Source organism: Haemaphysalis longicornis, unplaced genomic scaffold, assembly GCF_048455015.1.
Source record: "Haemaphysalis longicornis isolate Haplotype H1 unplaced genomic scaffold, Haemaphysalis longicornis Haplotype H1 scaffold_3, whole genome shotgun sequence".
Lineage (NCBI taxonomy): Eukaryota > Metazoa > Arthropoda > Arachnida > Ixodida > Ixodidae > Haemaphysalis > Haemaphysalis longicornis.
In genome coordinates this window covers 121,201,832-121,340,380 of record NW_027526335.1, presented here as the reverse complement: position 1 = coordinate 121,340,380, position 138,549 = coordinate 121,201,832, and the positions used below count along the sequence as shown (strand labels likewise).

The following is a 138,549-nucleotide window of genomic DNA, read 5'->3' as shown; positions in this document are numbered from 1 at the left end:
AAAAATGCCGAGTGATCGTGCGTGTGCCTCGCGGCGACTGCCCAGCGTCCCCCAGCGCACATTGGTCGAGCCAAGCATACCCACTTATGGAGATCGACCAAGATTGGCTTAAAAAAAAAAAGAACACCGTTCGTTGTGATCGTGGCAACACTTGCTTAAAACGAGGAAGACTGCAGTGTTCACCGTAATCGTGGCAACACTTGTTCGGAACGAAGAAGATTCGTCATAGCGTACGCCCCTCCAAGGTGATGTCCGATGATTATCACTTCCAGGAAAATGAAGGAAGTTCACACTTATAGCAATAATTACGGAGTAAAGGTCGTTGTGGCAGTGAAGAAGCAAATCAGCTGCAATCATGGACTTAAACTGTCATGAAGGTTGCGTACAGCTTTGCTACCTTCAAGTGTTGCGCGTTAGTGTGAGCTTCCTTGCATTTTTTGAAGGCCTTAGGTCTTTGTTAAATGGAACACGTGAGGTACGAAAAATCGGTCAGGTACACAGAATCACCCCCCAAAAAAGCTGCGGAGCGGAAGTCGGGAACGCGCGCCAGGGAAGGGAAGCAGTAGTGCAGGAGGAGTGTCTGGAGGGCTCTTAGAAAGGGAACAACTGCTCCAAGAAAAGAGAAGACGCTGCCGCACGCGTAACGGAACAAGAAGAAACTCTTCTTAGCCAATCCCCTGAGTGGGCATGCGCCATTTTTATGGGCAGTCATCATCATCAATATGAGCCGCCTTGTGAGGTGAAAGCACCGACGGAGATGGAGCAAATGGTTCTGCCTATTCGTCCATGCTCCTGGTGATGGCTAGCGGGCGGAATGAGCTGAGGTAACTGACCAGGAGGATAGTCAGGTAGGGACGGGCGCGGCCGCAAAGCTCGACCTCCCGGTTCTGTGGCTCGACAGCAGATCAAGAAAAGGCCCAACTAGACTTTCTCAATCACATCCCTGGAAGTTTTTAGGCATCCCCTGATTTTTTTTTTTTTTCTTCTTTTTTGAGACAGTCCTCTGCTAGGGCCAATTTGGTCTGCGCAGGCCAGGCTGCTCTTGCAAAAATAATACGACGATTCTCCGTAGCAGCTGTGTGCTGTCCAAAATGACAACTTTGACAATGACAATGACACCGGGTTCAGCCGCTGCGTTCCGCGAAAGCGCGAGGCGAATTGCCTCACTTTTAAAAACACCCGCGCAATTTATTGAACACGCGAACAGCTGCATTGTCATGGAGGAAAGTGCATTGGCGTTTTCATCGTTTGCGCTGACAGTGCCGCCCTTGGTTACTAGCAACAATAAAATTTATATTTTTACTTTAAAAACGACCACTACTACTTGCTTTAGTTTTTGTTTCAACTTTATTTTTCACAGGTGCCCCTTTTTATTGGATGAAACGCAAGAAGGGTAAAACTGCCAAAACTAAAGCAAACAGCTGAAGCAGCCTCGCGCAACTGCCCCTCGCAACTCCGTTCAGCCCTGATTGCGACTGCTTCTACATCGTATTATTATGATATTCGTTCGTCCGATCCTCAACTATCGCAAGCTGGCGTGATAAGCGCGCATTGTTCTTTCTTTGTGGCGATTCATTTCCATCGCGTTTTGTGAATGGTAAGCGACGACGGATCGGCGATGGAATCCTGCGAACTGTGACACTCGTGGACCGTTTTGACTGAATCATCCGTGCAAGCTGTGCAAGTCGACTCAACGCTGTTACACTGTTCTTTTTTCCTCTTAGTGGCGTTTATTTAATCATCCACGGCGTGCTCTTCAGGTCGGTCCCCGGAGGCGTGGGTAAGTCTCGTTTCATTCATGGCAGTCTGAGGAAAACGGTCGTCGAAGAGGGAAAAAACACTTTGTTGTTGTTAAGGTCCCGTGGGCATGCTTCACTTCTTTGTTTACATCCTGAACCTTGTTATCGGCAGCATTCAGAAGTTGAAAATGCCGTCCGTCGCGCCAATAGCCCATCCGCTGCTCGCGGCGGGGTTCATTTAGTGCGAAAGCCTGACGCAGCTTTGGTGAGGCGAGCTTCGAGGCGTGGAAAACGCTACCGAAACGCTGCTTTGCGCTTTTATGTCATCACATTTAAAAAAAGGCCGTTGCTTATCTGAAACTGGCGCCGATGACCAGATAGCGGAGTTTCATATTCTCTTGATAGAACTCCCGTAACTCCGATCTTTCATGACACCGTGCAAGGTGCTTACGGAGCTTTAAAAAACGGACAGATTGATAGAGCACAACACAGGGGGAGTGGGGGAGGGGCCTAGTTTTTGTTCAGTATCGGGCTGAAGAAGCGTGTGCCGGTTTCGAGATACCATTGTCTTCTGCCCTGTGTGATTGCAAAGTGGGATAAGCATCAGACCTGCCGTTAGGAACAGCGCGTGCGAGGATCCCCCCCCACGTGATGAGGATTAGCACTCGGGAAGCCAGAAGAAGACGCGAATGGACGAAAGCTGAAAAGGTTGACTTTTGTTATTTGTCAATGCCCGCAGCACTACGATGCCCCTGACCCGGGTGGAACTGCTTCCGCTCTCAGTATTCGTTCTACTACCTGGCACCTTCATAATTACGTGAGTCATCTACTTCTCCATGTGAAACAGAGGCTATAAGTTGCTTCGAGAAGTGGCTAAAGTGCATGACGTTACGCGGAGGGTCGTTAGAATGGCAGTGAATGTTTAGTATTTTGCCGGGTAGCGCTGCTTGGTCTTGAATAAGCAGTTCAACCTACGAAAGTCAATCAATTCGCAATCTGCCGGCGCAAAAATGCAGAAATAACAAATCACAGTACACCAGTAAAATGTAGTTGAGCCGTGTAAGAGAGCTTGGTAAAAGTCTGCAGTGAAGCGTTTTGTTTGTGTGGTTTCTCATGTACCATATGCAACCAGAGGTGCTTGTGAGCCTACAGTCACTTTGAAACGATGAACTACGGTTAACAGGTGATATAAAAGGGGAATAAGGTGTGCTGTGCAAATGACAACTGCATCAGGCTGGGTTCAACACACAGCTTGGGAATCCAACAGCCTTGGCGATCTTGCACTGTGGCTTAGTTTAGTTTGCCAAAAAGAGCATGGCATGTCTGTTGTATTTGAAACACCTAAACTTAATGACACTGCTCAGTGCAAACACGACAGCTGCAGCAGGCACCGACACTGGTGATGTCTAGATTGTGCGGCTGTGGTTCAAAAAGTGCCAGTGGTGTACTAATTGTGCAGTTTCGCACATTGGACACAGATTTGACAGCACTCCGTGGTTACAATTTTTTCTTATTCCAGGATATACTTCTGTCACACGGCAGATGTAATGACAATTTGTGCAAATGTCATTAATTCGGCGCTACACGAGGATACCGAATGACATTTGAAGCAGCGAATACATCAAGCGGCTAACTGAGGTTCGGGAGCTCATTCAGAAGCCAAATGAGAAGCCTCGACAGTAGTGGCGCGTCACAGGAAGGAATACTGTTTCTAAAAGCTGTTAGCAAATTTAAAGTTTCCCTTTTGTGTTGTTATTCAAACAAAGACAATTAGGTACTGACAAAAAAGAAAATCTCGTCCCCAGTGCACGCGCTACCGTAATACAGATTTTTTATGCATTTGTCTCGGCTTGTAATGTCTACTGTTGTCACCTAAACCGGTGATTTTCTTATTTTTATTTTTTTTTTTGAATAATTCGTTGTTATGTTTTAAAAAATATCATGTATGAAAACATTCTAGATTGCACTTGAAATTTAATTTTGCGGTTTTGCGAGCTCACTAATCGTCACCGCTGTCACTATCAAATGACATTTGTTTAGCCATGTAGACCCGCACGGCTGAACCGAATGTCATTAACAGGTAATGTCATTCACTTTGAATGACATTAGATTTGCCATGTGACAGGGGTAATAGAGCATTCCGCTGTGAAAAAGTGTAATGCGACACAGCCAGTGGGGCAAACGAACTCGCTCTGACTGGCCAGTGAAGCTTGTGTCGTTTACTACGAATCAGCAACAAAAAAGTAACCTGCTGCAAATCATCAAAGAGAGCTTTGTTTGTAGGGGAAAAAAAAGTAATTTGGTGCACTTCAATTACGAGGTGTAATACCCGTGCCACACGTACACAAAAAATGGCATTGAGTGCTGAAGGCCTTAAGATGCCAAATGACATTAACTGGTCGGGCCGTGCTACACGTGAAACCGCAAAGGCATTAAATGTGTTAGGCATGATGGTGATCATGACCAAAAAGAGAAATTCACTCATATTTTAGAAGTCTTTAACGTAGAGAAAAACACCTTACAAGGGTTACAAATGTTTTTTTGTTAAAGAAAACGTTATGAGAAACAGTGTTTTCTTAAAAATTGTGCGAGCCATTTCTAAAAGTGGCTTCATCAACTGCCATCGCCTGCCAGTGGTGGCCAAATCGGAAAAATGTAGCACGACGAGTGGCACGATGTTTTGCCTTTGGCCGCTGTTTTAGGGAACTTCGTCTTCTTCAAAACTTCGGCACCAAGGGTGCACAAAAAATTGCCTTATTTCAAAGTTCAGCTACGTTTCTGCATCAACACTCTGGTGCTGAGAGTTCTGTTGGTTTCATTTGGTGCTAATCGCGTTCGAGGGTAGGCAGATTTAAGGTGTTCGTGAAGGTAATAGAGTTGTGCGGAACTCCTTAAACCAAAGTGACATTAGAGTGAATGGCATTAGATTTTTGCGTGTAGCAGAGAATTAATGGCATTAAAAGTTAAGGCATTAAGCACTTAATGTTATTTTTTGTGTACGTGTGGCATGGGTATAAGAATACAGGGGTAGAGTATGAAAGATTAAATTTTTTCTTTCTCCTGCCTATTACAAGCTTGACTTGCCGTGAAGTTTATGTCTGCACTTGCGTTGCTAAAACAGTCGGCCACACATGGTCGTCTTGATGAGGTCGTTTGAGTTTCCTCTGACCCACCTGGGTAGTGTGTGTCCTGTCGACTTACCTTATCTTTTTTGATGTCGATCGCTCCAGGTACTTGATATCGGTCCTCCTCGGCCATGTCGAAGTGGAGTTCCCATATATCAGCGACACGGGCACGTATGCCCCCGAGAGCTGCATATTCAGCCAGCTTCTCAACATCTGCGCAGTCCTCAGTGAGTACGAAATTTCTCCTCCCAGGAGCCGATCCAACTGACCAACACAACACTCATCAAACAGGGAACCAGAGAAGCATTTTTTCACGACTGAGGTGCTTTCCGTGCATTCGCCGGGAGTGATAGCAGCGAATGTTGTGGCTGTTCTTTGGGAAACTTTGGGTGATGCTGTTAGGACCTTTATTTCCACTCGGGAAGCAACTTTTTCACGTCTTGGTAGGGTATTGTGTAGGTCTTTTTATGCATTGACCCCCGCAGTGCTTTTAAACGAGTAACACGTATTGAAGCAGAATTTCTGCTTAATTGCTCTTTATACAAGTGTACTAAACAGTGCTCTCTATTTTTTTTTTCTTTTTTTTTCTTTTTTCTTTCTTGTGTCCCAGCAACACCACTCGTGATTCAGCGAGTCACGTTTTGCTCACTTTCAAAGCTGTGCCTCCTGTTTTCTGGCCGGCAACACAGTTTTTTCTTTCTTTTATTATATATCCCTGGCACAAACAAGGGGATTGTGTTTCGCAATCTGTGAGCGTATTGCTTGGCACCCTGATGGAGCACGTAATCTTAAATATAGTTAACTGATTACAAGTAGCCGCGTAAAAAATTTGAAGTGAACCTTACTTACTTCGAACGGACGTGCATTGTGTGCCAGTTGCCTATGTTTTGGTTTTGGCACCATTAGACGATGTCGAGTAGATTTTTGATATTGTGTTTATTCTACTTGGCTGGTTTAGTCAAGTTCCCCCTCCCCCCTTCCTCGCTGTTCAAGTGATTGTTGTATTCTGAGTGCATATCGGCTGTCCTTCGAAGGCCATGGGCTCCCTCTGTGCCTGTATATTCGTTATCTCTGTAAGTGAAACCTCTTAGTATTACAATGAGATCACTGAAAAGAAAGGGCAGGGTGCAAAAGAGGGCAGACTATTTGCTATCTCGCATTTTATCGTGTTTCCAAGGCACGGATATGGGGTGGCATTGTTTCTTGTCTATTTTAGTCTTTTGCTAGGCACAAGGACAGGGCTGAATCATACATTACACATGTCCTCAGTGGGCTACCTAATACGATGAGGCATTGCTCAAACGAACTTCAAAGAGTTGCAGAGAAAAGACCATTAAATCGACTTGTGAAGGAGGAACGGAGGTAAACCTGAGCCTTACCTGGATGCAATGAGGTAAACATGCTGGCAGGTGTACATCATAAGTGACTTTAGATTTGTGCCTGTTAACTTTACACGGTGAGCCTGTGAGCCTGTATGGGCAGCTGCAAATAATTTAGACATTTCTGTTTGAGGAGCAAAACAGGTTACAAGAGGTAAAAGGAAGCTGCGGCTAGCAGATGCAGTGATCGGGGAATTCCTCGCCGACATCTTTGTGTTATTAAAACGCGTTGTTGAACCAGTTGGTGCATAGTACTTGAACCAAAATCTAGAATGCGGTAAACACAACACAAAAGAAGCGTGACAGGACAAGCGCTGGTGCGCTTGTCCCTTTCATGTTGTCATGTTTATTGCGATGTAATTATTAGATGCTTGTGTCAGCATCGTCTTCGCCCACAAAGAGGTAGCGGAGGACATGCCTTGGGACTGCTTTCTTTCATGCATTGTTGTCTATGCTGCTTCTTGCATTGTAGCCTCTACAACACTGCAGAGCATGGGTGAAACTCAGTGCGGACACTCTTCTCACTTTCTTGATGCCGATGATGGTGATTATGATGATTGATAGTGGTATCCCCTTTGTAGTGGGGTGATGACACGTCATCTTAGCAAAAAAAAAAAAAAACTGATATACCTATGTTTATACACTTCTCATTTAATGCTAGCGCTGCTCTTAGGGCAGGCACAAAAAAACTTACTAGTTTTTCTGCTACGGATGGCGGCTGTCGTAGGCAATATTCCACTCTGTGCTTTTCATGCACCAGCATTCTAATCATCTCTTCGTTGCCTCGACAGCCGTGAAGTTAACTCCCTCCGTGCTTAATTCCTAGGGTTTCTGGAAGTGGAATATTTCCCTCATGTAGATTTGGATGGATACCCTTGCATTCTAACACTATGTGCCACATAGTTTCTGTTTCTTTTCCTGCCAATCAGCATTTTTGGATGAGTTGTCTACTTATCTCTCACAATGAAAAACTCGTGGCAAAAAATATTGTCAACCCACCCCTTATGTAATACCCCCTCAAGGGGTCTTACCCTGTCATTTTGTGTATACTTCCCCACAAAGCTCTTGGTTCACAAGCAATCTGCTCTAGCCTCAAAAAGCAAAGCACTGCCCTTGGAATTATCGTAGAAATTTTCCTTCCTGATGTCCAATTTCTTCTCAGCCCTGTACATCGCTAGCGACGTTTCAGCTTCCATTTTCCCTCTCCATTTAATCCCTTTTCCCCCGTGATCATCCCCTTCAGTGGCCGGCACGGTGTACGTGCGGTACAAGGAGGTTGAGCAGTACTATCGGGACCACCTGTCCCAAGAGTCGCCCCAGGTGCTTCGCATGAACACCATCAGCCTCTGGCTGGGCTGGGCCGCCTCCGTGGGGGTCTCCGTTGTCGCCAACTTCCAGGTGGGTGACTGCTAGGGTTGCCACCTTTCCCCGAAAAAAAAAAAGAATATTTAATTTGTGTTGAAAAAAAGGCGCCATGTTTTTGACATGCAGTGCCATTTATTGTAGCGTTTTCTTAGAGAGAAATCAACATAACCTTTGTACTGAAAGTGATTGAGAGCTTGGTTATTGCTCTGTACGTGCTTCACTGAAAAGTAACTGCTTTGTACTGAAAGTGATTGAGAGCTTGGTTATTGCTCTGTATGTGCTTCACTGAAAAGTAACCGCAATTGCTGACCGCGGCGTCAGCATTTTGTTGTTATGTTCCTATCTTAGGTCCCTTTTCATCTAAGGCAGCGCGCTCGCCCGCGTATTTGCTCTGCTCACGTGTCTTTGCGCAGCTTGTCAACACATATTTATCGTCTTAGTTGTTGAATTGATGCTTATAAAACGCCAAAACGGACATAATCACGGTAAGAGACCCAAAAAAACCAGCCAGTGACGGCCGGTTTTAAGTATGTGCCAGCAACCGGCCCAAAACCAGTCGGGCCGGTCCAAAACCGGGCAGGTGGCAACCCTAGTGACTGCAGGCTCATTGGGCATTGATGGCACCAGAGATGGCACCCGTGAGTTTGATGCTTTCGGGGAGGTGGCAAAGTGAGGGTAGCCTGCTGCTTGCATTACCCGCATGCCACACGTATACATGAAAAATTACATTAATTGTTTAAGAGGGGACGTGGCTCTTAAAACAGTTTCTTTTAATTTTTAAGTAAGCTCTGTGAAACTTGTCAGTCTTGCTGCTTTTTCCCCACTGATTTCAAACATGCCATTAATTTTGAGTCGGTCAAGTTGTTACCAAGGTAATTAGAGATACTTAGCCATTTTTGGAGGAACAATAGACGAAGCAGTGTTGGTCATAAAACTGTAATCTTTATATTTTCCAATACGATGAACCCTGGTGAGTGCAGTAAGAGAATTGGTTTTTTGCTGGGGGGGGGAGAAGAAACTTGACCTGTATTCTGGTTTGTACGGCAATCCATTGAAACCGGCAGAATCCTCTAGATTGGAGTGGGCTGTGATTGTCACAATTTGCACCATGACTGACTGAAGTGTAAAAATCCACCCAGAGCATCATGTGCTAAGTGGCACCATAATTTTCACCATCTCGCTGCCAGCAGTGAAGTTTTTGCTGCTCTTTTATTAGTACTAGTAGTATTAGCCATGCTGTTTCCCATTCAGACAGGCCCACTCTTCGCTCCTGTGTGCCCACAATTAAGCAGTATTTCACAAGGAATGCGAAGTGTGTGGGTGCTCGTTTAGTGGTGGCCTCAAATGTCGCCCTTGAATTGCCCGCAGGAGACGGAGGTGCTGTATGTGCACCTGGCGGGTGCCATGGTGGCCCTGGCGGGAGCCACGGCGTACACGTGGGTGAACACCGTGATGAGCTTCCGCATGCACCCGCTGGTCAACACCCGCGCCATGGCCTTCCTGCGCCTGTTCCTCTCCCTGGTGGCCACCGTGGCCTTTGTCTCTAGTATCCTTCTTCCCCATGGTGTACTCAGCGTGCCACCAGCAGAAAAATTTTAACTAAATGTGTTGCCGTTTCTTTGTATTGACGTCAACTAGTGGCGTGGTTCATTTGAAATTATAGTGTGGGTGTCGGTGTCCCTACTGTGCCTGTAATAACTAATGTCACCAGATTTGTGTTTTTCTGTTTGTATCCTGTTTGTGCTTCATTCATTGCTGACTGTAATAGGTGATGCGTGGGCCTACCTGGGTGCCAAAGCTCGAAGCTGCAGGTTCTACACATTTATCGCTGCTTATCACTGCGCACTTTTGAGCCCCGAAAGGAGTGTACGTTTTTTGGTACCCTGCTAGGCCTAGTGAGCTCTAGCTCGTGCGACATTGTCCGAAGAAACTTTCACAATAGTCAGGAAGCAGGCTTAGGGCTGCACTAGAAGTGCCGCGCTCGAGTATGGGGCACAGGCAACGCATACATGCTGACAAGATGTCAATATTTACTTTTGGGGCCAATCTACGCTAAGTCACAGACAGCCGAATTCCACTGGGTGCTAGACGGCATCCTGAAGGACGTTGGAAGATATCCGGTGGGGTGGATTTCCCGCGGGGTCTACGTGGCGTCGCCAAATTATAGTTAAAACTTATTCGCGTAACAGAGCGTGGGTGGTGTTTTCGCTCTGCATTGATCGCATGAGACACCACGGGAAATCGACCCCACCGGACATCTTCTGGCGCCCTTCCTGATGCCGTCTGGCACCCAGTAGAATTTCGCCCAGAAAAGCGCATTATTGCGAAATGCCTGTGCCAGTTTGGAAGCCATTGCAGGTGCTAGTGGTAATCCTTCATGGGTTCTAGGTCAGAAGTTTAAGTGCATTTACTGGTTGTCTTAACAAACTGCCTCATGTATTTCTCACAAAGGAAAAATGTTGTTTGTTGGTTTCAATTTTGCGCAGCACCGTAATGTACGATTGCAGTGCAGGAAAATATATGTCAAATTTGGCGATGATGTCAAAGTACGATGATGTGCAGGAAAGTATATGCCAAATTTGGAGCGTTTTTGACGGAAGCATTGTGAAGATGTGCACCTCAACAGAAACTATGTAATGCACTCTCATTGATATCATTTTTGTGCCAAGCTGCACTGCGTATTTCCCTAACGGTGTCCACCCAGCCGCCATCACGGCGCCCATGTCGATCCACAGATTTCATGGGAAGGACAGGACGAAATGGAGACCTGAAGATGGGGTTCGCTCTCTTTTTTCCCACTTGTTTCTGTTTTCGTTATCTGACATTATATTTAATACACTTACTACTTTTAATGGGCAGAAAATCGGCTGATGGCAACCGGCACTCGAAAAGCCAACTCAGACTGGCTGCATACTGGTTTCGCAGCAAAACATTCAAGCTGTACTTTCTCGCCGTTCACAACTCTTTGCTTGCTTAGTTTGTTTGCTGACGAAACCTTCATCTTCAGATTGCAGTCCGCTCTTTGTTCTCGCATGGCATGAACACTAGCTGTTTTTTTACCAACATGGTTGCTCATCGGATTTGTGCTTGGTTTGCATTATTCTTGTGGTTGCTTGAGGCATGATTCAAGGGGCACACGCAATTTCCGTGGCACTCTTCATTTAAATTCCTTAATCGGTTAGAAGTGACTTTCGTATCACTGAGGCGCTGCTCTATAAGCATCCGCGAAAACCTAGTCTTGTTAATGGCTGTAAGTGAATGCTGCCACCACGTGCAATAAATGTCTACATGTCAGCTTTTGGAACTTCGGCTCCCACTCTTTCCAAAAATTAAAGCCATTCCACTCAACGTGAAAGCTGTCGGAAGTGCAGAGCCGTAATTCGCCATAATGGGCTGTAGCGCCGTTATCCGCTCATTGCTACCACCCAACGCATTTCAAATTTCCCGCCTTCACAGTGCTGCGCGCCCCCTGCCTGAAACAGCACCAGCGGGAGTTCTGTTCTCTTTGTGCTTGCTTTTCCTCCCGCACGCGCTGGCGTTGCACTGCCACTTTTTCTCACTTACTGGCGTAAAAAGCAACCCAACGAGCATTCCTAACTAAATGAACGTGGGCGCTGCCGGTCAATTGCGTACATTTTGCCTCAAATGTACCAGCAGTTTTCTTTGTGCTAGACAATGGGGAGATGTGTGACAAGCACCAGCGATGCACGAGTTTCGAATGGTTATGACTCTATAAACCGCTTTTCTTTCGAAGCCGCTGGGTTACACCGCGACGACGGAATGCCGTGTGGCTCTACTTGGGTCCAGCGAGCGCGCTACGACGACAAGGCGAGCCCCTAAAGTGCTCTGCACTTAAAATCACTCGTCAGACTGAGTGACTGAAAACTTGGGAAGGAAAAAAAACAACCCGAAAAGCAGTTATTCTCTGGTGCAGAATGAGGGCATCCATTGCACGTCTGCCTCTCCCCAGCTTTCCTCCTCCTGCTTCTGAGTAGTGCAGGTGGAATTGTTATTTGCGTGGTCTTTCTTTCCCAGTTCGTCCTGCTCGGCGCAATATCGTGTGTACGATCCTGGTGCTGGGCGGAGATGATAGAACAAGGGCTTTGCTACCGAAGCAGGGTGAAAGTAGGAAAGCAAATGTGGCAGCAAGGGATATGATGCGCGATTGTTCCTTATTAACAGGTTCACCTCCCCCAACAGCTCTCAGCCGTTTACGTTTCTAAATTTTCGTCTCTTGAGTTTGTGAGGGAGTGATGCTTGACTTCCGTGCTTTATTATTATTATTATTATTATTGTTATCATTTACAAGTGCTGCTGTCCCGTTGCCGGGACACTGCGGGAGTGGGTACATAAAACAAAAATTAAAGCCGCAAAAGCAAACAGCAGGGCACACCATTTGAAGCTCACACGTGAAATTCTTCCCGAATTCTTGAGCGTTTAGTCTAGCACCCAAAGCGGTAACTCAGTGGCTAAGGCGTTGTGCTGCGGAGCACAAGAACGTTGGTTCGATTTCCGTCTGTGGCAGCTACTTTTCTGATGGAGGCGAAAAGCAAAATCGCCCGTGTGTACGAGATTTCGGTGCACGTTAAAGATCTCCAGGTTGTCAAAATTAATCCGGAGCCCTCCAGTACGGCGCGCCTCATCGCCTGTGTTGGTTGGCACGTTAAACCCTGCCATCAAATCAAACCGATTGAAGCAACCCAGGCAAGGTCTGGAGGGTGCAATGGCTATAGCGTCTGTTTTGTGTTTGAGTTGTGAGTCCTGCAGCGTGTGTTGAGAGAGTGGTGCAAAACGGTCGTCGTCCCCCGTGGGGGGAACGCAGGGCTACCACCTGCACGTGGCCAGCACGGCGTCCGAGTGGGTGCTGGTGTTTGCGGTGGACGTGTACCTGCTGACCTTTGTCAAGGAGCTCCGCAGCATCTGCCTCATCTCTCCCAAGGTGCTTACCAGGGCTGCCGCCGCGGGCTGCTGGCCCCCGCCGCCCCCCACCACCACACCGCACAGGTCGCTCGCCCACTGGACACTGTGCATCAGCCGCCGCAGGCAGCGCAAGCTGCACGGCATGGTCGCCGGGAGCGCGTTCTACTAGGGTTTCTTGTGCGGCCACTTCCAGTTGAACTACAGCGGAGATTTGGGCTACTCGCATTATGTTCATCTTGCGCAGTGCAAGAAAGACAGATCACAGCGATTAGGAGTTGCACTGCCAGTAAGGCTGGCTGGAGCACATTCGTCAGGAATATGTTCCACTGAGGGAATCTACCCCACGCAGCAAGAATATCTATAGGAGGCAAGACGGCCTATTGCAGCGGGTGCAGGCAAGTGACCAGATAATGTCACAGTGAAAACCAATGCAGGCTACAAAGCTATGAAGCTGTGACAGCAAAGGAGAGCATAGCCACACCTGAAGGACGAAATGATACTTGCCGCAATTCTTTCCGGGTCTGCGCAGTGTAATGCCGATCGCAGTGGCCGTGTTGTTTCTTCTCCCGTGAGAGATTCCGCTAGCTTGATGTAGGCCAAGCGCTTGTGGCATTATCTGGCCACACTAGAAAGCAGCTTCCGAATTTGGAGCAAGTGGAGCAATCGAATTTGGAGCAAAATTCCGAATTTGGAGCAAGTGCTTAGCTTCAAAATTACTCCAATTACGACCACGGTTAGCTTTAAAATTACTCCGACCACGACCACGACCTTGGTCGTGGTCAGTGTAATTTTGAATCTAAGCACTTGCTCACTAGTCTTGGTGCAAACTGGCCTTAAGCATCTTAAACCCCTGGTTTGGCTCCTCTGCTGCCATCTCGTCTAGAGTCTTCCAATGCCACATGCTACTCACATATCCAGCCACTCATGTGCATGTGTGCGGAAGATGTGAAGTAGTGTGGGTTATACCATGAAGCAACGTGTGTGACGTGCCTGCCATAGCAGCATAAGGCACAAGTAATGGCTGGTGAGGAGCAAAGGCATGGAGACCCTGAAAAGGTCAAGCCACTCATGAGATCTGCTGTGCTCGCACATGCTAGTTTGGAGCAGTAGAGTCAACTCCCATTAATACAAAGTCCACAGGGATCGCAAACCACTTGCAATCAACCAAACTTCCAGTTGAACAAAAAGCACAATAGCAGCATGGTTATTAGTTTGCAGCATGTCTCCCTTCTTGATTTGTTCAGAATCTCGACTTTCACCACCAAGTCAAGCGTATGGCAAAACTCGTCATGATAGTAGAGATTTTTCGGAGCACGAGGTCGCGGGTTCGATTCCCGGCCGCGGCGGCCGCTTTTCTGATGGAGGTGAAAAGCAAAAACGCCTGTGTGTACGAGATTTCGGCGCACGTTAAAGATCCCCAGGTGGTCAAAATTAATCCGGAGCCCTCCACTACGGCGCGCCTCATCGCCTGCGCTTCGTCGGCGCGTTAAACCCTAGAATCAATCAACTAGAATCAATCAAGTAGAGACTTTTCGCTAAAATCGAAGCCTGATGCATCCAACACACAAAATGCTCACACAGCTCTGTGTGCAACGAAGAAGGTTTAGGACCTCAAAAGATAGAGATTGTATGCTGGCGCGAGTCACAACTGGCCTACCACATTATCAACTGTGTGTTGCCTCCATTGTGATGGCGCTGACACCAGTACAGAACACGGTGCTGCTTTTGAGCTTGAAAATTTCCCATTTTTGTCAAGAAATGTGGGTCACTTCAATGCTTTTATTCGAAATGGCTTCCATTTAACCAGTATACCGTATTTACTCGATTCTAAGTACCCTCTTTTTTCCACCATCGCGAGGCCCAAAGTTAGAAAAGGTTCTTAGATTCAAAAAACCCAAATTACACCCCCCCCCCCCCCTTTCTCGCCACTTCTTTTTTGTGGCTGTATCTTTACGAGGCGGCCGCAAAAAATAATGTTTCATTTGGGGAACATTCAAAAGAAAAATAGGTAGAGACAGTGCACCCACCGCTTATGTATGATACTCGGTTACCCTCACTACCATTCTAGTCCGTTGTACCGCCTGGGCTGCCACTTTCAGCATCCTCCAGCAGGTCTTATGTTCCCTTAAGGGTTTTTTAAACACTTTTTGAGCAGTGCCAGTAAACCTGCGCGACATTTAGATCACACTATCAGGAATACCTGAGCCAAATATAACACTGGCACATAAAGTGGTGAGCACACAAATTGCTGTGAAACACACGGAAAAACCAACCGCGCTCTTTTTAATTTTCCTGTTTATGCACGCCTGGCATGGCCGAAATTATTATTAGGCCACGATTGAAACGACTAAAACGATCATGACAGAATCACGACAGAATTTCCGCTGTTCGTGATTCTTTTGCAACAGAATCACGAATAGTGGGTAGGAAAGCTGCAAGAATTTTACTGGCTGCTGGCATCTTCATGTCCATTGCTACTGACGCTAGCACCCAGGGTGTCGAACCGGAACCGGAACCGAACCGAAAACTGGAACCGAACCCGAATTTTTGCCTGGAACCGGAACTGAACCGGAACCGTATTTTTTCCGCCATTTTGGAACTGAACCCGAACCGGAACGAATCGAAGGAACCGTTCCGAACCGGTTCCGGGGCCTCAAAACTGTGATTTCTAGTTTTCCATTTCGGTACCCTACCTTGCGCTGAGGATATTTTTACCATTCGCCAGATGGCACCACGAAATATTTTGCATAGTCTGCAGTTCCCAATGCCCGTAAGGCTCTCATCAACGATTCTAGTATCGTTGGTTCTCATCTTATTATTACCGTGCATAATATAATGTAAAAATAATGTAAATATAATGTAAAGTCCGTATACACTATTAGGTTGCTTTAGGTATTGCCCATCTCCTCCCATTATCTTTTTACATTTAGAATAACTAAAGTTAGAACGCATATTCTGTGGCAACATATCATGGGGTATTCTTTATGGTTTCTATCTGCAGTGTGTTTAAATCGTGTAAAGTTTTCAATGTGCTGTTAATTCGAATGCATCCGTGTCCGCTTGTGAAGGCCTTCAGGGACACCATCAACAATAAATACACATCTTCCACTTATTTTAGTTTGAGTGGGCGCTTATATAAAAACAGCACTGAGACACAAACACTCACAGTTCTCTACGTCATCATCACTTTTTCTTGTACAGTGCCGTTGTGTCCTTTAGTTACTGCCCTAGGAGAAAATGAGAATTGAAAAAAAAATTGGGTCCTTCTCATTTGCACTTTTAAAGTAGATGCGATAGCATTTTGATGCATGAATTTAAGTCGATTAACGCGGATTAGCGGGTAGACTGGGGTGGTTTAGTGAGATGACTGAATGAACTAATGTGAATTAGTGGGACTCCGGTGTTGATCAATATTAATTAGAGGAATTAGTTGGTCGGTTAAGGCGGATTCAAGGGTCGGACCAAACATGATAGCATTGGGGTACTTGGTATTTGTAAAGTTTGCAGCGTTCTCTTTCTCGACCAATCAGGAAATGTAGTTACGCACAAAATAGCCGGAAAGTTATGTTTCGACCACCTGAATGCTATAAAAGGCCTTTTTTATGCAGGTATTACGCTCTTATGTTGTTTCTGGCGTAAGATTTACATCTCGCACTGAAGTTAAAAACTAATTGTCTAATACATGTCTTATATTCATCAAAAGGTTCTGAAAATATGTATATATATGGGGTAAGACTAGGAAGCAACTAAACTCAAAGAAAAAAAAAGAGGAACGATCAACTGGTTTGATGCGAAAAACACCTGATAGCCAATACCTTCTCTTTCTTTGTGCTACCGTTCTGCAGCCTTCCACCGGTGTAGCATCTCAACCCCCGAACACAGCCCCATCCAAGCTGAGGAAGCGGCGATCACGTGCGCTTAGCCAAAGCGGCGCCAAAAGTCTCATAACAGACTCTTATCAGTCGTGGCGCAACTTTGCCAACGGTCTATCGCATGTTACAACAATTCCACCAACGAGACCAGCCAGGATTGTATAGGCACCAGCTCATACTGCCATCGCTGGCAGACAAGATCACCAACGTCGTGGCTCGACATTTGACCCGCTTAGCCAGCGCTGATGAAGCTGAGCCCGAGCGCATGCATCCTGTATGCATACCACGAAATTAATTAGCACTATAGGCTCTCCCGTTGAACGTATTCCTTCCTGCACAAATCGCTACCGAATAACAAGGAAAGATTATTCCGCGCCCTGCGGATTAACACCTTCCCACACATCACCACTCTTCACCTCTTTGACCGGACACAATTCTCTCCGTTCCGTCGCTTCTGTGGAGAGCCTGGGATGGTGGTGGTGGTGGTGATGTTTATTGACGGGTGGACCTAGCCTTGCGTGATATGCCGGCAATTGCTCACCCGATCAGCACCTTTTTACCGCTATGCGCGGGAATTCACCATGACTCGCTGAGGCTTGTGACATGTAAAAATTGCAGGATCAAACGAAAGATGTCCCTCCTTGTGATCCAATGGCCTTCTGGGAAAATTAAATCGTTCAAAGAGGCATGCGGAGCGGCTATCCTTCGCAGTCCTTTAAACAAAACTAACCGCTCCTCCGCATGCTCTCGGCAGTCCATAATAAAATGACCGATGTCGCCTGTAGCACCACACATTCCACACAGAGGTGAAGAGATAATGTTCAGCTTATGGAGCCACGCCGGTGTCCGCGCTGAGTTTGTCCGGATGCGGAACAGTAAGGTTGCCTCTGTCCTCTTCATTCCTTTGGTGACACAAGGTCGATGTTGTAGTCGCCAAAGAGAGCGGTAATGATCTTGTATGATTGTTTTTAAAATGCGCCGTTCATCTGGGGCCACCTTCAGAAGACGAGTGCACGATGTCGCTTCACGAGCCAACTGGTCCGCAGCCTCGTTTCCAAGCACTCCTTCGTGGGAAGGTACCCACTGGAAGCGAGCGCTAAATCCGTTTTCCTTTATCTGCTGAAAAAGACGCAGTGAGCGTTGGCAAATTTTATCTGCGGGAAATCCAAGCTGCAAGAGTTGTAGGGCCGACTTGGAATCCGTCAGAATTACCGCATGCTGCACCCGAAGCGATGTGATCTTTTTCAAGGCCGCCTCGACCGCTATGCACTCTGCCGTTGTTGATGAGGTCAACTGGTCAATGCGAGCCGTCCATGAAACGTTCATGCCGGGAATCACAAAGGCCGCTGCGCTGGTACCTGCTTCTCTGTCTACAGATCCGTCCGTGAACACATGAACACAATCTCTGTACAACCGGTCCAAGTGCTCAAGTGCTAACATTCTCGCTTCCGCCACTGGTGTATATCTCTTCGAGCGGATGCCCGGGATGGTGAGCTGACACTCCAAACTCTCGAAAGACCACGGTGGCTCCAAGCGAGGTTGGTTCTTCCGCCGTTGCGGGTAGAGAATGCTGAGAGTGTTGAGCGCCTCGTATATGCGAGATTCCACCCTTAAGCGGAGACGCCTGAGCAAGGCCTTTCCGGCGCCGGACTCTCCCAGCCGGACAAGCTGCAAGAGCAACCGCTTAGACGCCATCAAGCGAAGGGGTGGAAAATGGGACTCTTCCAGGACTTTTTTGTTTGCCGCCGCCTGGGGAACTCCTAGGGATATCCTAACGCCCTGTCGGTGCAGCGCTTCCAGACGAGCATACTGGGACTCCGAGGGAGACAAAACAGGTAGCTGGTAAAGAACCTGATTCAAGATGAGCGCCGAGTGGAGCCTAAGCATAGAAGATGGGTGACTCCCCCAGTTAGATCCAGCAATTCGTCGAAGCACATTTAAGCGGGGAACCATGGACGTGACAAGAGAATCCACGGCCTGCCTCCAGAATAATTTATAGTCGATGGTGACGCCGAGAAACTTTACACGAGGATTGGCAAGCCACCTAAAGTTAACTTGAGGCGCGTCGCTTTCCGTTTCTTTCCGGGAAACAAAAAAAGTAAGACTTTTCCGCGGAGACTGTTAGCCCCACCGACGAGAGATAGGCTTGTACCGTACGAATCACTCCTTGAGCAATCATAGCCAACCGCTTGTGTTGGTAACCTGAGATCCAGATGCATATGTCGCCGGCATATATTGATAAGTGCACTGACTTGCAGTCCTTTTTTACGGCTCGAGGGAGGCCTGCCATAGCCACATTGAAAAGTGTAGGAGACAGAACACTTCCCTGTGGCACACCTCGCGACACATTTCTGGTGCTACTTAAAACGTCCCCTAATCGCACCTGCATAGAGCTACCTGTGATGAAAGCGGGCACGAAGCGGAGGAGATTTCCTGTCACGCCCATTTGTGACAGCTTTGTGATGATGCCGCTTTGTACGACATTGTCGTAGGCTTTGGACACGTCAAAAAATAGCGCCAGTGTTGACAGTCTATAGGATCGCTGGTGTTCCACATGACTAACAAGATCGAGGACGCTGTCTTGTGCGCATAATCGTTGCCTGAAGCCAGTCATGCATGCCGGAAGCTTTCTCTTACTTTCAAGCCACCACATCAGCCTAGCATTCACCAGCTTTTCCATAAGTTTAGCGACACACGACGTGAGTGAAACGGGCCGATAAAAGGCGATGTCTGCCTGGTCTTTGCTGGGCTTTAGAAGCGGTGCTACCCATGCAAGCTTCCACAAAGCGGGAGTATTTCCTGTATCCCATACCTCGTTAAAGTGCAGCAGCAAGTCTTTTTTGCGCTCTAAAGGCAAATTGACAAGCATTTGATTGCTTATCCTATCAGGACCCGCTGCGCATCGTCGGCGCAAACTCTGCATGGCGGTCAGTAGCTCCCGGAAGGTGAAGGGAACATCCATGACAGACGAACGCAGAGGAGGCAATGGGCAGGCCGGGCTCTTTGAATCCCCAGAAAAGGCTGTCCGCAAAATCCTCAGCCAAGACCTCAAGGGTCGTGTTATTCCGTAGGGCTAGAGCGATGAACGGCGTGTGCGACCGCTGGTTTCCGGAAAGCCCATTGACAGCGCTCCAAATGCGTGTTGCCGGGGTGAAGACGCTTAGAGATTCGCCACCTCATACACACAGTAGGCGGATGCGACAAGTCCACCCTAGATCCACCCAACCTCCACGTTTCCATAGAGATTTGGGAGAGAGCCTTGGCCAGCTCCTGCCTGGAAGATCAGTTTCTCTTGATGGAAAGGACTGTCGACTCGACCCCTTGAATGAGGACGCCTCCCTGAAACTTTTCCTCGATTTATTTAAAGTTCATTTTCCCTCTCTCTATGAGGGATAATTACTGCTGCTTGTGACTTCACTCAGCTATAATCTTTCCTAGAGCCCCAACCGCTCTCACCTGTCGCTGAAGTGCCATTTAGCAAGTTCCTATCTCCGGTGGTTCCGTATCCAATGCCGTCCTGTACACGACGTCCAATGAGTTATTAAAGCCGTTCTTTCTTTCTAACTGGTAGGTTAGCATATGAAAGATGAGCAGAAGGAAATCGCTTTAAACGCCACCAGCCACGTTTGACAGTCGGAGGTTGACGCCGACGCGGGACTGTTTTCGACTTCTAGCAGTGCTAATGATTTCGTGTTAAATCTAAAGCGCACTTGAAACAAGGGGTACATGAAAAGAGTAGCAGACCAACCAATTTATTTACGATGCAAAATTTTTTGCCTCAGTGTGCGGAAAGAGGGGTGCATGCGCGCGTGCGTGCGTAGACATTTGGTGGAACCAAAAAAGATGTTGGGCGCTCAGGCTCTCCTGTCCGCCAAGAAGACTGCCAGCTTGCCAGTAAACTACCTGCCTGCCTGCCTGGCTGCCTGCCAGGCAGACGATTCCTGTGAGGATGCGTGATTTGGAGACGAGGGGTGGCCCGCCACGAGACGCCCGGGCGGAGGGGGCGGAGACGGAAAGAAAATGCTGTACCATGGCGACACTCCAGGGTACTAAAAAAATTCTGCAGAAATCCAAAGAATTATCGACTAATGCGTACCATTCCTATGCCGCTTGTCCTCAGTGTGAGTTTCTACTTGCCAATTTTTTTTGGTTTTTATAAATCCTGTCCGACCAATTATCTCAATTGACGCTGCTATAATTACAAATGGAATATTCGCGAAATCTCCATTATTGTAGAAAAGCAAGCAGTTATACGGTTTGCCATTTTCGGTAATTGCATAATATTTTTCTTATTTTATAGTTTTTCAAAATTTCGGTCGACCAATTATTTCCCTTTGCGCTATTATAACGATTACATTTGTAACTCGCGAAATCTGCCTTATTGTGGAAATTCAGGTGTTACACGGTTCGCCAGTTTCCGCAATTATTTTACATTTTTCTTATTTTTTACGTTTCTAAATTTTGTTCGACTAAATATCTCCATTTGCACTATCATAACGATTACAGGTGGAAATTTCCCGAAACCCACATTATTGTGGAAATGCAGGGTGTCACAGGGTTCGCCAGTTTCGGTAATTACTTTTTTTATCTTTTAGATTTTCAGAAATTTTGTGCGACCAGTTATCTTCATTTACGCTATTATAGCGATTACAGGTGGAACTTCCGCTATATCTGCATTTTCGTGGAAATGAAGGGTGTTACACGGTCCTGGCTGTGGGCAAAGAATGCTACGCCTTAAAACGATTGTGGACGGGCGGGTCGTCTGCTTATAGTAGGACGGGGCAATAGGCAGTCTGCAGGGAGGCTGCCCATTACCAGAAGATTCTGGTGAAGATGCACCGAGGGGGAGGCGTCGGAGGCACCCGTGTGCTGCCCACCGGTCAGGAGGCTACCTGTTTGCCTTCCAGAAGACTGTGGCGAGAACGCATTATTTGGAGACGATGTGCGGCCCATCACTTGTCGGCGAAGGGAGTGGATCACATGGCTGCACAGCGGCTACGTAGAGCCATGCGTTGGAGCGCAGCCCTTATGCACCCGCTCCTGTGGTTTCGCGTAGTCCCTCAGCGTCGGACTCGTTGTAACCGAGAGAACGAAGACGCCACCGAAGATAGAGCTAGCAGGAAAACGGAGGTTGAAAGTATGACAAAAGTGCAAGGGGGAGGGCGTAATTCCGTGACCGCGCGAGACGTGCTTCACAGTGGCGACGCCTAACGAGATAACGACAGAGTATACCGCGGGCCGTCGTGCATTAGCTGATGACGCGATCACTTCCTCAGACACAGCATCTATGCGCCGTCGCCGAGAACACTACAGTTCGCGCTGCACTCAAATTTCGCATTAGTGAGTGTCGTAATCGTCAGCCACTTTTTCCCTCAAGAATACAACTGCGGGGTATAAAACTGCAGTGTTATGATCCAAGAATAAATAAATTAAATTATAAAATTGAAAAGAAAACTAAATCAATAAAAATAAACTTGCGGCCATAAAGTGCATGGCTTTCAAATTCATACAAATACGCAGTCTTATGTGTCCGAGCGAATTTTTCATTTCGCTTCAGTTTATGTGTAATCGTGGACCTACTATAGAAAACATTTTTCAGTACATTTTACAGTTAAAGGAACTCTTCGACACTTTAGATCAACGCTTTCACTCTTATCTTCGCATCTGAAAGCACTGCGAAAGCTATAGCTATTGCCAGCACAGAGCAGCAGTGCGTGATTTGCTAGTCCCAGCAGATACGCCTTCCGTTTGTGCTTCGCTTTCATGGATTTTATTTTAATGTCGCAACTTAAGGAAAGCTGGAAAATAGCCGCTACATCGCTGTTATGACGTCATTCCAGCGGTAGAAGAACGCCAAGACTGGGGAAAAGAGAGAAATATTTCAAGCAAGTTTGTAAGTTATCTGATGGGGACAGAGCAGTACTTTTTGTCTGAGGGACTTTCTGGCTCCCTGATCTAAGTACTGGATGTGTTAGTTGACTACTTCCTGCAAGCATTCAAGATTTCAAACAAAGTTGAGAAACGTGTTGCAGGGTTGCTTTATTTTGGCCAAAACAAAACGTTTGTACAAAGAAACCTACATTATGGTTTCGTTTTTGACAAGGGAACCTGACAAGGAAACAAAAACCGAACACAAAAAAAATTAACAGAAAAAAACACGCCTGCTTTTTTTTATCCGAACCCGTTCGAACCCGTTTGAACCGGTTCGAACCGGTTCGAACCGGAACAGAATGGTGCTCCGGAACCGAACCCGAACCGAACCCGAAAGGCTTGAACCCGAACCCGAACCGAACCCGAAAAAAGTCCGGTTCGACACCCTGCTAGCACCACCTCTGCAACACCACATTGCGAAGTAGGCCTGTAACTTGTTGCCTCAACTGAAATTCGTATGCATGCATTTATTTTTTTGGGTGCCAAATGACAACACAAAGATAATTGAAAGCTGGGTTGCTAGTAACATTCCTGGCCCCTTATCCACTGTGTATAGATCATTAGTTTATGTTATGTGACAGACTGTGCCAAAATTGTGATTTACTGGAGGAGCCAAAAATCGTACGCAGGGTGTGTGTGTTTTATATAAAAAAGAAAAAAGGGGCGTGGCAAATAAAATCTTGGTGCTTTTTCTATATTTTATTTTCTTTAGTCAAGGATGCAAGGACTTGCAATTCTGTGTGGTCAAACAGGGTTTTCGGAGCCAGGCTAATATACCTGAAACGGGCACTATATACAAGCACCGTGAACTGAGAGTCACTCAGCATGCCCGTAGCCTATTACAGGCTGCTGAAAGGGTGTGAAGCATATATTGCCTGAATTGTCCATCGAATACTCGCCTTAGAATTTTTTAGTTCTAATGAACATAGTGTGTGTGGCATGAATAGCTGTAGCATATTTTTGCTAGCTTTTCAAAGCCCAGTACTCTAAGCACATCCAAAGAACATTGGTGTTCACTGTGGAAACATCAGTTTCAAAGCGTGACTTTCGAACTTAACTTAACGAAATTGATTGATTGATTGGCCAATCGAATGATTGATTGATTGATTGAAAGACGTTTATTAAGCATAAAAATGGGTGGCCTTCTTAGTAAAAAAGCCGCGAGACAGCACATCTAGCATTTTTACTGAATATTTCTGGTGGCAAGTCAGTATGTGATATGATTTGGAGTAACCTCACTGGAATGAGGGTATAGCTGTAAGGCTGCTGACTATTGCGATGCCAATCCCATGTAGGCAACTTTCTTAATGTGTACACTCGTCAATTTCCACTCTTTTGTAAGCACAGCTCTTCTTCCACTTTGATTTTAGTCATTGCTTCCCGTGCCTTGCTTTCTGTGCCTTGCTTTCAAAAAGTTTGTTGAGCTAACTAAAATGGTGGTTGGCATCATTGAGAGTAATGCTAAAGCAACTTTCCACAGCCCCACATGATTAACCGCTTAAACTACCTCACACGGCATACCACACCGCGGCAGTTTTGAACACCAAGTGGTGTTTAGTTGTCGGCCAGTAGTGGATCTTGCGTATTAAACGTCATGTTCCAAATCCGGTGTTTTTTTTTTATTATTATTTTTTATTCACTGAACACCGTTAACCCGTCTGGCGCTAATGATGTGCTTCAAATGTGTCTTTTGCGCTGAAAAATGTTGCCGCGACGTGTGAACTCGCTTTCCAATGCTAGCAGTAATGCGGCCTGTATGACTATGTATTGTATAAATCGCATGTAGGCACTGTTGCTGCTGAGGTGTTTTTTGCAATTATATTATTGAACCTTGATTTAAAGAAGTCACTGGGATGTACAGATCACTAAATTAGGGACCAAGTATAATCAACAAAGCATGAAGCCAAACGGCAACTGTGGGGGAATTTGAGTGGTCCATTTTGTAAACTTTTGATTTTGTAAAATTGAAATTTAACTGTATACTGTCGTCATGAGCTGAAGGAAAGATTCTCCTCGAAAAATCGAGTTTTTCGCACAAGCTTTCGCTTTTGAGATTTTGCCTGTAAGATTATCTTTGTACATTTCAACTACGACTTCGCAAAAGATCGAGGCAAAATTCGAATGAGAAGTGAGTAAAAATCTATTTTATTCAGTTACGGCAGCTCGAGAAAGTGCTACTTTCGTTGTACGTCAGCAGCTTTCGATTGTCTGTATCTCGACAATGTCGGCGTCGCCCGCCATCGCCATTTGCTTGGAGAGGTAGAGTAAGCCTTTTTTGAACCCATGGCACCTCCGACAGTTTCGCATTATGGCGGAAAAAAAATAATAAAAATGCACGTTTTGGTGCCTGTTTCAAGCGTTTCTAAAACTGGACCTTTGAGACGTTTCAAAAGCATTTTTTTCCATTTGCACTTTTCAGCACTACTGTTGTTTTGTCAACACATTTTGAGTACTTCCAGTGGTCCCATTTAGATGAAATTTTGCACACAGCCTCTTCAGAGTGTGTAGAATGTAAATATCTATATGCATTTTCAGTATCTCTTATGCATTCTTTGCAAAAATTGAAAATGTTAACTCGTAGCGCCCAAAATATATACTATTGGTGCTCCTAAATTTTTTTACAGATATAGGAATTATCTGAATAAATTTTAAGTAGTTTTTGACATACTACCTTACCTAAGCAGCAAAATGAGCTATTGCAGGCTGCTCTAAACAAACATTAAATATAAAAAAGGTGTGCACAAAAAGACCTATATTGTGCTCTTGAGGGCTGTCTCCCACAAAAAATAGTAAAGCTACATAAAAACTAAGAACATATTTGGAATCAGCATTAAAAACCCAATCTACGACAAAGGTTTCATAACTATAGGTGCAATATCAAAGAAAAAGTGTTTTCGAAAAGCATCTCCCCTGAAATTGGATTTGAAAAAACTGGCGCAGAAAAACATGAGACCAGAAAGGTTTCTTGTTTGTTTTGTTTTCCCACCCAGTTTAGGCACAAATTGTTGCTGTAGCCCACAGAAGTGGGTGACATACGAAGTCTGCAGAGTAGTAGTAAGATTCTCTACCATTTTGCAGCTAGAGCTGGATGAAAAAAGTTTCGGGCAGCAATTGCGCCCAGAGTAGATTAAGGACTAAGCACAATAACTCTACAGCGGACAGCACCATCTTCAATTCACTGCCGCTCTAATTGGTAGTTGCTCCAAGTCACCTACACACCATGGCTGGAATTCACAAGCCCTGTCAGTGGCACACTAGCCGTGTTTGCTGCATGGATGTCGTCGTCGGAATTACATCACAAACATTTGTAAAGCCACATTCCTTACCACGTGACTTCAACAAATGTCAAAACGAGAAAGACTGAAGACTGTGCCACAAGTGTAGCTTTAGCAGAAGCCCTCATAACTTACCTCCTACAGGCTGCAGTGAGCATTGCACAATTTAACGAACGGGGATTTTTACAAAACGTGGAAGTTTGGAAACAGTAGCTGTTGTATGCAGCAGCACAAACATTATCACCGAAACGTACAGGAAAAGGATGGGATCTGAAGGTTTCGGTTCTTTGGTCATATTAAAACCAGTTAAACAGCTTAGGTGGCAGGGTAAAAGGGTTTCTGAGAGGCTGTTTATGTTTGTCATGCGTGGCTCGGTAAATACAAGTGCACCTTGTACTTGTGTCGTTTCACGTAGGGCCAAATTAATTGTACTGGTAAAGCTAGAAGTGACCAAATAACACAAGGAAACCTTTTGTAGCACCTTTGTACTTCACACCACTTCAAATGGCAGAGAAGAAAATGCAGCCCCACATTAGGGCATTGTGCCGCCTTTAATCCCCGCGCTACGGCGTTCGAATGCCTGTCGTATCGAAAGCTTCACGAAGATTTCTTCTTTGTAGGTTGGAAATTTTTATAGATAAAAGTAACGAGGGTAAGTATTTTCATGAGTGTGGGCTTGGCAAGGCATTGATAAAAAACACTCAAGATAAGGTCGACTGTTAGCACGTGTATATAAAGAGATATTTGTTCCCAGAAAGGGAGTGGGCTTGTATTACTACATAGGCTGAAAAATAAATAAATAAAACCTTAAAAAGATAATTTGGTACTACAATATTCTTGGACTGTAGGGTACGCATGGCTGACGGTTAGCCATCAGAGACAGACGATGCTATAAAAACACCTGGCATACGCCCGCCCCTTTTTATCTGCTTCCTCGGAAACAAACCGTCAGCTCTGGGGCTCTTACATCACCCGATAGTCCCACACTCACGTGCCTTCACACAATCTGTTATCCACGTGAAAATGTTATCTCTACACTGTGCACTCATTGAAAGGGGCCCGAGGCTCATATCGGCAAAAATCTTGCGGCGGTTCTAGCTGGCAGCTAGACCTGATCGTAAGCATTAGGCTGCGACACCAAGCAAAAGCCACTTTGTGGCACTGCAACTGTAGGAAGAATGTTCATGCACTGAATGCAGGAAGCTCTCAAAGCGGGGAAAACCTTGGCAGTGATTTAGGACAGTATAGGTAGTATTCACTGAAAAGTTTAGCTCTCAATTTCTTCGCTTGGCAACACTGGAAATGACCACAGACATGGCCGAAGCGCCACGGACATGGCGTGGCTTGTTCCACTGCGCCTGCTCGTCGAAGGAAAAAGAAACACTGGCATGCGTTGTCCGCTCCGTTTTAACCCAATTTTCAATGGTGGTGTCAACAGGGATCTTATTGATCGCACTCACATTGGAGTCAAGGCATTACTTTGCATTCAGTGGGGTAGAGTTTGGAACGACCGACACACATCATGTGCTTAGCACGGACAAGTACCGCCATCCCGTGGAGCCCGACGTAACCAGTGACGGCACACGCACATGGTTTCCTGCATGCGTGCCTCGGTAATGAATACAACCTATTGAAACTTGCCTTACAATGAGTTCCTTTTGGTATTGAGCCCTTAAATTGACACAGAAATGCCTTCTTTCTACTATCTTTGGCTTGCGGCTCTGACGAATGCGTGCTTGGTGCTAACTCGAGCGGACGGTCACTTGTTCCCACAGGTGCAGTTTCTGACGGAGGGCGTTCACCAGTCGTGCTCAAGTGACGTGTACCACACGCAAGATCACCTGGAAATTGCTCACGCGCCCATGCCTTCGTCACCCGTCAGTGGTTTGCCAGACCTGGCCATCGTGACCACTCGTGCTGTTGTGCACTAACGCGCATCGTCTTCTCACATACCCCCTAAAACTTGCCCTGTTACCGTAAGCCCCCCTGATGGTGGTTCTTATCATGCCCGAGTGATACGACTAATTGAGCGTAATTGCCGCATTAAACTCGAGTGGTGGCCTCTGTATGCTGTGGCAATAACAGTGTCGGGGACAAAGATTCCGTGTGTTCTTATTGTATAAATACTTTCCGCTCTAAAAGAGGGAAGGAATCTGTCTTTCGCATGCTGTGCAAAGCTTTTGGAACAATCTCAATTTTTCTGGAATCGCGCCTTTCTGAATGAACTTGACTCTCTCGGTCTGCACTCGCTACTTTCGCACAAGAAACAGATTGCGTAACAACCTTACAATATGCGAGGCCACAGTGATGTAAGGGGAAAAAACAGGGCCGCTTATATGTGGCCTTCTGCCTCCTTTTGAATGGTCCCTGGTTTTTGCCAGTTGATAACTGCGCTGTATTTATTCGTGTGTGTTCAGAGGGCAGGTTTTATTGTCCTTGTTGTGGCTATGCATTCCCTAGGTAACGTACTACTGTGAGTTCAGCGTTCCTTAAATTTTATTGGGATGTTTCCTTTTGTAGAGAAGCCGGTTGATCTAACACTACACGATGCCTCTGAGGATACCGCTACTTCAATACGTGGGCATTCATCGATCTGTGTACAAGTTTTGTTTTTGTTTTTGTTTTTTTACAGAGCTGGAGGGCATAACATGTCACATTTTTTCATGGTTTGTGTATGATTGTGCATAGTATTTTTGAGCCCTGCTGCCGCAGTTTGTATTTTTATTGTAAATTAAAGATTCATAATTTTTAAACCAGCCTGCGTGTTTTGTCGCAAGTCGGTCCAGCTGTGTGGGCGAGACAATTGCACAGTGCTTGAAGGAAAATGTGGTATGATGGTCTGGCATGAATGGAGTGGGTGTCACTAAAGAAACGCTGCCCTTTAATTGGCAGGCTTAACCTTTTGATGTGGGGTGCTGCAGGGACTTCAAAGTTTCAAACATGGGTGCGTATTGATGTAGTGCTGCAAAACCTTTGTTGATGGTCACCGGACACCGCAATAAGGCCATCATGAAGAACCTGCAGTGTTCACCGTCTTAATAGGTTTTCATAGTGAACAGAAATGACGTAGGGAGTGAAGGACGGTGGCCTTCACTGGTGTACTTTTCTGGTGCTCTTTTTTTTTTTTTTTTTTTTAGTGCAGGGCACTTTTGTGGCTCGCCTTGTCATCGTAGCTCGCTATAACTGTCGATGTCAAGCAACTGCCAGAATCGGGCGGCGCCGCGAGATAACGGACCCAAGTAGAGCCCGGCGTACCCGTCATGGGCCGATCCGCAGAGGCTTCAAAAACCAAGCTGTTTAAATAGTCGTAACCATTCGAAACTTGTGAACTGCTGGCTCTTGTCATACATGTCCCCATTGTTTAGCGCAAAGAAAACTGCAGGAACATTTGAGGCGGAATATACGTAATTAACCGGTAGCACCCGAGTTCATTTAGTTCGGAATGCTCGTTGGTTTGGTTTTTACGATAATTGAGAAAAAGTGGCAGTGCAATGCCGGCACGTGCAGGAGGAAACGCACGCACAAAAGGAACAGAACTCCCGCTGGCGCAGTTTCAGGTAGGGGGCCTGCGAGCACTGTGAAGGTGGGAAATTTGATTTGCATTGGGTGGTATAGCAGTGAACAGATAACAGCCCTACAGCCCATTATGACGAATCACTGCTCTGCACTTCCGACAGCTTTCTCGTTGAGTAGAGCAGCTTTAATTTTGTATGCTTGTGTAGTAGGTCCTGAAGAGGCTAGCGAGGGCTGCTGACTTGTTGATCCAAGGTCGGCTTGCTTCTGAGTTGCTTAGAACAGAGCCAGATATGCTTTGTCGAAATACGCGTCCTTGGCTGGGTTTGGGCCAGTTTACTCCGTGGGCTAGTTGGTGCCGGTAATCCATGACTTCATTCGGTCCAAATGCAGACAAACAAGTTTTCACCGACATTCCCTGAACCCACTTGTACAGGGCAGGGTTGGAACTGCTGTTGTGCAATACAGAACGTACCTCATTTGAAATTATTGACAGTCTATCACGGCGAGTTTTATTTATGTGGTTTAGCCAGTATGCATGCTTTGAATGCTCTGCTAACATTTAGTGAGATGTCTCTACAGTTATAAGAAGCAGTAAACAAAAGGTAAAGATCCGCCCACCCCTTTCTTTTTGTTGCCTTATGTGGCCTCTCGCTATTTCAAGCCTGCATTTGTGTGATTTGTGTTTTATATTGCATGTACTAAAACCCAACTTTACGGAGTGCCTTGTGTGTGAGGGGTAAATTAAATGTTTATGCAAATTTCAGTATATCCAAGCTTGACCTATCACCATCAGAATGGCACATTTTGGCCTTTCTGGAGGAGGAGGAGGATAAACTTTATTGGGAGCATCGTAATGTGGTGTGGGGCCCTCAGTCCAGGACTCCATTGAGACCCCTGCTGCTACGGCCCTTTCCACCAGCCTAAGCTGGGAATCGAGACCGGAGCTGGACAGCTCCTTCTCCCACTGCTCACGGGAAGGGTGCGCGATTCTTGGAATTTTGGGGTTTGCCGAACACTCCCATACCATATGGTACAGGGTGCCCGGAGAAGCGCAAAATTTGCACGGCAGGAAGTACTGAGTGGGATGGAGCAAGTGAAGTTTTGACGGATGAGGAAACATATTTGTTTGGAGGAGCCGGAGGCAGTGCTCCTGCTCTTTGGTTAGAGATTCATGACCGGGGGGATTGATCATTCTTTGGCACTTATAGTACCCCGTTATGTCTTGATACGTAACCAAAGGACACGCAGTCTCTAACCAAGACCCTCGTGTCGCCTGGCAGGATAGATCTCGGGCGATGTCGTGGGCGGTCGTGTTGCCGTGGAGGGTTGAGTGGGCTGGCCTCCAAACAATGTTCACTTACCTTTCGGGTGGCTTTTGTAGCAGGATGTCCAGAGCCGTCTTGGAAATTCTACCACGAAGGAAGTTTCGGCAAGCCTGTTGCGAGTCCGTACAATAACGGTATCCGCATTTGTCTGGGCCCTTGGACCACAAAACGAGCGCATGAAGCGCTTCCTCGCGATTCACACGGAATGTCTTTATTGTCTCATTACAAAAACACTTCAGCCATTCATTGGTGACTTCTTGTTTGAAATACTACTGTGGAAACAGACTCAAGGGGGACTGGTCCTGAGGACATTTTTGTATTTTTTAACCTATGTGCCTGAGGAAACAGACTCTAGGGGGACTGGTCCTGAGGACATTTTTGGATTTTTTAACCTATGTGCCTGAGATTTACACATTAAGTGTATTTTAACATCCTGAGCACAAATATGCAGTTAGTTTTCATCTATGTGTAATTTTATAGTTGTCAACATGTTACCCTATTTCGTTTTGGGTTATTTTTTCATTATCAACGTATGAGATACTCAAATACTTATTATCCCTTTGTGCTCTACTAGGACCAGGGAGTGATATACCAATGCAGTAATTTTAGCATTGTCTCTGCAGTTGCTGTAAACCCTTAAATGCCAGGTCATCAATTACCAAAGTTTTTGTAAAACAAACTGCATAAGAAATCGTTCTAGAAAAAGGAAGTCTGTATTTTTGTGGTTCTATTGCACTGTTCAGTTTATAAGCTTTCGAATGCAGCAAAAATGATACAGATCTGACCAGTACATCCCAAGATGATGTGCCCGGCAGTTCACCTTGTCGAAAAGAAGTTGGTCCTGAAAAAACAAGGCACAAAGTTTTACCTTGTACATTCTTTGGGACCTGTAGACTGCAAATAAAACTAATACAGAAAATGGATCTTTTGGCAAATTTTCGGTTCTCAAGAACAGTGTCTGTCCCCCCTTTAAAAGAACCGGACACTTGGCATGATGGTTCAGTTTTGTGTTCAAGTTGACTGGCCTCACTCACCCACTTGGGCTACTCTATCGGGCCGCTGACTCGCAGGTGCCCATTTGGGTTCTTGTAAATGGCTGTCGTCCGGTGCTTCGTTACGATATGGGCTTGAGCATGGATGAAATAAAAGCTAAGGAGAGGCCCTGGCGTCACTTCTAGAGCAGCCGGAACCGCCATATTGGTCAGCCGCCCTTTTTTGCTTGTATTTTCGCAAGCGCTGCCTCCTCCGCCGTCGCTCGCTCCACTGTCGTCTGCTTTGCCCGCCGACCATTGACTACCGGCTGGGCCGCGCAGTGACGTTGTGCCTCGGTGGGCCGGCCTTGACGCGGTTGCCGTGGGCCTACGATGGCCGTGAAAAAATTACGTCACTTCCACACTCCTCCCAATGAGCCGGTGACGAGTGGGGCCACTCCTGAGCTTTTTTCCCTCCCTCACCCTCCCTGTGCCTTTGCACACATCACACCGCACAAGGGCCTGAAAAAAAAAAAAAAAATTGGCCGCGTATCTGCTCCTTTCGTTCCCAATGTCGACAAAAGGCGGCAGTACACAGGTGCCCCTGGCAAGTTAATATCCCCCTTTTCTTTCCCACTCACCTCATGCTAGCTGCTCCTCTCCCGCCTCATTCCTCCCAAAAAACTCCCACCTCCCCTCGCGGGAACCCCTGTGTAGATGCGACCACGGATGCGACGCATAGGGGGTTCACGTTGCAGCGTTGCACAGCGGAGGAACGGCGCTGGAACGATGGAGCGGAGCGGCGCAGGCACCGCGTTTTATAGCCCGCATAACGGTGAGGGGACGCGCCGGCGCCAGTGCGTCTGCCGCGGCTATGACGCAACACAATCCACTTTAATCCAAGCCAAGCCAATCCAATCCAATCTAATGCCCCTCGCGAGAGGGGGTGAACGGCGGAGAGCGCAGCTGGCGCGGCGAGGAGAATGGGGGAGGGGTGGACGCCGACAACGCCGGATGGATGCAAGGACAAGGCGAGTGAATGAGATGCGTTCGCATCTAAAAAACACGCTAGAGGTTTGCTCAAGTCAATTTAAATTTTCATCGTTCCACTGCTCCAGGTGGGGTGCCTCGATGCAAGCGCTGCCGTGCGGTGGAGACGCGCGTGAATCAAGGCACCCTACTACAACGTTTATAGAACCACGTTGCCCTACTCCACGAGCGTTCTGAGCGGAACGTGGAACCTATCTAGTGGAACTGTTCGTTGGTGTTGCCGTTTGATTTTTTTTAATGCCACCAGGTAGCGCGGGCATCAGCAGGCGACGGTTTTCTGAAGTTGGTGCAGTATTTTATTTTGCAAAAACCAAGCATCCGTTAATTTTTTAATAAAAGAAGACTGAAAATATTAATCATGTATTGATTTTCTGCCTTATATTTGCGTAATGTCTTGTCTTTGTTCAACAGTGTTTGCAAGTATGAACACTAACTTCAACGTTTAGATTTGGCTGTGGATATATAAGACTGAGAACAGGTGGGAGTAAGGGCTGATGGTGAATACCTCAGTAACCTCAGATTTGCTGATAACATTGCCTTGCTAAGTAACTAGGGGGACGAATTTCAAAGCATGCTTTCCGCACTGGACAAACAGAGTAGAACCGTGGGCCTGAAAATTAATATGCAGAAAACCAAAGTAATGATCAATAACCTCGGGACAGCACAGCGGTTTGAGATAGGTGGCGAGGCAGTGGAAGTGGTAAGCGAATATATCTACTTAGGCCAAGTTGTGACCCCGGATCCCAACCATGAGGCAGAGATAATTAGAAAGATAAGAATGGAAGAATGGGGTGGAGTGCATACGGCAGGCATTCTCAGATAATGAATGGCAGCCTACCATTGTCCCTGAAGAAGAAAGTGTATGACAGCTCATCTTACCGGTACTCACCTACGGGGCAGAAACTTTGAGGCTCACTAAGAGGGTTCAACTTACATTGAGGGCGACTCAACGGGCAATATAGCGGAAGATAATAGGCGCAACATTAAGGGACAAGAAGAGAGCGGAGTGGGTCAGGGAACAAACGCGTATTAAGGACATATTAGTAGAGATTAAGAAGAAGAAATGGACGTGGGCAGGGCATGTAAGGCGAAGGCAAGATAACCGTTGGTCAACCCCTAGAGAAGGAAAGCGTTGCAGGGGGCGGCAGAAAGTTAGATGGGCAGATGAGATCAAGAAGTTTGCGGGGATGAATCGGTCGCAGTTAGCACAAGACCGGGGTAATTAGAGATTAATGAGAGAGGCCTTTGCCTTGCAGTGGGCGTAGACAGGCAGATGATGATGATGATATAGGACTATTTTGCAGTTTCGGTTTCACTTTGGCCGGGTGGCTGAATCGAGTCACAGACAGACAGACATATAGACAGACCAAAATTTCTGCGTTTAAGTAGCCCAAGAAAGGCTATAATCCTTAATAGAAAATCACTGCAGGTACACAAAGCAAACACTACTTCATGGGACCTTGGTGGAGGAGCAAGAGGGGAAAGTAAGTTTATTGTTTCCAGAGTAAAGGCCTAGCTAGAGCTGGTGCGCTTCAGACGACGGCCAGCCTGTCTTGGCAATTAGCGGCGTCTTCGGCCCTCTGGACGATAGAAGGTGCCTGATCGCAAGTGTCAGAGTGACCATTGGCTGCTGCTGTAGAGTAATTTCCCACTACCTGGCAAAACCACGACAAAGACCCTGACTGTGAAGCCTGAATTGAAGTACCTCCGACTTAAGCCTTGCTAAAACGATCATGCATGAACGCAGAAACCTAGAACCAAGCCCTTTAGCATTTTCATTAATAAAACCACAAGAGAGCATGCGTGCTCACAAAAGAAATTATCAAGAAAAACAACCTTACAAATAGAACATAAATCAGAAATTGCGCGATAAGTCTGGAGCAAAGCGCGCAGCAGGCTGATTGCAGCTAGCATGATGCCCTTCAACGATCTGAATGGGAGTTTTTTGGCTGAAATACGTCTTTTAAACTCCTCACGGCAGGCGGCCTGCTCCCACGTGTGATGGTGGAAAAACTGCCAGTTTACACCGGGGGCCACGAACCATGGTAAATAGGCGCATTTTCCACGATTGTACCTCCTTACAAAACGCAGTATCTAGGTGTGAATAGTACGTTTGTCCTAATAGGAGTATTAAAGACTCCCACGTCTCCTCCTCCTCCTCCTTCACCCCTTCCTCCTTTACGCCTTCTTACAAAATGGCTGCCGGTTGGTGTCGTGTGTCGTGTGAGCTCTAGCGTCCCCGAAAATTTATTGTCGGTGTGAACTTCCGGCCGCACGAATGGATGTGAAGTGCTTGCTGACAACCGAAGTTCGTTGCGAACATTGTGGAACCAGCCCAGACTAGCTAGCGCCGCACTGCAACGTCGCCTCCGAGTCACCGACCTTCGAGCCGACAGAGTACGCCAGCGAGCCGACGTGAGGCCTAAATGCAGTGATCGCTAACGGAGAGTGGCTCGTTCAAAATCAAAACAACGCGGTTGTGCCTCTGCGAGGTGGCTGAAGGTAAGATTTGCACGTTTTTTATTGTAACCAACATTTTGGCGGGCTTGTGCCCTGTGTTTCCCGCGTCACTGCACGGGCGATTCACCGCCACTGGAAGTGAGCGTTGTGCGTGAGAGAGGGCGCCGTGCCCGGAACGTCATTTGGGGGGCCGAATGGTGTGAAAGCAATGCGTATTTGCGAGGGTCTCGAGCAGAACACTCACTCATTCATACTCGCGAGCAGAAGTAAAAGTGCCCGCACTGTTAACGGCTGTTAAATGTTTCCGTTAGGCTGTGTTGGCTAGCAGGCGAAGGTGAAGTTGGCTGGTCAAACATCGCAGTGCCACTTTTCTTGAGAAGTATGTGTGGTGCCCGCCGCGCCTGCTACGAGCACGATGACTGCCGCGCGCAGCCGGCGGTTCATTGCTTTCACTGGAAAGGGAGGAGGTCGGGGCCCCGTGGGAGCTCTCCGTGCGCTAGGCGCGTGTAACTATAACCAGCAAACGCCATGCGAGGGAACATTCTGGGAGTCCACGGAGACTGCCTATTTTTTTTAGATGCAGAGCACCTGATTCACTCGCCTTGTCCCTCCGGCGTCGTCGTCGTCGGCGGCGGCGTTGTCCGCCCCTCCCCCATTCTCCTCGCCGCGCCAGCTGCGCTCTCCGCCGCTCACCCCCTCTCCTCTCCGATAGCGAACACTCTCTCGCGAGGGGCATTGGATTGGATTCGATTGGATTGGATTGGATTGGATTTGTATTGGATTGGATTAAAGTGGATTGTGTTGGATTGTGTTGCGTCATAGCCGTGGCACGTTGCTTCATAGCCGCGGCAGACGCGTTTGGGCCGGCGCATGTGCAGTACTCTCTCTTCCGCGGTTTCCTCTCCTTCGGGCGCGCTGCGCATATAACCGGTGTGCCGTTCTCCGGCGAAGCAACATCCACGCTTGGCTCAAACACCTAGAGTCCACGCCGCTTTACAAGTACGCCAACATCGTCATCGACTGGGACCGGCTTACGCAGTCCCCTAAACGTTATGCGCGCTATAAAACGCGGTCCCTTCGCCGCTCCGCCTATGCGTCGCATCTACACAGGGGTTCCCGCGAGGGGAGGTGGGAGATTTTTTTCTTGTGGGGGGGCGGATCGCAGGCCTCACACCGATAGAATTTTTTCCTTAACTTGGGTGAGGGGAGAGAGGGGAAGTGCGGATAGTAAAACCTGAAGCTCGCTCCAATCAACTACACACGAGGAAAAGAGGAAAAAGAAGCATTTTGAGAAGCCCTTTCGAACAGCAGTTCCTTTTGACCAACTAGTAGGCGCAGGTGTCTCGGACGGCAATACAATTTTGCGTAGCTTTAAATAAACATTCAGACCTTTTTTTTAGGTCGGATGCCCAATAGGCTTCTGTATTTGTTGCCGTAGATTTAAAGCGTTTTGTTATCCCTGCAATGCATGTGCTACTGTAGCTTCCTGAGGAACGTGTTAGGAGGCGCGGCAACGTCAGCGTTTGGGAGGCAAGTGCAAGCAAACACCGCATCGACGACATGCTGAACTCATTGTTTGCAAATGGCTGACTTTTTTTTCGTTGAAGAGTGTCGTAGTAGGAAAAGTTCTTACCAAGATATCTTGTATTCTCGATGTAGGTGTTTTCTTGATTCAGTGTTTTTATTGTGTTATTAACGTGTTCACGCGTAATCGTATTTATGTAATTGCTATGCTTATTTATGTTTTATGTAATTGACTGTGTGCAGAAACCAAACTTTTCACGTTTTGCCATTGAATTTTTGAAGCGGAAAAAGACTAGAAATTACGTAATCCTTAACGAAAAATGAAAATGCAACATGCAAGCTCATTAACAACTCCGAAATACAGTAATAAATTCCTCTACAGCGGTTATATCAAACGTCAAAAAAACAGAATAAAAATACTTCGAATGCAGGCCAGCACTGCTCCCAACGCACCCCCCAAAAACTCCCAGTTAGAGGAAATAATATACTCCCTCTGGTCCCCCTGAAAAATGAAACTCCCATATGCTTCTGAAAAAACTGCGGAAATATTAAGAGTAAAGCGATACTCCCATTGGAGGGAGTTTTGAAAACTCCGAATTGGTACTGAGTTCTACATGGGGCGAATTTCGCTCGCGAATTCGCAGCTGCGGCGCCGCTCGTGCACCAAAACGATCTATTCTCGTTGCTGTGGCAATTTTTCCAAATGTTGGGAACAGCCGAACTTCTCTTGTGAACGCGAACTTATATATCTTGTGAACTTCTCTCGCGAACTTCTCTTGTGAAAAGAAGTGGACTGGGGATATTTTGAACTCATTTGGAGTTCACCAGCATACAGCCCAGTCGGGGGAAGGGGAGAAGGTGAATGAAAGGGGATAGGTGAGAAAAAATGGCGATAAAGAGAGAGAGAGAGAGGATGTGGTGTAGCCCCGTCTGCAGGGCCCGGATTTGGATGGTCCAGGTGCCAGCCTCTTGGAAACGGTGCCGCTGAGTCGCCTTCCCTTTCCCTGTCGCGGTGGCTCGGCTGACGCAATTGCCTCGCCTCCATTCGTTGGATTCATACTTCGGCCAGTGAGAGTCCTGATTGGAGCGGTTCAAACTTCTCGCGGCTGCAACGGACCCACGGGGGTATAAACAGCCCGCAAGCATCAGCGAGCGCGGGACTTTTCGGAGGCAGCGAGTGGAGAGGTGCTGTCGCCTTTGTGCGAGCCATGTAAAGCCTTTGCTCACCCTTGTACATAGTATATATAAATGTTGCTTCAACTCTTCGTCGGCACGAGAACTTCATCGCTCTGCTCTGCGCCGCGTCGATAGCGGACGCGGCAAGGCATCGTCGCAACACCGGTGAATGTGCTCGGACGGCCAATAGCAACAGTGGTGGCTGCGGTGAGATGGCCCAGTCCCAACAATGCCCGGCTAGTTGGGCTGTTTCGTCGAGTGGATCGCCATTCGTCTGGCTGCTTGGCTCCCTAGCCTATGGAAACTTGGCTGGCTGCTTATTTTCAAACATCGTTGTTTCCAGTTTCCAGAACAGAAGGTAGATCCTGTACAATAGCCCTTGATCATCTAAACAGCAGAAAAGAGTACTGATGACTCACAGTTCATGGCTGGGGTGTTAAAATACCTTTTGACATACATGTAGAGGGCATTTACAAACTTTTCACCAAAAATCTTATGATTCACAAGTCCCTCCATGGAAGGGGTTTGCTTCTGACAAGGTGGTTAAAATTTGTTATTAGTAACAACATAAACTCGTCATTCGTCCCATTCATTCAGCAGGCTTACGAGCTTCGTTTAAAAAACCCTGCTGTTTCTATTTTACGTATAAATGAACTGCTTATGCAATATTCTTTTATTTACCTATGTTCGCAGTAAACTGTGTTGTATACCATAAAATCTGCTGTGCCGAGTGCATGCAGGCGTAACATTCTTCAATGGTGTTACGTGTGGAACATGAAGCTCAGTGCTCATAAACTTAAATCAGGGCAAATAGAGCTTCCCGTATTGTTTCTTAATTATTTTTGTAGCTATTCTCTCTACCAAATACCTTGGTGGTAACTCAACTAAGCTCACCTTCTCCCTAGGCCTTTATTATTGCTGTGCTCTGGAATTATACTGTTACCGTGCAAAGGGTCTATTTACAGCCGTAAATAAGAACAAGAGCGTTGAAGGAGGCAGCCACGGATCCTGCGGTCAGTACGAGTGCGGTTCGTCCTGTACTTCCTCTTCTGTTCCATCCCTTGACACATACCCTGCTTGGGGATTGGTTGCGACCAGTTTAACGCTGTACAGTTTCGAACGCGACAATACATTCCCAGCTGGAGCATGCCTGCTGAATTTAGGTCCGAAACCATGCTTTGTATTTCACAATTGCAGCTGTCTGAAATGTTGCTGTTTAGGTTTTGCCAATGATTTCCAACAGGCCGCTTAACAATTGTCAAAACAATTTTGTACCTTTAATTGCTATTTATAGCAAACAGTATTTTATCATTTTTCATAACACATTTTGTTGGTACCTCACTCAATGTTTTCGTTACCCAGCCAGCCTGGTTGAGAAATCTTGGCATGAACATCTACAAAACAAATGCCTTACTGCAATACATTCACATGCCTGTCTTGCAGCAAATCTGCAGTGACAGACACCACACGCTTTGGCTCTCCAGCGTAGCTTTGGTGTCAGCAGAAAGGAATCTTTTTCTTGACTCCTCTGCAGCGCTTTGTAGTCAAGCAAAAAGATCGCTTGCTGGTTTGGCTTTCCTGCAGGACTCTAGTGTAGTGCAAGAAAGTATCACTTGCTTATTCTTTTTTTTTTTAATGTTGTGCATCTTTCAGAAAAACCCTGACATTTTGTTTGAAAATGGAACTTCACACCGCAGACTGTGCAGAGAAAGGAGAGCTACTCACTCACTTTTTGCATAGCCCCGGAAGGTTGGCAGATCACTTGTCATTGACAAACAAGTGTTTGATTTCTGGCTTAAGGTGCAATGGTGGGATAGTTCGTTACTAGTTGGGGGGGGGGACACAGCGCTGATAAACAGTGCTGAAGTACTAGGAAAGGTGCCGTGATGAACACGGTGTCCTTGTGTTGGTAGCTTTTTTGTCCAGTTTCTTTCCAGTGTTTTTTATGAGTATATGCTAGGATGCCTGAACATGGCCTGTTTTTGTGTAAGAAAACGGTCAACAGCGAAGTGTTTTTCGTGAATATTTGCCAGGGTGCCTGAACATGGCCTGTTTTTGTGTAACGAAAATGTCAACAGCGAAGCACTTATGAATGCTCACATGCTGCTCATTGATACCAGAGCAAAAGTACATTCAGTAGTCATTTTATTGTTGAAGCCATCCATGATCCATACACCTTCCAGCTGCACTGCATCTTTCACAAACACCGACAGACATTCACATCCACACAGGTGGCCTTGGCTCCAGTTTTTGCACGTACTCACGGGGGCGGGCAATGTCAAGCTCGACACCAACCATTTCCCCTTAGTTGTATTTGAGGAGGAGGAACAAACGTTTATTTTACATATTTAGAGCAGATGGGCGGCCGCCTTAGTCCAGGTAGCCGCGTGCTGTCGCTGCTCGGGTGGCCCGCTGGGTCAGGCTTTGCTGATCCTGCAGGTCCGAGCTGGTCAGCGCGCATTCCCACTGCTCGAGAGTAGGTGTGGGGAGTGGGGAGGGGTGGTGTGGGCAGAAGAATACGAGGTGGGGGGTTGTGTCTGGGGTGTGGCAGTCACGGCAGTTATAGGTGAAACGGCTGGGGGAGATATGGGAGAGGATGGTGCCGCTGTAGAATGTATTTGTTTGGAGACGTCGCCAGATGCGGGATTCTTCGTTGGTGAGTGCAGGGTGTGGGGGAGGGTATTCTCGGCGGGTGTGGCGATAGTGCGCTAAGATGTCGGAGTAGGTGGCTGGTAGTGGGTGTAGCGTGTCAGTCAGGGTGTCCAAGTCGCCCGGCCTCGTCGCAAGTGAAGTTCGCGGGCCGCAGCATGGGCTGCTTCGTTCCCGGGGAGGGAGGCATGACCTGGGGTCCAAACGATGGTCACGTTAGGAGGTGATACTACGGCTTGTAGAAGCTTGAGGGCAGGTAGAGGAATTCTTCCAAGGAGGTGTCTTCGACAGGCTTGCTGCGAGTCCGTGATAATTGTGAGGTAGTCGCCCGTTGCTGTATGCATTGCTAGGGCTATTGCAGTAGCTTCCGCTGCAGATGGGGAGAGGTGGCGGTATGTGGCCGCAGCGTATAAGGTGCCGTTGGTGTCGGTGACCGCTAGGGTTGAGTGGGAAGTTGAGTGAGCGATGTCGGTGTAGCGGGTGTCGTTGTCCGATGAGTACTTCTTATGTAGGTAGTGAACACGAGCGTTGCGACGTCCGTTTTGTGGGTAAAAAAATAAATGGAACGGCCAATGGGCACACAACACACAACCCGTGAATGTGCTTTCTAGCAGCTGGCCCTGACGAGACTTGCACCATTGTGAACGAAATGTGGGACATTTTAAGTGCGAATGCGCTTTATAAGCGACCCCGAATTCCGGTGACCGCCGTCCGTCCACATAGCAACAGCTGCGGGTGCGCGCGCTCCTCGTCTTCCTTGGCAACGGGGGGAGATGGGCGCGCGCTGCCTGGCCGCTGACATGGCACATACCCACGTGGGGGATTGGCCAGGAATCTCCTCGTCTTCCTTGGCAACGGGGGGAGATGGGCGCGCGCTGCCTGGCCGCTGACATGGCACATACCCACGTGGGGGATTGGCCAGGAATCGGGCGTGAGAAGGGCTAATGCACCCGCTTAAAGGAGTACTGACACGAAATTTCAAAGCTGAGATCCGCTCTAGCAATCAAGTACAACGACAACACAAATAGGTGTCTGTGCATGGCACATACCCACGTGGGGGATTGGCCAGGAATCGGGCGTGAGAAGGGCTAATGCACCCGCTTAAATGAGTACTGACACGAAATTTCAAAGCTGAGATCCGCTCTAGCAATCAAGTACAACGACAACACAAATAGGTGTCTGTGAATAAATGCATCTTTCTTTCTTTGTAGTTGTGTGTGTGTGTGTGTGTGATCTCTCTTTCGCGAACATTACCGAACCGCGCAAATTCAACTTATGCATTCGCACTTTCACATTCTTCCCCTCGGGGAAATGCGGGGAAATTTTGTTATGCCCCTTACCACTTAGTAAATTCACTTGAGCAATTTTCCGAAGCAGTTTAAACAGCGCGGAGTTAAAAAGCATTAGAATGTGAAACATCCCCTCACAATCGGAAACTCTTCCTTTTCACTACCCCAAAGGCTTGGACAGCAGACGCTTAAGCACTCTTCACCAGTTGCGAATACAGGCAATTTTCTTAAGTTGAATTCCGCAGAGTGCTTGGGATTGGCGCATAGATGTCACAGCCACTTAGAATTCGTAGACAGACTGCAAGCCTCCGAGAGAAGCTCTCATCACCATTGGCCCATGCCGCTGAGAGTGAATGGAAGTATTGTGGCTGGTTATGTTCAATTCCAAGCCAAACATTCAATTCCAAGCCAAACACAAGAGTAAAGAAGGAACGAGCCTATCAAAATAAATACTCAAAGCAGACGCAGGAGGAAGTTTTGTTGCCTAACCAGGTTAAAGGAGGCAAAAGGCACTGGAGCAAAGGCAAGGGAAATAAAGGCAAGCAGTAATAGTGAACGAAATCCTGTGGTGCTAGCAGACAATCAACTGGCGAGGCTGAAGGGCTATCCTATCCATCCTTTGCCACTTCTTTACATCCATTTCAGCAGATAAGAACGTTTTATCAAACTTGCTAGCTGGAAGTTCCGCGTACCCTCAGTGGATAATTTCAAGGTAGGCAAAACGTTATAAATCTGTTTCGTGTGCATTCGACAATGGCTGCTTGCAGATTTCTTAAACTTCGCAGCTCATTTTGTCTTGCATATCATTTCATTAAGACTTTCCAAGCTGAATACACAATGGTACTCGAAGCAAGAAATTTGAACAACATAGACGAACAATAACTGAACTGTCACTTCTTTACCTTATGCACACCAGACTTCAAAGCACTATTTAGCAGAAGTGCCAAACTTGGTCCACACGGCATTCTTATCGGCTGCACTTCTCCCATGCTTGCACAGTTGGAGCTTGAGCCTCCTTGCACAAGAAGCCAGCCAGTCAGCGAATGGTTTCAGCTGCATCTTGAGTAGATGTCCATGGACGGGCAGTTGGGCTCAACCCACGGAAGTGAAGCTGCGCTCCCTGCACGGATTCTGCAGCGCCGCGTGCACAGATCGTTTCCGCGGAGTAGTCAGGATACGTTTCTCGGCGATAGTAGTACTGCCCGCGGGAGAAATTGCAGAAGCTACATGCGAGGACGGATTGCGTTCGATGATGCCATGCGCTACCTGACGACACTCGATTCGTGCACACACTGACACTGCGTCGCTCGCGTTGTCCTGTCATCCAAAACAGCTACCTCGTTAGCCACGGCGCGACGTGATGGAAAATACTGACCACACGTTTTATCATTGAGCCGCCAGAATCAGAACACAAGGCTTGGTATGGAAAGAGCGAGACACAAGTACACAATGAATGCAGGCGCGTAAAGCCGATGGCACGCGAACTGCAAGACAATATAAAGCTTACAAAATATTAGACGACAACACGACAGTTCTAGGAGCATGTAAAAAGCGGGGCGAAGTAGCGTGCAGAAAAGGGTGCGTTAGGCTTTCCAAGGCGTCCAACAGCAAGTTCACGAAAAATGCCCAATCTAAATAATTACAAGCAATCCTCCCAACAAGAAAAAAGCGCCGCGAGAGAGCCGCTGTACAGGGAGATAAGGACGTAACGATGCGTCAGGCTTGCCATTCGAACCACGGGCGGAGAACATCGGGACACAAGACGTGAACACCGTGCTGCTGTCGTCAGCACCAAAAAAATGCGACATCAACTGACCTAAATATGACGTATATTTTGTGACGTCAGAGGAAGTCACGTGATTAGTTTAGCTTGACGTCACTTCTGCGGGGCAGCAGCCACCGCGAGGAAGGGCGTCTCGTACCACGCGCGTGGCACGAGACATAGCCTAAAAGAAAATTAAACAATGTTGATGACTATTTAAATGGCTATCTGGAGCTCTGCCCGTGCGTGACGTCTTCCCGATTTTAGTCCCGAAAGTGATGTGTATGCCCGTTAAAAATACATCCGTATGAGTATCATGGGAACCCACCACCAATACAACTTTACTTACTCACGATACCCGCCATGGTGGTGTGCCGGAAAAGGCATTTTAGAGAGCTCTGATGTCACACTGAAGGTCATAAATTTGTACCCACGGAGGCTGCACTTTTAATAATTTTCTGGTGCTATTTCGACACACATTGAAGATCTCCAGGTAATCTACATTCATCTGCAGCCCTCCACTACCACGTACCTCATAGCTCAGGCCTAGCTTTGGTGCACCAGATTTTGTTTTTTGATGAGTATTTGCACAGTATTGTGCATGCTGGGCTTGAAAAAAAGATCTATCCCAACACCTTTGTCATCCCCGTTATCTATAACTTGTTAACTAGCTTCTCACTGACATGCTGGTGCGAAGCGATGAACCCAATTCAGACGGTAATACAGACGGTAGGCAATGGTATTTAGCAAAATGACCACTGATGGTGCAGTCACGGATTCTGTGACATGCAACCGCCAGAAAGCGTATAATTTCCGGCCTTGCAAACGCGAAGCTGACCAAGCCTCAACGGCTAACGGTGGTACGACGCAAAGCACACGACAAATTGGCGTACTGTATGGGTCAGAATTTTAAATCAAGGTCCGCGCGGTTGTGCAATGACACCCGGTGTCCGCTCATCCCCTTAGAAGTGTACGCTACCCGTTATGGTCAGTCAGGCTGGAGGAGTGCTCCTAAGTTAATAAGACCCAAACAAGTGCAAAAGAAAAGGTTAGAACGAAAGCACGTGGTCACAGAAATGAACTGGGGATTATTTAGACGTACTGCAAATGCTTCAGCTTTATAACACCAGAAGGATGTCCACGCCAGCAGACAACAAACTTCAAAAAGGTTCGTGAACTTCGGCGAAAGAGTCACCGTGAAAACTGTCACGGGAGCTTCTTTGAAACGCGCTGCACTTCAAGACACCCATCCGAGGCAGTTATGCATAAAATGCAGAGTACAAATCAAGATGATGTCCTATTGTAGAATTTATGAACCTTGTTCGAATTTATTTTTATGGGTGCTGCTCGGTTCCAGGAGATTTGCGGAAATTTAACATCCAAGCTTTTCGTACGTCATTCCGCTTTGCTTCTGCAGCCACCCTTCACTGCAGCACAGCAGTGCTTGCTGTAGAGCACCCTTTACAGGCAAACAATTGACTCAACTTTCACTGTAACCTAGCGGTGCCGGCTTGCAGCGCGGCACTGTTAGTTGCCAAACTTCGACTTTGCCTCTACGCAGCTCCAAACACTGCGCGTTTGGCCAACCGGCCACATCGGAGAGCCAGACTTCATTTATTAAAAAATGCGCCCATGTAGTATATACAGATATATGGTTAACGGCCAGCTGCACTCAAATTTCACCCCGTCCAAATTTACGTGAAACGCGCACTAAGTACGTACCACCAAACCAACTGGGGCATGACTGGTAGCCCGTGAAATGCGTCGTTAATTACTTACAGACGTTTAAAATAGCTCCGTTGCAGACGACGCCGCACCTGCCGGCGGATCGTGGAAACAGCCATGAAGCGGAAGTGACATCGCGTCCGGCAGCGTACTTGTTCCTCCGGCCAGCCGGGAGAACCGTTGAGCTCCGCTGGCCGCACCTCTCCTAGGGCTGCTGCGAGCGCGATTTGTTGCGCGCAGGGTTGCTCCGGCCGGCCTGCCGCTCGCGCGCTGCCTGCAACGTCACTTCAGACTGCCCGTAATGGCCGCGCTCTTCTCAATTTCGGTTTCAAAATCGCCGATTTTCGATGGTCGTCTGCGCCGTCATACGCGTATTTCAGCCGTCAAATTTTGTACCTTGCAGCATTTTTAGACATACTTTACGGAAATAATGTTTTCAAGAGGTCGAAATTATGAGTGCATGCAGTTGGCTTTTTAACCAGCGAAGCCGTTACGTGTGGCCGGTGTTTACCCGGGTGTTTATTTTACTCCCTCTGATGCGCCGTTGCCTCGATATCACCAGTGTCGGAAGATGCGAGAACATAGCTACGTCATCTAAAACCGGCCAATCTCTCTCGCCTTACATTTAACTCCTCTCCCACATGTTTTCTTCGCGCATGCGCATACGGTGGCACGAGAGGAGATTTCTGCCTACGCGGCACCGCCGGATTACCGCCACAAATGTCACGTCGTTCGGATGAGCCACGCAACGAGGACGACGACTAAGGACCCGAAGGGCCGATGAACGTGAAGCACGCAGAACTTGAAAGAACAAGACGCTTGGTTCCATGGATGCCTGACTTTGCGTTTCCTTTCTCGGGCGCCACTAGACGTCGAGGGCGGTTTTTCACAGACGTGTCTGGCGCGGGCTCGGCATACTGCCCGCCCCCGCACACTTTCGGAAGAGCGTTTCGCGAGTCGCGCCGTCTCGGCAAACCGCCCTCCCCTTCACAATTTCGCGACACTCTCCTCCCCGATACCTTGCAGTCTTCTATTTTATTTATTTATTTATTTATTTATTTATTTATTTATTTATTTATTTATTTATTTATTTATTTATTTATTTATTTATTTATTTATTTATTTATTTATTTATTTATTTATTTATTTATTTATTTATTTATTTATTTATTTATTTATTTGTTGACATACTTAAATTTCCACCAGAGGGGGGTAAACAGTATGGAGGTAGAGGAGAGGAGGAGAAGGAGGAAAACTTTATTGGTGGCGTAAATATATATTCGTCTTCCCGAGTGAGAGGAGCTCTCATTCCAGAGCCCCTGTAGCTTTGGCTATCGCCCGGACCCCAGTCTGTGCTGATATTCCAGGGCCGAGCTGGACAGCACGGCTTCCCACTCTTCATTCGTTGTATTGTCATTCACGGGCACTGTCTCAGTTTCGGGACAGGCCCATGTGACGTGGTAAAGAGCAGCTTTTTCTCGCCCGCATAGTGGGAATTGATTTGACGGGTAGACTGCGGGGTATATCGAGTGCAGGAGGCTGAGATGTGGGTACGTGTTTGTCTGCAGCAGGCGCCATTCTACTGTCTCTTCTTTGGTTAGGTGTTTGTAAAACATTTTCACACGCGAAATGTTCCAACAAAAAAGAGAAAGTATAATAAACAGGGAAAGTAAACAGGGAAACAAATAAGAGACAATGATATGCAACTGCCTGCAAAAAAAAAGGGACAATGCGCAGCATTCAACGTAAGACACGTATGCAGGAAAAATATGCATAAACTCACGTATGAAAGAAAACAAATACACACTAACATGCATGGGCGCTGGGAAGAATAGCATGCAAATTTTGGCCTTGAACATGATTGCGTAAAGCATCTTTTTATACCAAATGATTGACCAAAGACACGTAAATGTATTGTCGCAGAACTTAAATGGGCCATGCAGACAAAACACAAGTTTGGTTCTGTCGAAAGAGTGCCTCATTAGAATCATACTGACACCACTTTTAACCCATTGATTGATTGATTCTAGGGTTTAACGCGCCGAAGCAACGCAGGCGATGAGGCGCGCCGTAGTGGAGGGCTCCGCATTAATTTTTACCACCTGGGGATCTTTAACAGGCGCCGAAATCGCGTACACACGGGCGTTTTTGCTTTTCGCCTTCATCAGAAAAGCGGCCGGCGCGGCCGGGAATCGAACCCGCGACCTCGTGCTCAGCAGCGCAACGCCTTAGCCACTGAGCCACCGCGGTGGGTTGAAGGTGTACCTGTTCCTCTACCCAAAAGGTAAGGCATTAATCCTTCTGCTGATGAAAGACGAGCAGTAGCCTAAAAGATGGCGCAAGGCAAAACTGCAGGCATTCGCAAGAGATCAAGTGACGAGTTTTTGAACTACAACCATCGCGTGCTCAGTACTGCATGAACGACGGATCAAAGTTAACATAACGTGCGGCAGTGTTGGCTTTTTATTTAAAAAAAAAACTGCTTCGGGAAAACAAGACAGACACGCAAAGGTGTCGCATTACATTCTTTACGCAATTTTGAGACGGGGCTGAATTTAGGAGAAAGTACCAAGGTCGTGGACATGCTGAAGACAAAGCATAGTCATCACTTCCCAACTCATTCAAAAGCGCGCAAGAGTATTGTGGGACGTCTTTGAATGCCGCGGTTTCGACAGCGGCGGCGGTTTTTCGAAGCGATAGAGCGCCGTGAACTGTCTTATTTGTGAGGACCAAGCGCGGCAATTACATAACTAGTCCACTTGAATATATACAGGACGAAGATGAAGATGGCAAACGGGATGAGTTGTGGGGTGATCAGAGTGAGGAGGAGTCGTTCATAAAATAACAATCTTGTGGTGCTCCAGCGTTGGAGAGTGGCGAAGAAGCTCCCTTTTGGAACGAAGCCTTTCGTGGTCGACTGCCACTTGGAAGCCCAGGAGCCGGCCTTTATGCCATGCCGACCGAATCCGCACCAGCACAGAAGCAGGCGGAGGACCTCTAAGGCTACAACCGGTGACAGTAGCACGGCTGAAAAGCATAAGTAAGCACTAATTAAGTTCAGCAAAGGTGGGAAAGGGTCTAGTCTGTCTTAGAACATCTTAAAGATATTGAAGAACTTTTGGTAACACAGACGCTATTAACCGGGACACTTTGGTCTGCTAACGTGCTACATGCGAAAGCATTGTCTGCGGCCTCGCGTTTATATTCTCTTTGTTGTCTTGCCTCTTTGCACGGCAACTCCATACGTGCTCCCGTGCTTCTTCGATTCCAATGAATGGCTACCGAGGGAGTCTGTGCTCCTCTCCACTTTCTGGGGTACTTAAGTTGTGGGTAGCATAGAACGCCGCTGGTATTAATTAAAAAACGTTTAGCTGTCAATTTATTCGCTTGGCAACACTGGAAACGGCCACGGGCATGGTAAAAAAAAAAAAAAACCCTGCGTGCGTCGTCTGCTCCGTTTCAACCCGATTCTCAACGGCAGCGTGAACAGAGATGTTATTATTCGCACTCACATTGGACTCGAGACATTACTTTGCGTTCGGTGGGGTAGAGTTTGGAACGCCCAACACAGATCATGTGCTTAGCACGGACAAGTACCGCCATCCCGCGGAGCCCGACGTAACCAGTGACGGCGCACTCAAACGGTTGCCGGAATGCGTGCCTCGCCAGTGAATACAAGCTACACATGCCGAAGGTAATCAGTGCGGTTTCCATGCAGGAAGCATGTTGTACATTATTTTCTTTCATATAAAAAATCTTGGTGATTCAACTCGGAAAATGTATGAATTTATTTCCCTATGCCTGTTATATCATTCTTGACAGCTGTATTTCTTTCTGAATTCGTTCAACGAACCCCTCATTCCCAATTCTGATTCGCAGCACGCACAGCGAAAATTTCGGTTCTGACAGTGTTTGCGCCGTAGCCACCGCACCGGGTAGCATTCAAAACAAAAACAGAGTATATTGCTTCCGAACAAAACTAAGAAATCCACGTTAGAAACGCATATTGCTGGCCAATAGGGCTATATTAACGCAATACTCTCATTTCACCACCTCTGAAGAATGTTTAAGAACTCTGGAATTTTTTTGAACTTACCGACCGGCCGACCACAATGAAGAACGTATTCCATTGTTCGATCCTGGAAGGACGGAAGAAGTTATACGGTAATGCGAGGTAACTTTGCAGAAAAGAGAGAGTAAATTCACAGCGCCATTAAAAAAAACAAATGTTACTGTTTCGAAATGGGTGCAATTATTTGTTGCCTTTCGCCTCACGACCGGCCTCACGCAGCGGCTGTAGCCCGGAGTGCAGTGATTGACTGATGTGCCGGACTGACAGCTTTTCTAGCACTGACAGCTCTCTCTCTCTCTCTCTCTCTCTCTCTCTCTCTCTCTCTCTCTCTCTCTCTCTCTCTCTCTCTCTCTCTCTCTCTCTCTCTCTCTCTCTCTCTCTCTCTCTCTCTCTCTCTCTCTCTCTCTCTCTCTCTCTCTCTCTCTCTCTCTCTTCACTATATCTTGTCACTCCCCCTCTACTTCCCTTCCTCTGCACTAGGTTGTATGCATGCAGGTGAGCTCCCTGCCGAGCTCAAAATATCCCCAGTGCCTTTTTTTTTCCTTTTCCTCTACCGCACCCCCCCCCCTCCCCCCTGTGAAAGGTACGTGAACGGTTTGTAGTTGGACTGATTTGACTCCACAAATAAGGGGAAGCGAGTAATATGAATGCTTCGTATATTTTGTTGAGTTGCGACACCCCAGTGAAATGCATCACTAAACCGCTGTGTCAGGCTATCTGCTGTTTAATTTTGCGCGTCGCAATAGCGTCCCATGCCATGCTCAGTAGTATTTGTCGCAAGGTCCTGGCAAATTTCGGAGCTGAATATCGGAGCCGAGCCGATATTCAAATTTCGGAGCCGAGCACTGCGTGTTCCTTTAAAACATTGCGTTGCGTGGTGGAGCAAAATAATCCCGACGGGTATATGTTCGCTCCCCCTAATACTGAATCAAGGAAAGAGGATCTCTATCATTTTTTCCAGATTCTACAATCAAAACCAGCGCTAACGCGATGAAAAAAAAAATCGCCGTCCAGCTATATACGGCTTGCTTTGGATAGTCACGTAGGAAATGGTAAATTTCAGTACTTCGCATCGATCGGGTTCAACGGGTGGCGCCGCAAACGTTAGGCAAACGTTAGGCAAACACGCTAGAGATTTGCTAAAGTCAATTTAAATTTCCTGCGTTCCCCTGCTACAGGCCGGTTGCCTCGATGCCAGCCCTGTCGTATACGGCGTGACGCGCGTGAATCGAGGCGCCCTACTTCAACGTTTATAGAACCCTGTTGCCCTACTCAACGTGCGTTCCAAGCGGAACATGGAACCTATCTAGTGGAACCTTGCGTAACTGTTCCCGTTTGATTTCTTAAAATGCCGCTATTAGTAATAGTTGCGCGAGCGACAGCAGGCGACCTAGTGAATTTTTTATGCAGGGGATGCAGTATTTCATTTCCTATCGCAAAAATCAAGCAGCCATGAATTTGTTATAAATGGTCACTGCAAATGTCACTTATGTATTGATTTTCTGCGTCATATTTGCGTAATTATTTGTTCTTGTTCAACAACGCTGACAAGTAGATATATTGCCGCCGGACCTAGACATTTGGCTGTGAGTATATAACACTATTGTGCAGCTTCTATTTCACTTTATCCGGGTGGCTGAGTCGAGTTACAGACAGACAGACAGACAGACAGACAGACAGACAGACAGAGCAAAATTTTCGCGTTCAAGTAGCCCAAGAAAGGCTGTCGTCTTTAAAATTTGAAAACAAACCTTAGCCTGCGTCCTCAAAACACGCCATGAATCATTTAAGTTTTAGTGAGGTTTTTCAACGAGCTGTAATTTTATGTAGTCATGTCGTCGGTTACGACAGCGCAAGGACCATCCGTCACCATGGCACTAGGCCTCTATTTTTTAAAAGCAAAGCTTGATATGGCTAAGCGAATGCGGTCCTGTGTACGCATAAAACTCTTCCTTCGCAACCGGATAAGCATGCGGGATAAAAACACGTTGGATGGGACTTGGCAGTGAAGAGAGGGACTCTGGCTGGGTTTATCTCGCTCGTAGCACAGGGGACGCGCGCTGAGCTGCTGTGTGAAGCACAAATCGGGCGATACCGGCACTGAAAACACCGGCCGTAAGTTCCTTCGAGAAAGGCCGCGCATCCAACGTGCTTCCGAGGAGCGGACCGCTTAGGATAATGGTGCAGCAGTCAAAGTTCACTCCACGGTTTTTTTTTTTTTCATTACAGAACTTAGGACGGCCAAAAACATCACATTACGACGGGAAAGTTGTGATAACAAAGGACATCGTGACACCGCTTTGCCACGCTACATTGTGGTGCAGAAAGCATGGCAAAGCCGCGCAACTGTCAACATGGATTCATATATAGTAAGAAGATCCCGCCCCACCCCTCACCAGAATTGCAAAATAAATTGGCTGGTATTTTGCAAGGCACATTTACAGTGTAGGCCTGATACACCATCTGCAAGCTTTACGGCATTGTGTACCCACAACGTAGTGCGGCGTTATGGTCACCCTGTAATTCACGGTCGGCAGTGAATACCGACAAGACTAATGCTATACGCACGATGTCGTGTTACCCTGACAACAATGGCTGTACGCGGGAGCCGTACTCTTCAGCATCGGTTACTAAAGAAGATTGCCCGCTTGCCTTTGTACTGTCGAGTTACCGCTTCCGATAGCTTCCGGCGGTGAATAGGGGGTTCACACGCCAACTGTAACGGGTTATTTGCTTTCTGTAGAAGCTAGCTATTTTGAAAAGTAATTACTGAGTTTCTCATATTTCTCATCCTTATTATTCTTAGCTGGAGCGGGATTGTAAAATTGAGATCCCCACCGGCACAGGGCACATAAAGTACTGTTCTGCATTTCGGAGTCGCCCAATTCATTTCACTTATGCACAGTATTTTTAGAGGCCGGGGTGTCGTGGTACCGCGTAGGTCGCTGTCGGGACAGCAGGCACATATACACTGCTCGTATTTCGGCAACTAGCAAAGTTGCGCGTATATTCATTCAGGTGTGTATTGCACGCTTCGTGCGTGGTATAGCAGTAATCTGCCTGCAAACCTCCGCATTTTCCTTACAAACAAGTGCACAATCTGGCGAAACTATCGGGAACGCGCTGCATCTACGAACAAAAATGGGTGCACTCACCGATCAGAAAATCTCCGGTGATATACGAGACCCCGGACAGCCCTCTTGTCGCCGTTGTCGTCTTCATCTGCTGTCTTTTCTTTTCTCTTGTCTTCTTTTCTCTTTTCTTTGTTTCGGTGAATGCAAACATGGTCGGATTCTCTCTTATCGTGGTCTTCTATACGAATGTAGCCCTCTCAATATCCATATTATAGTTGCCTCTGGGCTCATTTACCTCGAGATACTACCTGACCTGACCTGTTAGCCCGCCGTTCTGATCTGACCAAGTGCATATCCAGCAGCAGTCCTTCATCGTTCATCTTGAGCGGATGCATCATTGCAACACTCATCTGTCTGAACAAGTACCATGAAGGAGGCAGCGCTGAAACACGAGTAGAAAATATTTGATTGATTGGCTATTTATTGGAGGAGGTCATAAAAGCAAAGAACATTTTTGTTTGCTTTTCTGAAGTTGAAAGAGATGATAGTGAAATTCGAAATATCCGCACTATTTTGAAAATAATTGATTTCCGGAACACAGGAAATGGAGATATTACATAAGTTTGCCATTACTTGTTTGTCTAGTGTCACCCAATATGAAAAAGGCACTTGCTTTACAATAGACGCTACTGGATTTTTCAATAGGGAAGCTTCGTTCGCTTGAAAGGTTTACACGTCTGGTTAACATTCAAATCAACTATAACGCAAACTATTCAAGCTCAGAACCTAAATAATAAGGTGAATAGATGACATTGGTGAATCGCCAGCCCCTTTATTTCGATCCTTTTATGACATAGTAGAAACTTCGTTCGATAGGCTGCCGACGTGAAAAGCCGTGGCCAATAAAAATGATTGAGTGATTATAGTGGTGCGTTTGCTTCCGCTTGGACGCACTGCTTTAATGCTAGGATGTTGTTTCACTCTCACTGCTCTCTTTCTGTACTTTCTCTATGACGTCGCGACGGCGCTGTGTTGAGAAAAATTTCAAGCATTTGTCAACATTACTGATCTTATTATGACAAAAGCAACGTTCTCTGGAGCCCGAATGCAGTTGAGTGAGCTAGTAACGGCAATTCGTCTTAAAAGAAACAACAATTGTGTTTCTTTCATGGTCCCTGTCTGAGGCGGAATGTTCTCATTTTTCCGGGGGGACGTTTCTGTCTGTCTGTCTGTCTGCCTGCCTGCCTGCCTGCCTGTCTGTCTGTCTGTCTGTCTGTCTGTCTGTCTGTATGTATGTATGTATGTATGTATGTATGTATGTATGTATGTATGTATGCACGTACGTATGCACGTGTGTATGTATGTGTGTGTATGTATGTGTATGTGTGTATGCACGTGTTTATGTATGTGTGATGTATGTATGTATGTATGTATGTATTGTGTGTGTATGATGTATGTGTGTACGTATGTGTGTATATATGTATGTATTGCAAGGGGGTTTATTGGTAGTGAAGCGCAGGCATGGAAACGAGTGGACCAGGCTATGTCGGACAGACTAGTCTTCAGCTTCTTCTGTGTCGCGGCCACTGCTGGCGATGATTCGTGGGGGCGGTTGATGGTGTAGGAAGCAGAGCCGTGGACTCGGTGAGGCGATGTGGCTCTCCTACATTTTTTTGGGATGCGCAAGGCCCGGCCGGAACTGGAGTAGGAGCGGCGATGGCAAGCGACCGCCCAGGCGCTCGGTCGAATTCGATAACCTCTCGCGGCGCGTGGCACTGCTGACGCAGCCCGGCAAGCACCGCCGCTGATGATGATTGTGGGATGCAGGGGCGATGATGATAGTGGCGCTGTTAGCGGGTGAAGCTGCCGCCACTACAGGGCTCCCCCCCTAGCGCAGGGCGCGTTAAGACAGAAAGAGAAGAACAAGCTATGTACAGATAATTAAGCATGTCCATGATAGGTCCTTAGACAGTCCAGGTCAAATCGTGCGTAACTTATTAAAGCAGTCCTGGTCAGTCCGTTGTGGGCCTCCGGAGCGTTGATTGGCCTCAGGTGGCCTTGGCTGGGAGTGCAAAGTGGGACGAACTGGTGTACGGTGTAGTAGCCCCGAAGTGAAAAAGGCACGAACCGCGGCCACAGTGCAAACTTGGCGCGGCCGGTAGAGCGGGCGTTCCACGAACAGCCTCTTGCGACGCGTGTACACTGGCGTTCGTGTGCCGGTACGAGGAGGCTTGTACTCTCGGAGGTGACGGTTTGAGCACGGTGTATGGTGCGACATCGTTGCGCATGCTCTAAGTGCAACCGCAGTACGACGCCTAGGGTTACAGCGGCTACAGCGAGTCACCCACTTCCCGGAACGCCGACGAATATGAGCCCGCAACGCTGGTCGTAGCCGGCATGCAAGACGTTGTTTGGCAAAACGGCACTGACGCCTCGTCGATGTGCGCCGAAGAAGTGCCAGTGGTGAAACTCGCTTTCTTGACTGGTGCTTATGACGTCGATGGTGACGTCGGCGTCGAGTTTCGGGAACGCGCTCCTCTGGTGGCGACATCAGTGGACGTCTGTCGTCAGTGGGTCGGGCTTCTCCTGGTAATCGTGCACGTCGCGGTTGACGGGGTGCTGCCGGTGCGTTTCATGTAGAGCAAGGGTCGCTGCTGTGTTGGTGTCCGCGGAGGGTGCCGCGGCTGTCGCTTCACCCGAGTCATGTTGCGGTATAGGAGTGGAGCGGGGCTCTGTGTTACTGTCGTGGTGGACTTGACGTGCAACGGTTGTGTAGCGGGCGACCAGGTTGGGAAGGATGGAACGCTCACGGAGCACTCACCGGAGCCCTTGCATGGGGTGGTAACACCGGAAAATAGCTCACCAGAGCCCTGGCATGAGGCGGTAGAAGGGGCCGAGGCGGGCTGTGACTGGTGGGTTTCCGTGACGTCGTCTGCTACAAGTGTCGTCGGTGGCGTCGGTGTAGGGGCGGCTGCCGCGCTGGAGGTGGCGTCTAGGTGGCCGATACTAGTGGCCGCGGACGAAGGCGATGGCGCAGAGGGTACAATGGGCGGCTGCGGTGTGTGCGGAGAGCGTGCGTGTACCTCCTCTGGTGCGGGCCGAAACAGGTCGTCCGTGAGGCCGTAGTGCGCGAGCACGGCAGCGCGAAGGTCATCGTAGGGGGTGGCGCTGGGCGGTGGGAGGACGAGGACGTAGCGGAGCTCGAGGGGAAGCGTCTCCCAGAGGATGGAGTGCTTGAGCGGCTGAATGGTGACGTAGTTCAGCGAGAAGGTGGCCTCAAGCTTTAAAAACCATCCTCTAAGGTGGCGTGCGTCGAACACCGGTATCGGCGGGTCCCCCCACGTCGCCATGTCGGTGTGCCGCTGGCCGGGTATCAGGCGCGGAACCTCCGGGTCACCACTTGTAGGAAGCAGAGCCGTGGACTCGGTGAGGCGATGTGGCCCTCCTACATTTTATTGGGGTGCGCAAGGCCCGGCCGGAACTGGAGTGGGAGCGGCGATGGCAAGCGACCGCCCAGGCGCTCGGTCGTATTCGATCTCCTCTCGCGGCGCGTGGCACTGCTGACGCAGCCCGGCAAGCACCGCCGCTGATGATGATTGTGGGATGCAGGGGTGATGATGATAGTGGCGCTTTTAGCGGGTGAAGCTGCCGCCACTACAATGGCAATGATGGATGAGAGGCCATACGGGCTGGTTGGTTGCACCAATTTCTCATTACAATTATCCCCCGAGAGAACAGAGGGACATCCTGGATATTACGTCGTGGGCGCCGAAGAAACGATCGGTTCGTGATAAGGCTTCAAACGTTGCACGTGCAGTTTCATGACCACACCTTCGGAGGTCCGCAGAAGGGCTCCACAACGTAGTTGACTGGGGAAACCCGTTCAATGACACGCTAAGGTAGGAGCTTGCTGGATTATCCTGGTGTTGTAGAAGTCACCCAAAGCCACACCAGGGAGCCAGGTAAATAGGCGGGGTCTGTAGCAACGTCATCATGTGGAGATTTCTGTCTCCACTGTTCTTCGGCAGTGAAACGTCGCGCGAGTTGTCGGCAGCCTTCCGCGCCCCTCGTGGCGTCAGAAAGGGGCGTACACTTTGAAGGATCTGGTCGGTAGGGCAGGACGGTGTCCAGAGTGCACGAGGGCTCACGTCCGTACAGCAGAAAATAGGGAGAGAAACCCGTCGTAGCTTGGCTGGCGGTATTTTATGCGTAGGTGACATAGGGTAGCACGAGGTCCCAGTTCTGGTGATCGTCGGCGACGTACATGGCGAGCATGTCCCCTAGTGTGCGATTGAAGCGTTCTGTCAGGCCGTTTGTTTGTGGGTGGTAGGAAGTAGTTGTGCGATGCACGACGCGGCATGCCTTGAGGCGCGCTTCAACAACTTGGGACAAGAACACACGTCCGCGATCTCTAAGAAGCTCGCGAGGCGCTCCATGTCGCAAAATGAAGTGACTGAGGATAAAAGAAGCGACGTCTCCTGCTGCAGCCGTTGCCAATGCAGCAGTATCGGCATAGCGCTTCAGGTGATCGATAGCGACAATAACCCACCGGTTGCCAGCGGGCGTACATGGCAGAGGCCCATAGAGGTCAATGCAACACGGTCGAAGGGCCTCGCTGGACACGGTCGTGGTTGTGAGGGACCGACTGAAGTAGCAGGTGGAGACATGCGGAGCTGGCACGTGGCACATGACTGGACGTACGCGCGAACAAAGTATACATACCACGCCAGTAATAACGCAAATGGACCCGATGGTACGTCTGGAAGACACCGGCGTGAGCGCAGGTTGGGTCGGCGTGAAGAGAAGCGCAAATGTCGGCACGGCGATGGCGCGGGATAACCGTTAGCCATTTACGTCCTTCATCGAGGTAGTTACGGTGGTAAAGAAGGCCGTCACGCAGTGGGAAGTGGGGAGCTTGTCTGCGAACGTTCACGGGATCCTTGGTGAGAAAAAATACCAGAGAGGACGGAAATAACGAGAGATCCATGGATCCTTGCATTGCTCAGTGCATAAATCTTCCAAGGAGAGGACAGAAAGAGCGCTGTCATCAGTCAAAACGCAGGCAACCTCAGGAGGAAGCGGCTATCAGGACACAGCGTCAGCGTCTTGCTGTTTGCGGCCCGACCGATAAGTGACGCGTATGTCGAACTCTTGAAGCCGCAGAGCCCATCGACCAAGGCGCCCTCATGGATCTTTTAAGGAGGACAGCCATCAGAGCGCATGGTGGTCCGTGACGACGTCGAAAGGTCGGCAGTTCAAATAGGGTCGAAACTTTGCAAGCGCCCATACAATGTACAGGCACTCCTTTTCCGTGACGGAGTAGTTGCATTCCGCCTTTGTCAACGTGCGACTTGCATATGCGACAACGTACTCGCTAAACCGAGGTTTCCGTTGTGCCAGCACTGCGCCTAGGCCAACTCCATAGTTGTCGGCTTCGGGAACTCGGCCACAGCACGCAACTTGGTCTTGTCCGGAAGTGATAAAGGGGAAGGATAGGGTGGAAGGTCGGGAGTACGTCCACACTAAAATGTGGGATAGTGCGCCAGGCTTAGAGCGTCGTTTCCTTTGAATTGGTCAGCTTGGAGTGAGGTTGAAGGGAAAATACCCGGCCATCTTCACTAGCGTGAAACCTGGGAAGGGGCGAAGCATGCAGTGTGTAAGTGTATTCAGAGATGGCAAGTCGCTCTCTTGTCACACGGCGCGAGCCGATTGGGCGCCGGAGAAGCGCCGGTGGGAGGAGTGATCGCGCGCTTGCTGAGGCAGTGGTGCCCTCTCACATTATTTAAGCAAATAAATGAGAGACAGACTGGCCGTAAGTTGTCGACATATCACACGATGCAGCATGCGATCTAGCGCGAGGTGTTGGAAAATGAGTGTCCCGGTGTGTTCTTTTAGTACGCGTTTTTGACCATGGAGATGAAACATTCTAGCGCGAGGCGATGGTAAACGATTGTCCCGGAGCTTTAGTACTGTGACTACCTGAGACGACTGTAGACGCCGACAGCCCGAGCCCCTAATATGCTTCGCACCTCATGTTGTTTGTCAAGTAGTGTTTGAGTAATTTCCTGAAATGTGACCAATGGCGTGGACCCCGCTTGATCTTCTCTGACACGTTAGTTTGAATAAAAACTGTACTCACAAGTGAGTGCCCCACCTATAGACGCCGACAGCCCGAGCCCCTAATGTGCTTCGACCCTAATGTTGTTTGTCAAGTAATGTTGTTTGACAGTGTGATTTCCTGAAATGTTACCAATCGCGTGGACTCCGCTTGATCTCCACTGACACGTGAGTATAAGTAAAAACAGTGCACTCACTGCGCGACCTATAGACGCCTACAGCCGACCCCCTAATGTGCTTCACCCCTAATGTTGTTTGTCAAGTAATTTTGTTTGACATTGTAATTTCCTGAAATGTGACCAATCGCGTGGACTCCGCTTGATCTCCTCTGACACGTGAGTTTAAATAAAAACAGTGTACTCAAGTGAGTGCGGCACCTATAGACGCCGACAGCTCGAGCCCCTAATGTGCTTCGACCCTAATGTTGTTGGTCAAGTCGAAAGTGCAGTGTAATGTCCTAAAATGTGACCAATGGCGTGGATTCCACTTGATCTTCTCCGGTACATGAGTTTACATAAAAATAGTGTGCACACGAGGGAATGTGCCACATTATGCCTGAGTGGGATTTGAAAAAAAAAGTGTCTGGAGGAAAAGTGGAAAAGTTGGAGCGGAGAACGAGGGCAGGGGAGTATAATTACAGCGGAAAGTTTGGCAAGATAACCGAGCAACGCCACGAGCCCAGATGCATTACGAGACCTGCAAGAAGGTTCGTGGATTGCGCGACAGATACGATCTACGGGATTCCTCTGTCTTGCAAGAGGTGCTACGTTGGGAAAACCAGTAGGTGCCTCAACGTTAGGTTAAGAAAGCTCCACGCGACTGTGAATGCGGATGTGGGGGCCGAAACACAGCTAAGGGCACTGTACAGGAAGTCTGCTGAGTGCATGCGAAGAGGGCAGGATTTCCAAACTACTTACTCTCTTCCCAAGAACCAGAACTTGCAAATAAACAAAAAAACACCATCTTCCCGAAGGGGAACCCTGGGTAGTATGCGAAGCACTCATGGGGTCGACTGAAGTTCCCATTAGTTTTCAGTTCGTCGTTTCCGTTGACGTTCAGCTTCGCGTGCCTTCGTTGTATCAGTAGCTTCTTGACGTAGTTTGAATGAGTGAAGGACATAAGGCACGTTCGTAGCACATGCTCCCGTCTCGGTTTCTAGTGCAGTGGGAAGAGCGCCGCGTACCTGCCGTTGCGGCCAGAGAGTCGTGGGATTGAAACCGGGCGCCGCCGAACTATTTCGTTTTATAGTGGACTGCGCTGACGTCAGCCCAAACGCTGACGGGGCTGCAGAGACGCGCATGCGCAGTAGAGTGCGGACGGCGGACGACAAGGAAGGGAGGGTCACAGCCCCGAGCATGAGATGCTCCGCATATAATAACAAAAGCTTTTTTGAGTGCGCGCAGAACTAACTCTCGAGCAAATGTCTCCTCCTTTGAGAAAAAAAAAAGGCCTCTGCTGGCACTAGTGGTGCAAGTTTGGAGAAACAGCGGAGCTGGCGGCCCTTCTCCCTTCGTCGGAGGCCCGGCTCTTGCACCTCACATAAATTTCCTAATTTGCCGCATGAAGGTCTCCATGACTGGCAGGCGCGAATCGTTTTGTTTGCAGGCTTTCACATCTCTCGCAAAGTGTACCGCGTTAGCACGCGCTCGAACCCATGGAAAGCGACCTCGGGGACTCGGCGTCTGTAGTGCGAGCTCCGAATCTGGGCTCTCTACTTCAGGCGCAAACGCACGTGAACTGGCCAGGAGAACAGCACAGGAGAGATCACGACACGAACGCTGCAGGCATAGTGATCTCAAAGGTCCAGTTGGCCAACGCTGGGCGCTCCTCACGCTCACGTGCGCTTGGATTTTTTCCTTTGTATATTTTTGCGAGCTCCTCACGTGGCACACGTTCACGCCCAAGCCTGGGCGACGCCGGGCGCTGCTTACGAGACGCACGCTCACGTGCGCTTGGCTGAACTAAAGGCTTAAATGGCAGCTGTTGTTAAAAGCCCAATAAAAGTAGTCTAGAAAATCTTTTATTCCCAATGGAGGAGCCTTGCCAGCCATACCGCTAGAACAACGTCATCTGACGGCGACCAACTTGTGACGCAATACGTCGCCCAGGATGGCTTCCAACGTCTCAGCGAGAACATCCCGGTTGGGCGTCGTCCTTCGTTCCTTTCCGAGTCCGGCGGGAGGGGCGATCCTTCCGCCGGCGAAAAGAGCCCTGCCGGCCGACGTCAGCCTTTCGCCGCAAAGGTTCGTTCAAGCGGGTATCGTGTTGCCAGAAGGAACCCCGTTTACCGTAACTTTGCCATGGCCCTTTGTGCCACCCAAATTTTGGCTTCCTGTAACGGCGCCTGAATTGCTGCTGCTTCTTTTTCTTCTTCTTCTTCTTCTTCTCCTCAGGTACCAAATGGAGACTGCAGGCTGTAGAAGCGTCATCGGTTACCTGAGCAGCGAAAAAAACCTTGCTTTGTTAAACTCCGCTGGTATTAAGAAACCTCGTTTAAACGCTTGCGCATGCCTCTCTGCAGACAGTAGGTTAGGGCCCGAGTCACACAAAAAAAATTAGCAGTGGCTTAGCTCGGCTATGCCAGGATATACGTAGCGTGAGCTAAGGTTCAGCTGGTTATTCTTAGGTTTCATGGTTGTCTGGGATTAGCTGATTATCATGCTTACTGCTGCTAAAACGATTTCCAATCCAATCCAATGCAATCCAGTCCAATCAAATCCAGTCCAGTCGAGTCCAGTCACTGCTACTCGCTCACGCGCAGCACGGCTCTCCAGGAGCCACGCGAAACGGCTATCAAGCGGCTCCGGCGCAGCGTCAGACTTGGCTACTCCTCAAGGGAGGCGCACAGCTGGGCACGCGCCGGCGCCAGTACGTCTGCCGCGGATTTGACGTCACTCCTATGGAATGCGTAGACCGGCGAATGTGCAGACCCAATTCTCTACACACCCGTACTCCAATTATATTGGATTTCCAATCCAATCCAATACAATCCAATTTAATCCAACCTAATCCAACCCAATACAATATGATTTAATCCAATCTAATCCAATACAATCCAATTTAATTCAATCCAATCCAATAAAATCTAATCCAATCCAATGCTCTTCGCGCTTGCGCAGCACGGCCCTTCAAGGTCCACGCGAAACTGCTCAACCTCGGGTAGTGTAGCTTGCGCTACAAAACATTTCGCGACGATCACTGCAACAACAGAGTGGCAGGACTATAGTTCGTTCCACAAGCTACGTGCAGCACTGTGGATGCTACACTATTGTCAACAGCCCGCCCACTTTGGGCGCGTATAATTCACCGTGAAGGAAGCGACAAAAAGCGCCGGGGCCTTGCGGTTCCACCTGCCCAGAGAGAAGAAGGAAATGTCTTTTCAAGGCTCTCTTCACAGCGAGTTAGGCGGGCACAGTGGGCGGACTGTTGACAACAGTGTAGCCTCCACAGTGCTGCACGTAGCTTGTATAGACGGGAAGACGGTTAACTTTATGTAAAACCAGTAACGTAGTCAGAAATTTTTGCTCGGCGGGGGCTGAGACTGCACCTCGACCTCCTCCATATGATTTTTCAATAGATCAAGAATATGCATAATACAAAACTATGAACTGATAATATACATACCTATAATTCAAACTATTACTGAAACACTAGCTATTACCCTATAATAAATATGACTATTAACTGACACTATTATCTGAAAATACATAACTGCTAACTGGGAAGAGGCATAAAATAAAACATTTCATAAAAAACTATTCGCATATTCTGAGAATAGCGACAGAATTGCTATCACTGTTTGCAATTTTCTGTTTTGTGCACACAAGAAGAAAGAACACTTCAAAATTTGGAAATGTAGAGTAAATATAAACATATCTGGTTAACAAACATACACGGCACCTTGTGGACTTTATACGAGAAGCAAACTTGTTCGTGTACCTGTGAATCGTGCACCGTTACGCCGCAGGGCAAACTTTCGAATAAAAAACAAACAAACAAACATAGAAGCAAAAAATTGAAAGCAAGGAACTAATTCATCTAAAATTAACAAAGCATAGAGCGGCTATTATAGACGTGGAAAGCCCGAAACAAACAACTGGTGGGTGGGCGTTTTATATGAAAGTCGCTTCGTCATCCAAGAATATTTCTTTTTCCATCTTTGCAAACATGTGACGGTTACGGAGATATCAAACAACACCGTCTTTTATGCCAATTTATTGCGTACGAGCAGCTTGTCTAGCGTCGCGTACTGCGGGTGATTACAGCAAAAGTAGCAACACAAAAAATCCGTCAAATTGTACACTCGTGGTGAAAGAAAATGAGGAGATTATACTCTGATCAGGGCAATAAAAGTGCCATTGGCAACAACGTGTACATTTATGCAGAAGGCCCGTTATACACGGTTCGAGTTACCTGCGAAGTCGCTTCTGCGGCCCCGCTCGTGAGGCAAAACAGCCTATTTTTGTATCTGCGTTTTGCCGCACGAATGGCGCAGCAGCAGCGAATTCTCATGTAAATTCGCACAATGTAGAGGGGGGTGGGGGAGACAATGTCCGAAGTAGTTAGTGCACTGGTATCCGGTGGCGGCCCTGGTTGCATGGAGGTGCTGTAGCGAGCAGGCCTGCGGTTTCGCCCGCGAATCACCCCTATAGTTTGTTCTGAGCAGCGACTGTCCTTCGCGTCGCGGTGCGCGAGCTCGCAGAACACCCCCGTGGAATGCCAGGAGGAAAACGGGCCACAAAGGGAGAGTTGGTGCGCTTTCCGGACAGGATTCCTGGAGTTCTGGGCGAAACCCTAGGATGGTTTCCGTCGCAGGTGGTTGTCTTGGTCGCCGTGCATGATAGCGCGACAGCATTTCAGGTGGGGAGGGGGGGGGGGGATGCGGAAGCCCAATCATAAGTCCCACCCCCACTTGCTACGCCCCTAGTAAGCACTAAAGAAGAGGAGCAGAGAACGAACTCGGGCAAAGCAGGACAGGAGCAGTTAGCAATCTATCATACAGGTCGTTGTCCTGCAGTGGACTTTAATGACTATTGTATTGTTATTGTTATTACATTTATTATATTATTATTGTTATTATTGATTGATTGATTCATTAATTGATTGATTGATTGATTGATTGATTGATTGATTGATTGATTGATTGATTGATTGATTGATTGATTGATTGATTGATTGATTGATTGATTGATTGATTGATGACCTACAAGATATACAAGCTAGTGCAAGAGCTGTTGAAGTACATCAATGCCATTACGATGATTATCCAAGGACAATACATCGTGCGTTAAAGTTGCGTAGCTGTAGCTTTAAACGAGAAGAAAACCCAGCCGTGGGCATTTGTCGTGCCAAGATTTGCGTACCCGCGATCCTCCACCAGATGACCCTCCAGGTACGCTGGCAATGCAGAATCGGCATTTTTGTTTAATACTCCTTTTGAATGTGTGTCACAAGGCGAGTGAAAAGCTGAATCAGCCAGTATATCTGTTTCCGCTTTACTATCTCCCATTTCGCAGAAACTGAGAAGCTATCACAAATATCCCTCTGCCTCGTATAAACGGCTGACGGAAACTAATACAAAACGGGCAATTATTACTTCTTATAGGCGTGCTACGAGTTTTGCCTCAAACAAGAGCAGTGGAGGCCGATCTTGGTCTCCAAGACTCTAATAAGTTCCTGAGAAGATTTGCGGCAGGCAATGCACGATCTCTGATGCCGCGTCATCGCACGCGCAGCGAGAAACGCACGGCCACGCGAACATGATGACATACAGACGCCGAGAAAAGTAAAACAGTCCATTGGCAGCTGTAGCTAGAAAATCTACTAGAGCGCGACGCTTTCAGCCCCACCACCACTGAGATTTTCCGGATCCTTCGCTCGCCGTGGGCAGAGTCCGTTTTGCGCGTGGCTTCAACTCACTCACATTTTTATGCTCTAAGACGCTTCATTAGATAAAACATATCGAAATATTCATTCGTGAAGCTTTACAACGCGCGATCAACTCGTTCCATCTTTCTCGCAAACACGTACTGCTTTTAGCTAGTCCAAAACGCGCGGTTTCTCGCACGTCCCCTGTACTTTGTGCTATCCGTGCTTAGCGCTGTCACCGTCCCAGCATGTCGTCGCTTCAGACGCCGTAAGTTCAGCAATACTGAAAGTTTGGCGTGTTGGTATATCATCTTGGGAGAAACACCGTTTTTCCTAAGCCGCAACTTCAGCATTAGCGAAATGTGGCCGTCTACGCCAGCCCATCGCAGACAACCCGGACTATAACTCGTAAATGCCCCTCGCCGCGCCCAATTGAAAATGACCCTTTCGCATTCGAAAGTCATTAGTCTTAAGGAGAACTCCTAGTCCTCCTGTTTTACCTTTCCCGTTTTCTGCTTTTTTGTTAATTCGTAGAATGGTGGAGTCTGCCATTTATCGTTATTTTTGTATCTTATCCTACCCGTAGCAAGCATCCTTGCAAGCACATTCGTGATGCGAAAAAGGTACCTTTCAAGGGGCCTTGGCGACAACGGGTTGTATTTGATCAATTTTGTTTTGTTTCTGCTTTCTCAATTTTTAGGCACTGTTACGATTCAGTGCGTACTGCAAGCTTCGTGCTGTGCAACTATGTTCTGTGGCAGAGCCTACCTTCCTCATGTGCGCCGGCCGCGCGGCGCCGCGCTGTCGGTGACTGAAACTCAGCGGCTGCCAACGGATCTTCCTTAGAAACTTGTCCCGGAGAAGCGGACGCCGCAGTCGAGATGTCCTCTCCCCCTCGGTCAGACTCAACGAGGGCGCTGCTACATCCGGCCACTCACGAACTAAGAAAGAGTGTTGTGTGTCTGCACTATTTTCTGCCCGTGTGCACAGAAGCACTGCGACAGCCGAGCAGCCGTTACGACTACTGTGTATAAAATCCGCCCTCGCGGTGGATAGTTCTCACTCGTTTTGCAGCAGCGAATCCATGCTGTCGCCCTGCAAAGTTTGCTGTAACCATGCCCGGAAGGGCAAGGTTACTGTATTGCTGTATTGCTTCTGCTCATCTCTCGCCATGCAGTAAACCAGTTAAGTTTGCCTCCAGCTTCTTGTCGGCATCACCAAAGGAGCTACCTTTGCTTGCCGCTCTTCACCACACTAACACGCATGACGAAGACGACGGAGCCCAGTTCCGGAACGCCTTCCCGAATGTAACAGCAGTTACAAAGTGTTACACTTCTTGTGCTGTAAACATATTTTGCTATGGTACCGGCAAAGAATGCTTGTGCATGTGCGTGCGTGAGAGCGTGCGTGCGTGCGTGCGTCCGAAGGGCGTTTCTTGGCCTACGCCGCAACTCAGACACGTTATCTGAAGTTTGGATGGTCAGATCTTACCCAGAGAGCGTGTTCTTTGCGTGTAGTTTGGAAGTTCATGCTACTATAATTAAAAGAGACGTCGTGCTGTTTCCCATTTGGTTTTCTGGGAGTTCCTGGCTCTCGGCGCGCCTTCGAACCTTCCGGCAAAATCTTTCCTTCTTCCCTTCCTACGCACTCGTGTGTGTGTATATAAAAAAGGTAAGGGGAAGCAGCAAGACGTCTTTTTTTTTTTTTTTTACTTATAAGAGCATGAACTTTCAAACTACACGCGAAAAACACGCTCCCTGGGTAGGATCCGACCCTTCAAACTTCGGATAACGTGTGTTGAGGCGTAGACCAGGAAACGCCCCCGAGGCTGCTCTTTGGGCATCCACCACGGTGTCCGCAAGAAGTCACCGCAGAAAAGCAACCGAGCATGGTGCGGGCAGCAAGACATGGCTCCTTTGCCCGGATCGGGGACTGCATAGCCAACGTCCACAGCCACCCAAACAATATCACGGCTCTAGCTGGCCCTCGTCAAGATGAGCGCAAATCCACTTCTGATACAAGACAACGCCGATCAGCTGCGCAGCTTCAAAGCAGCCTGCCGACCACTGGGGACAGTGCAGCTCCGCTTTGCAGCGACGCGTCCCTACATTCCATTCCGCAGCAACGATATTTTAGAACAAACGTACGACCCAGCCTTTCCAACTTCGTGTTTCATTTGCCTTGCTAGTGCTCGCGCGCATTCGCCCATCTTTGTTTTTTAGGCGAAGCTGGATACGGCTGGGCGAAATGATAATCCGGCGTTCCCGTGTACGCAGAAAACCCCTCCGGCGAAATTGTATGCGCATGCGCGTAAAAATAAGGTTGTGGAGTGGTTACATGAAGGGGAAAGAGATTGGCTGGCTTTATTGATGACGCAGCTGCAGTCTTGCGTGTACCGACATGGTAAGTGTCGGTATTTATTCTCCCAGCCCTGAGGCCGCGGGCCGAATCTTCATCAATAAAGATTAATGCATACAAACATTCCTTATTTTCCCAATACCCCGACTTTTGCCTACTTCGTCCAATAAATGTACTGCGCGTTCGTGCGTTTGCGTAACGGCAGCTTAGTGCTCATGGCTCTCTACCCAATCCGGCACATTCCCAACTTTTCATTGACAAATGCAATGTAAATCTCACCTGTGTCGCGGCTGTCTCGCTGTTATTGGAGGTCTCAGTAGAGGAAATGGCTGCGGGTGGCGTACTCTCCTTCCCATCGTCCGCTTTTGCGGGAGGTCCTTCGACTCCGGAAGAATCACCGTCGTGGTCTTCAGCTTGCATTGCTTCGTTCTGTTTCTCATTCAGATATCCACTGCACACCAAAGAAAGGGCAAAGCGAGTTTGAAAAACAAGTTGAGTCTCCAATAAAAGTTGCGTAAACTGCATAAATCGGAATGGTTCGGTTGCCAGTGTGTCGATTAGAGAACATCTATTACACTTTGTTACACCCGCTATTGTCACTGCTGCACTTGTTCTCCGCGTTCGCAATTTCTATCGGTTCCCAATGTCTACTCCTAAACGTGCAAAATACCGATACTGCAAATGTCATGCTGATCTCTAGTGTAGACCACGGCGAGATGTCCATGGTAGCTAACATCATGTCTTACTTGGAAGTATGGTGCAGATTATCAGAAGAATAACAGCGCAGGCCTAATTTTAACTCTTATGTTATTCGTTAATGCAGAAATTCAGTAAACATTTCCAGCGAACGTCTGTAGCAGTGTTTCTGCATGCGTGCCTGCGTCGTGGGTGCGGCCGGACCTCGCGTCAACCCGGGCCTTCGAAGCAAAAGGCCCAAAAGTAATTTGGGTCTTCCACTGCTAAGTTCACGTCGTGAAATCGCACGTCTCAGCTTATTATATAGTTATTTTGTAGCGTGAGCTACACTGGCCGAGGTTGAGCAGTTTCTTGTGGCTCCTGGAGAGCCGTGCTGCGCATGCGTGAGGAGCAGTTACGTCTCGCGACACACAGCTGGCGCGCCGGAGTCGCCACCGCCGCGATTGGATTGGATTGGATTGAATTGGATTGGATTGCATTGGTTTGAATTGGATTGTAAATAGTTTTAGCAGCAGTAAGAATGATAATCAGCTAATCCTAGACAACCAGGAAACTTAGGAATAACCAGCTGAACCTTGGCTCACGCTACGTATAGCCTGGCATAGCCAAGCTAAGCCACTGCTAATCTTTTTTTCCGCAGAACTTCCATATATTGCTTAATAACTTCCCCTCATATGCGTCATCATGTCTGGATAACACGCGCAAAGTCGGCGCCACCAGTTGTACTACGAAAACTTAGTGCGCACCTCTTAAGCGTCCGCTACTGAGGTTTGACGACGTCGCCGGTCTCGTAACCGCGCGAACGAAGGAGAGACCGAATACAGAAGGAAAACGGAGGAGCAAAGTTTAGCGAAAGTGTGAGGGGGAGGGCGGTATGCGGAGGCGGGGACGCGCTACGAGAAAACCGTCAGAACGAAGAGGCCACCGAATATGAGCGCGCAGGAAAGCGGAGGATGAAATCTGGCGAATGTGTGAGGTGGAGGGCAGTATGCCGAGGCCGCGCCACAGAAGCCCAGCACGCGCTGCATGCTGCATGCGCATCGGTCCTTCGTCGCCCTACTCATTGCGCGACTCATCCGAACCACGTGACATTTGCGCGGGAGGTTCAAACACGATTTACAACAACACGTTCGGCGGCGGCGACGCGCTGCGAGATAAGTGAAGAGCTGCGCGCCGCCGTGCGTTCGGTGATCACGCGATCACTTCCTGACACGCAGCAGCTATGCGCCGTGACCGAGAATACTGCAGTTCGCGCTGCACACAATATTTGGATTTGGGACTATACCAATCGTGCGCCATCTTTTTTCCTTCATTCAACTCGCGTACACCCGATGACTGGAACCATGCAGCTCTCCCACAAGGCATTCTTGAAATCAGCGATATCAATTTGTTCCGGTCTGGATTGTGTAGTGTTGCTTCAATAATTTTTGTTTCGTGCGAACATTATGCTTGAACAATTTTTGTTGTGTGCAAACACACTTTTTTACCCGCCATATGTATTTACATTTGTGTATTGCTCGTGAAAGGTATATGCGTGGAGCAATTCGTATGTCTGTAGAAATATGTATTCTCTTGTATAGTGCTTGAGCGCGAGCTTGACTTTTCTTTTGAAAAATTGCCTGCTTTCATGCTTTTTTTCCTCATACCCAGTCCCCTCTGTATTAATGTATGTCCTGGAGGGCATAAATAAATAAATAAATAAATAAATAAATAAATAAATAAATAAATAAATAAATAAATAAATAAATAAATAAATAAATAAATAAATAAATAAATAAATAAATAAATAAATAAATAAATAAATAAATAAATAAATAAATAAATAAATAAATAAAAATAAATAAATAAAATAAATAAATAAACCATAACTATCACCTGCTTATTAGAGGGAAAGCCTTATAGTATGTCACATTGAAACGCTGACTTCGAATGGCAGGGTGGAAGAGGTCGCCGAAAGGCACCAGCCTACGGTCACCACGATCTCGCCCGCCGAATTGAAGGAGAAGACGTCCTGGAGGGGAGGACTTCCAGCCATTTTCTGCCACCAACATCAGGGCTTCAATTCTCCGTGACCCATTTACGCAGACAATGAAGTTTTTCTCTCTCTCTCTCTCGAATGGCCCCAGTGGGGATAGATTGTTTACAAAAAACTAACGTAGGCCCCAGGCGAACCAAAGTATGCCAGCCGTGCATAGGATGTGTTAGATTACAAAAGTAGCAGTACTATTCTACTAATATTGAAAGCGTTGCTGTCATTTACCGGCGTTCAACCAATGAATACCAATTAACCGGCCCAGTTCTGCCGCGTCACAAGAGCACAACCAAACAACATAGGGCAAGTTGACATACCACCAACCAACGCAAACTCTGAAAATATATTTGAAACAAATAGGTATACGTGGAAGTCATCTTGAATGTCCATGCATTAGGCTAGATTACTAGCCGATCGTCTCAGTTTCATCATCATCATCATCGTCGTCGCAATGATCACCATATATACGACCACTGCAGGGAAAAGGCCTCTCCCATGGGTCTCCATTCATCCCGGTCCTGTACTAACCATGACCAATTTAACTTTCTGCCGCCCCCTGCCACGCTTGCCTTCTCTGGGGATCCACTCTGTTATCTTTCCTTCGCATTTCATGCCCGGCCCACACCCATTTCTTCTACTCAATTTCTACTAACATGTCCTTAACACGCGTTTGTTTCCTGACCCACTCCGCTCTCTTGTCCCTTAATGTAACACCTATCGTCTTCCGTTCCATTGCCCGCTGAGTCGTCCTCAATTTAAGTTGAACCCTGCCTAATGAGCCTCGAAGTTTCTTCCCCGTACGTGAGTACCGGTAAGATGCCACAGTCATACACTTTCTTCTTCAGGACAATGGCAGGTTGCCGTTCATTATCTGAGAATGCCTGCCCAATGCACTCCACCCCATTCTTATCCTCCTATTTATCTCTGTCTCATGGCTGGGATCTGGTGTCACTTCTTGACCCAAGTAGATATATATGCTCACCACTTCCACATCCTCGCCACCTGTATCAAACCGCTGTGCTCTCCCGAGGTTATTAAGTATTACTTTAGTTTTCTACATATTAATTTTCAGGCCCATGATTCTACTCTGCTTGTCTAGTGCGGTAATAATGCTTTGCAATTCGTCCCCCGAGTTACTTAGCAAGGCAACGTCATCAGCAAATCTGAGGTTACTCAGGTATTCTCCAATAACCCTTACGCCCACCTATTCCCAATCCAATATTCTGAATACCTCTTGTAAACATGCTGTGAATAACATTGGAGAGATTGTGTCTCCTTGTCTGACACCGTTCCTTATAGGTATTTTACTGCTCTCTTTATAGAGGATGGTAGCTGTTGACCCATTGTAGATATCCTTTAGTATTCTTACGTAATGCTCGTCTGCACCCTGATTCCGCAATTCCTGAATGACTGCTGAGGTTTCAACAAAGTCGAATGCTTTCTCAGAGTTATATGACGGCCATATACAGGGGTTGAGTATACTCCGCGCATTTCTCTATCACCTGATTGAACGTGTGATGATCTATTGCTGAATAGCCTTTACGGAACCCTGCTTGTTCACTAGGTTGACTGAAATATAAGGTGACAGAAATTCTGTTGGCGATTACCGTGGTAAGTACCGTGTAGACAACTGACAGTAAGCTGATCGGCGTGTAATTTTTCAAGTCCTTCATGTCACCTTTCTTATGGATTAGGGTGATGCTCATGTTCTTCCAAGAATCCGGTACAATCGCGATCATTAGGCATTGTGCATACAGGATTGCCAGTTTTTCTAGTACGATTTGCCGGCCATCCTTCAAGAGGTCTGCTGTTATCTGATCCTCAGTGCTAGGTTCTTTGCCCCCTTTAATTTCTTTCAAAGCCTTCTTTACTCCTTTTGTCGTTACTGGTGAACTGAACTTCTGAACTACTCCCTCGTAAGGTATTATCCTGGATGTCCCGGCTACTGTACAGATCTCTATCAAACTCCTTTACTACGATGTCTATTTTATCCCTATTTGTGGTAACATTGCCGTGCTTGTATTTAAGTGCATACAATTGATTTTTCCCCATGCCTAGACGCCTCTTCACTGCTTTCAGGCTGCCTCCGTTCTTTACAGCATGCTCCCCTCTCCATATTATACTTCGTATGTCAGCTGTCTTACGCTTATTGATTAACTTCGAAATCTCCGCTAGTTTTATTCTGCCAGCTGGGATTGATATAATTCATGCTTCGCCGTTCTCTAATTAAATATTTCTTCCCCTGGGAAAGTTTACCAGTATCCTGTCTAGCTATCGTACCGCCGACTTCTACTGAACATTCATTGATAATGCCTGTAAGATTGTTCCTGTGTCGTAAAGGTTGCTTCCTCGGTTAGAGCTGAATATCAGTTTTGCAGTGCGACTCTAAATTCTTCAACTTTCCGTCTTACTGTTAGCTCATTGATCGGCTTCTTGCGTACTAGTTTGTTATGGTTCCTCCTCAGATCTAGCTTAATTAGAGATCTTACCAGTTTCAGTTCGTTTACAACTGAAATAAGAACGAACCAAGCTGCGTGCCACTACTATATACATTACTCTAAGCGCAAGTGTTGTGATCAGTGAAATCGCGCCAGAGCAAACTACGGAAAGAAATTTCCAACGGTATCGCACTTTTCGGGCAGCAGTCTGTCCCACGAGATGGCGACGTGAGTCAGGACCAGGTTGGTGCAGAGGCGTACGGCCAATGGCTCCCAGTGTATTCCGTCGCGGGCTCGGTGTTCCAGCAGGAAGCGCAGGTGGAAGTGGAGGTCCAGAACATCGATGCCAAACTTGTCGGCGGCCTGCAAGCAAGCACAAAAAATTAAAGCCGTTCCACTCAATGTTAAAGCTGTAGGAAGTGCAGAGCAGTGATTCGCCATAATGGGTGGTGGCGCCGTTATCCGCTCACTGCTACCACCCATCACGCTCTTCGCCGCCGTCTTCACCGCATTTCAAATTTCCCGCCTTCGCAGTGCTCGCGCGCCCCCTAGCTGCCTGAAACTGCGCCAGCGGAAGTTCTGACATTTTTATGCTTGCTTTTCGTCCCATGCGTGCCGGCGTTGCACTGTCACTTTTTCTCGCCTATCGTAAAAACCAGCCCAGCGAGCGTTCCTAACTAAACAAACGCGGTGGCTGCCGATTAATTACGTATATTTTGCCTCTAATGTACCTGCAGTTTCATTTGGGCTGAACAACGGGGAGACGCATGACAAGCGCCAGCGGTTCACGAGTTTCGAACGCTTATGAATATATAAAACGCTTGGCTTTCGATTCTCGAAGCCTCTGTGGGACGCCGCGACGACAGAACGCTGTGGGGCTCTACTTGGGAACAGCGAGCGAGCTACGACGACAAGGCGAGCCCCTAAAGTGCTCTGCACGTAAAACGCATCAATACGCTCCTTTAGTCTTCTCTAATTAAGAAGCAGGCCAACATAACCTCTCTGCACGTGCCCGCTTTTAGTCACATTCTTCAAAAAGCCACACACGCTTTGCGTTTTATTAAAGTAAGAGTAAAGCTTGTATAAGTCCAAAGTCACCTCTGTCGTTGTTTGACTAGAATGGCCACGCGGATGCAATACATTAAGCAGACTGAGCTTCCTCAGTCAGCTTAATTAGCTTTCTCAGACTTAATTAGCATGTTCTAGGCATGCTTTCTTTCCAGCACGGGTACAATATACTAAAACGAAAACTTACCAGCTTTAAATAACTAGCAATGCTGAATTTCATCAGATCCGGTTTTCAGTACGAGATTTCGTTCAAAACTATCTAATTACTAAAAAGGTGCGACAGCAATCGTGAGCGATAAATGGCGCTTTTATACGCCGCATAAGTACATCACAGGCATCTTGGTTAGAGGGATGGGTGATTTTCCTATACAGTAGTCACTAAGTTAGGCAAATTCGCTCATAGAAACATTCGAGAATCAAACACCAGTGAGCACACGTAATTTATAGTCATGCGCAATTGACCGTATTTGTGTCACACTGTCGACTACTTCATCATACGCAAACTGCATCTCATTTGTGGTTAATTAATGGTGACTGTTCTCAGCCATTGTTAAGTAGCTGCTACCTAACCACCACAACGTAAGGGTACTTTGAACGCCTCAGATAACATTGAACTTGTCGATAGCATTACGAACACTGCCTGCTGATGCATGTCTTACTCGTAAGCCATAAGTACAATAACAAGGCATGCGCAACGACCACCGCACACCTCTTTGCAAAAACAGTTGGCCTCGAGGATGTGAAACCGCAGCGAGTACTTGAGGAAGTCGAGCTGCGGCACCAGAAACCCCCCGCGAACTTCCTGGCTGAGGGGTGCAGCTGTCAGCCACATCACCAGTGTGGTCGGCGGAAGACGCTGCTGGAGCCCGGAGAAAAACCTCGGCACGTTCTTCTTGTAGTCCTCGACGCCGTCGGGACCCCAGCTGTGGACAGGAAATTAAGCGGTTCCTTATACCTTCCAGGTTTGTTTCAGGTTTGTTTGTTTATATATTTTTAAAATCGAGGGTAATAATCGGGTGCTATTTTTCAAACTTATAATTGGAGAGGAGTGGTTTTTTTTTTTTTTGTAAAAGCATTCCGAAATTCGGAATCTCTCGGGTTAAACAACACAGGTGCTGTGTAATACAATTCAGTTTATTTTATCAGAAGGTGACACGAGCTTCTCCGTGTGTCAGAGTTGGTGTTTGTTTCAAGCTGGTAATCGGGGGGACATTGGGTTTTCTAGCGAATACTCTCCGAAATTTGGCGTTTTTCTTAAGTGAATCATTAATGACGACAGTAAAGACCATTGATAGCTTCTAAGGAATCAAACGTTTTATTCACAAAATCTGGTCATCGATCCATTTTTTACACATTCTTGTTTACATACATTATGATCTCCAATCGCAACATGGCGGTCTCCGTTCGAGACTTGTCCGATCGTCGAACGCACGTCAGCCGGGAGACAGTTCTCTCGACATCACAGCTTCCATAAGCTAGGCGCAGCAATGTCAGTGCAGCATTTGCCAGACTGGGGTAGCGAGCAGTGGTCATGCCAATACTCAACGAGTTCGAAAGCTGTGCTTGTGGGGGGAATGCTTCCAGCAACTACTGGTTGAAAACGGCGGACCGTCAGCCCACAATTGTGCAGATCGCCGCTTTGAAAAGCTCCATCCGGGGAGAAATGGGGTTTAGCCCGATTCTCCTGAAACATGTTCGTCGTGTAAGAAACGGGTAAAATACCCTAAACCGAACAACCCTGCTTATACCGCACGTTAAGTTAAGTCTTGTTCAGTATGCAGTAGGGGCAGTAGAACACGAAGCGAGCGCCAATCGCACCCCCTCATCTTCGCTCTAAACGGAGCTTTTTAAGAGGGCCAATCAAATAAACCCCTACCTTTCTACCGCCCCTCTCCAGCTTCCATTCCCTACTTCGCCTCAAATATCGATCCATTATCAGGCTTAACGAGCCGACGCTACGCAGGCGATGAGGCGCACCGTAGTAGAGGGCTCCGGATTAATTTTCACCGCGTGGGGATCTTTAACGTGCGCCTAAATTTCGAACACACTGGCATTTTTTTGTGTGTGTGTTCGAGATTTCGGCGCACGTTAAAGATCTCCACGCGGTGAAAATATTAATCCGGAGCCCTCCCCCTTTTCCCGTCTTCCTTTGAGGACCCTTTAAAATGCGAAAGCATCACATGGCCCGGCGTCAAGCGGAAAAGCCGGTTTCTGGCGACGCTTCTAGACCCCCCTTCCCCCCTCCCCCCCTCGCAAGTGGCAGACCCCGCCGAGTCTTCGGGTGCAATCCGAGAAAACGAGCGTTATTTTAGGTATCGCCACGTCCCGGCACAGAGAACCGGCCCCCCTCCGGGTAGCCCAGCTAAGTTACACCGGAGATGTAAACAATTTTCTCGCTTTAGTTACCAGTTATACACAGCGGAGTGGTCCTTTCGGACTTGCAGCCCCCTCCGGCCAAGCTTGCGCAATTCAGCAGAAAAGAAAACCGTTTTGCCACTTTGACAAATTAAATCAACCAAATACGTATAGCTTATTTGTTTATTAAGTATTGACACGTGCAATCTAAATGCGGTACCGGTCAACTCTACTGAACGAAAACTGAATTTTCGACTTGATGATAGCCATGTAGTAGCCAAAAAAGTAAAGCCGTTCAACTCAACCTGAAAGCTTTCGGAAGTGCAGAGCAGAGATTCGCCATAATGGGCTGTAGCGCCGTTATCCGCTCACTGCTACCACCCAACACATTTAAGTGTCCCGCCTTCGCAGTGCCTGCGCGCCCTCTGCCTGAAAATGCGCCAGCGGGAGTTCTGTTCTTTTAAACGCGGAGCGTTTCTTAGTCGCACGATGTCCCTCGACCGTCGGCGGCGGCGTCCACACGCTCACTGCGCATGCGCGTCGCGGCGAGGCGCAGGTGTGCGTCTCTCCCCCGTACCCTCCTCGCTCTCAACAACAGGTGCAGCGTTGTTGTCCGTCCGCACCCCTCCCCCTACACTATAAAAAAATAATAGTTATCGGCGCCTGGTTTCGATCCCACGACCCTGTGGGCGGAACGCGAGGTACATGGTGCTCTTCCCACTGCGCCACAAAACCGGCACAGAATCAAAGGCTACGAACGCGCCTTAAATCCTTGACTCATTCAAACTACGTCAAGAAGCTGCTGATACAACGCATTCACTACCACCAACTCCCCAAACACTAAACGTTAACGCAATACTAAAGGTTAACGCAATAATAATTAATAGTAATAAGCAATAATAGTTAACACATTCACTACCACCCCACCACCACCCCCCAAACCCTAACGTTAACGCAATACACCCACCCCCTACGCGACGCATTTACTCGATTCCCCCCTCGTGGGAAGATGGGCCCAATTTTTTCATGCTTGCTTTTCCTCCCGCACGTGCCGGCGTTGCACTGCCACTTTTTTTCGATCACTGTTGTAAACACCAACCCAACGAGCGTTCCTAACTAAATGAACGCGGGCGCTGCCGGTTAATTACGTATATTTTGCCTCAAATGTACCTACAGTTTTCTTTGCGCTATAAACAACGGGGTGATGACAAGCGCCAGCGGTTCACGAATTTCGAACGCTTATGGCTATATAAGCAGCTTGGCTTTAGAAGCTTCTGGGTTATGCCGCGACGACAGCGGCTACAACGGAACGCCGGCTCTGCTTGGGTCCAGCGAGCGAGCTACGACGACAAGGCGTGGCCCTAAAGTGCTCTGCACGTAAAAGTTGCGTTCCAGTTCCATTCGAATCCTTTTCGACGCCAACGCTCCAACGCGGCGTTCTGTGCAGTTCACCGTTTTGCACTGGACACTTCACGAAGCAACCGCAAGTCATCGACAATACGGAACCGTGTACTGTACCGGAACACTGTACCGTGGTGTCTCTGGAGGGAGCCATCCTTGAATAAGCAACGTTGACGCACGCGCGTGAGAGAGTGCGCCCGCATCGACCCACCGCTAAGGTCCCTCACCACCGCGCTACTGGAGACGGCAGCGAAGCTCCTCTCAAGGGCCAGACACATGTGCGGCTAGCGACGCGTTCCCGCGCGCGTTTTACCCAAGCCGGTCCTGTAGCCTTCATGCGTGCACCTGGAGGCCACCGAACCGGTTTCCAGAGTGCGAATACGCGTGCGGATACGCGTCCCTCTCCGCTCATGTGTCCTCCGCTTCGGGCTGCGCGTGAGACTGAGTGGACCATGTTTCTCGTGCGGCTAAACGGAATGCGCATGCGCATTCGCACTTTCCGCTCCGTTTAGCTGCTTGGTGGACGAAATCACGGATTCGGACAGCGGACTGCGCACCCCGTGATACGACGTCACCGATTCGTGACCCTAGCGAAGGGACCGCGGACGACGCGGGCTGACAAATGCGAGGCTTCTTTTCCGTTCGCGATTCTGGCGGGGTAATACAGCAAAATACTGCGCCTTGGCGCGCACAAGACTATCCAGCCTCGTCTACCAACCATGCCTCTCTGCTCGGAGCAGCGGGGGGCACATCGAGGGCGCCACTTGATCTGATCAAGACCGCGTGCGTGTTTAGGCGTGGTTGCACGGCGGTACAGGGCTTTCGCGCCAGGGGCATTTGCCTTGCCAGCCACAAGCGCGAGTGGATGACACACTTATCTCGGCGTTCGTCAAGTGCCCGCAACAACGTCGTGGGCTACGTCGGAGAGCCGAGAACGGCAGAGCGGTTGAAGCGACCGCAAAGGAAGCGGGAGTTCAGGAAACGCTGGACCATAAAACGTGGGTGCTACATCTTTCCTGCATATATGCGTTCTCACTCAGCCCGTTCGTGACCTTACGTGGCTCATTCTGTGGCCAATGCTACGGCCATCGCTATCGCCACGCAACGACGCTCTCGGTCGGCGTCCATCTCTGCCGCTACCCTCAACCACTCGAAAATGTTGCCCTTTTCCCCATCGCGCAGACGGTTCACGCGTCGAGAGTATGCTCTGTCCGTCCGCGCTGTCGTCTGCTCGCTTCATCCTTCGTGTGAACCCATGCACCGGACCATTTGCTGACGTCATGCGACGTCACCAGTCCGGCTGCGGACATGTCCGTCAGCGTAAGAACGCCAAACTAAAAATCTCTCCGCGAGAGTCAGCTTGCCTTGCCGGGCATGAGATAAAAGCCAGCAACGCATGATGCCGTAAAGCAGCAGCACCACAGAAGCGAGGCAGCGACAGTAGAACGGCATGCAGTGAACAACCAACTCCACTAACCGTGTGATGTCCCAGAGACACGACCCAGCGATGACGACATCCGGAGGGTCCTTAACCATGCGCTGCAGGATGGACTCGACGTACTCGCTGTAGATTCTGGTCAGGAAACAGAAGCTGAAGGTGGTGCCGTGCTTGCTGAACACCCTCTCCTCCCGGTAGTCCCGACCGTTGGTCTTGGTGCCGTGAATAATGAGCACGTCACCCATGCACCTCTCCTCCATCTGCAAACAAATCCATGGCGCCCATGTTCGCACAACGTATTGTTTTTCGGTTACAACTTTTGCGGAAATGCATGGTAGCCGCATGCTGCGCCTGTGCAGCCGCCGGATACATACGTTTTTCCAAACCCTGCGTGTGTAAGTGCGTCCGATTGGGAAACAACACGAGCGCCGGTTGGGGGCAAGATACAAGGGTAGAGATAAGGAAAATTCTCCCTTCACTATTTGGGTTTTTAAGTTTAGGCTATAAACAACCTTAATTTCGCATGTTGCTTTGTTCAGGAACGCCGTAGTATTAAACAGACTTTTTCTCGCTTTAGGTTTTTTTCCAGTTTTTAAGTGCAAGAGTAGCTGTTGTACGTCACTGATGTTTTCAATCTGAGTTGAATCAGGGAAACGGCGGGGATCGACACCGCGTTTTGAATTTATTTTTCGTGAATTTTTTTTGTCAAAAATTCAGTGTTTATGGCACTTCAATGTCAAAAATTTAGTGTTTATGAGACTTCAAATTGTTTATGGGACTTCAACCATCAAATCTCCGAAATTTCGAGTTCAATTTCGCTGTATAGCCAATTCTTCAAAATGCCTGATGAAATAATATACGAACACGGACGTATGATGGCACCCTCGATTGCCTGGGCGGCTCGTCGTATTTCTCCTCCATGGACCTTCTGTCTGGACTTCTATCTGGACTTCAATATGGACTTCTATACACCTTCTAAGTGGCAAATTGCTGTAGTATCTGCTACGGATCGTGAAAAGACCCGCTTTATGTTGCCGGGTGGTTTGTACCAATTTAAGGTCATGCCATTTGGTCTTTGCAATGCGTCGGCAAGTTAAATGATTATGTACTCCCTTTGTGTGGATTCAAGTGGCCAACTTGCCTGTGCTATCTAGACGATACCAGTGTCTCTTCGCCCACGTTTGAGATGCACCTTCTTCGTCTGGCAGACATCCTTGAGGTTGTTCGTCGCGCCGGGCTTCAGCTCAATTCGTGAAAATGCCACTTTGGCTGCCGCAAAAACGAAGACCCTTGGGCTCCTCATCAGCGCTACGGGTGTCCGACCTGACACCGAAACAATACGCGCCAGAGAATATTTCCTTGTTTCTCAATCCTCGAAGAACGTCTGCAGCTTGGTAAGGCTGCGTCGCTTCGTCAGGAACTTTATCTTCTTTATCACCCATACCTTTATCTTCTTAAGCACCACGCCTGCTTTTAGGGGCGAAGCTCCTTAAGTCATGGGTCTGTCCATCCCTTGTGTCTCGTGGTACGTGACCGCCGCATGCTTTCGGAGATGTCGCAAAGTGGGCCGCGTTGCACGCGCAAGAACCGACTGCAACCGGCAGCGCAAACTCGGCACCGGGAGCGCGAGCTTGTCTGTGTTCGCCAACGGAGGCGCGAGCGCACGTGCACTGCGAGGGGGAGATCACGCAAGAGATCACGCCACGAACGCAGGCAGTCGTTCTCGGAGATGTTCGGGCACAAGTTCGCCCTAAATAAACGTTCTTTCTTTACCGTTGTGTCCCATCCTACGTGACAAATTGTGGTGAGGGTGCGGGGTAGTCCTCGATGGCGCGGGGTCTTTCACCAGGTCTGGGCCTGGGAGCATTGACTCCGAAAATAAAAGTTGATTTGTACAATGTACGCACACAGTCTTACGTCTTTCTTAATGATGTAATGGGCGAACTTTCACGGGAGAGTTACGGTTACCGATGATCTCCCCCTCTCGAGCTTCGCCCCACTTATCATCATTCATTCCGTGGATATGGCGTGATTTTTTTTAGGGCCCCATGCAGGCTTTAGCTTTTGCCAATGACATCGACTGCCTCACTAATTCACCAATTGTGGCTCATTTTAACGACACTGCTGCGGCGGAAGTCCACCCAGAGGCGAGTGGTCACGGCGTAAGTGCTGTACTAGTGCAGAAGCAAGCCAGCCACGGCCGAGAGATAGCTTATACCTGCCGTCTGTTGTCCTCCTCCGAACGGAACTGTTCCGTCACGGAGCGCGACTGCCTCGCTGTTGCATGGTCCTTCAGCAAGTTCCACCATTTGTACGGAATGCTTTTTACCTCAGTAACAGACCATCGTGCTCTATGCTGACTTTCCTCCTTGAAAGATCTGGCAGCACGGCCGGGACGATCGGCCTTGCGCCTTCAGGAGTATCACTATTTGGTAACCTGCAAGAGTGGCAGATTGCACAGCGACGCTGACTGCCTGTAGCATTACCCACGTGACCAGCCCGAGACAACTGACCAGGAAACTGATTCCTGTGCCTTCGCGCTATCGGGCCTTCTCAACATAGCCGACCACCAGTGCCGCAACCATCATGGAGGAAAAAAAAGTTAGGAGACGGCATGACGTCACGCAGCTAGCCTTCGCAAGCCCAGGTCCGTTGAAGCCGCTCCCTCCGCCGTTTCCCTTTCTCAAGCCGCCGCAGTCGGCCCAGCACGTGACCTCCAAGCTTGCGGCGGCGGCGGTCTCCGACTCCGGGGCATCTCTCGTGTTTCGTTGGCGGTAGCTATTCCCCGTCCTTCCTGCATTTGTCTGCTCGGCGATCTCATGCCCGCGTGCGGGCAGGAGTGCCGCGTACGTGCGGAAGACAAAAGCCGTGGGAAAAAAAACCAACATATAGCAGGTTTCGCGACAACGGCCCGCAGAGCAGTTTCGAGCAGACGAAATTGAACAGCGCGGCGGCCCATACAGAGGCGGTGCGGTGGGGTCACGTGGTGCAGTGACACCTGGGCTGACTTCGATTTTACTTTTTATGTATAGGCTTCACGTTTCTCCCGCGGCGCCGTCTCCTAACTTTTTCTTCCTCCATGGCAACCATGATAGATGTCCACCATTGGTCGTCTAAACACCACACCGACCCTTCTTTGGATTCATTTTTGCTTCTAGACGGCGTCCTGAACCACCGAAACTTCCGTGCGGATGGCCCTGCTCGCCCTGCTCGCCATTCCTGGTCACCTCCGCTCTGACACCCCACGACAACTTCACGAAGAGCCCACAGCTGGCCACCTTTGCGCGGCTTCAACTTACGACCGCGAACGCAAGCTTTTAAATGCAGAGCATTTATTTAACGCAAGATGTCACGCGTTCTAGGCGTACGTAGTAGTCCTCATCGCTCGCAGGTGCGCCCTCTCCCCCGCTCCTCCTCGCCTACTCTCCGCTCGCATCGCGCGCTCTCTCCGAGGTCGGTTCGCGCCCAACAGGTGGGGGCGCGCGCGTCGCGGGATCAACAACATCTGTGGCGTAATCGTGACGTCAGCATCGCGCGCGCGTGGCGCGATCGTGGCGTGATAAAGGTGGGTGTCGGCGAGGCTGAAACGCACTCATCGCCACGCACTCTCGTCAGCAGTTGCCACAGGTGCAACAACATTAACGTAACGCAAACTACTTAACGTCGTGCGCCCCCGGAAATGCTCTGCATTTCATCGTGCCCCTCGCGAGGGGGATGTTTCACTGCGTCGCCATGCGAACAGTTTGCCACGCTTTAGGTTGTTTTTTTTTTACTGGCCTGGCCTCTATCTACGTGTTTGGCGATACGTCACGGGCCGTGACCTACGCCAACGACGGAAAAACCCCTTCCTTCCGTCCCGCTGGGGCGGCCGCCAGGGGGCGACGGAGTGGCAGGACGTGTTCGTGTCGGCTGCCGCCTTTATGAGCAGTTTTGACCGGGTATTTTTCTCGTTGGTGCCTAATTTTGTGCTCAACGGATCCGGGAAGTTACCAGCTACACCGGGATAGCGGACATTTTTCCGTGAGTGAACTGTACGTGACTTTACGGCCTTTTTTGTCTCGACCACGCCGGCGGAGGTGTTAGCCCTGATCGCCGTGTTCGTGGGCCGCGCCGGCCTTCCGGCCGTCTGAGGCTATTGTCATGGTGGAATATGCTGTGGAGGGTGAAGACATTGCTCCGGAAGAAGTTTCGGAGGATGCTGGCTGGAAAATTCAGAGCGAGAGGAATTCTACGACCAAGGCAAGGCTACCATTTGGCGGCAACGCTGGTAGCCCTAACGTCGGGCTGGGACCCACGAACGGCCGAGTGAGTACAAACACGCCAGCTAGTGTGAAGAAGGGTATCATCCGGCGCGCGAAAATGCCTCCGCTGCCGAAAAATGATATTAAGATTATCGTCAGGATCAGGGGAGGTCTGAATATTGCCAAAATTGGTGCGGCCGTGGTGGCTGATGCAATCACGGCTGCTGCTTGCATAGACGATGTGAAGCGAGAAGCGGACACGATCTGCCCGAATTTTCAACAGAATATTGTGGTAGTTAGCACGCCGGAGGAAGAAAATGCTACGAAGTACGTGAGGATCAAGAATCTGTGCATTGCTGGGCACATGCATGAAGCTGCGGCATATCGTGCGGCGCCACATGAAACGTGCAAGGGGATAATAAGAAACGTTCCTCTCAGCGAGAGCCCTGCAGCGCTCCATCGCAAGATTGTTAACCCGCATAATCCCCTCGCCCTGGCTGCCAAGCGAATCAAGGAGTCGGGCACGGTCATCATCGCCTTCGACGGGTACAAGGTGCCCAATTATGTCCGGTATGGTAACGCACTGGTTAGGTGCACGCTTTACCGCAAGCAGATAGATGTTTGTTATGTGTGTGGAAAGTTGGGACATCGCGCTGACGTCTGCCCCTCACCGGAAGAAGCGGTCTGCAGGGGCTGCGGATCACCCAATCCCGGGGAACCCCATGGATGTATGCCCAAGTGTGAACTGTGTGAAGGTGAGCACATCACGGCGGGCAAGGAGTGCAAGCAGCGGTTCCGTACCCCATATGTGGTCAGGCGCCGTCGTTTTGAGCGGGCTATGGCAGATACCAAGGTTGAGGAAGAAGAGAAGGGAGGCTTCAGGTACGACGAAAACCAGTTTCCGTCGCTGGGGAAGACACCGGGGGCTGGGCAAGGACAGGAGCGTGGGCGTCGACGTTCCAGATCAAGATCAAGGGGACCAGGAAGAGCATCTCGCAGCCGCTCCGGCGGCCGGACTGGGAGCAGATCGGCGTCCAAGGTGCGCTTCGGACTGGACAGACAGTTGGGAACTGGGACTGGGCGTGGCCCCAAGGGGACTGAGGGGCTGGGTGTGCGCAAGAGTGGTGTGTTGCATGGTCTACAAGGCAAGGGCCACGGTGGAGTGGCCAGTGATACTGCCTGGGTGGAGCGGGCAAGTTCCCGAATGGAGATGCCTAGTGTGGTAAGACCAGAGCATGGTAAGAATGAGGAGAGATTCAAGAGGTTAGAGCAAGAAAACGCAGAGTTGAGAGAAATGGTGAGGATGCTTAGGGCAGAAATATCGGCTCTTAAGGGTGCGGCAGTCCCTGCACCGGCCGATAGTGCAGTGCTTGAGCCTGTAGAGAGCATGGATGTTGCTGACGTAGGTGAGGCTGGCGGGTCGCGCCCCTCAAAAAGGAAGGCATTGACCCATGAAGCGGAGCCCGTGCCGAGGAAGTTGAGGTCGGAGGTTAAGGAGATGATGTCGGGTGTTATTGATAGTATTAAACAGGTCAACGATGGTCTGGCGCAGCTGAATAAGCGTCTCACGGAGTCGCTCGCCTCGATCGATGGAAGTTTCTCGGAGATGCGATGTAGAATCGAGGCGTTGGAGAACAGGTGCAATCTGAGTGCCTCTCACGCCCCGAGATCGAGATCTCAGTCTCCAGGTGCCCCGACAGGGAAGTCTGAGGCTCAGCAAGGTGGCTCGCAGCAACAACTTCAACATGGCGCGGCGAAATGAGACTTTTCGTGTATGGCAATGGAACTGTAGAGGGTATGCTCGTAAAAGGGCGCCTCTACAGCAGTATATTCGCACGTGTGAGGGTAGGCCGCAGGCTATACTATTGCAGGAGACAATGACGGAAGAGGTTTCTCTGACGGGCTACCGAGCCGTCTTCGGAGGATGTAAAACTAGGGGGACTTGCATTATGCTGGATAACAAACTGACGCAGGTGGTGCATGACCTTAAGATACCGTTCAGTTCCCTGGAATATGTCATGATTGAGGTGATTCCGAACCGGGTGGCCAAGGGAAGCGTGTTTATTCTGAACGTGTACAGTGCCCCGAGAGATAGGGCGCAGAGGTTCAAGCTGCTTCTTCAGAAGGCCTCTAAGCTTGCCGGGAACCACCCGCTGATCGTGGCGGGGGATTTGAATGCTCCGTATCACGTGTGGGGGTACAAGCATGACACGGCCAAGGGCAGGGACCTCTGGCAGAACGCTGCAGAGTTCGACCTTACACTGGTCACTGACCCTGCCTTTCCGACGCGCATAGGGACGTCTTCGTGTAGGGACACCACCCCTGACCTCTGCTTTGTAAAGAACGCTACCAGGCCTAGTTGGTGCAATCTTGTCGAGGACCTCGGTAGTGATCATTACATTAACCAAGTCGCTTTTGAGGTTGAGGGTAGGCGCCCGAGGGAGTTGACCTTTATAGACTGGGATAAGTTTCGGGTGATCCGGGAGGAGAGAGGAGAAAGGGAGGAGAATATCGTAGGCCTGAACCGGCCGTCTCTGGAGGATTGGGTCGCCCAGGTGAAGGAGGATGTAAAGGAAGCTACGGAGAGGATCACTACGAATCTGGAGGTGGACAGTGTTGATAGCAGGCTGGCCCACCTGATTGAAGCCAAGCAGTCTGTGCTGGCTAGATGGAAGGGGCAGCGGCTTAATCGCAGGCTGCGTAAAAAGGTTTCAGAGCTGAATAAGCTGATTGAGGAGCACTGCCAGCTTTTGTCTAGCAACAGTGGGATGAGATATGTAACTCGGTGGATGTGCAGGTGCGCAACGGGAAGTCGTGGGGCTTGCTTAAGCATTTGCTCAGCGATTCCAATACGAGAGCTAGTCAGGGGCACGTCCTTGCTAGAGCTATACACGATGCAGTGAAGTCTGCCTCGAAGGAAGAGCTGGTCGAGCAGCTGGCGAACAAATACCTCCCTGTTGCAGCCCCGGATGATCTTCTGGTGGAGCAGACGTACACGGGGGACGACAACTTTTCCTTAGATGAAGACTTTTCTGTGGAAGAGATACGTACGGTTTTGCATAACCTTAACAGCAACTCCGCTCCCGGGCCGGACCGGATTTCGAACAAGCTTTTGAAGAACCTGGACAATAGATCGATCGAGTACCTTACCGGGGAGGTTAACGCTATGTGGAGAGATGGGGAGGTTCCGCAGCAGTGGAAGACAGCTCTCACGGTGCTGATTCCTAAGCCTGGCAAAGCCCCGAGCATTGATAACTTAAGGCCCATTTCGCTCACTTCATGTGTGGGCAAGGTGGCGGAACATGCGGTGCTCAATCGGCTTACGAGGTACCTTGAGGAGAACGAAGTGTACCCCCACACCATGATTGGTTTTCGGGCCGGGCTGTCGACTCAAGACGCAATGAAGCTTATCAAACATCAGATCATTGACGGGGGTAGTGGGGGCGTTAAGGCCATCCTAGGGCTGGATCTAGAGAAGGCTTTTGACAACGTTCGACACTCATATATTCTGAAGTCTATTTCGGATCTAGGCTTGGGGGCGCGATTTCACGACTATGTGAGGTCCTTCCTGTCAGGTAGGAAGGCTACCCTGAGGGTTGCGGAGATGGAGTCTAGGACACTGGATCTTGGGGACAGGGGCACTCCTCAGGGGGCCGTCATCTCGCCCACATTGTTCAATCTGGCTATGGTCGGATTGGCCAGGAAGCTCTTGGAAATTGATAGTATTAAACATACCATGTATGCTGATGATATAACCATATGGTGTCCTGGGGGTAGTGAGGGATATATCGAGAGTGTTCTGCAGGAGGCAGTAGATGCAATTGAAACTTATTTGGTCCCAACGGGGTTAAGGTGCTCTCCCGCCAAGTCAGCGCTGTTGGTTTACAGTCCCACTAGAAGGGGACCCAAGCCGAGGGGCTGGGTTCCCGTGGACAAGATTAGCATTCAACTTCGCACGAGGAATGGGGATATGATACCTAGGGTAGATAACATCAGGGTTTTGGGAATGCTGATTGAGTCTAATGGCGCCAACACGCTGACGATCGCGAAACTTATTGCCAAGACAGAGAATGCGGTTCGCTTAGTGAAGAGGGTGGCCAACAAGCAGAATGGGTTGAAGGAGGACAGTCTAATCCGGCTTATGCACGCCTTTGTGTTGTGTCACTTTACCTATGTGGCGGCTATGCACAAGTGGAAGCCTTCAGAGAAGGAGAAGCTTGACACGCAGATAAGGAAGATCACCAAGAAGGTGTTGGGAGTGCCGATGTGCACCAGCAACGAGCGGCTTCTCCAGCTGGGTATACATAATACCTTGGATGAGATAGCTGAGGCTCAGGAGAGGGCGCAGATGGTGCGTCTCTCTACGACTAGCGCGGGTCGGCAGATTCTGAGAGAGTTAGGTGTTCCTCAGGAGAGGATTTCGCTGCTTCACGTCGGTATACCCTTGAAGGCCCGTCAGCGGTATCAAGTGATGCCTATTCCTAGGAACATGCATCCGGAGCGAAATGTCGGTAGAAGAAAGGCCAGGGGGGCTTGCCTGCTGAGACTCATTCGTAATAAGAATCAGAGGGTTAGCTTCGTCGACGCTTCTTTTAACGAAGAGAGGAAGGCGTTTACCGTAGTTGTCGTGGATAATGAGGGCGCGGTCGTCAACGCTGCTTCTGTTCGGACTGATAGACCGGATGACGCCGAGCAGGCGGCTATTGCGCTCGCCCTGGTTGACAGGAGCAGGCCTTTTGTGTATAGTGACTCAAAGTCAGCCGTTAGGGCTTTCGAGAAGGGCTCGGTGGCTAAGGTTGCTTTCAGAATTATGAAGACCTGTGAGATCTCTCAGCACTACTTATGTTGGTTTCCTGCTCACCTTGGGGTGATTGAAGGAGCCCCTCTGAATCTCAACGAGTCTGCTCATGCGGCAGCGCGAGACCTTACCCTCCGCTCTGCCCCGCGCCACGGCGTGACAGCACTCCCTGAGAACAGAGACCCCCCTTCCACATACAATGAGGTAACTAAGTACTATCTTCTTAACCGCAGGATTTACGGTTTGCCGCATCCTAAACTAAACCGGGCTCAGGCACTTACATTACGCTTACTGCAGACTGGCACTTATCCTTGCCCGCGGAGGCTCCACATGTTCTATCCTGAGACGTATACGGAGCCTTATTGTATGGACTGTGGTGATTTAGCCACACTGGAACACATGCTCTGGTCTTGCGAGCGAATTGAAGATCCGGCTATCAAGGACGCGTCCAGGTGGGAGGCTGCACTTCGCAGTCCGAACCTGGACGATCAATTCTGGGCTGTCCAGCAAGCTCACGACGTGGCTGTGAGGCTTGGCCTTTCGGTCCCGACGTGGGAGCGGCCCGCTTAGTGGTTCATTTATCACTATTTGCAGGACCAAATAAAGTTTTCCCTCCTCCTCCTCCTCCTCCGTCCCGCTGGACCACATAGCCGATCGAGACTCCTCCGGATCCATTATTTTGTATTTGTTTGGACCTTCTTGGTCATCTTAATTGTCGCGATCTGGAAATCGGTGGATTGCTGTGGCGACCGATTATTCGATCCGGTACGCTATCACCCGTGCATGCTCCCCATCAGTTGTGCCACAGACGTCGCGCATTTTGCACATGGTACTCCTCAGCAGCTGATTCCAGACCGCCGCCGGTACCTTCTGCTGCCTACCATCCTCACACCGATGGTCTTACCGAACGACTAAACAAGACGATCCCCGACATGCTCGCGACGTGCGTTTCCACGGATCATCATGATTGGGACGTCCCTCCGCCTTATGTTACGTTCGCGTGTAACTCCTCCCGCCATGACTTCGCTGGCGGTTAAGGTGAAAATTTCTTGATCTCACTGATGGTGCTGTCGAAACCAAGACTCACTGCAGGAAAACCAACTTTACCCAATGGAAGGGCACATTATGATGATGAAACAAGAAAAAAAACGCTTCCGGTGATTGGAATCGAACCTGGGTCCCACGCATTATGGAGCCGACGTCAATCCGATTGCGCCATTCCCCACGGTTTACGATAATTGGAGGGGGAGGGGGGGGTCAGCTTTTCCGTGGGGTATTCGCTTGCTGTCGTCTGAGTTGGACATTGACTCGCAGACAGTTTGCGCTTTGATCATTGACGCTTGAACTTTGACCCTCAGGTGGTTCGCGGTTTGATCGTCGACGCTTTCACGTTGGTGGCAGCGGCTTTGTCTTCGCCACTTCGCCATTCCATTTTCGCACGCAAGAAGGCTTCGCTGTACCGCGGTCGTTGTTAGACGCAGGGGATTTTTTTTCTTATTCTTTGATCACGAACCCACTTTGCCATTAGGCACTCTGCAGTGCTTCCTAGTTCGACAACAGGGGCTACAGAGTACGGCCGAAATATAATCGCCTACGCCGATGCGGCCCGCCAAGTTGCCCATGCTCGAAAAATTGGCCGCGCATATTCTCACTTCGTTGCAAATGTCGCCTGAAGAGGATACTCCGTCTGCCGCCCCTGCCACGTAAATCCGTTGAATTTTACCCCGTTCCATTGCTCCACCCTAGGGCCATTCTTCACCCGCCACCCGTGCACAATGTATGCAGAAAATCACGACTGAGTGCAATTTGAGTACAATACGAACCGCGAAACGCACACGTGAAGACTGGCGATTGCAGCGGTGTGGTCATCCGCGCGTTTTTTTAGACGATAGTTTTCTTGGGCTACTTAAACCCAGACAGTTTAATCTGCCTGCCTGGCTGCCTTACCTGCGTGCCTGCCTTACCTGCCTGCCTTACCTGCCTTACCTGCCTGCCTGCCTGCCTGCCTGCCTGCCTGCCTGCCTGCCTGCCTGCCTGCCTGCCTGCCTGTCTGTCTGTCTGCCTGCCTGTCTGTCTGTCTGTCTGTCTGTCTGTCTGTCTGTCTGTCTGTCTGTTCCTGCCTAGATTCAGCCCCCCGGCCAAAGTTAATGCAGATAGAGAACGATACCCTTATAGACCCACAGCCATTTCTGCACATCTAAGTTCAGGGGCAATGTTCATAGTTGTCACCATTGTTGAGCGAAAACAAACATTGCGCATATCTGAGGCAAGACATCAAAACACACACAGAGAGAGAACAACTTTTTTAAAGTGCCTGCAGCTCGGTTCGATCCCCCTTGCTCGGGGGTCTTTAAGTGACATTTGTAGTGTTAGGAAAAAAATACATGGATGCTTGATTTTCGCGATAGCAAAATGAAGCACTACAGCCCGTGTATAAAAACATGCTCGTCGAATTGCACGTGAAAACAAAAATGGCCGCGTACCTGCTCCTTTCGTTGCAAATGACAAAATAGACGATAGTCTTTGTAAAGATTTACCAAGTAAATGCCTCCTTCCGCTTTCCCGCTCACCTCTCATGCTGTTCCTCGTCCAACGCGCTCCTCCCAAGGTAAACACGCGTAAGGTTTGCTCAAGTCCATTTAAATTTACCGCGTTCCACTGCTGCAGGCCGGGTGCCTCGATGCCAGCGCTGCCATACGGCAGAGACGTGCGTGAATCGGGGCACCCTACTTCAACGTTTACAGGAACATGTTGCCCTACTCCACGTGCGTTCCAAGCGGAACGTGGAACCTATCTAGCGGAACCTCTCCTAACTGTTGCCGCTTGATTTGTTAAAATGCCGTCAGGAGCTATAGCGGCGCGGGCAACAGCTGGCAACGGAGTGAATTTTTTTCTGGAGTGGATGTAGTATTTCATTTCGCAAAAGTCAAGCATCTCTGAATTTTTTTATAAAGGAACACTGTAAGTATCACTTATGTATAACCTTTCTGTACTATATTTGCGTAATTTCTTGTTCTTCTTCAACATTGTTGACAAGTATGAACGTTGACACCGGATTTTGACGTTTAGATTTGGCTGAGTATATAAGACTATTCCGCAGATTCTGTTTCACTTTGACCGGGTGGCTGCGTCGAGTCACAGACAGACAGTCTATAATTGCAGGTCGGTGCGCTCATAAAAAATTGTTTAGAGACGCTCATTTATTGTTGAAACACAGTGTACACTGTGTTTCGACAAATACCTGAACAAATACCTGAAGTCCAAGCACGTACAGTCTGTCAAAATTTTGTGGACCAAGCCGGAAACGTGAAGGCTGCAAAAAATTCTATGTACAAGCTTACATGCCGAGCGAGGGTGAAACTTTTTATACCGGAAAGCTAAAAAGCACCTTTTTTTTCTTACTGCCTAAAAATATTTTAGGGGCGAAGCTCCTAAAGCTATGGGTCTGTCCATCCCTTGTGTCTCGTGGTACGTGACCGCCGCATGCTTTCGGAGATGTCGCAAAGTGGGCCGTGTTGCACGCGCAAGAACCGGCTGCAACCGGCAGCGCAAACTCGGCACCGGGAGCGCGAGCTTGTCTGTGTTCGCCAACGGAGGCGCGAGCGCACGTGCACTGCGAGGGGGAGATCACGCAAGAGATCACGCCACGAACGCAGGCAGTCGTTCTCGGAGATCGAACGAGACGCAAGGACCTTTGCTCGTTTCCTCTCGTCTTGTTCGGGCACAAGTTCGCCCTAAATAAAAGTTCTTTCTTTACCGTTGTGTCCCATCCTACGTGACAAATTGTGGTAGAGGTGCGGGGTAGTCCTCGATGGCGCGGGGTCTTTCACCAGGTCTGGGCCTGGGAGCATTGACTCCGAAAATAAAAGTTGATTTGTACAATGTACGCACACAGTCTTACGTCTTTCTTAATGATGTAATGGGCGAACTTTCACGGGAGAGTTACGGTTACCGATGATCTCCCCCTCTCGAGCTTCGCCCCACTTATCATCATTCATTCCGTGGATATGGCGTGATTTTTGTCACATGTAAAGGTAAAGCCGATTCTTTGAATTCTTTGTGGCCGAGAAGGCTTAGAATTGGCCCACAAAGTTTTGACAAAGAATGTTTGTGTGTGAGCTTCACAGCCTCAGAGCTGGTTGTAACACGCACACTTTAGCAGGTCTCCATCGCTGGTAAGAACGCTCCTTTTGATGCGCGGAAAAATACCCTTTCAACATTCCCCTTAAAGGCCGAGCGAGCAATAGGCTACAGTGCGTTGCGAATAAACACTTTACTGTGTGAAATCTCCAAAACTCCCGAAGTTCACCTATGTTGCCGACTTCATAGCTCTGATGACTCGCAAATTCACCTATATCAGCTGGCTCATGTCGTAATTTTGAAGAAATACTAACTTGAAAAGCAGCGCACAGGTCTCGAAGGTGCAGGGCAGCTCACGATTCACATTTAAATACAGTAGACTCGCGATTTCAAACTCCGATAATTCGTACTTTCTGTTAATTCAAACAAAATTCAAATTTCTGGTTGGCGCGCTATTCTTTCAATGTATTTAAAAGCCGCTTAATTCAACCTCTGTCATTCGGTTAATTCGTACTTTTTGCGTGTCCATACCGGAAAGTATCTACTGTTTTCCCGCAACTATTTGAAAATTTGCGAGCTTTTATAATCCTGACAGTGGGAAAATGAAAATAAGCGCCACAAGCCTTCATGGAAAAAGGCGTTGCTAGTAAAAAAAGGTTCGAAACTAAACACAAGCAAGGTAGACCGCGATGCTTCTCAACTTTCTTGCCTTATTTAGCGTTTCAATGATGATACTTAGAAACCAATACAGCGAACAGGCCTCAAAACACGTCTAAACATGATCGACCTCCTACACTTGCTGAAGCGCGCGGGCCACTGTGGCAAAAACAAAAAGAAAAACGCGCAATTGCGCACTCGCGTGTCGCGAGTCAGCAGAAAAAAGAAAAAAAAGAAAAAACAACACGGCGGATACGAAAGTGACACGCACGGCATTCAGCTTGTGGACCTTACGCATCCGCTTTTTGTTGGTTTTGTGCAGTTAGTTTGGAAACGCTTAAATTTAAAAAAATGCGATCAAAATAAATGCTTCATAATTTGTGCTATCACGTTGTCCAGAGTCATAGATACGATAACTTCTTATAATTCAAACTTCGGATAATTTAAACAAAATCCTGTGGTCCCTTCGAGTTTCAATTATAGCAGGTCTACTCTGTACGCAATTTGAGCGCTGTACCAGAACGGCGAAGATAAGGCAACCATACTTCGACTACTGTGCTGGTCTTGGAAGAGGACAAAGAGACACCTCAAACAGCGGTCCCAACATGGCATTCGACATACTTCACCACCATTTTAAGTGCAGAGCACTTTAGGCGCTCGCCTTGTCGTCCTAGCTTGCTCGATCGACCCAAGAGCTCCAAGGCGGCGTCCCGGGGTAACGCTGTTGTTTGCGGCGTACCCCAGAGGCCGAGGCGCTTCCCCACCTACTCACTCAAACTAATTCTTTATGGGAGCAAGGTCTCGTTCCGGACCATTTAAAGCTTACATTAATTTTCCCCCATACCAAAGCCAAAGAAGACGGCCGACAAGCTCCAAAATTTGCGCCCCATCTCATTAACACCTGTATTGTGCAAACTAATCGAAAGGCTCATCAATATCCGCATAATCCACTACCTTGAACACGTAAGACCCTACTTTCATCCTTCCCAGACTGGTTTTCGACCCAACTTAGGGACGCACGACAGTTTGTGGCTATTACGGCGGGTCATGAACCGGCCCCATTACAACAGAGGAAATCCAGACCTCGTCATGGCCATCGATCTTCGAAAGGCATTTGGCAATGTTACCCAGGCGGTGATACTTGAGGAACTAGCCCAAGCCTATCCTAGCAGCAGAGCCCAAACCTGGATTCGCAATTTCTTGCAAAGCCGCCCCATACGACTGCAGGGGTCTCATCTGGGATGGGATCCTCTTACTTACTACCTGGATAGAGGAGTCCCTCAAGGCTCAATCTTGGAACCTCTATTGTTCAATTTGGCAATGTCCCGGGTAGAATGCCGGCTCGACACTGAAACCGCGGCCCGCTTCACCATTTATGCGGACGATATTACTATATGAACAGAGGCAGCTGACTTTCCTTCTCTTGAAGATCAAATAATCGAACTTCAAGCGGCTGCCCACAGTCTAGAGTCATCATTGTCCGAGTTAGGGCTTACGCTCGCTCCAGAGAAGACAGAGCTCTTGGCAGTGTACGGCTGCAAACCACCTCCATCGATCCCCACCATTCCAGTGACAATTTCGAACGACACGATAATCGCCTCAACAGACCCCATAATGTTGCTAGGACTGCCCATTGGAACGAAAAACAGCGCTAACACATGACTACAGCGCCTTAAGAAAAAGTGGAAAGGCATCCTTCAAAACATTCGGCGTCTCTCTAACAAATATGGAGGAGCAACTCAAGCCGCCACACAAACGTTAGCCAGGGCCGTCACAGTGAGCACCCTTACTTATGGGGCACTGGCTTACGACCTCAATAAAACTCACACGAAGACCATACAGGTACTACATAGGGCCACTCTTCGCGTGATCAGCGGACTGCCTCGGCACACCCCCATCCACAGTTTGGAGCAATCGGTCCCCCTTCCACCTGTGTCAGCAATCATCGAAGAGGCCAAAGCACAGGCCTCCTTCAAGCGGCCGCTGACCCACCAAGGGCTGTCACTGATTGCATGGGACGAACGCAAAATCCCCACAACATGCACATTCCCAGTGCCTATCGCACCTTGGACACGACCGGACTGCGTCACAGCGCCGCACTCGCATCCCATCGGACGCAGAAAATCTCAGTTGCGTAGACAACGCATTCTGAAGATGCAATCGGCGCAGCAGGACGGCGCAGTCGATATATACACTGATGCCAGCGTGACCCCTCAATGTGTTGGCCTTGCATGGACGTGCCCAAAATTCGTGCTCTGTCGGGATATTGCCCCATGATGGACCCCACCGTAACAAGCTTTGGAGCAGAACTGCACGCTTTGAACGCCGCTGTATCATCCCTCCTGTATGACACTACTACGGCTCTCCCACCTTTGCTTCGACTCATCACGGACTCTTACGAGGCCATACAGGCACTTCGCTCCCATACCACCACTAACCCCATTGTGCATGAAATTATCTGCCAAGTGCAAATTCTTCGACGGAACCACATCACTGTCCGCTTTGACTAGGTACCTGGCTACGAGCCGAACTCGACTGGTAACCAGGCGGCTCATGCGGCCGCACAGGAGTGTACATTAATTCAAACTCCGCTGGTCTCTGCCGAGGAACCGTTCGTCTACACCATCTCCATCGTTGCGGATTCATCGCTACAAAACGGATAACCACCAACGACTAAAAAACCTTACTTCTACAGGCTACCTAAGTAAACTTCCGCCCTTACCACGTAGTGGCCAGATCTTCATCAACAAGTTTATAACACTGCCTTCACACCAGAAACCGTTCGTAAATGGTACACGCCTCAACTTCCTCCCCAATGTCCTCATTGTCAGTCAAGCCTCCCAGCCGACCTTTGCCACTTGGTCTGGACATGTCCAGCCTTCAATCGCCACCGTACCTTCACCGCCCCGAACCCTCAACCAGACCCAACTCTACTGGACACGTCCTTACTCGCACAAATAGCGTCGTATTCTCTAAAGAGTGGCTTAGCATGACTGGTATAAGAGCGCCATCGGTGGCTGTCCTGCTTCGACTATTTAGCAATGGACAAAATTAAGACTCCGGCCTACGACTGCCTCAACTATTGGACTTCATAGAGACATCAATGTGGACAAGTGCTTAAGTGATTGGCTTTCATTTCCCTCCCTTCTTCCCTTACCCCGCTCGACCTCTGGTCTTTCTGTCTTAATAAAGGTTTTTCAATCAATCAATTCGAAAGCCAAGCGGTTTATTTAGTCATAAGCGTTCGAAACGCGTGAAATGCTGGCGATTGTCATACATCTTCCCGTTGTTTAGGGCAAAGAAAACTATAGGTGCATTTGAGAAAAAATATACGTAATTAATCGCCAGCGCGAACCCACGTTCCTTTAGTTAAGGACGCCCGTTGGGTTGGTTTTTATGATAGTAAACGCAAAATGTGACAGTGCAACGCCTGACACGTGCGGGGAGAAAAGCACAATGAGAACAGAACTCCCGCTGGCACAGTTTCAGGCAGGGGGCGCGCGAGCACTGCGAAGGCGGGAAATTGGAATTGCATTTGGTGGTAACAGTAAGCGGAGAACCGCGCTACAGCCCATTATGGCGAATCACTGCTCTGCACTACCGACAGCCTTCACATTGAGTGGAACGGCTTTAATTGTTAGAGCACCGCGCGCTCCTGTGGTTCCGCGGCGTCTCTCGCCGCCGGCCACGCAACCGAGGGGACGTAACCGAGACGACCGCCGCTCTTCCGAGGGGAACTGCGCAAGAAGTCGCAAAGTTCTCTATTCATCAAGTGCTCCGGCATGGAGCCCCTCAAGTACTAATCACGGAGCGCGGAACGACATTCACTACGGAGTTCATGCAAGGCGTCAGCAACGCGGATCACGAGAAGACCACGGCGTATAACGCTCAGACGAACGGACTGACCGAACGCCTAAACAAGACAATGGACGATATGCTGTCTATGTACGACGACGTTGAGCCTACACCATGGGACGAAATACTCCCTTATGTAACGTTCACGTTTAATACAGCTGTACAGGAAACTACGCGGATGACTCTATTCGAGCTTGTTTACGTATACATAGCCGACATCGATGCTCGACTCTGTGCTTCCACACTTAGACGACGACGACCTCAACGTGGATGTCCAAGGACACCTGCAGCGTGGGGAGGAAGCCCGCCAGCTTGCTCGCGTACTGGCGGATGCCGGGCGGATTCCGGGCGGATGCCGGAGTGGCGGATGCCGGAGCAGCTGGCGGATGCCGGAGCAGCTGGCGGATGCCGGACGCTACAACCACCGACCCCGAGACGCCGAGTATCACGCAGGTGAACTTATGTGGGCTTGGACTCCCATTCGACGACGCGGACTGAGTGAGAAGCTTGTGCGGCGGTACTTCGGGTCCTACGGAATCCAACGGCGTGTTGGCCGACATTTCTATGAGGTTGTCCTATTACACGATTTTGGCACATCACGACGACGCACACGGTCCGAAGTCGTCCACGTGGTTCGCCTCAATCCTTACTACGCAAGATGGACTCTTTTTGGACTGTCGTTTTATTTTAGCGTCGGGTCCATGCACCCCTAGAGGGGGGGGGGGGGGTAATGGCGCGAACCATGCATTCTGTTTCTATACTTTTTTTTGTTTTACTATCCAGCGGCGCCCGGATGTGTTATCAGTGTTTCAAGCAAGGTTCATGTATTCTTTCCTTTCTTTTGAATGCCGCACGGGCTATCTTGATTTGATAGGGAGAGTGTTTGACCCTGACGTCACTATAGCCTAGAATAATCTTCTTTAATCTCCAGTGTTGTCGTTGTAATTCGACGTTCGAGAAACCACCGTGCCGATAGATAAATACTCCCTGGGCAGCCGCCGCGGTACAGTTAAAACTCGATTTTATGAAACCCAATTTTACGAACAAATTAGGATCCCCCCCTCCCCCGCAGTTGCCCATAAGCTTAATGCTTTTACGAACTCGAAATAACGAAACAAACTTCGTCGCCAAACCCGATTTAACGAAGCATTCCGGGAAAAAAGATGCATAAAAAAGTTTTTTTTTTTCAAATTTATGGCGTCTAGAATTTTTGGCAGTCTGCTGCTAGCGCAGTGCAAGCACACGAGCTGGCAGTGTGCTGTTAGCTCGTCTCGCGGGCTCCACAAGCGCGCAAGACGAGCAGGAAGAGGCATCGCCCAGTTGTTGGGAAGAGCTTCGTCAGCGTGACGAGGTGGCCGCAGATCAGAACTTCGACGACTTCGTGAACGCCGACGCAGACGCTCACACTGACAAAACAAAAGCTCTTCGACGACGAGGCGATAGTGCAGCATGTTTGGCGCACAAAAGGAGTCTGATGATGCGAATGATCCGAATACTGTCGAAGCTCCCGTGCCCACACCAAGCCAGGCAATGGACGCCGTAGACCTTCTGAGGCGATTAGCTGGGGCACACGAGGATGTCGAGGGCGCTTTGATTTCACTTGCCATCTACGAGAAGTGTGTGCTCACGCTGCTCACAAAGGGCGCGTAGGAGAAAATCACAACCTTTTTCTCGAGGCAATAAATTTGTCGTTCTCTCGAACGAAATTTGTCGTTTTCTTGATTTTACGAAGTTCCCGGTATAACGAAATAATTTGCGGGTCCCAGTGGCTTCGTTAAATCGAGGTTTAACTGTATGCGATTCACCGACACTCGCCTGCGCACTTCACTATGTTGACTGCTGCTTCGCCGCCTGTGTATTCTTTGAGTTGTTAGGGGAGCACAAGTTCGCTCCAATAAACTTGTTTTTTCTTCAAGACAAAGACGTCGTCTTTGGCTTCGCGACAATATGCCCTTTGTCATGACAAAGCAGTTCTAGATATACAGGTTCACTCCTGTTCCCCGGAGAAAGTTCAGAAGAGAGCGGTGGTGGCGCCCCCATCGCTGAAGATCAGGAGGTCTCCCAGGATGAAGGCCTGCTCCGCGAAGGTGTCGTGATCTCATTGCATTCAGGGAAAGCACGTCGATAGTATAAGTGATTTCTGTCAGTGTCTTCGGCAGGAGTTGTACAGAAGGGGCAGTTGTTGGTAAACGGGGCAAGTTATCAAGGTAGCCACGCCTGCGTTAGCGCAGGAAAGAGGGCCACCCCAACTCGAAGTCTACGCAGCAAGACCTCCTCCCAGCGAGCGATCCCACTGGGAAGTTCTGTTCCATATACGGTGAAATGAGAGCGCGTGTGGCGCGGTGCAGGTGCTCCTTTGGTTGGACAATTTAAATTGTTCGTGTGGATCGGTTTCAGCAATGGCAGCGATCGTGAAAAGAACGGAAGATGGCAAGCACTATCCGCCGCAATGTGAGCAGTGAGTTTATTAAGCCTGAATGTCTTGAGACAGACAGGCTACGCGGCGTAAATCCCCTATGGCCGCCCTAACATGCCTGCAAAGTTTCACAGGGGAACCTCCAAGGCTTGAAGAAGGTCCGGCATTAGAGCCTGCAGTCCGTCCCGGATGACTGTGAGCTCCGCCAGCATAAAAAGAAAGCCGCGGAGTGTTTGACAAACGCAGGCTTGATTCGCATCTGAATGAGCAAGACATTGCATCGCTGTAGTTAAAATGCCGTTTTGGTCCCCAGCATACTTGCACCACCTGTGGCCTTGACGAGTACTGGTGGCCATACCAGCCGCCAGTACTGGTATGGCCGCCGAATGTGCGCCTGGCTTTCCTGTCTTCCAAATGTGGAGTCGAGTCAGCGGTCGGTTGTCGGTCGCTTGATAGTACAGTCAGGGTGGCCTAGTTTCAGGGTGGGCTGGTAGGGGGGGGGGGGGGGTAGTGGATGGCTCATGTAGATTGCTAACGACGCGGCCTCCGCAACAAAATTAAGTTTGTGCTTACGGGAGGAGCGGCGTTGATGTATAAGATCGTCCAGCGTGTTGAAGTAAGCTTCCGCCTGAAGAAATGAAATAGGCGTTATTTGAGGGGACAGGTGACCGTGCGTATTGCTGCTCTATTAATTGCTCCAAGTTGGGTCCATTCTGCCTTGGTCATGTGCTGGAATTGAGCCTGGTGAACAAGTCAAGGCTGCAGTATTGATTGCACGAAGGGTCGGGCCATTTTGGAGCAGGAGCCTCCAGACTTCTGTGAAATGCGTCGGATAAGATGCAGCGTTTCACCTTCTTCGGTTGGCGGGCAGATCGGATCCACAAGGCAGCTGTTCCAGACGAGGAAATCTATAAACCCAGCACGCGAAGAGAGGTGAGGTGAAGTCCGGAGAGTTGTAGTGTGATCGGGGACATGTCGACGACGGTCCCAGGCACTGGCTATGAACATAATGGCTGTATTTTTTACTGAAAGCGTAAGACCAGCGTTCACAACATTTCTGCGTGCCAGCTGAAGCATGTCGGAGGCACTCCGTTTGCCGAGTCAGGTCTAGGTGAATGGTCCGTACCGTAATATCGTCTGCGTACGCGAGGAGGCGCAGGCCTGATATGAAACGAAGATGCCGGGCAAGCGGCAGCATAACTGCATTAAGAGGAAGAGAGAAATCACCGACCCCTGAGGCGCTCCACGGACTGGCGCGAAGTTTCCGTAACTAGCCCCTCCAATCCGTACTGAAAATGATCTTTTAGTCAGGAAGGCCCGGATGAAAGAGCGTACCTTTTCCGGGACAAGTGGGCTTTGGAGAATTGACAAGGTGGCTTTGTGGCTGATTTTATTATATGCCTGGTGAATGTCCATGGCAAGCAACGTCCGCACTTTGTGTGATCGGCTGCCATGTGGCAGCATTGATGATAAGTGGTCGAGCCCATCCTCTGTACCCAGACGAGGTTTGAACCCAATCTGTGCTGGGTGGTACCACCAGAAAGTGTCCATCCACCACTGAAGTCGCCTCAAACCAGGATGCGCTCCAACAGTTTACACAAGGAGCACGTTAAGACGACTGGGCTCAAATTTGGGGATGGTCAGGTAGTTTGCCTGGCTTCGATGTAGGGACGATATATGCCCGAAACCATGATTTTTGCATTTGCCACGAGAGCCACACCCCGTTGATGCAATCGAGGAGACGGCTGAGCGCTGGACCGTCGAGGCTCTTATAAACCTCATACGTAACGCCGCCTTGACTGGTAGACGTCGCTTTTAGGCTTCCTCCGCTCTCCGGAATTTCCTCGATCACTCCCATGTTGTACGCACGGATGTCGCGCTTTACTTCTGTTAATCCATTTCGACAGCTCCACCTATTCAATTTGATCCACCGTACTCGACAGTTCTATGTTGTCATGTTTTGCAATAAGTTTCTTTGTTTGCTGAGATAGTTTTCCAGGTTGCTCTTGACATGCTGCTTCTCTATATAGAGCTGCTGCTTACTCTTGACTGCCGTTGTTACTGTGCCACTTACAATGTCTACACTCTCCTCGTTCTCCTAGGTTAAAGGGTGGATTTGTTTTGAAAGGATATTTTGAAATCTGGCGTCCCGGCTCTGACTAACTCCATGCTGGGTTTCTCGCGGTTAACAAGTTTTCTTCTTTCACTTTTGATGGATGGATGGATTGTAGGGTTTAACGCACCGACGCAACGCAGGCGATGACGCACGCCGCAGTGGAGGGCTCCGGATTAATTTTGACCACCTGGGGGTCTTTATTGTGCGCCGAAATCTCGTGCACACGGGCGTTTTTGCTTTTAGCCTCCACCAGAAAAGCGGCCGCCGCGGCCGGGAACCGAACCCGCGTCCTCGTGCTCAGCAGCACAACGCCTTAGCCACTGAGCCACCGCGGCGGGTTCTTTCACTTTTGAGATTCAGCCTTACTTTGCTCCTAACCGCCCTACGATCGCTGCAGTGAATTTTGCCTACACCTCCACGTCATGCACAATACCTGGGTTGTCACTTAAAATGAAGTCAATTTCGTTTTGTGTTCTACCCGTTGGACTTTGCCACGTCCATTTCGTATTGCTTAGTTTGAAGAAGAATGTGTTCGTTGGCGTCGTTTTATTTCTCTCCGCAAATATAATAAGTGTATCTCCTCGACTGTTGAGACTGCCGATTCCGAAGTTTCCCACTGACTTCTCTCCTTTTCATCTACTTTTGCATTAAATCTCTCGTAACAATTGTGAGCTGTGATATTACCTCCTTCATTGCTGATTCAATGTCTTCGTATAAACCATCTACGGCCTCATCATCGTAGCTGGCCGTTGGCGCATAGGCGTGTACTATCTTTAACCTGTATCGCTTGCTTAGCTTGATCACAACGGCTGCTACTCCGCGGTTAATGCTGAAGAAGTGCTTAACATTCCCCGCTATTTCCCTGTGAATTAGGGATCCCACCCCGTGCTCCCTCTTTTCTTGAGGTCCTCGGGCCTGGTACTCAAATTTCCGAAGCCTTTTCCTGAGGCTTCGCGGAGTTGAGAGCAGCTTCGCGAAGAACAGCTGTTCTTCGAACCTCGCTTAGTCCTTTGATATCGCAGTTAATGTACGAGAGCTTCTCTAATATCGCAGCTAAGCTTCCCTCGCTATAGACAGAAATCGCGCATTGAACGTTGCCAGGGGAAAGTTCCAGATGCAGCCTACCCAGACCCAAAGATTCTTAGCGCCCTCTGCTGTGTCGCTGACCTGACTGCCGCCGTGATCAGGGTCTCTACAGCTGCTGGGGACTGAGGGCCGAGATTTGCGCTGGTCAATCACGAGGGGTGGGTGGCAACCACTACACCAGGGGGGCCAGCGCCTTCTCTGGTGAGGGAGTGCTGTTTGTGTCCCAGAGATCCTTCCTAGCATGGCTTCATCTATCTAGTTTAGACTCTCAGGTATCCGGGATGTTGCTTGCCTCCGGACAAGGCAATCGTCCATGCCTGGGGATATTCGGGAGCATTTTATTGTCTTGAGACAATGAAAAGACAATAGAATGATGATCCCCTTAACTACAGATATTTCGTTGGACTATAGTGAGCGTCGCCCTTCGCGAACCACCAATACAGAGTTGCAGCAATCCATGATAAAAGTGCAAAGCATGTTTGGCGACGGCCAAACTATGAAGCTCTTTCTTGCCTTTGTTTTCAGTGTTGCCTCTGAGATCAGCCGGTCCCATTGGTAAAGGCACACCAGATCCTTATAGATGGCTCGTACATCTGCAGAGACAAAGGTTTCGATGCTTATAAGTGGCTGCGTATAATCTCACGGCAGGCGTGCGAATTACCCCCCGGGAAATTCTCGTGGCAGTTTACATAAAAGCTGTCTGGCCTAAAATACGCCGAATAATATATCGTGCCAACGTAGCCTAACCTAACATAAGATAACCTCACCGAACGTAACGTAACCTAACCTAACCGAATGCGTCATAACCTACCCAAATCCAGCCTAACTGCAACAAACCTAATCTAATCCAACCCAGCGAGACCGAACACAACCTGTATTAAACGTAATCCAACACATTCTAGAAGTCCTGTACGTCAATATCGGGATAAATTAAAAACCAGAATAAAAAATGGCAGCACCTCCACTCCGTGGATGATGGCGAGGGTGTGGAGTACGGGGTCTCGAAATGTCATCCAAGTTGCGCCCCGAGTGACGTTCGATTTGCGCCCCGACCGTCATTCGATTTGAGCCATGAGTTACACCTTGATTATTCTCTAAATGAAACTGCAACTCACTGCTCAAATCGAATTTCGCTTGACTTTCGCTTGGTGGTGATGTGCGCACGGATAGACGTGGACGGACATTGGGAGGTCCTAAGGTACTCCGCACCGTTACAGGCGAGGGAGTAAGCCGTTTGTCTTTCGGGTACAAACTCACGGTCGTAGCTCCATGGGTAAGACGACGACTGACACTAACTCTATCTGTTCTACCAGACACAGGCTCGAATCCTGCCGGTGTCTGCGATTTTTTTGCGATTGTAAATGCTATGCGCACGGACGCGGACGGACACTGTGCGGTCCTAAGGTGCTCCGCACCTAAAATAAGCATTAACAAAATTACGATGACCGAAAAATTCCGAAAGCAAAAAAAAAAAAAAAACTCTCAATGTCGGATTCGAACCTGAGCGTTCTCGTTTAAAAGCCAATAATCTACATCAGCGCTACAGGGGGATCTACATACACGGCTTTGTAGGAAATATTTATCCCATAGAACCTCGGGGTAGCGTGCTTAGCCAATGAGAGGCGACTGCCGTGAGAAATTTCTGACGGTAACTCTCACAGTTGCCGGGGTAATAGACAGTACCATTAAAATTCACACCCGCGCCAAGGGGGGCGGGGGCGAAATGAAGCGGTAGCCAGCACTTACTTGAGCACCCCATCAAGACAACACGTTTCTTGTTCAACAACGACCGAAGGTCGCTGCTCAAGAAAATCTTCGGCATTCCGAATGCGAGGAAATGCACACAAGGCGACGCCGACGGTGATTATGGGGACGACATCGCGCGCGCCAACAAGGGGGCAGTGTCTACGGCTATGACACGTACTGCGCACCCGGTTTCAGCCTGGTAGATAAGCACGAAATGGCAAAACAGAGAAAAGGGGGGAAGAGAAGCTACGAATTGATGACAGAGAAGCATATCCAGCGCAACCGCCCCCACGATGGCGTTCTTCTTCCTCTTCTCTTTTCGTCTCCCACGCGCGTGTACCCACAAGGACAATTAGCAATAGTTCGAGGTTTTCGAATGTCAAATGATTCGGATGATGTCTACATATAAGTGAATTGGCGCTGATAAGTAGGGAGATTTGTCCAAAACTGACTGACAACGGCCTCAATTGTATTGAAAATAAATTTGCGGGCCAAGATAGCAGGGTTTCATCAGGCAAATCTACCTGTGGCTATATAGGCTGAGTAACGCGGCCTAAATTAGATGAGGTGGTGATTCGGGCGACTCGCTGCAGCATCGCGAAAATTCCCAACAGCGCTAGCAAACAAGGCAAGAAAAGATAGAACATGGCGCCGACTAATACGAGGAGATTTATTTCGCAAGCTACTCCAAATAAACCAAGAAGGGGTGTCATTGTTCAATGGGAAATCTCCGAAGGCGACTGGGGTGATGTGTAGAAACGAATGGCTGAAGACGAGGAAGAGAAAGAGGACGATGGTTCTATTTTTTTCCTAATTTGCATTTAAATAAAATTTAAAATTTTAATTTCAATTTAAATTCTAAGCACCACACCGGATGACCACGGCCACGCAACGTCCACGCCATGTTAGCGCCGGCGACCGCGGTAGGCCAGTAGAACAGGCACGCATAGTCGTAGGACATAATTAGAGGAGGGAGGGAGAACGTTTATTTGTATTTTTTAGTGGCTTGTCGGCACTCCACCTGTGCTTTTGCGCCACGTGCTATAGTTCCCGACGGGGTCAGCAGGGTCGGTGCCCTTGGTCCAAGGCTCCAACAGCCTCTGCTGCTTGGGGTGCCCGCTGAATCACACCGATGTGGTCTTCACAGCATTCGCTGGCCAGCATTGCCTCCCATTGCTCCGCATTAGGGTTCGCGATGTTAGGGACAGCCATTTTACTTAAGCATTCCCATGTGGTGGGGTGGGTTTTTCTTGATGGCACAATGGGCATGCGTCTGCATATCGAGTCGCATAAATTTTACCCAGCACGTTTAGGTTTGGGAAAGTGCCTGTCTGCAGATGTCTCCAGTCGGTGGCTTCTGCCTTTCGTCAGGGATTCGTGTGGCGTAGGATACCTTTTAAATGCAGAGCATTTCTTTAACTCACATGTAGCGTCCGCCGTGCGTCCGCAACAGCCGTTCCAGGTGCGCCATCTCCCCCACTCCTCCTCTCCAGCATCACGCTACCCTCCTCGCTCTCAACAACAGGTCCGCACCCCTCCCCCTACACTATATAAAAAAATAATACTATCTGGCGCTTGGTTTCGATCCCTCGACCCTGCGGGCGGAACGCAATGCACATGGTTCTCCACCCACTGCGCCACAAAGCCGACACAGAATGAAAGGCTACGAACGCGCCTTATATCCTTGACTCATTCAAACTACGTCAAGAAGCTGCTGATACAACGCATTCACTACCACCAACTCCCCAAACACTAAACGTTAACGCAATACACCCACCCCCTATGCGACGCATTTACTCGAGTCCCCCTCGCGGGGAGATGGGCCCTTTTCTTTCCTGATACCCTTGTAGCATGCCAATTGGGCCGAGTGTTCCGGGGGACTGGCGTGGGTTCTTCGAGGTCGGAATCATCGGGTGCTCGGTTGGTAGTATAGCCTCGAGCAATCCTCTCTGCCTGTCTTCGAGTATATCCTCGAGCTGCCTGCCCGCATCTATGTTCCCCTCTATTCCAGAGTGCGCCGGGGCCGGCAGGCTCTTGTTTTGAATCTTAGGTGGATGCTCAGGGTGTTGTGGTACGCCGCCTTTAGACTGGAGGTGTACACGAAGTGCGCAGGGGCCCACTCGTCTTCAAAAAGTGTCGACAGGCTTCTCGAGAGTTGGAAATTATTGCAAATGACCGGCCCGTCCGGAAGCCTCCCGCCGCTGCCAGAGCGACAGCTAGCGCTTTGACAACTTTGTTTGCCCAGAAGTAGAGAGCATGGGCTCTCTCTGCCGCGCTAGTCGGCCAGGAGATCTTGGTTTCTGGCGCCTTCTTCGGCCATCTAAACAAGGCGTAGCTGCGCAGCAGGGGTTCCCAGTGCTCTAAATGTTTGGTGTCTATGGGGGGTAGGGGGGTCTTGTTCCGTGGTTTTCTTCGAAATTTCCACATAATGTGCGTGAGGTCTACGCGGTGGCCGCAGTGTTCGCACTTATGCGAGAATATTTCTGGATGGAAGAGCCAACACGTTCGGGTTGGTATTTGTTTGGAGTTGTCTCCATGCTTTGGCTCATGTGCAGCGTTGAGTATGTGGCGCGCGGCTGGGAATTCGCACCTGCTATGTTTGTAGTAGATTGTTATATTTCTTTGTACAAGTTGAGGTTGTTGAACTTTTATGAGGGCTCTGTTGCCGCTGCGGGAGGCGGGGGGGGGGGGGGGGGTAATTGCTGCTCGGGTGGCGATGTCGCAAGCAGTTGTGTGGGCCTGATCGTTGCCCTGTAACCTTTCGTGTGCAGGAGCACAGATTAGTTTAATTGTCCTGTGGTTTGGTGCTCCTAGCTGTTGAAGTATTCTTGCGGCGGCTTATGATATCCGCGTCCTTTGCTGTGGCTACGTATGGCGGCTTTGGAGTCGCTGATAATGTATCTGGCTCGAGTTGTAATGATCGCTGTAGCGATTGCTGCCTGTTCGATTTATTGAAAAAAAAAAAAACGATCGTTCGTAGACCGTTTTGTCAATTAATTGTTCAACACCAGAACTTAATTGAAGGTCTATTATTCTTTCTACAAAATATTTTGTAATGGCACAAAAGTAATAAAAAAAAACAGGTGACCAGAGAGAGAGAGAGAGAGAGAGAGAGAGAGAGAGAGAGAGAGAGAGAGAGGACTCTTTAATGTGGGCTGGAGAGGTCAGCTCTACTAGCGGCAGTGCTTGCTACGCCAGATGGGGGTGAAACGCAGTGAAGTGAATGTGAGAGATCGGGAAGGCAACAATTAGAGAGAAAACAAAAGTTAAATAAAAAATGGCACACAATGAAATGCAAGGAGAAAACTTTAAATAAAGTTAAGCAAAAAAAAAATAGAGCGAATGGAGCCCAGGAAGCGCAGAGCGTCTCAAAAAGGAGTCAAAGCGTATACATGACAAAGCAAACCCGTGCAGATGTAGCCATGCGCACAATGGAAGAATTACAAAGTTTTGTCTAGTCCAGAATGTCGCAAAAACCGCAGAAGAAATTTTGTCCCTAAAGATGAGTCATTGTTGTTGGCCCAGGGTCCAAGAAAGTGACACAACTGAAGGCATGCTCCACGTCGTACACGAGACAGGCAGCTCACCGCTGCTACTCGCGCAGGGGAAAATCGCGGGCATATACACAACAAATGCTCGGTAGTCTTGCGCACAGCGCACGTGGGGCACAGTGGTGAATCCTCCCACCCCATTTCGAACTTGAAGCTTCGTGTGTGCGCCACGTTGAGACGCAAACGGTGCAGTACACCTTCAGACGCTTTGCTTAGGTCGGGTGGAACGCGGAATTTACAGAGAGGGTCAATTCCACGCAGAGGATATCCGCTGCGAGGATGCTGCCACTTCACCATTCGCTCACTCTAACCGGTTGGACAGATAAGGGCACAACCATCCTCTCGAGAGAAAGGAAGCTGTGTCGCGTTATGTGGCCAGCGCTGGCGGCTGCATCAGATATAGTATTTCCTTCTATTCCCGAATGACCGACCAGGCAGCCATTGAAGCACGATGTGATGGCCCGCGCGCACTATACCGCTGTGTGGATTTCGCTGATTTCACACACAAGCTGACTGCAGTGGTTGGGCAGCCTTCTTAGAGCTTGCAAAGCACCCCGTGAGTCTAAGAAGATCACCCATCGCTGGGCATGATGTGCACCAATGAAATGAAGTAGCGGTGGATGATGTTTTGTGGCTCAGTTTTTTCCTGACTGGGCACTGGACCGACGGAATACACACGAATATGGCAGATGATTCTGCGGTCACTGAGCCGTCCGCATAGACGTGCGTGTGGTCTGCGTACGCGATAAATATATATTCAAGTGTGAAAAACTTCAGTGCAGGTGCGGGCATGGATGACTTTTTGCTTATTCCAGGAATTTTTGCTATTATATTCCATGGTGCGAGTATCCACGGTGGCAATGATAACTTGACAGGTCGCTGGAGATTTGCTGGAAGCAAGTCTTTTACATGCGATGCAGTGATGGCTGCCAGATGATGCGCATGGCACCGAGTGACATGGCGTAGAAACGTTCGAAGGCACTCTTCATGTTGAAGCACTGACGCAGAGAGGCACCGAGCTTCCCGCAAAGTTCCAATTGTCGATGTGCATTTGGGAAGACCCAGGCACACGCGTAGAGCTCTCGCCAGCACTGAATCTAATCTATGGCTTTCAAATTTGTAGAAGGCAGTTGATGTAGGGCCGGCAGGCTGTAGCGTAAAAGGCCGAGAAAGAGTGCTTGATAGAGTCTAAGAAGATAGGACACGGAGCATCCCCAAGATTGTCCACTCAGCATGCGCAAAATGCGCACGAAAGACAAAAGCCTTTCTTTCAACTGGCGAATATGGGGAGTCCAGGACATCGAGCGGTCAAAGACGACACCGACAAATTTGTGATGTTTGACATAGGGTATCTGCGTACCTTCTACACTGAGCGTATATCGTGAGACGTCACGCCGTGCGAACGCAATCGCTGCACACTTCTGAGGGGAAAAGATCAACCCGCAGCATCTCAGGTACTTCCGCATCGCCAGGATCGCTCTTTGAAGTGCGGCGCGAATGTTTCGGCGGTTTTTGCCTGAGGCCCAGATGCAAATGCCATCTGCGTACAGCCAGCATTGAAGGACTCTGGTACAGGGAAATATTGATGCCTGGGGGTACCTTGAAAACCGAGGCGTTTATCCATCGCAAATGTCTGGATTCAGGAGAGGACGAAGCAGCACAGATAACATACTTTCCTTGGTGGCGGATATTTCGCGACAAAAAGCAGCTGGAAATATCACTATAGCTGTCTTTGTTGACGCGACAATGCAGCGTTTGACAGCGTAGCCAGGCGCAGCACACGAAGCTATCCGAAGAGAGATGACGTTCGTAGGGCTGCGAGGACGTCTGTTCAAGTGGCTCGGCGATTACCTACAACATCGGTACGTCTATATGGTCACCAGAGATGGCGCAACGACCGAGCATCCTGTCACACATGGAGTTCCTCAAGGCGTCGTCTTGAGTCCGACCCTTTTCAGCATATGCCTTATACGCCTGCCAACGGCTTTTCGGGGGTATATGTCATTCACAGAGGCATACACACATTCACACGCACCACTTTCTGCAATGAAACAACATAACCAACACGTCATGAACATACCACGGTAGAAAGAACACAAACGCAAACAAACGCGACATTGGAATTATAGACTCGCCTTCGGTAAACTTCATGTATACAGCCGTCGTTTGTCAGGTGCCGACGCCGAGAACTGCTCAAAACAGCTGTTCTGACGAGTACCTCATTTTACGGGTTGTCTGAAAGACCGCCTTCTGCCGACGGCTCTTTTCTTCCCTCCCCCAAAACTGCGAGATAAACACGTGGGTGACAGAGAGAACATCTGGCAAGGGGCTGAACAACCAGTAACTGAATCACGGCAACTGAATGCATGTTTCGTTTTAAGCGAACCATGGCTTAAAAAGAGAAATGCTTAACCATTGTGCTGATGGCTTCGAACGTTTTTGACGTGACCGGCCTGATATGATCGACAAGAGTTTCAATTGAGCTACAAACAGCGCAGGGGCAGGACGATAGGAGGATCACACAAACACGGCGCTGACTAACAGATGTTTATTGTCGCGAACAGGCAATAAATATGAAATGGCAGAAAACACGTGACATACTAATCTGGGGACAAATACAAAAACAATAATAAAAACAAAAAACTAAAACCTCTATAAAACCTCTAAAAACAGTAATCTGCCCCACTTTTTAGTTTTTGATTTCTGTTTTTTTTTCTTTTAGTTATTTAATTTTTCCTTTTAAGAGAGACTGCTATGTCCCTGTGGACTTCCGCTTGTACCACGGGATACACAAGAGAATGTAGACGCTCTCACCTTCTTTACCGCCTTCCCCATTAGACCTTGAGTCTTCCCTTCCGAATAAAGAATTATAATAATAATAACAACTATAGTTTTGAGCGTTTATTACTGTTTTTGTATTTGTCATTCCTAATCTGGGAGTGACAAATACAAAAACAATAATAAAAGCAAAAACTAAAAACCTCTATAAAGCCTCTAAAAACAGTAATCTGCATCACTTTTCAGTTGTTGATTTTTTTTAGTTTTTCAGTTTTTTCTTTTATTACAGTTTTGAGCTTTTATTATTGGTTTTATATTTGTCATTCCTAGATTAGTATGTCACGTGTTTTCTGTATCTTCATATTTATTGCTTGTTCGCGACAGTAAACATCAGTTGTTAGTCGGCGCCGCGTTTGTACACGTGTTCCTCCCATCGTGCTGCTCCTGCGCTGTTTGTAACTCAGTTATGTACCAACTGGTCCGCTTACAATCCGTGTTGCAAGCATTTAATTTCACAGCCGCTTCTTGAACATTCTCAATCACGGTTTATGGGGCGTATGCACGTTTTGCCAGCTCATCAACTTGTGCGCACTATTTCGGGCGGACGAGGGGCGGCCTTCGTACTTGCCCGTCTAGGATAACTCGTCACGCCAGCCGTACGCTCCGCATGAATGAAATATATTCAACGCACTGCGGCCTACACATTCAGTCCGCAGTTACGTAAACGTGTCTCCTTGTGAGGTAAACTACAACCAAGGTGCTGTTCGAAGGGTGGGTTTACGTGTCATTAGAAAGTTTTGGGATACCGTAAAAGCGCGGGTACCGTTTCAACTTTACCAAATGGCGTAGTCAACGCTGCAATTAGCAGCATCAGGACACAGCAGTATTGCAAGTTGAACCGCCGCGATGGCTCAGTGGCTAAGGCGTTGTGCTGCTGAGCATAAGGAAGCGGGTTCTAATCCCGGCTGCGGTGGCTGCTTTTCAGATGGGCGAGAAGCCAAACACCCACGTGTCGGAATTTCGACGCACGTCGAATATCTCCAGGGAGTTAAAAAGGTACTGGAGATTACGTTACTCCCTAATGCGATATTTGGGCGCAGCAGCAGTGCGCTGAGGCAGCACTCACTCGTGGGTTCTCTCGACGGCAGCGATGAGCCTCTGCGGCGGCGGCGGCGCGAAGTGCTCTCAGGCAGGGACTAAGCACTGCTTCTTAAACAAACGCACGTCATAGTCACGCGCACGTCCCCCTCACGTTTTCGCCCCTGCCGCGCCGTCGAGCGCCTCGTGCGGGTACAGCATACTGCCCCCTTCCCTCCCCCACCGCACACTTTCGGAGAGCGGTGGCTCACGCCGCCACGGCGAACTCTTCCTTTGCTTTCTTTCGTCGTTCGATTTTAGATGCGACTGCATCTCATTCACTCGCCTTGTCCCTCCATACGACGTTGTTGTTGTTCGTCCACCCCTCCCCCATTCTCCTCGCCGCGCGAGCTGCGCTCTCCGCCGCTCACCCACTCTCCTCTCCGATAGCGAACACTCTCTCGCGAGGGTCATTGGATTGGATTCGATTGGATTGGCTTGCCTTGGCTTGGATTGGATTAAAATGGATTGTGTTGGATTATATTGCGTCATAGCCGCGCCACGTTGCGTCATAGCCGCGGCAGGGGGTTTACGGCACGTTTCACGCGATGGGAGAATCAATCTAACGGAAACAACAACGGAACCCCCTATGCGTCGCATCTACACAGGGGTTCGCGCGAGGGGAGGTGGGAGTAATTTTTGACTAGTCGGTGCAAGCCACCATTCCCTCAGTTACGTCGACAACCGGCTCAGCCCAGAGACGGCCGCCAAAGAGCTGCGCCCTAAAATTAATCCGCAGTCTCCCACACGGCGCGCCTTATAGCCCTGGTGCAGCTCAGTAGCATTAAACCCGCAAAATCTTGAAATTTTGAATTTCGACCCATCTTTCGAGCACCTTGCATGCCAGGGGAACTCAGTCCAAGTTCGACCAATGTAACATTCTTCCATTCAGTGCGTGTCGGCAAGACTTTGACTGTGCCCATCCTCGATGCTTCAGTGCAATTGTGGCTCACTCAAATGCCTCCAACCTTTCGAAATAAAAAGAGTGGAAGGGAACAATGTTCACGGAATTCTGCCCGGTTCTCATGCCGGCATGTAAGGTTGATGTGCACATGTGTGAGCACAAGTCCCTTGTGTGTACCACATGTTATGTGCACTCATGCCCTGTTGACAACTGTGCAATGCAGTAGTGACAACGGCTAAGTACTTCTTAGTGTGAAGCACATTTTGGCCAGAAGTCCTGCTTTGGTAAGGCCGATCCGATAGGGCCAATGGTCTAATCCCCTACCTACAGTGACTCTAGAGACCCTCCCAATAACTACCAGTATTCAGGACGTCTCCTTAGCACCCCCAAATCCCTCAGGATATATACACTGATTGAACGCAAGCTATCCGCGCCATTTACATGGCTAGAATTCCTAAAGAACTGCAGTATGATCTACGCAAAGCTATACGTCTCCACACTGTCACACTGAGGTGGATTCCTGGTCACGCTGTAATCCCAGGCAATGAGGTAGTGCATAGCCTCGCCCGCAGTCTACCGGGCGTCTGGGATTCCCTGGCCTCGTCCACCGACGTGCGACAATACTCTCTTCTACAAGCAAGTACGCTTCACTACAAGACTCATCAGAGAAACTCTTCGTACCCTTCCTGTTCCAGACAAAACGCTAACCACCACGCAACTACGCATTCTTCGACGCATACAGTTAAATACCCGGGCTCCCCTCTGCCCAAACTCCCACTAGCTTTCTTACTGAACAAAGGTATTTGCTTTCTATTTCTCTCTTTCAGAAAAACCAGAACGCTTAGACCAGCCACGGCATGAGGGAATAAGTGCTTTGTATGACAGATAGTGTCGCCTTGTCCCTGAAACTGACCAAGATCAAGCAGCCGCAACCTTCACGCCCACATGTTCAGCCACACAAGCGTAGATGGCGTCTGTTATTTGTGTGTCAGGGCAATTTAAAACTATCTTGGCTAACCTTCGGCAACTGGAAAGCAGAAATTGTAAACGCAGAAACTCCCTTCTAAAACGTTCATTCGGCGTCAAAGTAACGCTATCGCGTCCAACATGTCACTGCAACTTTTTCTGATGCAAAAATAACTGTCGGACGGTCTACTTCATCCTGATAGATAGCAACGTGATGTTGGAATTGCGCCTAACTCCATTAGCTTGGGCAGACGTTAGTGGAACTTCTTCTGTGGAAATAACAATGGGACACGCGGCGTTATCACGCGCATTTGGAGGCTGCTTTGAGCGGCCTCTGATTCTGATGCGCATGCTTCCGTTCCATCACCTATGTGACGCCCGGCCGCCGGTAATGGCCGCGTTTTTCTGTTTAGGTTCCCAAAGCGGAAATCTTCACGAGCTGTTTGCGTCGCGCGCATTCACGCTTCAAAAGCAGTATATTTGCATGTCGTACTCTTTTTATTGGCACTGTTGGATGGCCTTATTTTTACACCGTCGAAAATTTGAGTGCAGTTGGCCTTTATGGAAAAGCTTCAGAATAACAAGCAGCGGGACTGCATGCTTTGTTAGGCAAGCGGATGTTGGATTAGCAGCAACGGTTGTTTTAGCCCAGTCCCTCCCCTGCTTCGTTGTAAGTGGATTGTTTTCGTCTTACGGAATCCCAGTAGGCTACTTCTTCACTAAACACGTCTAACGGGTAGTCAGCTTCCCGATCTAGTACTCTTTGGGATGAAAAAAGGAAACACCTGCGGTTGCCGCATAGTGCAACTTGTCACCGACCACCACCGAGTCAAAATGAAGATGCTGGACCAGGGCACTCTGGCGTTAGAAGTAGAACCCCCGTGTGACTCTAACACACCTGTATTGCTAAGTTTTGACTCCTGCGATGTGCTGAAGAACGCACGCTCATGACGTAGGACCTAAGGTAAAAATTTAGGTATCTTACCTAAAATATGTGTATGACCTGCAGGAGAACCTGACGGTGAAACCGGTCCGTTATCTACACCGAAAGCCTGTCCATACGAATAATATCGAAAAGATGAACGTGGGAAGGACCATTCAAGTTCTGCCTCCGGCTGTGACCGCTGCCTTGGAACACCTGAAACAACAAGTCAGACACACATGCAGCCCATCGTTCGCAACTGCAGGCCACACCATCACATTCATGAGGAACTTCTATCAGTGCTCCATACTTCTGGACATGAGCAATACAACCCGGCACCTGCGCCAAAAGTTTCCCGATGTCCGGCACTACGGCGATGCTGACTATGACAAGCTTGAGTGGCTGGAGGTTACCATGCCTATGTACTTGGAAGATGTTAAAAGAAGTTGCGGCGATCCAAGCGAGTTCCTCACAGAGGAGACGTAAGAGGAATTTTCTATCACCACCTACTCTAGTGTTTCCTGCATAAGGTACCTTCTGAAAACCGATAACTTCCTGTTCGTGCATGCAACGAATAGAGAAACGGAGCGAGAGCCCGTTGTCTTACCAATTGAGCTACGAGCACACGCAGATACAGGGGAGACGGACGGCGTATTCACCGAGCACAGCTGTGGGTTTACCCCCTGCGTTCTCGCTGAATGCCACGTGATAGCGTCACGCGACCTCTTGCGCCTCTGTGCGCTCCGTCCACGGCACGTGTGGCGGCCGTGTGCACCAGTGGTTTGTCCAGGTCGACCTCGAAAAGTTTGGATTTGTGTGCAATACCGATACCAAACAACCGACTACCATCCGTGGAATGTGCTTTGAGTTAACTTTCACGAATAATATAACTGCGCTGAAAACGCAAAATCTGAGTGCGTATCACACCGGTCATCAGTCCATTCTGAACATTGTGCTGAAGTGAAATAATAAATAACGTGTTACAGGTACAGTGTAACGTGTGAATAACAAGCTTTGCTTTCGAAACCCTTCCACAGGGTGGATTATACCGCACTTTTTTTTGGAACGCAGTGCATAACGCAGAAAAGTCTTGCGAAAAGAAATATGCTCGGTTGTGGAATGCAGGCACAGAATTGTTTACAAAATCCCGCTGTCTTGTCAGGACGTTGCATTGACGATCGCCTGCGTGACTACGAGAACTTTCTCAAAGGGTCATGCTAGCAGTCAGCTTGCTGTGCATTGCAAAAAAAGAAGAAAGGGCACGTGTGACCCACGAGGCTTTCTGTATCGCACAATGCTGCGACGAGTGTATTCGTATGCCCAGTGTCTCGCGTGAACGGAGAAGGGATCGCATATCTTTCGAATTTATTTATTTATTCATTTACAAGTACCCTCAGGGCCGAAGCATTATAGAGGGGAGTGGGAAGTACAAAGAATAATAACAATAATAATAAAAACGGTGAGCAGTGAAAAATACATGTACAGTTCAAGTAGGCTCAAAAACAATAACATTCAACATCGAAGAGGATTTACACAGTGCTAGAAAAATTACAACACGGGTAATTGGCAAAAAAAAAAAGTTTTACAAGGCTAGGGGTTTCAGTGTCACTGGAGATAGCAGACCTGAATTTATTAACGTTATCTATAGCAGCTGTGGTGGCGGGAAGGCGGTTCCAGTCAGTCGAAGGTTGTGGAAGAAATGAAGCAGCGTAAAAACGAGAGTGACACGAGGGGACAGCAACTTTGCGCGCATGGTCAAGTCGTTCAGACACGTAAGCGGGGGCGTGAATGAATTCTGTTTTCAAGAGCGGGTGATGGTAAATTTGATACGAGTTTCCTACCATCCTTGTGTGCTTTAGGAATTCGTTGCTACAGCCCCGTCGCCTTAATTCTTCTATTTTATCTTTATTGTTGCGTAGATTTGACTCGTACAAAGGTTGAGCCCTAATGCAATAAAAAAGATGTGTTTGCTAGTCAGCGTACATGCTTGTCTCCTCCTTTCTCGTGTCCCGTCTTCGGCCTGTTTTAATCGCTTCGTTCGATTTTTTTTTTCTTTTGCCACCCTCTGATTGGCTAGGTAGCGCACAAAATAGGCGTCGCTGATGGAACGACGGGCATTGTGTTGCTGGAGCTACGTGCGTCGTCTCCCTTCCTGGGCAACCCGGCGGTCTTCCAGGCAGCTGGTGGCAGCGGTGGCGACGAAAGGGAGCGTATACGTCGGCGTTGGTCTTGGCGTCGGATTTTGGTGAGAGCACGGCTTCATTTCATTTCATTTATTGCATCCTTAAAGGCCCGAGGGCATTACATAAGGGGGGGCAACAAATACTCAGTGACTGTGAACAATTTGATGGAGACAAACAATACCCATTATGCAATAGTAAACGCGCGTAATAATAACGAACAACAAAACAATAAACGAGCACTTTCACTGGGGGTTAGATTCAAAAACGGGAACTATTTGGTAAGAATAATTATACTGTGCGCTGATGCACTATCGCTATAGTGTTAGGTTATTGACTGTAATCAAGTGGTTTTCCAGCTTTTGCCGGAATGATGTCCGGTCAGGTGTAACCGCAATGCAGTGTTGTACGGAACGGCGTTACAAGGAACGGCGTTCCTGGAACTAGTTCCTTTTTGGAGGAACGGAGGAACGCCACCGTTTCATTAAGAGTCGGTGGAACTGTAACGGTAACTCGTTACGTTTTTGAAGGAACGGCAGGAACGGCGTTCCTGCCGTTACATCGCTAGGATTTGGTTGTTTTTGATGCCAAGACTCGAGTACAAAAATCCACAAAGCGCTACTGCGTTTCTCTTCCTATAAGATGGTCAAATTGCCCGCCCTTCAGCCATACGTGCTTCCTCGAAGGTCAAAGGCAGAAGACTAACCACGCAGCAGGCCGCAGCTTGTGTTTGCTTTCATGCTGGTTGCTTGCGCAGAGTTCGAGGGGTGAATAGCGTAGCCGCAAGAAAGCTTTTCACCCTTCATCGTTTGTCTGGGGAGCCCAGAATGCGCGTCTGGCCGATAGAATTGTTCCCTGGCGGGGAAAGAATAGAGAGTTTTAGCAGTCCGTCCGTTCTGTCGTATGCGTTGTTACTGGGTTGACGGGGCCCCGCTGGGCACTTGGGCATTCGTCGCGGTAGGGGGATTAGTTCCGCGGGCCTGCCTTCGCCATGTCCGTGCCTCCGCACCCTTCCTACTCGCCCTCCCGCGCGCTCAGGAGCAGACCGGTCCCGGTAAACCCGGTAACAACGTACCCAACAAAACGGACGGACTGCTAAACGGGATCTGGACATTTCGGTGTCGGACATTTCGGTCCAGCACGTTTCGGTGTGGACATTTCTGTGCACGGACATTTTGGTGCACGACGTCTTGGCCCAGACATTTTGAGTGAGGGGATGTCCCAGGCATTCATTGAACATTTTAGCTTTAATGTAATTTCGTGACTTGATATGATTTTACGTTCGAGACTTGTGCTTGCGCCGCCGTTCGTGGAAACGAACGCTAAATCCTGGCAACATTGCCACGTGAAACCCCATTTCTGCAGCAGATGGTAAAAATTAACGTTGTTAATTTGGATCCGTTCAACCATTTTTCTGTTATTTTAACATTCATGTGAACAACCCTAACACTTTAAGTGTTACCAAAGCGCTTTCCTTTCACTTCACCCAACGGTGCAAGACGCTGCTGATTTTAGTCTATTCCTCGCCTCCCCCCCCACCCCCCCCCTTAGGAAAACTTCCGCAAAAAAACAACAGAAAAACGAGGTCGATTAGGCGCGTGTGCATTCAATATCGCCTTCGTTGCATTCGGTGTTAGTTCTACTTAAAACTAACAAACCAACCATCGCACTTACGGTGGCGTTACATAGGGGAGGGGAAAGCTGAGCCCCGCCGGCAATCATCCCCCTAAGTAGAGAGAGAAGGGTGTCACTTGTGCTTCACCATTGCGTCGACTGGACTTCGAAAACTTGAAGGCGACTGTTGCCGCTCTCGTCACACTAGCCGATTCATTTTTTTTTTGCTCCTTATAATGGGAGGAAGCGATGTATTGGCGGTGAGCGCGAACACAGGCGGCGCTGCGAAGCGCGCCTCCGTGACGTCAGCTTAGGGATTCTCGCATTTGTCGTCTGCTTCACTCAGGATTGCTCTCCCTGCTGTTTCTTTGCGCTCGGTCAATGTCTGATGCTTGTCCGCACCAGAATTGGCGTGTGGGTAACTTTTTATCATAATAATAGGCTTAAAATCGCATACACTAGCTCATGGTGTCAATTAAAGTATAGTTTTGGATACCGCTACGGGAGAAACATTGCCGGCGCCACCCCATTCCTTGCGAAGCCGGTCCTGTGCGGAGCGCGAAGAGTCGGAGCTAGGCGTCAGCTTCTCATGTAAGCATTCGAACAAAAGGAACAGTCAGCTGCTAATAACCGACAACAGCGAAAAAGGAAGACCAAAACAAATTCTAGGCCTTCAGGGCTGTTGGCTTTGGCAGAAGGCATCACGATTTCCGGTAATCATATGTAAGGTAAAACAGTCTTTGCAACCTTGCCGAACGCTCGAACGCGTTTTGTCACATCACTTTACGTTGTCAAGGCATGAAAGTTTGCCGACATGCACTATAGACTGCAAAAACTGTAGGTTGAGTTCCAAATAACCCAGTGTGTATATACACGCGTGCTGTTAGTATACCAAGTCACGTCTTCGTTAAATTTATAGTAACACATATATGTTAGTTAAGACCTGGAGGGATATTTCGGAACATTTTGCACAGCCATATCTTCCCGATATTCGGATATGCGTTATAGGAAAGTGCACTCAAGAGGAGGAGTAAGGGGAGGAGGGGAAAACTTTGATTAACAATTAAATCGATCTGGTTAGTGGGCCGGGTTCTCAGTCCAGAACAAGAGAGTAAAAGTAATTTTCTTCAAATCATAGAACGCCATCCCGAGTAGAATAGGATTTGTTCTTCGCGCCTGGAAGGGTTGAACAGCAAAGAGCTACTTGGAATCCTTCTTCGGTTTCGAGTCTTGTAATATATGCAGGTATACCATTTATTACGTTAGTTAGCGAGTATACCATGCCTTCAACACCGTAATCATGTCATCATTGTTTGATTGAGAGCATAGGCGTGCGCACAGGGGGGGCAGGGGGGGCGGCCGCCCCCCCTAATCATCTGAAGGGGAGGGCCAAAGTTGCCCCATGCCTTGCCGATGTAACACAAGAAAGTAAAAATTTCTGCTTAGAAATATTTTGCATGTGTTGCAATTCCATCGCCTTGAAATAAAAATTTTATAACCATCCCTCTTTGCACTGCGTTCAGGCCGCTAGGCCTTCAGTGGGAAGAGGTCGGGAGTTGCTGTAAGGGAAGGGGGGGGGGGGGGGGGTGCAGCGGTAAGACTTTGCCCCCCCCCCCTCCCCTAATCGAGAACTCTCCGCACGCCTATGATTGAGAGTCAGCTCGTTATGATAACGATATAATTACGATAGAAATTCGGAGCACAAAAGCCGCCTTCGAGTACTGTGGACCACGTTGTTTAGGGCGCGATCGCGGTGGCGTAGCACAAACCTTCTCATTGTATTTGCATGTGAATAAACAAAGCACGCTTCGGATATGCACCTTCTTGCACGCAGCCGTAATGAAAGCCAATTTGTGAAGAAAGGAATGTATGCCATACAAAATGAAGGAAATATGCACACGACCTTTGTGAGGCTCCCAAACATCCCGAAACCTCCTAATAAGAAGTTGGTGACGGCGCAGAAAAATAATTCGTTGGGGGAAAAAAAAAAAGCGAGAAACATTAATCCGATACAAGACAACGAAAGAAACAGACGAAAGCCGCTTTATTTCCTGCTGTGCGATGAGCGTGTAAAGGCTGCTGCTTGGTACGTAGTATTAGACTGTTGAGTCTTCATAGGAGCATCTCAAAAATACTGCAGGGAAGCCTACGCATTTTGAATACTTATCGAGAAGCTCTGATCACTGATCCTCGCGAATAAGCAAGAAAGGACGAGTTACACACGATCTTCCTACCGATACTCTGAAGAAAGTTGTTCTCTATCTCTTCGTGTGTTGCAAACTTGTGGGGGATACAGCTTCAAATTATTCAGATGCGTCAGAAGCTGGCAAAATAACTGAGTCGCTAGAAATACGCTTTTTAACGCACTACAGCAACGAAGCGGGCGATTTCTAGCCCAGGCACTGTTGCCCCTCACAAGCGGAGTGTAGCAGACGACAGCGGCGCGAATCCCGAAGCCGACGTCAGAGCCAGGGGGCGCCACTCAAAGATCTCACCGCCAATACCTGGGATGTCCATGATATGCGTGACTTGATGAGTTAATTCACAAGGGGGTGACTGAAAGCGCAGAAAGAGCGATTCCTGGAGTGGGGGCGCCGTCGATATGACCGCGACGCGCGGAAGGGCGTAGCCAGCAAACGATAGTGGCCATTGTGTTCTCAGTTGCTTTTTGGGTGGCTTTTTGTGTCACATTATAGAGGTTTCGTGCGCCCATGGTGAATGTAAAGCTTTTTCTCTGTTTTAAACGCGAAGTGTGCTATGTAATTGTTCTGAATGTATCACCCAATTCCTGCAAAAGCCTCCACCAAGAGGCTAGCAGTATGTTCCAAATAAGAAATAAAAAATCACTGTGGTGACGCTGCGGAGACCGTGAACTCCACCACGCAAGTAGGATTTTCAGGGGAAACCGAAAATAATATGGCTGATAAAGAAATCTGGTCGAGATTCGAGCGTATAGGCGAGAGGTGGGAGGTGGGGGCGCTAGAATAAAGAATTAAAATGTGGTAAATGTAGGCTTGTAAACATTAAACGAGGGTTGGTTGTCCCGAACACAATGGCTGGATTTTGTATGCACAACCGGTAGGCGCTTAATCAGCTTTTAGGACATTAGAACCTGCGGCTGTTTTCCAAAAGGCCCGTTTTTCCTCCCCGACAATATCCTAGACCAGTGTTCGCGAATTCATTTTAGCAAGGCAGCCCAGCCTACGTAATGCTCTTCATAAGGTTTTCTTCATTCTGATGGGCTAGCTAATGTTTGTTACTTTTTGGATATTGAACGTGTGCATGTAATTTATGTAATTTGAGGGTGTGATTTAAAAAAATACAAAAGAGGCGGTAGACCATCCTAAACACGGGTAATTGTCTTAGCTAAAAAAGAGCGAATATAAATTAACAACCTCTCATAAATGAAAAAAAACATGTGTTTAAGAATTCAATCGGCTGCATAACAGGTGTCCCCAGGAAGAGGTATTAAACAAAAATATATAAATGTAGGATTTCTAAAAATACCTGGCAAAGATCGAACATGGCATCAATCAAAAAACTAAATTCACTGTTCCAGATTGTTCTCCATAACCCACGTTAAGCGGAAATAAAAATATAACGGCTGTCGCAAACAGGCAAGTACCGGATAATTTGGTCGCCGAAATTTGGACACCGAAATTTCCGCACCGAAATATCCTGCACCGAAATGTCCTCGAGCCGTCTGGAGTTTGTCCGGTGCTCCCTGAAAAAATTCGCCTAGGAGCGTTTCTTTTGATGATCTTTATCTCCAGATAATCTGCTGCCGGTGGTGTTAATATTCTTATAATATACGTAGTTAGATGTGAGTTTTAAATGTCTCACTTAATTTCGACCCAGGGTTATCCGACACTATATTTTAATTTAAAAACCTAATTGTAACGTTAATGTAACGACACGTTCCAATTTTCCAAGTGGAACTGGAACGCGTTCTTTTCGCAATAAAGGAACTTGTAACGGGAACTCGTTTCAAAATTGGCAAGGAACGAGGAACGAGCTTTCGTTCCTATTTTGGAGGAACGTGTACAACACTGCCGCAATGTTATCGGGGAGGTGATTCCACAGTTTAATTGCATGGGGGAAAAAGGAGTCGTTCATCGCCGATGTCCGGCCGTTAATTCGTGCAATGGGGTTTGAATGATTAGTCCGGGAAGAAGTTCTGTTCGGCGTCTTTAAAAGTTCGTGCCTTGACAAGTTGACTGTGGGCGGAAAAAGAAACTGTGCAGGAGGCATAATCGTGAGATGATGCGACGTGAGGCGAGAGATGGCAGGTTGAGTGACTGTTTTAAGGGGGGACGTGGCTTTCAAAATCAACTTTTTTGTTTCTTTGTGGATTTTAATGAAAATTGGCACAGCAACTGGAAATGGTTCTGTGATAACACCATAAAAATTTCAAAGTAATATTTAATAACTTTTTCATTTATTAAATTTTCTTTCGGTTCCGCTTGTACCCAGCTTTAGCGACTTATAAAACATGATGGAAAACTTGTTCGGAGTGCTTTGCATTCGCAAATGAATGGGCGAGGTCGTGACAGTTTTAGAATTTTTTTTACAACACAATGTTTTTTAGTTTTCATTTTTTAGAGGTTAATGTGCAAAAGGCATGTCGACTGTGAACGACTATTTAAATAAAAAAATCACAAAAAACAAATCTGGAAAACCAAGGGTGTCACGACCTGAACTGTTCAGCAAGGAATGTAATGCAAGAAACGGAATCAAAATAGACCCAGCGGTCACGAAGAAATCCCTGGAACAAGCGACACAGGTGGCAAAAAAAAAACTGTTTTGAAAAAACTGCTACCGAAGTTGCAACATAGGTTTCACTTATCAAAAGTCGTCACGGTTGTAGCCTTTCATGTCCTTCTGAAAATGGGGCTTCTGGAAGGCCTTGCCTTGAAATTCGAGTGCCTTTTACAGTCTGTCGCTTTCCACAAAACATCATTTTCTGCTCCTCTGTGAAGAGTACATAGCCCAGTTTGCAGACCAAACAGAGGGGGAGATGGCTTTCAATGGGATTTTAATACAAAGTAGGTTAGCTGGTTGGCTGTATCGCACTGGACAACTTCCCTTTGCAGTGTTGTCCCCATGGCAACAACTGAATCATTTTTTACTTAAATTTGAAAATTTCTGGCTTCTTTTATGTTTTATTACTTTGCCTGGCGCAGCAACTTAGTACTCATACGTGCAGGTGTTCATTGCCAAAGTTTGCATACGACAAGGATGCAAATGAGCTACTTTAAAGCTCGGTATAATATTGTGCATAACTCCAACTTAGATGGAAGGGGTCTCTTTTTCACTACTTTTGACGTTCAAGGCATCCAATATTTCTCGCAGCACAGTCAGTATGCCCTAAGCCATCGATTATATGCATTGGTATCAGTAATTGGCCTAAAAAATCACTGTTAAATGCTGCGACGGTAAGGTAAATTTTTAACGCAGAGAACATATTTTTATTCCTATATTCCTAACTCAAATTGTTTGCATGATTATTAGAAGTGCACGGGAAACGTTGCGCAAGAAAGCGATATGGCTCGCGCGCATCGCAGCGCACGCTTACCGCGACATATCGCACTTTGATTATCCCTGATATGGCTTGTCAGGTCGCTTTGAAGATTAAACCTAACGTCGCAGGCATTAATTACAACAACTGGCGTTCAATAGTAACCGGTTGCGCAGACATGTGATGCTCCAATGCGCGTCGGCTATGCCGTGCGCGCCGCAGCGTTTGACGCGTCGACCGCTTCTTTCCCAAGGCTAGCGAGCCCACAATCAAAACACAGCAATAACTAAGCGTGTAAACATCGCAAATCCGACCAAAAGTTCACTTCACGAACCGCTATCGCAAGCGTGCACACCGCGTCACCCTCCGGGGTTTGGCGACGGTATAGTCACGCGCACCACGAAGCGTTCGATGATCTCCGCCTTTCGAGCCACACAACTTCCCGTAATCTGGTTCGTGATCTCAGGCCTTCCCATCGCGATAACGTCCGTGTTGAATACCACAGACTGAACAGAAACTCGGCCGAGCGAAGCAGCGAAAATGAAGTCAAACCGCCCACACTACGCAGCTCAGGCGGCCGCCATCTTCTTTGCGCCGCGACACCCAATCAGGAGGGTCGTTTTTCCGCGCCCCGACCGGAGGACGAATAGCGCTTCAGCATCTATTTCTAGCTTCGTTTGTGCGTCGTTTCTTTTCTGCCGCTCGTGCGTTTGTGAATGAACGAAGATAAAAGCGACGAGCGGAACCGGGAAGGCGAACGCTAGGCCGTATTAACTCGGCCGATCTAACGATATCAAAATGGTCGCGCCCGGTGGCACCGTTGCGGAGATACAGCGCTCCGAAAATTGCCGTTTTTTCGCCCTTTTGCGCTGATAGTTGTCACCGCGCCTGGCAAAACTATTTTTTTTTATGCCACTTTGCGACGCTTTTCAGCGGAAAAGCTTTGCAGACCTACAGAATAGGAAACATAGAAGCCGAATATGCGACTTTCAAAAAAGCGATGTTTTGGTCATTTTTCTGAAGTTGAAAGCCGCGTCACCCTTAAGGCGGTTACGCTGGTTTCTCTATAAAACTGAGGTTATAAAGCGAGCTGCACGGTTCTGTACTGATTCTAGTTCGTTGATGAGATATGCCTGGGAAGCATTCCAAATGGACGATGCATATTCGAGTTTTGGGCGCACGCATGTTAAGTATGCTAGTTTTTTAATGTCGGGAGATGCAGATTTTATATTACGACGAAGGAATCCAAGTGTGCGCAGAGCGTCTGAGCAGATGGACTGCACGTGCGGCGCGAATGACAAAGACGGGTACATGTGCACTCCGAGATACTCGTATGACGTGGCCGTGTCGAGAGGAAGCGAATTAATGAAGTAGGTGTGATGAACAGTGGAGCGTTTACGGGAAAATGACATTGATTTACATTTAGTAAGATTCAAAGGCATCAAAGATTCTTGGCACCATAGTGCATTTGTGTCGAGGTCTTGCTGTAGTTTAGTTTTGTTTTCGGTGTTTTGTATGGCGGAGTATACGACACAATAGTCTGCAAATAAGCGAAGGTTTGTTTGTATGTTAGTTGGAAGATCGTTTATGAATATTAAAAATAGAAGAGGTGATAGGCCTGCGCCCTGAGGCACGCCTTATGAGACGTTAGTTTTGGAGGAGTCATAATTATTTGCACACGTGTACTGCTTGCGGTTAGTGAAGAAGTGTTGTATCCAGGAACCAATATTCGGTGCAATACCCAGTGAAGAAAGTTTCCAAGGTAACAGGTTATGCGGTACGCGATCAAAAACTTTCTAAAAGTCCAAAAATATAGAATCTACCTGAAGGTTAGCATCCATGTGTTGTAAGAGGTCGTGGGTGAATTCGGCTAGTTGGGTCTCACACGAGAAGTGCTTTCGAAAGCCGTACTAGTGGGGATAAAAAATTAATTGATTCTAGGTGAGACGCAATATATGAAGATATAATGTGTTCCAGTAGTTTAGAAGGGATAGTAGTAAGTGAAATTGGGCGGTAGTTTGCTGGATTGTCGCGTTGTCCCGTTTTGAATATTGCAACTATCTGGGCTACCCTCCAGTCGTCTGGGACTTCGCCCGTTTCAATAGATTGGGTGAAGATGAGGCAAAGTATCTGACTCACCACTGTGACGGTGTTTACTAAAAATTTGGGGGTTATTCGGTCACATCCTGGCGCTGAAGATATTTTAAGAGCTTTGATTAATTTAGCGAGGGTGAATTGCTATTTCGGAGGATACAGCGGAGGGGGAATGAGTAGGCAGTAGCGTTGACTGGGTGGAGTTAGAGGTGGAGAACACAGAAGAAAAGTAGTCGTTTAAGGTGGTTGCAACGTCCTTTGTGGCTATTGGTTCCTCATTTCGGTCTGTAAGTTCTATGTTGTTACTTTCGCTTTTGCTAGAGAGCATGCGCCAAAATTTAGTCGGGTTTGAGCAAAGTATTGATAGCAGGTCGCACGAAAAATATTTATCTTTAGCATTTTGTAGTTCCTCGATGTATTTCTTTGCGCACAGGTGATACTTTCGCCACGCCACTGTGTTATTGCTTTGATTTGCGTTCCGATAAAGGTGTTTTTTCCGATTTAGAAGACTTTTCAATTGTTTGTTGAACCAATGATTGTGTGAATATGATTTTACGCGGATTATTGGGATGTACTGTTCCTCGAAGTTCAGTGTTGTGTTTTTGAATATGTGCCAGTTGGCATTTACTCTGCGGGTTTGGTAGGATTCGCGGAAGCTGTCGCGGAAATAACCGAGTTTGCTGTTAATAGCGTCGAAATTTGCTCGTTTGTAGTCAGTAATGAATTTTTCTATTGATGACCTTCTGATCAAGGGCAGCGATAAGCAAATGTGGAGCAAGTTTGTCGCTGAGGCCAGGGAGAACTGACACGCGCTTAATGTCGACTGGGCTTGATGTTAGAAGATCTAGAGTGTTATCGCCTCTCGTGGGGTACGTTATAGCTTTGTGTAGGCTAAAATCTAGGGTCAGTTCAAGGAATTGCTTGGATTCGTTGGACGGGGAGGTACTGGGGACTGAAAGTAAAGGCCAGTTTATTTGAGGAAAGTTAAAATCTCCGAAAAGAAATATAGGGGCTTCCGAGAATTTCTCTTTAATATGGGTGAGTGAATGTGAGAGGAGGTTGCAAAAGGAAGGTTCGCAGTCTGGTGGCCGGTAACACATACCAAAGATGGCTTTTCGGGCAATGTTTGAGATTCGTACCCATGTTAATTCTAATATGTCGTCATGAATGATAAGTGAAGAGGATAGTGTTTTTGATAGCAATGATAACGCCTCCACCTCGACGATACGTGCGATCATGGCGATATAAAATGAAGTTCATGTTAGACGGGAAGATTTCGTTGTCGAGTATGCCTCCATGTAACCAGGTTTCTGTTAGTACAGCGATGTCTGCTTCTGTATCTTCAATAAAACTATGTAGTTCGTCACGTTTAGGCAGCATGCTTCGTATGTTGGTGAAAGCAACATTTATATCTAGCGTTGATGGACGGTTAGGTCTTTGATAGGGGATACAATGTCTAGAGGAGCGTCATTTGGTTGTTTGGGGGTCACACATGATTCACTAACTATTGTGGGTAAAGTTGATCTTTTGTTCATTTCTACAATTTTGTCGCAGCTGTGATCGTAGATGTAGCACCTTTTATTGATGTGAAGTTTGTCGAGGCTGAGTTTAAATGCGCATTTTTGAGGGCGGATGAACTGCAACAGCTTTGACCGTGCAAGGCGGGTAGCAGCTGCGAAGTCCTCTCTTATAGCATAGTCAGTGTCCTTAAGCATACGTCCGCAGGCCAGGATTCGTTCTTTAGTTTTAAATTGGGCGAGTTTAACTCTTTCGGGACCGCCGGAAAAAGTGACGAGAAAGAGAGGTCGCGGTACAAATTTTTTATTACATAAAGCAAAGGCACCATCCTGCCTTAGCATATACCAAAATGCAGCTAATTATATGTTCTTTGACATACAGTACCAAGTTTTACTTCAACACCGACGATAGAACCATGAAAAAATCTGAAAGTAAAAACTTCGTAAAAAAACTACAGAAAAAGATAGAAAAAAGTGTAAATATAAAAATATTAAAAAATAATAAAATTATTTCAGGATATACAAAATCTAACACAATGCTTTGTTTCTTCATCGCAAAAGTTTGATGCGGCTAGGTGTAACTGGTTTTTTGTTTTGTGTGTGATCTCTTTGGCACTAAGGCGATGGCTACGTCGTCGCCCAGGTACACGCCGGGCTCTCGTCTCGGCGAAAACTTCATCCGTTTCTGCACTGGTGGCAGGAGATCACCACCATAGGTAGTTAACAGCCTAGCGAACAAATATAAACCAGCCAGAACATATTTCGAGCGCACATATTTACTCCAGAGCCAATTGAAACCGAAACCAACACCCACCTTTGAGCGCGATTTGATGTTCCAGGCTGATCGACACCCGAATCCTCACTCGAGCTGAAATCCGATCTCTAAAGCCACATTCCGACTCTTCACTGCCTCTCTCATCGTTAAAATCCACAGTAGAAGGCGAAGATATGCGAGACGAGACGAGGCGGATTTCTTATCGCGCTCGCGCGAGTATGACGCCATGTTTGTTTACATTTGAAACCACTGCCCGTCAGAATAAAATATCTGATACGTTGCCGCCTGGCGATAAAAAAAGAAACTTCACAAAAGAGAAAACTCCAGTTTTCAAACTATCTCCCAGATGTCGCTAGGTGTTCCATCGAGCGAAAATTTGTATTCTGCAGGCTCGCGAAACGGCGAAACCATCGATCATATGGGATCGATGGCCTATGGAGCGGTCCCGAAAGAGTTAACAATGATAGGTCTATTTTTGTTTTCAGTGAAAGTTCCGATTCGGTGCGCACGTTCCATTAGTCGCGTTTACATGAATGCGATAGCAGCGCGTCAGATTTCCTAGCGCATCACAAGAAATGCGATCCGCTAGCGTTTACATGTAGCGCATTACCCCTGGTGCGATGGTGGCGCTATACGGTGTGTCACATCGAAGGTGAAGCAGCGTTTCTGGCGCTTCCAAAGCTTCCGGAACGGCTGGTTGTGTTCTCTTTTCACGAATCGCATTTTCTGCCGCCTTACACTAGATTTAGACGTTTTTAAATGCAAAGCTGCGTTTGCAGCGCTTACTTTTCTTGTCGACATCATTTCTAATGCGATGCGCTCGCGTTTACATGCACTTCGAAAGTCGACTTACGCGTCTCAATCCACCCCGCTCTGGCGCATTTAAAAAATCTGGCGCGATCGTGGCGTGATAAAGGCGGGTGTCGGCGAGGCTGGAACGCACTCATCGCCGCGCTCTCTCGTCAGCAGTTGCCACAAGTGCAACAACATTAACGTAACGCACACTACTTAACGTCGTGCGCCCCCGGAAATGCTCTGCATTTGATCGTGCCCCTCGCGAGGGGGATGTTTCTTCCATCAGGAAAACGGCTACCGCTGGGGGGAATCGAACCCGCCACAGCATTTCTTCCGTCACGGTGTTTTTTTAAGTGCGAATGCAATTCTTAAGCGAGCCTGAGAGAGAGAGAGAGAAAGGACTTTATTGAGGTACCGGCAGTCGGGGACGGATCAGGCCACGCAGGGCTTCACCGTCCCGTAGTCTTCACCGCTCACCGCGGCGTCGGGCCGACCCCGAGGTCTGCGTCTGGTCGGCGCGGGCTACTTGGAGTGCCGCCGCTGTCGCCCCTAGCCCTCGCTCCCGCAGGAGGAGGCCGAGGGGAGTGCGGGTTCCCCTTTCGCCTTTGCCTGTCCAGTGCAGCCTCGAGCCGCTGGATGGCCCTTAGCTGCTCTTCTCGCCCCGAAGAGCGCACTGAGTCCGCAATGTCCGGTGGGAGGATCGGCCTCCCCGCACTTGAGTCGTGGTCCGCACATCCCCAACATCAAGTGGGCCAAGTCTGCGTTCACACGCGCACACACGCGCACACACGCGCACACGCGCACACCTCGTCCTCGTACATGTCCGGGCACACGTGGCGCGCGAGCGCCGGCGCAAGCACCGTCCCGGTTTGCAGTTGTCGTAGAAGCACGGCCTCTCTCCTCGCGAGCCCCGGGTGGGGCGGAGGATAGGCCTGCCTCTCTGTCCTATACCAACACAGCGTAGCACCGTATGTGGTCAGGGGCTCTGCGCCGTTGTCGTCCTCGTCGTTGCTTGGCTCCTCGTCGACGTCGGCGTCCGTCGCTGGCGCGGCCCGGCACGCGGCGAGATCACGGGCCGCAGCGTCGGCTGCCTCGTTGACGTTCCTGTAGCCGCCTCGCAGCTCCCGACCCATGTGGGCCGGAAACCAGCGCACGGTCGTCGTTGCGTTCTTGCGCGCGCCTTCCCCGATGCCGGAGAGGACTCGCATCGTTGTCTTGCAGACCGTACCCCTGGCGAGATTGGCGATGGCCGACTTCGAGTCGCTGAACACCGTTCGCGTGTCGGGGTGAAGCAGGGCCAGCGCTATGGCTGCCTCCTCCGCCTGTCTGGCGGTCTTGGCCCGCACGCTGCCCGCACTCAGTACTTCTTTCGTGGCGGCTCGTATCGCCACCACGGCGTAGGTGTCTTCCCTGTCGCGGCGTTTGGAAGCGTCCACGTACACCGCGTCGCTCCTCCCATTGTACCCCTTGGCGAGCGCGCACGCCCGCGCCATCCTCCGCTCCGAGTTTCGCCCCGGCGCCACGTTCTTGGGTAGCGGCGGGATCACCAGGCTGCTTGCGATGTCGTCGCGCAGCGGTACTAGCTCGTCCTCCTCGTCGAAGGAGCAGCTTAGTCCCACGCGCTGTAGTAACGTTCTGCCCGTGCGGGTCGACCCTAGGCGCTCCAGTTGCGACGTTCGCTGCGCCTCGCTGATCTCCGAGAGCGTGTTGTGTACTCCTAGAGACGCGAGGGCCGCGTTGCTCGTGCTGTTGAGGAGGCCCAGGGCCGCCCGGTACGACTTGCGTATCGCCGCGTCGATCTTTGCGCGCTCTTGGGTCCGCCAGTCGTGGAAGGCTCCCACGTAGGCCACCTGGCTGACCACGAACGCCTGCAGCAGGCGCAGCAGGCTCGCTTCTCGCATGCCGCGCGCCCGCGTGGCGAGGCGCTTGACGAGGCGCGTGGCGATGCCCATCTTTGTTACCAACCGTTCGACCGTGGTGTTGTTGTAGCGTCGGCTCGCGTCGATGTGCATACCCAGGACGCGGATGCTCGTCGCTTCGGGGATCGCCGTGCCGTCGCTCCCGCGCACCACGATGCTGCGCTCCGCTTCGGTCTTCTTGCGGTGACGTCCCGTCGGGGGCAGGACCAGGAGTTGCGACTTTTGCGGGGCGCATCGGAGACCCGTGCCGCGCAGGCTCTCCTCTATGCCGTCCACCGCCTCTTGTAACGCCGACTCGATGTGGCCGTCGCTGCCGCCCGGCACCCACAGCGTAATGTCGTCGGCGTAGATGGTGTAGCGGACGTCGGGTAGCTCGTCCAGGCGGCGGGCCACGCCGATCATTACGAGGTTGAATAGCAGCGGCGAGATGACAGAGCTCTGCGGCGTGCCGACACTGCCTAGTTCTCGCTCCTCGAGTTGTGTCCCGCCCACCTCCAGTCGGGCCGTGCGGCCGGTCAGGAAGGTTCGAACGTAGTTGTAAGACCGTTGTCCCAGGCCGAGCCGGGACACTTGGGCCAGGATCGCCGAGTGCTTCACCTTGTCGAAGGCGCTCTGCAGGTCCAGGCCCAGGATGGCGCGGTTGTCCGAGGTCGGTCTCGTCGGCGGAGCCAGCACCTCGCGCTGCAGCAGCAACATCGCGTCCTGCGTTCCCAGCCGCGAGCGGAAGCCCAGCATCGGGTCGGGGTACAGGCCGTTGGACTCGAGATACCGTTGCCACCGGTCGTTGAGAACGTGCTCCAACACCTTCCCCACGCACGACGTGAGAGAGATGGGGCGCAGGCTCTCTATGCCCGGCGGCTTGTTGGGCTTCGGTATGAGAATTGTCTTGGCCGTCTTCCACTGCCGCGGGAGGCTGCCGGCTCGCCAGTGCTCGTTGAAGTACTTTGTGAGCGATGTTATGGCCGCGTCGCTCAAGTTACGCAGCGCCTTGTTCGTGACGCGGTCCGGGCCCGCCGCCGATCGGCAGTTCAGGGCCTGGGTGGCGCGCCGGACCTCCCACTCCTCGATGTCGCGGACGAGCGAAGGGTTGGGCGGGCCGGCGTACTCTCCTTGTTGTTCCATCGCGGTCTCGGGAAGGTAGCGCTCGTTGAGCCGCTTGTGTACCTCCCGTTCCCCGAGCTCCTTCGTCGCCGCGTACATGATTTGCGCGAGCCGGTGGCGTTGATACTCCTTGCTTTGGGTTTCGTCCATCAGGTGACGGAGGAGTTTCCACGTTCCCCCGCGATGGAGCTGGCCGTCGGCTTCGTTGCACAGCTCGAACCATTGCTGCGCGCACAGCTGGCGACTGTACTTCTCGATTTCTCGGCCGAGCGTGGCGATCCGCTTGCGGAGGGCGCAGTTGTGCCGCTGCCGCTTCCACCTTCGCTGTAGCGAGCTTCGAGGCTCCAGCATGTGCGCGAGCCGGGGGTCTAATCGCGTGGTCTCCTCGGACGTCTCCGTGACGGACGTCGCCTTCTCGACGGCTGCGACGACTTTGCGCGTCCACTGCTCTATGTCCGTGATTTCACCCAGGTCTTCGGTGTGGGCTTAAGCGAGCCTGGAGCGTCCGCCGCCGTCCGCATAGGTGGTGGTGGTGGTGGTGGCCCGAAAAATGGCGCATACCCACTTAGGGGGATTGGCCAAGAAGAGTTATGTTTTCATTAGAATAAATCAAGCGAGGCAAAATAATGGAGCAGAAGAAAGAATTTGGTCTAGGTTAATGAAAGAGAGAGAGAGGAAACACGAGAAAAAAAAACAAAGAGAGAAGAATAGGAAAACTATAGTAAAAATCAGCCTAATCGGAATGTTTTTAACACTGCAGACGAGCTGTCTCCGAAATGAAGGAGTGGATGGCGTTGCACACGTCCCTATGGCATCGGCCCAGACTAGTCCCCCCAAACGACAAAAGCACAGGTACAGTTAAAGGCAGTCCAAGACGTAGAAGGGGAATCTCCAGCAGCCTTCTCCGATGGTTGGAAAATCGGCGGCAAAAAAGAAAGAAATGCTCTTCGGATTCAATTTCTTGGCAAAAGTGGCACAAAGGGGTGGTTATCAGATTTGCCCTGAATAAATACCGATTAAGTGGTGGCACACCACAACGAAAAGAAGTTATCAATACTTCACACAAGCGAGTTTGGCATAAACTTCTCTCCCAGCGGTACCTGAGGTGTTCAAGTTCAGTAGAAGTGTTCAGACCATGGTCGGAGGCATCTTGACTGAGCAGGTATTGGCGATAGCGTGCCAACAACACGCAAGAAAACGGGGGAAGAACCTCGACGATCGGCAAAGCCAGAGCTGTTTTAGCTAATATATCAGCGGTTTCATTGAGGGTTAACCCACAATGGCCGGGCAGCCAAACGAGCCGAATCTCCCGCACATGAGTGGGGACGCAGGAATAAAAAGTTTTGGCAATAGGATGTAAAGTTTCTGAGGAGAGAGCCATGCACACGGACAAGGAGTCGGTGAGTAGCATCACGGAAGAATTCGCCGGATCAAGTTTCAGGATTGCAAGGAGTAGAGCAAGAAATTCTGCATGAAAAATGGGGATAAAATCTGGTAATCGCAATGAAAAAGACCAGTTCAACGTCGGAGAGAAAAAAAGACGAAAAGGTTGGGGTGGGCATTTTGAAGCGTCAGTTGCAATGACTACGTGGGATGGGTATTCGGACTGGTGAGCCAGGAGAATGTTATTTAGCATGTTAGGCGGGAGAAGCTTAGCGTTTTTAGGGAAAATATTGTCAAACGAAATCCTTACTACTGTGGATGGTATCTGCAAGGCGGGAACTGACAGGAGGGTGGTGTTTAATGGAGTAAGCAACGAATTGGCAAAAATGACCTGTGGGCGCCGGAGACGAGACCAATATATACCAAAAAAGGACCTTGCATGCTGGAGGAAAACAGCCTGTGGTCTGGCCAGCGGGGACTCAAAGAACTTTGCGAATGCATTAACGGTTAGGTATTTGAACCTGGAGTTCAGCGTTAGGACTCCGGCTTCTAAGTACAACACTCTAATCGGGACGTAAGCGGGCAGGCCTAAGCAGCAGCGCAATGCTTGACGTTCAAGCTTCACCAAAGGCAAGAGCTTATAGGCCGCAGAGCCAGAGAACAAAACGCACCCAAATTCTAAGACTGGGCGAACATACATGCGGTAGATCATCAAGAGCAACAGCTGCGGGTGCGCGCGCTCCTCGTCTTCCTTGGCAACGGGGGGGAGATGGGCGCGCGCTGCCTGGCCGCTGACAGGCACATACCCACGTGGGGGATTGGCCAGGAATCGGGCGTGAGAAGGGCTAATGCACCCGCTTAAAGGAGTACTGACACGAAATTTCAAAGCTGAGATACGCTCTAGCAATCAAGTACAACGACAACACAAATAGGTGTCTGTGAATAAATGCATCTTTCTTTCTTTGTAGTTGTGTGAGTGTGTGTGATCTCTCTTTCGCGAACATTACCGAGCCGCGCAAATTCAACTCCTGCATTCGCACTTTCACATTCTTCCCCTCGGCTAAATGCGGGGAATTTTTTCGTCTGCATTAGCCTTGGCGCACAGCTGTTCATTGCGTTATCGTTCCGCCAATAGCTGCATGAGTCCCGTGAGCGCCCCTATTCGGTTGCTGGGCTCGGCTTTGCATGTCACTGCTGACGGGCCCACGCCACAATACTTAATGCACTGTGCAAGCGATCACGGACCGATATGTAGTCACTATAAAACACCGGCAGCGATGCGTTTTAAACTCCTGTAGGGCGCCGAAACTCCTGTAGGGCGCCGAAAAAAAAAGCGTTGCACGTAGTTAAACGCAGCCAACGCTCTACTACCAATTGCTCATTGCCGCTATTGTTTCCCGGCCAGGCAGTGCAGCCAGCGCTTCTCACGACGAAAGAAAGTACGGAAGTCAAGGCGACGGCGACGGGCACAGCGACAAGGGAAAGAGCCATCGCGCTGATGCGGGTCGCGCATGTTCACATTCTACCGGTCTCAAACCAGGCGTTATCACTAAGTGTCTCGCGCGCAGTCCAGAGCACGCCGCTCGCGCGTTATAGACAAGCCTTTTGCGGACTGTACGAGCTTCGAAATCGTGGTTTTTCTGTGAAGGTAATGTTATTTGTAAATGCTATTATCGAACATGACGCACATAAACGCCAAGGCGCTAGAATAGCCACCTCTTTCAGGTATGTTTATTAGGGCAAGTCAATATTTGCGTGAAAGTTGACCTCATAACTCATTAAACACGTGTAAAATGACACTGAAGTGTGCTCGTTGTTCTAAATAGGTGTCATTTTGGTGGAAGAGGCTCGGAACAAATATGGCATGTTATCTCAACCTCTCATTGCAGGCAGACAAAAAAAACTGCGAAGGCAGAGAAAGATCAGCGGAGGTCGACATCATTCTTAGAGCTGCCGCAAGGGACCAAGACTCTGTAGCAGTTTTGAGGAAGAGGGTCGTGCGATTGGAGGTCGAGATGCGGGGGCTGCGATCAGTCAACATGGAGCGGCGGGCAAGTTCTTTTCACCAGTGCGTAAACTATGCTCCATCTGTGCACGAGCTAAGCAACGTACCAGGTACTGCAGTTGCTATCATGCTTAGTTGGCTGTAATGTCAACTGTTGCAAAGAAGGTTTCACTTCATCAAACATGTGGCATTACCATCTAAGGTGCCTACACCCTGATTGAACATGGTCCTTTCTGTGGGTGATTGAAAACAAAACTGCCCTGCAGCATGACCTTGTCACGTGGCTTATATATGAGGATTTTGAGCTATTGGTTTATCTAGTTGCTAGCCATTGCCTTCTTGTAGGCACTGCATAAATTACTGCCCGTTGAAAGTGCTTTACTCTCTGTAAAGAATTTTGACAATGAGATTGTTTGGAAGAGAAGGCCTAGTAAAAAAATTCATAAAACTGCAATTCAAGTGAAAGTGCAGGAGCACGGCAATGCTGCTTTGTTTTGTAGCAGACTTGCTAACAATGTGACTTGAGTGGGCAACACAACTTATTGCTCTATATTTTCATACAGGCCCAACCCTAAAAGTGACTTGTTAGTCTCGTAAAAGGACAATCTGCACCTATGTAGAATGACTTGTTGGCGATTTTGTGCGTGCTGAGAATGGTATTGACCAACCTTTCAATTCCTTTAAAAGCGGAGCAATTTAATAAAACTGATTGCCTGTGCTGCTTGTTGTCTTAAGAGTGCAACACTTTTTCATGTGACTCAGGCACCTCTCCAGGGAGTGAAAAGAGTGGACATGGCCTGCAGCTCCCTGCCAGCACGGGCCCTTCAGAACTACCAGCACCCGAATCCAGCTGCGCCAGCACGAGCCTGGCGGCACCACCAGCACGCGCCCTCTACGGTGCTGGCTGTGAAGGAAGTAGGTGTTTAACGCTTTCTTACTGTTAGTCCCAGAAATTGGCTTGTTTTTGCTACTGTACAAAGTAATCGTTTTGTGAAACACGGGGTATTCTCGACAAACAGGGTCACGTAAGACAACTCTAAAGCGGCGGACTGCTGTGCAGCTACAACAAACATAGTGTGCCCAGTACCAACAGCAGTGCTCATCGGTATTTGTATGCTTATGTGTATTTTGTACTTTCATTGTTTCTCGCACCATTCGTACTGCTGTAAAATGAATATGCATTGCGTTTATGCGCAAATAGCTCATTTGGAAAGCTTGCAAGCCGTACCTAATTTGTGTTTGCTTTTGCCGGCCTCAGCCAATCACACAGCTGGGCACATAGGACACCTAGGTTCTGTTGCGGGAAATGAGCTAGTGGGTTGCATGGCCAGTCTCTTTTTTTCTATTTATATAGGTTATTTGAGCGAAATGTGCATTAAGAGTGGTGTCACTATGATTTTAAGGTGGCAATCTTTCGAATGAACCAAACTTGTGTTGTGTCTGCATGGCGCCTTTAATATTTATTTCCCCCATCAGAATGTACCAAGACTGTATGCAAGCAGATAACACTCACACTACAAGATAATACTCACACTACTACAGTTTTACAAGCTGGTGTATGCTTTTGGAGGGAAGTTTTATGCGTGTAATCTTATGCTCTGCAGTAATATAACTGTGAAAAGCACCACTTTTTCAGCATGCTGCTGAAAAGCACCACTTTCAGCTGCTAACTACTGCTCCGGACGACAGGTCGTCTGCAGCTGGCGAGCCTGCTGAAGCGGCGCGGTGCAGCTTGCCGCCGCCAGCCTGGCCGAGGGAGTCGGCAGTCTCTGGCCACTTTGCGGCCACGGGCCATCACGGATGCACCGCCACCTGAGCAACGCTTGCTTGGGCTGGCTGGTGCGATTCTTCACGGATCTACCTGCCTGCAGACATCAGCGGGGGATGACCGCGCCTGCTGGAACACTACCAGCGGTGGCTTTGGACCAGCGGAAGCCGGCGTAGGCATCGCTATGCAGTGACTAACGATTTAATCGACGAACGAACTTTCCGTCGCCTCTAGTCCTGTAGTCGGCTCTCGCCGGTGTATGCAAGAAATTTAGGAGGGAGGGATGTGGGGATCGCGACTTTCACGCGAACCCCCTTTCTGGCTAGCTTCCCATCGCTGCTGGCGTTGCACAATGCGATCGCTCGCGCGACGGGAACCATGCGGGAGGGCGCCAGCGACCGGAGGGTTCGTTGTCGCCAGGGTGGAGGTGTTGACTCTTTCCCCCTCTGCTTTACCCGAGAACCAGTTCTTCCTCGGCACTAGCGCCACCAAATGGCGAGGTCTGCTGGGTTGTCGCATGACGAGAGGACGCTCTCTTGTCTTGGGGATGCGGTAGCGTGCGGACGTTTCGGCGCGCCGGTCTGGACCTTGGAAACGCGCCACAATGGGACGCGTCTGGGCGAGCGGCGAGACTGCAACCGCGCTCGCACGCGCAGCGCTCCGCTGCTCCGGTATGCCATCGGTGAGTCGAACCATCTCGATCTATAGCGTTGTTTAATGCCTCGCTCCCAGTGTTACCGTTATGGCCTACGAGTAGTTTGTATGCAGTATATTTGATTTGAACTTTGCAATAAATGCTGCCTTTGGTGTTTTGCCCTCTCCGCCTCCTGCCTTTGTCTGCTTCCGCAAACAACGGATCCGTCCGCAGCCGGCGCTCGCAAGGCATGTTTGCTGAGCGCGGATGGCTGCGGAATGGGAAATAACTAGTGTGTGAAATGTAGAATTCTACAGTGTATATATATGTATGTATATATATGTATGTAACAACACCACGTCCGATTCTCAAGACGCCATGTTTGTTCTCCCCCAGGACGAGATCCCCGCTTCTTCCTTCGCTTCCAGTCAGCGGCCGTTCTCCTCGGTTTGGTAGTGGATTGGCCGGTGACCTTGGTCTCAGCTTTTGCTTGATGTTTCAAGTCTCTACACTTGGCCACACTGCAAAAAGGCGCACCACGGAGCTGTTTGCGTGGGCCCCTGGCTCTGTCTTGACAGTTGACCCACGACCGGCTGAAGAGTCTGTGGCAGGTCTCTTCCCGTTGGTTATGTCTCGTGGTTCGGTTCTCTTTCTTTCTGGCTGGTGCTAGAGAAAAGCTTGTTTCCATTGACGAGGAATTCTTCACTGCTGTTGCGACCGGGCGGGGGCACCCGATCCTTTCTCCGTGGCCTCCAACATACGACGGGTAGCGTGTATGGTGCGAGCGGTCAGCCGGTGTTGCAGTCGTGAAGAAGTCCAGAGCAGTAGGGTAACGTAACTGTTTACTTCATAGCGAGAGGTGAGCCGAAGCCAAAAAAAACATACAATGCCCCGACGGGCGAGGTTACAATACAGGACACGAGCAGAGCGACCGCATGGATTCGCTGCTCAGACAGGAATGAATATCAGCGTTTGTGCTGCTTCTTTTATACCCAAAAAACGCCCCCAAGAGTAACACGCCACGAAATCACAGACACATACACACAGTCTTTCCAAGATCGCGAGTCATCTTCGCCCCTCGTGGCGTCCGAGAGAGGGGGGGGGGAGTGTCCTTGAAAGGTGCCGGGGTCGCGCTATCAACTCTGATCGCGCTGATAGCGAAACGTCTAAGCCGGGAAGGTCAAGCAGGTGCCTGAAGGGTGTGGGGCTGGCAGCTGCCGGAAGCAAGTTGCAAAGCGAGGTGATTGACCCGGCATGTCGAGACACGAAAGTATGATTCACCAACACGCGGGCGCACATGGTCGATTCCCACGTGGTCGCTGATGCGGGAAAACACGTGTTGCTGGCCGATTCGTAACAGCTTCTCCGCCGGGGGTCCGAGATCCCGATGGATAAGGGTCTGCAACCGTTGTCCGGAGGGATGCTTTCGCAGTGAAGTGCTCAGCAGACGCTCGACTCCAGGCCTGGGCTGTACGACACCGTGCTGGAGCTTCACAGGGCCGATCACTGGACGAGAAGTGGCTCCCCAAGAACGTCTCTGGATTGGTCAGGCAAGCAACAGAACAACACAGCAAGACACAACCGCATCGAGGGCAAGTGCGAAGACAAATCCACACTGAAGATCAACCAGGCTTTTAGTTGCGAAAAAATACGCTAATAACTAACTACACTAGTTATATTTTAGCCCAGCAGTACTTGAGACAAGTGCACAAACCTGAAAGGTGACATTTCGCGTGATTGGAAATGTCCCACACAAAAAAAAAAACGTAATCGTAAAGGGCGAAACCTGCTTCAGGAAAAACAAAGAAATGTGAGAAAGTCAGGCGTCAACAGGCCATTTCTCGCGCCGAGAGCTGCGATTTGAGCTCTCGTCAATGCCTTGAGCTTTTCCCTTTCTGTATCGCACTTTAGTTGCAGCCGTTCTCTCAACGCTGCTGTGACCGCGTGAAATGACACCGGTCGTTTTGTTCGACAAAGGTCGAGCGCGCGGAGGAGCGAGCGGGATTTTCTCCCGTTCATACGT

At 49.0% G+C, this 138,549-nt stretch overlaps 3 protein-coding genes across 6 annotated transcripts; 2 read left to right on the top strand and 1 right to left on the bottom strand.

Annotated features, from left to right (window-relative positions):
• Nucleotides 1-1,390: 1,390 nt before the first annotated feature.
• On the top strand, nucleotides 1,391-28,362 carry LOC144175060 (DNA damage-regulated autophagy modulator protein 1-like). Its single transcript, XM_077704104.1, has 8 exons — nucleotides 1,391-1,780; nucleotides 2,479-2,556; nucleotides 4,970-5,091; nucleotides 7,487-7,641; nucleotides 8,977-9,154; nucleotides 10,313-10,386; nucleotides 12,431-12,547; nucleotides 27,382-28,362. The coding sequence occupies exons 2-8, from the start codon at nucleotides 2,486-2,488 to the stop codon at nucleotides 27,535-27,537; spliced, it is 873 nt and encodes a 290-aa protein (XP_077560230.1). The 5' UTR covers nucleotides 1,391-1,780; nucleotides 2,479-2,485; the 3' UTR covers nucleotides 27,538-28,362.
• A 32,018-nt stretch (nucleotides 28,363-60,380) lies between these two features.
• On the bottom strand, nucleotides 60,381-78,224 carry LOC144175057 (PC-esterase domain-containing protein 1A-like). Its single transcript, XM_077704099.1, has 5 exons — nucleotides 78,010-78,224; nucleotides 73,486-73,699; nucleotides 71,902-72,071; nucleotides 66,822-66,993; nucleotides 60,381-60,752 (listed from the first exon to the last, which is right to left on the bottom strand). Exons 1-5 carry the CDS (start codon nucleotides 78,213-78,215, stop codon nucleotides 60,441-60,443), a joined length of 1,074 nt encoding a protein of 357 aa, XP_077560225.1. The 5' UTR covers nucleotides 78,216-78,224; the 3' UTR covers nucleotides 60,381-60,440.
• LOC144175058 (uncharacterized) lies at nucleotides 73,638-137,080 on the top strand. 4 transcript variants are annotated; one of them, XM_077704101.1, is made up of 4 exons: nucleotides 73,638-73,738; nucleotides 134,009-134,187; nucleotides 134,887-135,039; nucleotides 135,761-137,080. In XM_077704101.1, the coding sequence occupies exons 3-4, from the start codon at nucleotides 134,917-134,919 to the stop codon at nucleotides 135,938-135,940; spliced, it is 303 nt and encodes a 100-aa protein (XP_077560227.1). In that variant the 5' UTR covers nucleotides 73,638-73,738; nucleotides 134,009-134,187; nucleotides 134,887-134,916; the 3' UTR covers nucleotides 135,941-137,080. The 4 variants fall into 4 exon arrangements, with proteins under 4 accessions (XP_077560227.1, XP_077560229.1, XP_077560228.1 ...); XM_077704102.1 differs by lacking the exon at nucleotides 73,638-73,738 and adding an exon at nucleotides 115,305-115,468 and having other exon boundaries at nucleotides 134,899-135,039; XM_077704100.1 differs by lacking the exon at nucleotides 73,638-73,738 and adding an exon at nucleotides 115,306-115,468.
• Nucleotides 137,081-138,549: the final 1,469 nt, after the last annotated feature.

Coding starts and splice junctions, on each gene's coding strand:
- LOC144175057 (XM_077704099.1), bottom strand. CDS start 78,215: ATGGGTGACGTGCTCATTATTCACGGCACCAAGACCAACGGTCGGGAC. Junction 66,994..71,901: donor GACAGACTGCTGCCCGAAAA/GTGCGATACCGT, acceptor TTTGGTGTGCAG/TGGATATCTGAATGAGAAAC. Junction 60,753..66,821: donor GCGAGACAGCCGCGACACAG/GTGAGATTTACA, acceptor TTCGCTGCTCAG/GTAACCGATGACGCTTCTAC.
- LOC144175060 (XM_077704104.1), top strand. CDS start 2,486: ATGCCCCTGACCCGGGTGGAACTGCTTCCGCTCTCAGTATTCGTTCTA. Junction 2,557..4,969: donor CCTGGCACCTTCATAATTAC/GTGAGTCATCTA, acceptor CGATCGCTCCAG/GTACTTGATATCGGTCCTCC. Junction 12,548..27,381: donor TCTGCCTCATCTCTCCCAAG/GTGCTTACCAGG, acceptor TTGTTCCCACAG/GTGCAGTTTCTGACGGAGGG.
- LOC144175058 (XM_077704101.1), top strand. CDS start 134,917: ATGGCCTGCAGCTCCCTGCCAGCACGGGCCCTTCAGAACTACCAGCAC. Junction 135,040..135,760: donor CGGTGCTGGCTGTGAAGGAA/GTAGGTGTTTAA, acceptor CCACTTTTTCAG/CATGCTGCTGAAAAGCACCA.